At 37.8% G+C, this 135000-nt stretch overlaps 3 protein-coding genes across 3 annotated transcripts; 1 reads left to right on the top strand and 2 right to left on the bottom strand.

Moving 5' to 3' along the window:
* Positions 1-27208: 27208 nt before the first annotated feature.
* Positions 27209-28621, bottom strand: LOC121369727 (gamma-aminobutyric acid type B receptor subunit 1-like). Its single transcript, XM_041494781.1, has 2 exons — positions 28407-28621; positions 27209-27403 (listed from the first exon to the last, which is right to left on the bottom strand). Exons 1-2 carry the CDS (start codon positions 28602-28604, stop codon positions 27209-27211), a joined length of 393 nt encoding a protein of 130 aa, XP_041350715.1. The 5' UTR covers positions 28605-28621.
* A 15852-nt stretch (positions 28622-44473) lies between these two features.
* On the top strand, positions 44474-45577 carry LOC121369726. The gene has a single exon (XM_041494780.1). The coding sequence runs from the start codon at positions 44474-44476 to the stop codon at positions 45575-45577; it is 1104 nt and encodes a 367-aa protein (XP_041350714.1).
* A 12271-nt stretch (positions 45578-57848) lies between these two features.
* On the bottom strand, positions 57849-109424 carry LOC121369725 (gamma-aminobutyric acid type B receptor subunit 1-like). Its single transcript, XM_041494778.1, has 14 exons — positions 109350-109424; positions 105793-105963; positions 101083-101184; positions 99366-99431; positions 97706-98036; positions 96522-96680; positions 76183-76260; positions 74891-75041; positions 73224-73341; positions 72230-72337; positions 70551-70673; positions 69920-70063; positions 69174-69362; positions 57849-58383 (listed from the first exon to the last, which is right to left on the bottom strand). The coding sequence occupies exons 1-14, from the start codon at positions 109422-109424 to the stop codon at positions 58225-58227; spliced, it is 1974 nt and encodes a 657-aa protein (XP_041350712.1). The 3' UTR covers positions 57849-58224.
* Between the last annotated feature and the right edge of the window lie 25576 nt (positions 109425-135000).

Below are 135000 nucleotides of genomic sequence, written 5' to 3'. Positions count from 1 at the left end.
CAAATGATTGGTGTCTCTTCATAGACAGTTCCTCCCGAAGTCTCAAATGTGTTCTTCTGCACAATGGAAATCAGTATCCATCAATACCAATTGGGCACTCTGTGCATACACAGGAAAACTACGAAAATGTAACATTTCTTCTAGAAACTATAGACTACAACAGGTACAAATGGCAGGTCTGTGGCGATTTCAAAATGATTAGCTTCTTAAAAGGACTCCATAGAGGCTATACAAAACATTCTTGCTTTCTTTGCCTGTGGGACAGTCGTGCTACATCTCAACACTACCACAAAAGACACTGGCTTCAAAGAGAACACTCTATTCCAGGCACAAAGAATGTGAAGTACCAGCCCTTGGTGGAATCAGAGAAAGTCCATATCAAACTTGGGTTGTTAAACAGTTTGTGAAAGCACTGAACAAACAAGGCGAAGCTTTCAAATACATTTCCAACATGTTTTCACATCTGTCAAAAGCAAAAATCGAAGGTAGTGTTTTCATCGGACCAGCTGTTCGCAAGATGCTTCAGTCACACGATTTTGAAGAATAAAATTACATCGAAGGAGCGAAACGCTTGAAGGTCGTTTAGAGAAGTGGTTGAAAATTTCCTTGGGAATAACAAAAGTGGAATTACGAACAGTTAATAGAAAAGTTGATACAGACTTATGAAAAGCTTGGATGCTGGATGTCTTTGAAATTGCATTTCCTCCATTCTCACCTAAATTTCTTCAGTAAAAATATGGGTGACATCAGTGAAGAACACGGCGAAAGATTTCACCAAGATATATCAATATGGAAAGAAGATATCAAGGGAAATGCGACTGTAACATGATGTGTGACTATCTGTGGGTGTTAGTACACGATGACTCATCATGTCATCGACGAAAAGTACGAAAAACTATTAATTTGTGATTTGTAATCTTTTTTGTTGATTTATACCTGTATAGTAGAACATGCAGAATATCTATGTAATATTTGTGTTAATAAAAGCCATTAAAAATCCATCTATATGCTGTTCTGTATATGTCTTTGAAGCGACAAATCTCATAAATTCGTAAAACATTTCCTAAAAATAGTGAAAGTGAGATTATGTGACTAAAACTAAGACTCTAAAAGAAGTAGTGCCATTTTTATAATCAGTACACTTCAACCAAACAATCAACACAAAAATTTACATAACTTAGAACTCTGAAAATTTATGTTAGATATTGTTGCTATGCGTCGTTTTGTGTGCGTTTTTGGTATAATGTTTTGAAGAAAAAATAAAATAAGAAGACAAAGATAAAAACGTATAGTATAGACACATCTACTGAATTTATACGATAATAAAATAAAAATGTATTATTATGTTTTCTTTACCACGGAGAATATCTCTAAGGTCTGGTGAATCATGGCGATGTTCGACCATTCAAATTCTCTGAAGAGTGCAACTTTTGCAGGATTAAGCTCGGTCTCTGGGGCATTTGTTCTCAGGTACGTCTTAAACCGAACCTTGTCGGACAGCACTGCAGAGGACGTGGCAGGTGAAAGCTAATAGTAAAAAAATACAGTAGTAATAATAGTAGAAATAATAGTAAAAGTAGTGGTAGTAGTAGTAGTAGTAGTAGTAGTAGAAGTAGTAGAAATAGTAGTAGAAGTAGTAAAAGTAGTAGTAGTTGTAGTAGAAGTAGTAGAAGTAGTCGTAGTAGTAGTACTAGTAGAAGTAGTAGTATAAGTAGGAGTAATAGTAGTAGAAGTAGTAGTAGTAGAAGTAGTAGTCATAGTAGTAGTAGAAGTAGTAGTAGTAGTAGTAGAAGCAATTGTAGTAGTAGTAGTAATATAAGTAGTAGTAGAATTAGTAGTAGTAGAAGTAGTAGTAGGAGAAGTAGTAGTAGCAGTAGTAGTAGTAGTAAAAATAATGAAGAAGAAGTTGTATGATGATGACAATAATAATAATAATTATCATCATCATCGTCATCAACAGCAACAGCAATGTAACGACCTTCACAGCGGCTGAATCCATGAATCAAGGTCGGTTGGAGAGAAAAGTTATCCAAGCCATTCTCATGATTCTCGAAATAAAACATGCCTTTACGAATTCGTCATCCATCAATATCTATAAACGGACCTACATTTTTTATTGTTCATGTGGACATAACCATCTTTCCAAAGGAAGGATTAATCCGACAGTTTCAAAAGATCATCTCCACTTGTCTGTTACCCAATCCTTTGCAGATAATTTGCGACTGCATCCCAACCCCCCCCCACCCAACCCCCCCCCACAACCCCCCCCAAAAAAAAAAAAACAACAAAAAAAAAAAAAAAAAAAAACAACAAAAACACCCAAACACAGCAACATTAAATAATAATATTTAAAAAAAAAAAAAAAAACACTTTTGTCTGCGTCGGTCGGAGAGGTTACATATTTTATGGAAACCAGGCTAAAGACTGGTTCATGATTCGTTTTATGTTTGTTGACGCAACTTGTGACAGCAAATAACAGGTCGGATTCGTTGGATGCGAGAAGGCAAACAAACATTGATGTACATGGCTGAGCACTAGTTGACGTAAAACAACAAACACATCCACCACGAGAATCGATGCTATAAAAATGCTAACTATCGCAGTCAACACGAGTATTATTTTGTCCGCTGCTAGTCTTTTTTATGGCGGTATTCCATCTGTTCTACCTGTATTTTTATGTACGTGTGTATAGATCATGTGAAGATGACTTTGTTTAAAAAAATTATGTTTCAGATGTTCTTTTGGCTGTGTGATTCTAAAGCGTGTATAAACATCAAAATCAATAACGACATGATCAGTTGCGATATGGGGTTACCTAAACCCAGTGCTGCTATGTAACGCCGCGTATAACGCGCGCGCCGCTTATAGCACAACTGTGAGCGTTATGCGATGATATTCAAAACATAAAGCATACGGTGATCATATTTCATTTAATGTTAGTGATGATATTGAAAGAAAGCAACCCGATGACTGAATATCCGAAACAGGATATATGACTAAAAGAAATAGAATGGTTGGACATTCGAGGCGTTCTTTTTATTATTGACTGCGGTTGTTTTTGTTGCTACTGCTGCTCCCTCTCCTCCTCCTGCTACTACAAATTCTGCTGTTACTGGTGTCGCTGCCACTACTACGGCTACTACAGGGTTGAAAATTAGCATTCGCCCGGCGGCCCGTGGCGACTTTTCCTGGCTAAGGGCGACTAAGAATTTGACAAAGGTAGTTCGTTGGACGAACATCGATTTTAGGGTCTGGCGAGTATGGTACTGGTTAAAAAAGAAACACACTTACACTGAATCGAATGTGACAAAAAACACTATAGGCCTGGCAACAGAAGACAGAACATGTTCAATATTTTGACAGCGCCAAAATAATAAATAAAGATAAAATTCATATAAAAACATTAATTTGTCAAGTCTTAAACCCATACCATCTCAAATATTTTATTGGGGGGGGGGGGGGGGGGGGGGGCGAGTTCTATGTAAATTAAAAAAAAAAACTTTACAAATTACCATCAAACTGCATGGTTAACTCTTTTTTTCTGATACAGGTTTTAAGGCAACTGATGGAACATCCAAGGTAATATGAATGACAAAACCGTAATATATGAGCAAGGCCGTATCTCTGTGCAAACAGAGTCGAATAGTGGCAAACTAGTGGATGATTCCTTGGATTTCTATCTAGTGCCTGGCCTGTAGGAGAACAGCCACCCACAAGGAAATCATTTACTAGGAATTACACCCCTCTACAAAGTTTATTCCATCCCTCTTTGATCGCCACAAAGAGGGCTGACACTTTAGTCTCTTTGTACTGCATTGCATTTTACTTCAGAGACAACGCAAGTCAAGCAGCATACCTTGGGTGTTCTAGCATTTTGTTTTTACCGCCGGTATTAAAAATGAGATTTTTTTTTTATTATATATACTGGATTTCTTTTTCAATTGTTTTTGTTATTTGATTTGGTATAGGTTTAAAATTTAACGACATGGTTTTATATGAATTTTAACTTTATTCATTATGAAGTTAAACGCCAATTCATCGGTTTTCTTTTGACGCAAACGGACTAAACGTGAGCACATGGTTATTATTTTTAAAGAAAGTCTAGTTTTGATTTTGCCTCTTCAGTTAAATTTCAATGTGGTAATTGGACAATCTGATTAAAATTAGCTCTTCTGGTCTACCAGTAGATCTAACAGCATTGCGTAGACTCCCATGTCCAGGTGACATTTCATCTATAAATAACAATTTAAATATCGACCAATTACACTTCGCCTTTTATAGCGTTATTCGGGAACATTCAAATTCTAAAAATATCGGGCGAGACTATTTATGCAATAGGCGAACTTATTGGTATATTTCAACATTAAAAATGGGGGGGGGGGGGGGGGGGGGGGGGGAAGTGCAGTAATAAACTCTGGATTGTATACTAGTATAAATAGATTTTATGGCTCTACCATGACGGGTTTTGTTTTTCGTCTTTAAACGAATTTTATATAACATTTTATATTGAAATTAGTTTCCGGCATACTTCGTAATTCACCCGAATCATTTCGTATACCATCGGCACAATCCCGAATGTTTTCAAATTCCTTTCAAATCACTAGCACGATTCTGCAAGTAAGGTTTTGATTGGTCGAATGAAAGGTCAACTGGATATGAGCTCCAACGGGCTGCTGTTAGATCCACATGTAATAGTGGAGCTAATTTGAATTAGATTGATAACTGGAGAGCTAATTTAAGAAGGACCGATAAGATTTTTCTTCAACTGGCCCTGCTGGCGACCATGGTTTTCATGTTAGTTTTCAACCCTGCTACTACTGCTGCTGCTGCAGAGAGACAGAGAGACAGAGAGACAGACAGAGACACGCACACATACACAGAGACAGACAGACATACATACTAAAACGGTACAATGAACATTACAGACGAAGCTTAAAAAGTCCATAGAATAACCTGTGATGTCACATTTTTGGACTCTGCAATCGTGAAATATTTATACATAAGAAAGCATAATTTATCAACGACCTTAATGGTATCCTCCCATTTGTTACACGTCCCATTTCGCACACACCTTATAACAACATAGGTCATGGTTGAGTGAACTGCTAATCCTATACCTTCTACCTAGTATGCAATAATGGATATAATGATTATAGGTTTTTAATTTAATGTGTCATTATGACGTTAACATACACGATCGTTGTAATACTGACTATCAGTTTGGACATCATATGCTATTCCCAATGAACCTGTCACGGGGATCCTATAATACCCGTAACTGAATGAAACACGATTGTCCAAATATCTCTCCTAACTGTATATATATTAGATCTCTCTGTAACAGGCAGTTATACCCGCTGGCTCGTCTGGGTATGATCAGAGATAAGATCTTATACAAGGTATATATTATTATAGCACGTTTAGTTCACTAGAAAACACAACAAAAACACAATACACTTTGGAATCTGTATTAACCTACGCTGACAAATGTACTGCCGCAGTAGTTAATTAACAACAACAAATAATAACAACCCAGAACTGATCACTTAATTAGTTAATCTCTAGGTGTCTAGTTTACACAATATGCTACTCACTTCACCGTGACACAACACCCACACGTGTGATAATTGAGAAACGCTTCCAGGAGAACTTAATTAATAAAGGAATTACAACTCTATTCCTAACTGGTTAATTTTTAATTAACCCTTACTACTCGTTCAGTAACGTGTAATAATTGAGAAACGCTTCCAGGGGAACTTAATTAATAAAGGAATTATAACTCTATTCCTAACTGGTTAATTTTTAATTAACCCTTACTACTCATTCAATAACCTTGTAATACAGACTTAATACTTTAATACTGGCACCTATCACAATACAGACAATAACCTACAGTTTACCTAGGTCCTCTAGGATTACTGGCTAAGCTTTATATATATATAGAACAGTGAGCCTGCAGTATTCCTGCGTCAGATGACCGGCAGCACCGTCTAAATAATATTAGTATAATACAGTATTAAAATATTTAAAGTCACATCAATCACATCAAGGTTATACACAGAGCAGAAAATGATATTTACCAAGTCCAAACGGACGAACGTTCCCCCTGGAAGCCTTCCAATATGTTTCTCCCCGATATGTCTAAAACCCTAGCTATTTATCATAAAACCGAATATCGCCTGGGGGTACATCGCGGCACCTCACGTATCATGTGAATTTTCCACAGCGACCACGCCGGCATATTTTTCCTAGATCGCCCAGACTGACTGTCGCCATTCCGCGAGCAATCCCCTGGTCATAAACAGCACTACCGGAGTTATTACGTAACTACTGGCCACATGGCATCCACATCTGGGCTGGGTGTGTATTGGAACAGCTCGACCACCGTCGCGCAGCGGAGGTATTACGTAACAAAGTGTCCACCTGGGCGTAAGTGCAAATTGGAACTGCACACGGCCCTCTAACACAATTAATATCGCCACAGGCGAAAACAAAATTAATAGCATGTACCGTTACAGAACCCTTCAAGTGTTAAGTGTTAAAGTACATGTATATGTAGTTGCACGAATGTAAGACAAAAACGGTCCCTATTATGCCATCTGCAGTAGTCAAGTATACGGAATCTTCGCGAGAAACACCAAGTTAACCAAGGTATTACATATCCTTCATTAAAACGAATTAATTCGTTGTATTCATTTGCTAATCTGGGTTTTGTTCGTGGATCCACAACTCATCAAAATTCCTAATTCAAAGCCACCGTCGTGCGTATTGGAATTAATTTTAGATATGGGTAAAAACGCCGACATTGTTAACACTCGAAAAATACTAATCGGCAGGATTTTTCTCGAATGCACTGACCTAACGATTTATTTTTTGCAGTGCTTTTGCGGAAAAGGAACAGACGATTCAGAAGATCTATCGGTATCATAGGTACAATAAATATTTTTAGAAGTTCTGACCCGACAATGGTCACAAAAACGTAATTGTTTCGATGTCGCCAACATTTTAACACCCACATAATTAGTTATTTAAAAAACACATGCAAACTAATAAAACAAATCACGAATAAATTTATGAGGCTGTAAGTCCCTAAAAACAGTACTAATATTACAATATATAGTCTGAGCACCCTGTTAAAATGACAAGCAGTACTACATCCAACTTGCTGGTATATTTCAAACACAAACATATGCATGCAGTGCAACTCTAATGTTTAAAATCGTGCATAGCCAAATATCATCAACAAAAAATTGCAGGAAAAAGTACATTGTTTTGAAAAGTATATGTTTCTCACTTCCATTGCCGTGTATAATTAAGATCACGAAATGGTTTCATGGATGTTACGTTTCGTACACACCAACCCCAAACTCTATATACAGCAAACATATAGCATATTTTGATACTACATCATAAGCTATATTTAAATACCATTGATAAAATATCATATTTACTAATTTTCTGTATTACTACCAATATTATAATTATACTATTTTTGATCCTGTAAACCATACCCAATTTTGAACATTTGTCCTCATATGCCGTAGAATATGGCCTGAGTGTAATAAATTCTTGTTTTGTCTTGACAACGTGTTACTCCTACGTGTGACGCAGTATGTCAATTTTCACTGCACTGAATTGAAGGTTGGTATACCTGCTTTGCTTTGGCTATTCACATTTGTCTCCAACAATAAGTGATTTTTAGAAAAAAAAATGTTTTCTGCATATCGCCAGAAACGTAGAAAACCCGTTACTAGTTTTGTGTGGCATGTACAACATTGAGGACTTAATTTATTAATCGCTTTTAAAATATTTATCAAACCTACACAATGCGTATTAGTCTGATTCAACTTACTGTGCTAGCACAACAAATATGCTATTCAACCTGAGTCATACATACACACTGCAGAATTCTCTGCCTTGCCGAATATGCGCAATGCTATCCTTGCACGGGCTAACTGTAAATTCATTCTCAATTCTGCAGTCCACCTGTTAACACCTGTTTAAGCTTTGGCAAAAAGTTTTATTTACTTGTAATTTTGTGTTTGTTTTTCGGTTGAACTTGACATACGGTTGGTAGTTGGGAATTCTGTGTTGAATTTACCATGTCCGACGCGAGTTCGTTGACAGCTAGCGCACGGAAAGTTTGTGCGCGAGATGGTTGTCAATTTCCTTTACGACGTAAAGACACACACGTGTTGTGTCCCGACTGTCGGTCTTGTTCTCAAGACCGTCAGTGTGAGATCTGCGCCACGTGGTCTCCTGACCAGTGGGTTCGGTTCGGTTCGCAGACTCGGGTTTCGGGTACCAGCAAAATCTTGTCGGCTGCTTCGGCAAGTCGGACTTAGTGGGTAGGTCCCATAAGTCTGTAGACACTTCGAAAAGTGTCCGGAAAGGGGGGAAACACAAGGGTGTTTCTTCGTCGGTCCGTGTTACGAGTACAGTTACCGATACTTCGGGAGCGCCCCCCCCCCCCCACCCCCGGGCTCCTATTGTGACCGTGGCAAGTGAGCCGTCTTCGTTAGTGACGGCGCCTTCTTCTGTTTGTGTGGCTTCGTCTTGGGCGTCGCCATCGTCGTTACGGTTACCTTTACAAACAGAAGGGGGGGGGGGGCAGGGTGGAGTCGTCACGGCACCGGTTTTGACGACTTCATCGGTTACCGAGCACATGCACTCCGTTGTGCATAGGTCTACTGCTTCGTCCGCAGAGCAGGTGGCTCCGACTTTGCCTTCGATTGCTGACAGTCGCTTCGGCACCTTAGCATTCTCAAGGCCCGAGGAGAGTTCTGCCAGTTTGCTTCGAACTGAGCCGACCGATGTTTACCGTTGGGTGAAGGACTCATCCCGTTTGGGTCCTCCGTTTGCATATGTTTACCCCAAGGGTCCGGTGATTTCGTTAGCAACGGACATCTCCTCACAGTTTGCACCGTCTTTGGTCCCTACCTCTTCGACTTTACTCGATAGAGGACTAGGTTCGCGCAGATACCCCTCGGCTGGGGGGTACTCTGTGGCCGCAAACTCCGACTGTTCCGCACTTGGCGCAGGAACGACCGTTAGGCTTTCAGGAAACGTTGTTTCGGAGTTTTGTGGAATTTTTTAACGCTTCGTCTCAGTTGGGATCATTGCTTTCGCAGACGGGACCGTCGGGTGCGACTCCCCCCACCCCCCCCCCCTCTGGTTTTCTGCCAAAACCAGCAGAAACTGCGTCTCGACAGCAGTTTGACGATGCAGTTAGGGATTGTCGTTCGGTTCCTATTGTTTCCGTCTCGGGAGACGCTGCCCCAGGGGCGTCTCGATTAGGGGGAGGAGTCCATGTAGATCTTCGGGATCCAATGGACAGTGACCTGGCTTCAGAGGAAGCGTCGGTTGGACCGGATTCTGTCGCTGACCCAGCTCTCTCTCACTTCGGTTCGGAGGTAGAGGAGGAGTGCGATTATCTGGCGGTTCTGGCTTTTGTCAGGGACCAGGTCCGACAGGTATGCGGGGACGCTATACCTCAGGTTGAGGCCCAGCCTACATTCAAGGGTGTCTCCTTCGAGAACCGTTCTTTGAATTTGGTCACTCCTCGTGAGGAGTCGGGTTTACCACTTGCACAGGAGGCGCACAGTTCACTTTGTGACATTGATGCGTTGATCACTGGCAGTGATCATATCTTGGGAGTGGGTGTTGATGAGTACCCAACGGCACTGCCTACGGGGAAAATCTTAATTGGAGCGCGCATTTTTCGTGCCGACTCCTATGAGACGTTGGGGGCGGATTTTCTCGAACATCCGGCGGTCGTTCCCGCTAGTGTCCGAGCCGCTTGTTCCCCATCGCCGCATGTGTCATTGCCAATCGCGGATCTGGAATCGTTCGAACGGCTGGCTAAATCGATGTTCCAGGTTAATAACCATTTAGGTACGTTCCTATTTGGCTTGGATAAGGCTGTCGAGAGCCTTCCCGCGATGGCGAAAGGCTGTTTGGAGGAGCGTCAAAAGCCGCTAAGCATATTGCTCAGTTATCTGGCCGATTGTTTGCGAACAGTCTTTTGTTACGGCGTGACCATTACCTGGCGGGTTCGAGTGCGTCAAACGTTGCGAAGACGTTTTTTCGTACACGTTCTGTACAGGAAAATTTACTTTTCGGTCCCGATTTTAATATTGTCCTAGACAAGGATTTGTCGCGACCAGTCCCGAACACTCAACCCTCAACCTCTGGTAAACGTCGGTCCACGTTTTCGGGGTTCAAGCCTCCTCCTGTGACAAAGGCTGCTTTTTTACAGTCGGCTTAGATCCCTAGGGTTCCTGACAATAGGAGGCAACCAGGTAACAACCCGTCTTCCGCTAAGCGAGGACGCAAACGTCGTACTGCGTTCCGTTCTCAGTCCACCAAAGGCGATGCGTCTACGAGTGGTAAGCGGTTGGGGTGAGGGTACGTGAACGATCGGCAGTTGCTTTCGGAGGTACCATTAGCAACCATACCCGTGGGGCGGGGCGGGGGGGGGGGGGGGCAGGCTCCGCCATTTCCTACGAAATTGGTGCAGGCTGCCGGGTCTCGACCTCTGGGTTCTGTCGGTCGGTCGACACGGTTACAAAATACCCTTTTCTTCGAGCCCCCACCTCTTACTTCCACTCCGAGAATGCCGCCGTTACCATTTTAGTGGAGAGTATGATTGCCGAGTTTCTCGGCAAAGGGGCCATCCAGAGAGTCAGTCTGGACACTCCGGGATTTTATTCTCATCTTTTCTTCGCCCAGAAGAAAAATGGGGAATGGAGACCAATCCTAAATTTGAAGCCACTGAACGTCTACGTCGACGTTCCTTCCATGAACCTGCCGGAACCCGCTTCAAATTGGGGAGTGGGCTGCGTCGATCGATCTGAAAGACGCATACCTCCAGGTCCCGGTGCACAAGGCGTTTTGGAAGTTTCTACGCTTCCTTTTCGACGGGAAAGCGTACGAGTTTCGTGTGCTCCCGTTCGGGTTGGCGACGAGTCCCCATGCTTTTTTTTACACGTGTGGTAAAAGCGGTGGTAGGTCATGTTCATTCGTTAGGGGTTCGAATGCATACCTATCTGGACGATTGGTTGATCCCAGCTTCGTCGCAACAGGAGTGTCGGACCAATGTCGGGTTGGTTTTGAACACGATCCTCCAATTGGGTTTTATTCCCAATTGGGTGAAGTCGGAGTTAATTCCGGTGTAAATGGAATGCAAGTCCGTAGGAACCGAGGTCCTGCGGACCTCGGTTCCTAGGAAGCGTAGTCCTATCGGACCTCCATTCTTACAAATGTAAGTCCTACCCAGACTTGCATTCCGGATATATTTTTCTGGGTTTTTTTTTATAGTAAGCCTAGGACTTCTATTCCTACCGGACTTAAATTCCCTTTACAGCAGTGACAAGTCCGACATAAATACAAGTCCGACATATTAATAGATGTATTTATATTACCTTCGGCAATATGCACGAGTTATCTTCAAGGCACGATTGAAATTTGAGAGTCTGGCAGCCTTCTCTCGTAGTGTAGTGGATAAGATAGTTCAACTTCAGTAATATCATTGCTGGTTCAAATCTCTATGCCGCATTATTTTTTTATGACAAATGTTGTCGTTGTTTTTGTTTTTTTTAATAATCTTGGATATAACACGTGATAGAATGTTTGTAACCATGTTATATTTGCATTGGAAGATGAACACAGAACGTGCATCTTGCTTCTTCCGAACGCATATAAAGCAGCTACTCAAAAGCATGTTCGTGCATTCAATATGTCAGACGAGACATGCAAAAAACGCTTCAAGCCGCAAGTGGCAGACATATTTTTTTATTTGCAAAATGGACATTATCAACCTGGAACAAGCGAGTCAAATAAGCGTGTCATTCGAAGAACAGCGAGGGCCAGCTACAAAGTAAGCTCATTAGTTATTATCTTGTACAATTTTATCTGTTTAACTTGTGTTGTTTATAATTTTTATTCAGTTGGACTTTTATTCCTAGGAATCCTAATCCGTGGGACTTTCATTCATAGTACTCTTAGTCCGTGGGACTTTCATTCCTAGTACTCTAAGTCCGTGGGACTTTCATTCCTAGTACTCTTAGTCCGTGGGACTTTTATTCCTAGTACTCTAAGTCCGTGGGACTTCCATTCCTAGTACTCGAAGTCCATGGGACTTTCATTCCTGTACTATTAGTCCGCTTGTATTTTATTAATGAAACTGTTTGGTCCGTTAAACTTTCATTACAACGTCTATGTGCCATTTGATCAATAGTTTAACAATAACATGTCTAAATGTGGAAGTACACATGATATTATCTAAATATCAAATATACCACATAAACTATATTTTAAGATACACATGTATTGTAATTACTTCCAGGTTGATAAAAGCACCCTTTACTATAAAGTCAATAGGAAGACAACAACAGATATTATTCCCGACTCCAGCTCAACGTCAGATACACTGGAAAACTGGCGAAAAGTCCTCATCACACCTGAGGAAATTGAAGAAGCCATGAATGCCATGCACTCTAGCCCATTGGGTATGTACTTATTTTAAGTTTACATTAATAATTGTAACATTTAAATTGAATAAATTATTAATTATTAATTATAGCGAATGCGTAAGGGAAAATTTCCATTTGTTTGTAATGCGTATATATATGTATACGTTTAAGTAAATTATAATTCATAGAGACGGACGCACAAATTAAATTTACTAATATATTTGAATGAAAAGTTATGTTTATGGAAGACTGATTACGTACACGTATACTATTCAATTTAATTAAAATTTGGCCCTTACTTTTGTTTAATGTATTGAAATATTTTTATAAATTATTTTTCTTATGCTTACCATCTTTTTAACATCCACTTTTTATAGGATGTCGTTAAACATCCATTCATGCATTACATTATAATACATTACATCATTAAAAAATACATACGGTATTATGAAGATTAATATTTTAATTTTTGTTTTTAATTTATGGGGTCACTTTGGCCGTGACAAAACGCTTGATAAAATTGAAAAAAGATATTGGTGGCCTAATTTGGTAGAAGATGTAAAAAGATACCTTCAAACCTGCGAGAGGTGCCAGAAAGTGAACAGAAAACAAAATAAAATTGCTCCACCTTTACACCCTATTCCAGTTACAAAGCCTCAAGTTTGGCGATTAGTAAGTTTTATTTTATTAAAATACTTTAGTTGTACTGTCTTATATTATTAATGGGAAAGTGCATATAAAAGATCCCTTTCTGCTTATCGGAAAGAGTAGCCTATGTAGCCGCAACGGGTTTCCACTCAAAAATGTGTCAGAATTACCATATGTATAACGTCCAATAGCCGCTGATAAGATAAACAAAATATCACTGTGCTCTAGTGTCGTCTTTAAATTAAATTTTTTTATTTTACTGTCTTATAGTAAGATCGTTTTGTACACATACATTTGTAGTTTTGAAAATGTATTAAGTTTTACGTAAAACATATAATTTAAAAGGCCCTCCACCTAATTACAAGAAATCTTTTTTATAAATATAATTTAAGTTTTAAAAATATATGATTTCACAGTGAAAAAAATAATTGTAGAAAAATATATATAATTATAAAGTAATAATTATAATAAAATTCAATGTGTTTGCAGTTTTTAATTTTAACTTTTCATTGTTTCTTTAGATTGGCATAGATCTGGTTGGCCCTTTGAGGGAAACTACCAATGGAAACAAATACATTTGCACCGTTACCTGCTATTACTCAAAGTGGGCACAAGCAAAAGCTTTGCCTACTAAACAAGCATCTGGAGTCGCACACTTGTTATTGGACCTCTTCTTATGGTAAAATTAATTTTAAATTATTATATTATAATTGTAATAATATCTAACGCTAACTTATTTTTAAAAAGAACTCTTTTTTATTATTAATTTTAAACCATATGTTTTTCTCTTACATGTTGTATTTACATATACAGTGAAACCTGTTTTATGCAGCCTCCCAAGGGAGTAACAAAAAAGTGGCCTCTTAAGACAGGTGGCTGCTTAATATAGGTTATATTGTACTAAAATAGCTGATTTGGGAGAAAAGTAAGGTGACCTTTAAAGACAGCTGGCTAGTTAAAACAGGTGGCTGCTTGAGCAGGTTTGACTGTAGTCATAATTAATGTATTTTTTAATTTATTTATTTAATTGGTATAATTTATTTTTTATTTTTGGTTTCCCACAAAAAATAATAAGTGACCAGGGAAGAGAATTCAACAACAGTGTGGTTGATGGGATTGCAGATGCACTGAAGATTGTACATCGTCGTACCACTGCATATCACCAGCAATGTAACGGATTAACAGGTAAATCTAATACCCTATATTGTTACATTATACTATCAATAATACAGTGTTGCAATTAAAATAATTAAAGCAGAACCTATGAACAACATATGGCTATAAATACTTTTAGCACTCAATTTTGAAAAAGTTTGTACATTGTGGAAAAAAGTTAAGTATATAAAAAAAAACATGATGTAAATTTATGCAACTAAAGCCATCAGTATTAAAAACAAAATTCTACGACATTTTGCCATGTTTCAGTAACGTAATTGATTGCAATTTTTTGTTAATAAACTGATGTGCAATAAAGGAAAAATTAAAAAGTTGTGCTTTGACATTTTTTTTTCAGAGAGATTTAATCAAACTCTGGAAAACATGTTGTTAAAGCTTGATGATGATGATGCTGAGTGGGATACATTGCTGCAGCAAGTTGTGTTTGGCTATAACACGTCGAAACACGCCAGCACCAAGTTTTCCCCTTTTTTCCTGATGTACGGAAGGTGAGAAGTTTATAATGCATATCCAGTGATTGGGCTAATGAAATAAAATAGTTCCCGTGATTTACGAGTAAATGTTGTTATAATTAGATATTGTACAGCTATCCTGTGATTGACGATTGAAGTGTTGATGATAAAAGTGGAAACCATTTATAGTTGAAAACAAAAATCACTTTATTTGCGTATCATACAATTTATAATTGATAATAATTATATACTAAAAATGTGTTTTATTATATTGATTATCGTTATAACAGAGAACCAGCTTTACCATCTGATGTGGTCTGTGATTCGGACGATAATACAGAGCAACTAGTGTCCGAAGAAACATGCCAGAATGAAATAAATGAAAGGGTTAAAGAAATGGCAAACGTCATTGGAAAAATGGCTGTTGGCAATATCAAAGAGGCACAAAATCGCCAAAAACGAAATTACGATCAAAGACATGCGTCACAACAGGTTTGTAGTTTTTAAAACGAACTAATTAAAATATGACTGCTATTTTTATTATGTAAATCATATTATAGCTATAACATGTACGCCATTTGTAAATTTTACACAGAAAAATATACATTAAAAATATAGTAATATTTTTGGTATAACACATCACACACACACACACACACACACACACACACACAGACACACAGACATACATACATACATACATACATATATATATATATATATATATATATATATATATATATATTAATATATAATTATGATTAAATGTTGTTGTCTTTATTTCAGGATTTTGTTATCGGAACAAAAGTTCTAAAGAAGAACCTGCGACGGCAAGATCGCAAAGGGGGAAAAGAGCAGAAGCCTTGGCTAGGCCCTTATAGAGTGGGTCCTATCTATTGTCAACAATGGATGGAATAGCACTAAAAAGTTCTATTAATGGGGCTAATCTGAAACAGTGGGAGGATGCACCAATGCCTAAAATTGTTGAATAAAAAAAGAGAAACTAATGTGTTTGCATTTTGTATTTGCATTGCATTATAGTATGCCTGTATGCCACCGGACTTGCATTTTGGTTGTGTGGGAATGTAAGTCCTACCTGGACATGCATTCCTGGCAGTCGGACCAGCAATCCTAAGGAACCTATGTCCTAGGACTTGCATTCCTAGATACGTTAGTCCTAGGAGTCCGGGGAGACTACCATTCCTACGGACTTGCATTCCGTTTACACCGGCTCAGATTTTCACATATCTCGGAGTGGTCTTCGATCTTGTGGTAGCGTCGGTTTGTCCCACCGAAGCGCGTATCCACAATTTTCAAACGTCGGTGTGACGCTTGATGGGGGGAGCAAAGCACTACGGTACGATCTCTCCACGTGGTGTTGGGCCACCTCGAATCTCTGGCCTCATCTGATCCTTTTCACGGATGCGTCGCTGCACGGGTACGGGGCGCATCTGTTGGATCAACACATTTCAGGGGTATGGAACCTCTCCGAGAGGAAGCTTCATATCAACTGTTTGGAGATGGAGGCAGTGCATCGTGCCTGTCTTCATTTCCTGTGTGTTCTTCAACACCATCGAATTCTGTTGAGATGCGACAATACGTCGGTAGTAGCATATCTCAATCGTTGGGGTGGAACCAAATCGAAGACTTTGGGTCGCAAAGCTCTTGCGATTTTGAAATTCTGCGACCAACTAGGGACGACTCTGTGGGCGAAACACATTCCTTCGTAGGTGAATGTGTTGGCCGATGCCCTCAGTCGACATACCCCTGTTCAGACGGAGTGGATGTTGAACAAAGGGGTGGTCGCAGCGGTTCTCCATGTTTGGGGCAGTCCACAGGTGGACATGTTTGCCATACGGTTGAACAACCAATTGCTGGTGTTCGTGTCCCCGGTACCGGACACATTGGCGTTGGAGTACGACGCGTTGAGTATGGACTGGACTGGACTGGATTTTTATACCTTCCCTCCACCTGTCTTACTCGGCAAGGTGTTGACCAAAGTGGTCCAGGAACCTTGTCACGTGACGTCGATAGCTCCTCTGTGGGTGGCGCAGCCCTGGTTTACACAGCTCCTGTCACTGTTTCCGGTTACCAGTGTTGTCCGATCTACTCAGCCAGTGACTGAGTCAGACGGTGTGGCATCCGAAGCCGTAGGTCGTCCGGCTTCACGCGTGGAGGTTATCAGAGCTTCCTTGCGACGCAGAATTGCGCATCTCGTCTCTTCAGCAAAGCGCAAATCTACCGAGTCGGTTTATCAGTGTCACATGGCCCCCTGCGCGTGCTGTAACCTCACCGTGGTGCAGGGGTGTAACATTCTCTTTGAGAATGGCCAATACAGCACAAATTGAAGTTTAGAGTAAAAATTCGGTGTCCGTAAAATTCTGTGATATTTGTATTGGTATTTTTGCACAGTTCTTTACACTGTTTTGTTTAAACCTTGAATTTTTATATTGATGTTGATCATCACTTATTTATTTGCATTACCATAGTTTGACACCCAATAGCCAATGTATTTTTCGTGCTGGGGGTGTCGTTTAAACATTCATTCATTCATTCATTCATTCAGTGTCACTGGCGTGTGTGGGTTCGTTGGGCGAACGCACGGGATTTCGATCCCTTATCGCCTACTGTCAACGATTTAGCGGAGTACTTTCTGGCGTTGGTCCAAGAAAGGAAAACTTAAAGTCACGACAGTGAAAAGTCGCAGAGCTGCGATTTTCACTACTCTTAAACAGTGTAGATGTCGTGACTTTTCTACGAACTTGGTGTTGCATGATTTACTTAAATCATTGCAATCCACGGTTGAACGACCTTCCATTATTCCGAAATGGAATGTCTTTCTTGTGTTGCATGCTCTTAAGGGTGCGCCTTATGAGCCGTTGAGGTTTGCTAGTCTTCGTGCCTTGACGTGGAAGACTCTGTTTCTGGTTTCACTGGCGGCTTGTCGTCGGATCAGTTAGATACATGCTTTTTTGCATGACTTAGTTGATTACAATTCGGACGGGTCTGCACTTTACGTACCGACCCTATCTTTGTTGCTAAAAAACAGTCTCCGGAGGAAGAGTTTCCACCTACTGTCATTAACAGTTTATTTCGTACACTGTCATCTGACAACTCGGATAGACTTCTTTGCCCAGTGAGAGCATTGAAGTATTATTTGGAGCGTACGAAAAACCGGCGGCAGGGTAAAAAGAGATTGTTTATTTCTTATACCATTAGGCCTAGTGATGTCACAAAAAATGCTTTGTCTCGATGGATAGCAGCTACCATCAAGCTAGCATATGAGATTGCTGGTGATCATGTGTTACGAAATTTATCTGTTAAACCACATGAAATCCGAGCCATTTCTGCTTCCCTGACTCTTTAGATATTATAAAGGTCACGAATGCAGGGGTTTGGAAAGGACGGCACACTTTTGACCGTTTCAATTACCGGGATATGGCGGTTGGTCCTGACGGTACGCGTAGGATCCAGACAGTTCATTGCGGCTCAACACGTCATGTTTGTGCGCAGGGCATCGGAAAGGGGTCGACCTCTTTTCCGTCCGACTGCCAGCGATTCACGCTTCGGACATGTTTAACACTCCACCCTTTTCTGAGGGATGGGGTTTTTGTAGTGTTGTCTACCGTTTCCTCTCCCTGGGGAGATGTTTTTTCCTCCCTTTCATGGGGATGTTTTTTTTTTGGGAAGCCCCTTTTTTATTCCCAAAAGTTTTTTGACTCCTTGTTACCGTATGTCGTGGTTCGTCCTATCTCCATGTCATTACTTCAAAGGAGCTTTTTGGGTACGGGTAAGTCCTCTATTTTCCTTACCTCCTCCCATTAATGTTGAATTCACGTGCTCAACGGTGTCATTGCACGTCCGTTATAGCATATTTGTTGTGCTAGCACAGTAAGTTGAATAAGACTATTAGAACATTTGTTGTTAATTTTCATTATTATTCATATTTACCTAGTGCTAGCAGAACAAACTATACCTCCCATCCACCCCTATGAGGCTTTCCCTCGGTGGGTTTGGGTGGACTTTGAACCAAGAATGAAGTTACAGGTAGTCCGTGCAAGGATAGCATTGCGCATATCCGGCAAGGGAGAGAATTCTGCAGTGTGTAGGTATGACTCAGGTTGAATAGCATATTTGTTGTGCTAGCACTAGGTACGTATGAATAATAACGAAAATTAGAAACAAATTTTCTAATTAAATGAAATATTAAATTTTATCAAGTATATTAAAAAGCTTTCCAGACGGTTCGTCCACTGGACAATTCGTCCACGGACGATTCGTCCACCAGACGGTTCGTCCACGGACGATTCGTCCACTCACCTCGGACAATTCGTCCACTCGATGAGTGCATTTTTTCCAAACATATTCATAGTTATTTCTTTGATATTGTAATCGTTTCTTAACATTATTTTGTGGTATACTATAACCAAAAAAAGTAAAATAGAGTTAGAATTCAACATTAATATCCAGTTTTTATTAACTGTTTGTACAATTTAATTAAAATTAGCTCCACTATTGCATGTGGATCTAACAGCAGCCAGTTGTAGCTCATGTCCACCAATCAAAACCTTACTTGCAGAATCATGCCAGTGATTAAAAAAAAATTGAAAAATTGAAAACTGATGGGTTCCATGTCATGTTCTCCTACGAATGGCGTAAATTCTATCCACTATTACCTGTTCTGTTCCCTCAATCAGCGTACATCCACTGTTCGTCACATCCCCATATGCCTAATAACCTCGAAAAAACACCAAAAAACCACGTTGTCTTCAATTCCAATTTAATTAAATGTTGTTTTATACGCTACTGGATCCAACTTGGTGAAACAAGCTGAAACTAATTACTTCACAATATCACAATAGAGGACACCTGTACACTTAATTGGTAAAGCAAACAGAAACCAAACAAGTTGAAAGGGAAGGGCTAAAGATTACCTTTACTGGGCATATTGTACTAAAAAACAGCCTACGACATGTAGCGTGAAAGGCGTACATTATAGAAACAAACAATAACCGAATAAATAGAAACGCCAAAGAATTATGTCTGCAGAGCATTGTTACAAAAACATCTACTAAGCGTAATCTAATGCAATATAATTTATCTTCACCTTTGTAAATTTATGACACAGACAAAAAAAAAATACGGGGTAAAATATATCTAATAATTTATTTAGCCCCCACGTACATGTAGTACACATTATTTAGTCCGTGGACGAAATGTACTGGGGAAATAAAAACCCAGTGGACGAATCGTCCGGAACTGATTTTTTTGTAGTGGACGAATCGTCTCGAGTTCCTCAGTGGACGAATTTTCAGTGGACGAATCGTCCATGGACGAATTGTGCAGTGGACGAATCGACTGCATCCCATTAAAAAACGGTCCAATATAATCTGAGCAAATTTTCAAATCCAGGAATTGAGTTTAAGACGTTACGCTATTTTGACCTATTTATAGAACAGAAAGACAATGACGTTGTTATAAATATAACTGCCAACCAAAGCAAAATAGACCCGCGATCTGTTAAAAAATTCGCTGAGTTATATGAGAATAAAGTTTGTGTGCACAGAATCTATTGCACCGAAATCCCGTTACGCCAAAAAAAAAAACGTTACTATATTGTAAACATACTTAAATCAATGAGAATAAGGCCATTGAAAGGTACATTGCAATGGTACCAATCTATGTCAGTATACAGACATTCTAAAAGTGGATGAGTGCAATTTTTGTTTTATTTTGGCTCACAAAATTCAATTATATTCCAAAAAAAACACCAACCCAGACACACACATACATCATACATACATACATATATATATATATATATATATATATATATATATATATTAATATATAATTAATGATTAAATGTTGTTGTCTTTATTTCAGGATTTTGTTATCGGAACAAAAGTTCTAAAGAAGAACCTGCGACGGCAAGATCGCAAAGGGGGGAAAAGAGCAGAAGCCTTGGGCTAGGCCCTTATAGAGTGGGTCCTATCTATTGTCAACAATGGATGGAATAGCACTAAAAAGTTCTATTAATGGGGCTAATCTGAAACAGTGGGAGGATGCACCAATGCCTAAAATTGTTGAATAAAAAAAGAGAAACTAATGTGTTTGCATTTTGTATTTGCATTGCATTATAGTATGCCTGTATGCCACCGGACTTGCATTTTGGTTGTGTGGGAATGTAAGTCCTACCTGGACATGCATTCCTGGCAGTCGGACCAGCAATCCTAAGGAACCTATGTCCTAGGACTTGCATTCCTAGATACGTTAGTCCTAGGAGTCCGGGGAGACTACCATTCCTACGGACTTGCATTCCGTTTACACCGGCTCAGATTTTCACATATCTCGGAGTGGTCTTCGATCTTGTGGTAGCGTCGGTTTGTCCCACCGAAGCGCGTATCCACAATTTTCAAACGTCGGTGTGACGCTTGATGGGGGGAGCAAAGCACTACGGTATGATCTCTCCACGTGGTGTTGGGCCACCTCGAATCTCTGGCCTCATCTGATCCTTTTCACGGATGCGTCGCTGCACGGGTACGGGGCGCATCTGTTGGATCAACACATTTCAGGGGTATGGAACCTCTCCGAGAGGAAGCTTCATATCAACTGTTTGGAGATGGAGGCAGTGCATCGTGCCTGTCTTCATTTCCTGTGTGTTCTTCAACACCATCGAATTCTGTTGAGATGCGACAATACGTCGGTAGTAGCATATCTCAATCGTTGGGGTGGAACCAAATCGAAGACTTTGGGTCGCAAAGCTCTTGCGATTTTGAAATTCTGCGACCAACTAGGGACGACTCTGTGGGCGAAACACATTCCTTCGTAGGTGAATGTGTTGGCCGATGCCCTCAGTCGACATACCCCTGTTCAGACGGAGTGGATGTTGAACAAAGGGGTGGTCGCAGCGGTTCTCCATGTTTGGGGCAGTCCACAGGTGGACATGTTTGCCATACGGTTGAACAACCAATTGCCGGTGTTCGTGTCCCCGGTACCGGACACATTGGCGTTGGAGTACGACGCGTTGAGTATGGACTGGACTGGACTGGATTTTTATATCTTCCCTCCACCTGTCTTACTCGGCAAGGTGTTGACCAAAGTGGTCCAGGAACCTTGTCACGTGACGTCGATAGCTCCTCTGTGGGTGGCGCAGCCCTGGTTTACACAGCTCCTGTCACTGTTTCCGGTTACCAGTGTTGTCCGATCTACTCAGCCAGCGACTGAGTCAGACGGTGTGGCATCCGAAGCCGTAGGTCGTCCGGCTTCACGCGTGGAGGTTATCAGAGCTTCCTTGCGACGCAGAATTGCGCATCTCGTCTCTTCAGCAAAGCGCAAATCTACCGAGTCGGTTTATCAGTGTCACTGGCCCCTGCGCGTGCTGTAACCTCACCGTGGTGCAGGGGTGTAACATTCTCTTTGAGAATGGCCAATACAGCACAAATTGAAGTTTAGAGTAAAATTCGGTGTCCGTAAAATTCTGTGATATTTGTATTGGTATTTTTGCACAGTTCTTTACACTGTTTTTGTTTAAACCTTGAATTTTTATATTGATGTTGATCATCACTTTATTTATTTGCATTACCATAGTTTGACACCCAATAGCCAATGCATTTTTCGTGCTGGGGTGTCGTTAAACATTCATTCATTCATTCATTCATTCAGTGTCACTGGCGTGTGTGGGTTCGTTGGGCGAACGCACGGGATTTCGATCCCTTATCGCCTACTGTCAACGATTTAGCGGAGTACTTTCTGGCGTTGGTCCAAGAAAGGAAACTTAAAGTCACGACAGTGAAAAGTCGCAGAGCTGCGATTTTCACTACTCTTAAACAGTGTGGATGTCGTGACTTTTCTACGAACTTGGTGTTGCATGATTTACTTAAATCATTGCAATCCACGGTTGAACGACCTTCCATTATTCCGAAATGGAATGTCTTTCTTGTGTTGCATGCTCTTAAGGGTGCGCCTTATGAGCCGTTGAGGTTTGCTAGTCTTCGTGCCTTGACGTGGAAGACTCTGTTTCTGGTTTCACTGGCGGCTTGTCGTCGGATCAGTTAGATACATGCTTTTTTTGCATGACTTAGTTGATTACAATTCGGACGGGTCTGCACTTTACGTACCGACCCTATCTTTGTTGCTAAAAAACAGTCTCCGGAGGAAGAGTTTCCACCTACTGTCATTAATTGTTTATTTCGTACACTGTCATCTGACAACTCGGATAGACTTCTTTGCCCAGTGAGAGCATTGAAGTATTATTTGGAGCGTACGAAAAACCGGCGGCAGGGTAAAAAGAGATTGTTTATTTCTTATACCATTAGGCCTGGTGATGTCACAAAAAATGCTTTGTCTCGATGGATAGCAGCTACCATCAAGCTAGCATATGAGATTGCTGGTGATCATGTGTTACGAAATTTATCTGTTAAACCACATGAAAATCCGAGCCATTTCTGCTTCCCTGACTCTTTAGATATTATAAAGGTCACGAATGCAGGGGTTTGGAAAGGACGGCACACTTTTGACCGTTTCAATTACCGGGATATGGCGGTTGGTCCTGACGGTACGCGTAGGATCCAGACAGTCATTGCGGCTCAACACGTCATGTTTGTGCGCAGGGCATCGGAAAGGGGTCGACCTCTTTTCCGTCCGACTGCCAGCGATTCACGCTTCGGACATGTTTAACACTCCACCCTTTTCTGAGGGATGGGGTTTTTGTAGTGTTGTCTACCGTTTCCTCTCCCTGGGGAGATGTTTTTCCTCCCTTTCATGGGGATGAGTTTTTTTTTTGGGAAGCCCCTTTTTATTCCCAAAAGTTTTTTGACTCCTTGTTACCGTATGTCGTGGTTCGTCCTATCTCCATGTCATTACTTCAAAGGAGCTTTTTGGGTACGGGTAAGTCCTCTATTTTCTTACCTCCTCCCATTAATGTTGAATTCACGTGCTCTAATGGTGTCATTGCACGTCCGTTATAGCATATTTGTTGTGCTAGCACAGTAAGTTGAATAAGACTATTAGAACATTTGTTGTTAATTTTCATTATTATTCATATTTACCTAGTGCTAGCAGAACAAACTATACCTCCCATCCACCTCTATGAGGCTTTCCCTCGGTGGGTTTGGGTGGACTTTGAATCAAGAATGAAGTTACAGGTAGTCCGTGCAAGGATAGCATTGCGCATATCCGGCAAGGGAGAGAATTCTGCAGTGTGTAGGTATGACTCAGGTTGAATAGCATATTTGTTGTGCTAGCACTAGGTACGTATGAATAATAACGAAAATTAGAAACAAATTTTCTAATTAAATGAAATATTAAATTTGATCAAGTATATTAAAAAGCTTTCCAGACGGTTCGTCCACTGGACAATTCGTCCACGGACGATTCGTCCACCAGACGGTTCGTCCACGGACGATTCGTCCACTCACCTCGAACAATTCGTCCACTCGATGAGTGCATTTTTTCCAAACATATTCATAGTTATTTCTTTGATATTGTAATCGTTTCTTAACATTATTTTGTGGTATACTATAACCAAAAAAGTAAAATAGAGTTAGAATTCAACATTAATATCCAGTTTTTATTAACTGTTTGTACAATTTAATTAAAATTAGCTCCACTATTGCATGTGGATCTAACAGCAGCCAGTTGTAGCTCATGTCCACCAATCAAAACCTTACTTGCAGAATCATGCCAGTGATTTAAAAAATAAATTGAAAACATTCCGAATTATCCTGAGGGTATACGACATGTTTCGTGTGAATTACGAATGCCTTAAAACAAGTTTTATTTTATAAAATCGGAAGACTATTACCATGTCATGTTCTCCTTCAATGGCGTAAATTCTATCCACTGTACCCTCCCTCGTCACATGTTATCCCCATATGCCTAATAACCTCGAAAAAACACCAAAAAAACACGTTGTCTTCAATTCCAATTTAATTAAATGTTGTTTTATACGCTACTGGATCCAACTTGGTGAAACAAGCTTAAACTAATTACTTCACAATATCACAATAGAGGACACCTGTACACTTAATTGGTAAAGCAAACAGAAACCAAACAAGTTGAAAGGGAAGGGCTAAAGATTACCTTTACTGGGCATATTGTACTAAAAACATCCTACGACATGTAGCGTGAAAGGCGTACATTATAGAAACAAACAATAACCGAATAAATAGAAACGCCAAAGAATTATGTCTGCAGAGCATTGTTACAAAAACATCTACTAAGCGTAATCTAATGCAATATAATTTATCTTCACCTTTGTAAATTTATGACAAAAAAAAAATACGGGGTAAAATATATCTAATAATTTATTTAGCCCCCACGTACATGTAGTACACATTATTTAGTCCGTGTACGAAATGTACTGGGGAAATAAAAACCCAGTGGACGAATCGTCCGGAACTGATTTTTTTGTAGTGGACGAATCGTCTCGAGTTCCTCAGTGGACGAATTTTCAGTGGACGAATCGTCCATGGACGAATTGTGCAGTGGACGAATCGACTGCATCCCATTAAAAAACGGTCAATATAATCTGAGCAAATTTCAAATCCAGGAATTGAGTTTAAGACGTTACGCTATTTTGACCTATTTATAGAACAGAAAGACAAATGACGTTTGTTATAAATATAACTGCCAACCAAAGCAAAATAGACCGCGATCTGTTAAAAAATTCGCTGAGTTATATGAGAATAAAGTTGTGTGCACAGAATCTATTGCACCGAAATCCGTTACGCCAAAAAAACCGTTACTATTTGTAAACATACTTAAATAATGAGAAGAAGGCCATTGAAAGGTACATTGCAATGGTACCAATCTATGCCAGTATACAGACATTCTAAAAGTGGATGAGTGCAATTTTGTTTGATTTTGGCTCACAAAATTCAATATATTCCTAAATGCCAATAACCAAATTTAAATTTACTAGAGCAAGGCATATTGAATGAGAATGAACATTAAAAAATTACCTTTCGTTAGTAGTTATAGTTATTTAAATATTGTTATTGCAATTATGACATAAGTTTAGTGAAATTATGTTGAGAATTAATTTACAATTGGAAACAAATTACGTTATTTTTTTCATCTGTGTTTTATAACTATATATATATTGTTTTATAACACTATATATATATTGTTTTATAACAAGCACACATGAATGAGGCTGCAGGAGAAACAATTGATCACTTGATTAGTATCAGTACGTGAATAAACGTGCCTAAAAAGACACCCCAAGTCATCCAGAACCTGATTTCGCCAAGATAATGTCGGTGTTTGTGAAATAAAATGTAATGTTTATTGCTATAAATGTTACAACCAAACATGTATACCTTATTAAATATGTGTAAAACTAGCTTTTGATACTACATTTATTTTGCTGTGAGTTATAACTCTAAAGAGAGAAGTTCTAGTAGACACATGTGCGTAATTGTTTTTACGTTATGGTCTGAAAATTATATTTGCATTGTGCTAATATCAATCGGTGTCCTTTGGTTTGCTATTCATATGCAATAATTGAATGTAAAAACATGAAATGTCAAAAAAAAAAAAAATCTAAACGCAAACAACTTTGAATAATTATGTTATATATTCAACTTGTTTCAAATATCCCATTGAAAGCACGCCAAATGTGATTAAAATATATTCTTGCTAAATATATTGGGAAAAACGAACCTGTTATCATACATTACCAAACAATGGCCATTTTATTAAAAGTAACGTATTTTGCTCTAAAAATGCCACATTCACTAAAATAACCATAATTTGTGTTGGTATTTACTTGGTATCTCACAATGTTTGATAAAGGATGCATGCACAACTAAATGAACATAATTTGGAATCATTTCTGCGAAGAACGTTTTCTTTAAAACAAATGTATCCTCAACGGGACCGCTGATAAGCGTAAACCATCTTGTAAATATTCTACCTAAGCCGTCATGTGAAGGTGAATACGAATACGTGTTGAACCTTAGTTCATGCAAATATGTTTTAGTCATTTTACCATAAGGAAAAAGAAAAGAGTTATAATTAAGTATATTTTGTGTGTGCGAAATCGTTATATACACCACTAATTGGCTTTCAAAACTGTCTAAACTTCTAAAAGTTACAGTGTGTTTTGTTTAATGACACCGGACTGATAAAGAGATTGTTCCGAGTTTGTTGCCAGTGTTACCTGTTTTTGATTAATACTAGAACCAGCGGCTTTAGCTAAATCGTTAAAAAAATCATCTTCTGTTTCGTAACAGCTAACATGTATTCTGATAAAACATAGATTGGAAATAATGACCCCCACAAATAAACAAACAAAACCCTCTCCCAAACAAAAACAAAAAAAGCAACCCCAACAAAACAACATCAACACCCACCCACCCCCCGTCCCCAACAATAACATAAAAAATGAACAAACAAACAAACAACACCACACCAAAACAACCATCACATAATATAGGTGATCTATTAAAATGCTTAAATATTAAAATTGCAACAGAAACTGGCGCTATAACTGATAGAAGACATTCGTACCTGTACAACATTCCACAAGTAGGACACCTGGGCTGTTGCTTGAGACACAGTGGAACACATCGCACCGATGATCATTATTTTGGTAGGAGGGGTGTACAGGTGCTCGAACATAATGTTCAGTCCAAGACCCGGGTCGCACTGGTGAAAACAAAAACAGAAATATATAAATGTCAACCATTTAACTCGTGATTACGACTGTCTTGGCACATCCTCCGATATTCCCCGATTGATGTGTTCAAGACAGGGTCTTAACTCTTTTCAGAGTAGGATTAAGGAGCAAATTCCATTTGTCCGTAATCCTCATTCTTATATGTAATCTATAGTGCATGGAGTGATCGGGAACGCACACGCGTACGTTGGACGCATAAAAGGAATATACTAACCAGCCTCGGTGGCGTCGTGGTTAAGCCATCGGACATAAGGCTGGTAGGGTTCGCAGGCCGGTACCGGTTCACACCCTGAACGAGTTTTAACAAACTCAATGTGTAGGTGTAAGACCCATACACCCTCTTCTCTCTCACTAACCACTAACAACTAACCCTCTGCCCAGATAGCCGATGTGTGTGCCCGGGACAGCGTGTTTGAACTTAGTTGGGTATTAGCACGAACATATCTTAAAATGAAATGAAAAGAATGTACTATTACTTAATCCATATGCTTAGAAAGTGATTGATTACGTATATGCCTATTGATACTGATTACGGACAAATGCCTGGAAAGAGACTTTGGATTCTTAGAGACGCAATTCAACGAATAGACAGCTTAGCTACCTGATGAGCCCCACCCTACCCCCGTTTAAATACCATTGAGAAATAAGGAGAAGAGTAAAAGAAGATTAAAAAGGGCTAGTGTTATTAGCAAGAAGTTTGAAGTAGTTTCTTTTGGTGTGGGAAAAATGAGATAAAAAGAATACGGATGGGTAAAAAAAATCCCATAAAACCTATGTCATTGTTACTTATTAGAGACAAAGTCGAATTGTACATGTTCTATTACATTTTCCTTTGATTGTAATAATGCTATTTTACATCTTTCATTCGTTTTTCAGCACGTTATTTGTATTTATAACTGATGAGCAGTTGTAGCTCAAAGCTTCAATAAAGAATTGAATGTATAAGGTGTATGTTTGTTTACATTTACTCACTCCAGTGTCATTCCACAGAAGATTAAGTCTGTAATCAGGCAACACGTCGCTTCTTTCGTTAATCTGCTGTAGGGCAATCTTACTGCCGGCCAACATGGCGGCGCCACCATTCCATGGTCCGTGGAAAGGGTAGAGGCCAATCATGTAGAGATCTGTCACCGTGGACACGTGATGGATCAGTGAAGCAGCTACAGTCATCAGGAGACAGGTTATTGAAGTGTACTGTTGAAAAGAAAATGTCTATCATAATTATCTATGATATATTAAAGAATGCATTCCGTGGATGGAATGAATACGTAGAGATACGTATGAATACGTAGAGATATTTGACTAGAGACAGCTTTCTGAACTGTACTGTTAAAAAGAAAATATCTAAAATGATCTAAATGATTATTTATCAGTAATCAAAGGATGTAGTCTGTCGATGGAATGGACTCCGTTGAAGGGGTAGAGACCTATCATGAAACGATGTTTGACCATGTACATGTGGTGGTTCAGTGAAGCTCCCAGAGTCATCACGAAAACAGGTTATTCAACTGTACTGTTGAAAAGAAAGTCTAGTGCTATATAAATGATTATGACGTAATCAGTCGGTCGAATGGAATCTGGTGAAGGGGTAGAAGCCAATCATATAGATATGTATGAATATGGACACGTGATGGATGATTGAAGCTCCAAGAGTTATCAAGAGACAGCTTTCTTAACTGTACTGTTGAAATCTAAAATCAATTAAATGATTATTTATCAGTTATTAAAGCATGTAGTCTTTTAAGTCATCGGGGCTATTTCTCGTTCTAGTCAGTGCACCACAGCTGGTATATTAAAGGCCGTGGTATGTGCTATCCTGTCTGTGGGATGGTGCATATAAAAGATCCCTTGCTATTAATGGTAAAATGTAGCAGGTTTCCTCAGACTATATGTCAAAGTTATGAAATATTTGACATCCAATAGCCGATGATTAATATACATCAATGTGCTCTAGTGGTGTCATTAATTAAACAAACTTTAACTTTTTGTAATGGAACGGATTCCTTGGAAGATGTAAAGCCGATCAATTAGAGATCTTAGACTGTGGACACGTGATGGATAACTAAAATTCCCAGTATCACTATGAAGGATATTATTATTTGATTGTATATCTGAAAACAATTGAGTATTATTCTGCAAAAACCTGAAATTGAAAAAGAAATTATTTCAGAGTTTTTTGTTTACCAATAATTTCGGTTTAATGAACTACCAATACTTTTGTAATTTCATGCAGATTTAAACGGACATTCCAGAGTTTGCTGCAATTTTTAAAATGATATCGACTAACAGAGACTTTTTAACGATTGTAATTACATGTCAAATATATTTTTCTAAATATAAGTGACTGTATATTAAACGTGTTTCTGATGTACTAATGTAATTTTCATTTTATTTCCTAAAAAAATCCAGTTTGGGCTTCTTACAAATATTAAGACGACCCAGAAACACATTGAATATACAGACACTGATATTCTAACAAGAAAATATATTAAATATGTAAGGTTAATCGTAGAAATATTTTATTAGTCGAAACATCTTACAATGCAGTAAACTCGGGAATGTCCCCTTAAATGCGATTTAAAGAAACAATAACCTTGAAGTAATTGTTTTCCTAAATGAATTATTATGCAGTCAGGTCAGGTCAAAGTCAGGTCAAAGGGTTTACCGTGCACATTCAGAGCAACCTGATATAACGCACGTCCGTCATGGGCGCAGGTGTCGACCCATGCCGGCTCCTCCGTCCAGGACAGGAAATGCAATTACTGCAGTGTTTCTCAGTTATGTTAGGAACACGCAATCTCCACCCTCACCCCACTCGAAGGAGTACAATTGCTGTATCTTAATGACGTTAACCCATTGGTATCTCCTTCTCAGTGTAAATGAATGATCAAATGGTTGTTGACACGTTTTCGAATATTTCTAATTCTCTTAATTAGTTAGTAATTATTTTTAATGTTACAACAAGATTTTGTCATTCAAACATGATCTTATTATACATCCTTTGACCCAGGACCTTTACAGAATATACATAACATTATATTCAGACAATGTACTTGAATATGCATACCATCTTATCCAAATAATGTGTTCTCTGCTTAAGCAAATTTTGTTTTTGCTTAATATATTTTCCGGTGGAGTATAACTCGATCCACCCCCCCCCCCCCCCCCCACACCCCCATAAACTTCGGTTTCCACAATCAAGACCCCAACCCTTCTCTCCTGCATACGCGCCTGAACATCATATTCCATTAAAGGCAATGGTGTGCAAATAAAGACGCTGAGTTGAGAGGAGGCTTATGAGTATTCAGCCAGCACTAAACATTCAAAATGGATTAATCAGAATCAACAAACTTAGCCGAGGACGTATTTTCATGGCGGTGTTCACTCGGTTGGCATCGGAAACTGGTCACAAGAGAATACACTGATCATTTAATGGGATTGGCATTATTGTGGGAGACTGTCCAATAGATATTAGATAAATCCAACTTTCAATCCATGAGAGAGACACAGGTAGCCCTACCACACTAATTATGACATGGGTTAGGAGCTGGGATGCTGGTGTTTCAATGCGAGGTCATTCTTGCCATGTTTTCGAGATCATTCCAGCTTCCTAAATTAAGTCTCTCACCCAGGATGGGAAAAAGTGAAACCAGTGACAGTACAGAGAGAGAGATAGATAAAGAGAGAGAGAGAGAGAGAGAGAGAGAGAGAGAGAGAGAGAGAGAGAGAGAGAGAGAGAGAGAGAGAGAGAATTCATGTTCCCTTCGTTTCTTTTTTTAATTTCTTCTCTCTCTCTCTTTTTATTTCTTCTCTCTCTCTCTCTCTCTCTCTCTCTCTCTCTCTCTCTCTCTCTCTCTGGGGGGGGGGGGGGGGGGAGAGGTTGTGCTTTTAATATAAATAACTCTATTTGACACAGGAAGTCCGATGTATTTTCTTTTCATACAGGAGTTTTATTAAATATTCATTCCATTGACAGACTATGTGCTTTAATACTCATAAATTAGCATTTAGATAATACTGCTCTACAGAAGAAAAAAATAAGAAAAAAAGAAAAGAAAAGAGAATTTGTTTTACACATCAATCAATTATTATTAAAAGCAATTGCATATAACTTTTAAAAGAAATTGTATTCAGCAGTAAGAAAGAAATATCACAAATAATATATCTTACAATGGAATATAAGTTGATAATTTAGTGATGAAGTGTATTAAAAGCCCATTCTGGTGTAAACGTTTTGTGCCACCGATGCACTCACAAAGACTTAAATGTCAGGAAGTTACAAACGTAACTAATTGGATGTGATTCATAAGAACTAAGTTACTCCACTTTAGAATAGATCGTCAAGGATTATTTTCGTATTTCCTAAAGCAGCCTTCACATATCGGTCGCGGCGCCCGCGCGACTCCTAAAACAGGCCAAACAGTGCATTTTTGCCAGTCGCCCGGCCGGGCTCCGCCTGGACGCTTACCGATCTGTTCTTTGATCAGCCGGCGCCCGCCAGATTATCTAGGTGCGTCTGGCCGACGCCCTGGCGGCCGCACTGTCTCCACTGCGATCCAGTGTTCAAAGGGAACCACCCGGGCCCCGTCTAATATGTGAGGGCACACGTCGCAAACATGAAATTCGCCCGATTTATCCACGGGCTCTAAATCCCCCAGCGACTCCTGCGATTAGAAAAATCGCGCGGACGCCGGCTGATCCGGAAGTTTGACCGCGCAAGTAGTCTGCTGTTTGACTGTGATTATTTCATGGCAGACAGCTATGAAGTGGCAACTGTTTGACTGAAGTGACAGGGGATAGCATGTAGTTTGTAAACATGTGTAACTTGTTGACATTGAAGACTTGTTTGTGTAATTCCGGCCCATGCAAAAGTAGTGCTTTTTGTGTAAAATGGGTGTACTCAGGCCTGGTTTAGAGGGTGTGTCTGTTTAAACCAATATGCTGGGAGAAAGAGCTGGACAACAGGGGTTGTCCTTTTCAGGGTATGTGTCCCCCATGCAGGCAAAGGTACATACAAAACTTCACGGGCCTTCTGATATTAATAAAAATGTTATAGCCACTAAGGCTATATAGAAACATATAGCGAAATTAATTGTGGTCTGAGGCCATATGTGAGGGCCGCTTAAGTTCAAGGGCCATAAATCTGTGAAAAATGGGTAAATCGTCATAAAAGTTAAACTTGGTCTGTAACAGTACATGATAAAGCTATACACAAAATATCCAAAATATCTTGAAGCATTGCAAAAACAAGTCAGGAAAACTAATTGTATCTTCTAAGTTCAACGCCATATCTCTGCCAAAAATGGACAAATTACCATGAACGTCACACTTATCTGTAACAGTACATAATAAAGCTGAATATCTCAAGGCAGGCCCGTAGCAGGGGTGTGTGGGGGTGTGGGCAGGGGACCCGGGCCCCCCAATAGTTTTGCCCTTTTTTTGATAATCTTTACATCTCGACTGAATGTAAAAGTTGTAGCGAGACCAACGGATCAAGATTAACGGCGAGAGTTACAGTAACAGGCAAATAACCTTTGAATCATTCCCCCGCCCCCCCCACCCCAAATACCTCGTGCCTTCCGCGTTCGTTCAATCCCCCCCCCCCCCAATACTGTCCACCATGCTACGGGCCTGCAAGGAACAGACAGACAAACAGATAGACTGACAGACATGGGACTAATAATCTACGTTGCGTGTTTTCACGATGTTCACTACTGAAAGCGGCATGGCACCACACTTTCTAAATGGTGGCAAAATGTGCAAGTTACATCAAGGCAGTTGATATCAACTAATAATTAAAATATGCTTTCGGTAACGCTGTAGTTTTAATTGCATTTATATAGTAAAATAGAACTCTAAATAAAATTGAATATGCATAATAACAATCCACTAAACTGATAAATATAAAATGAATCAAGCTGATATATTAATATTACAAAATACAAACCGTCATTCTTGTGCGTTAAAGAAAGTACTATAAATGATCCTTTCATTCACCAAAGCAGGCAGAAAAAGAAATGCACACAGTTACTAGACTCGACAAAATATGTATTTTCTACGTTGTATTGCTTAAGTTGCATTCAACCAGTCAGGGATTCTCTGGTTATTGATCAAGGCGTAGCGCCAAATCCATCACATCGAAAACAACTACAGCTCTGAAACGTGTACATTTTGACAGTTGAGTTGAATACGGAAAAGTGTATTTCATTTTTGTATTCAGGACTGTATTTATATAGTAAGATTTAATGCGTATATAATAAATTCTTAGACCGTTGTTGATGTTCTGCAGGAAAAACAAACTTCGTTTGCATGCGACGAACAATAGCGTGACGTAATACCATTGTACTAAAGGGGCTTCAGTTTCTTTGAAAAACATTCAAATCATTTATTAGATACCTATTCAGTCTTACTATAGTGATAAAGATATTTTGAAACCGTATGATATATGTATTTTGTATCGCACATATGTGCGATCTGGACCGGAACTTTTAAATGGGGAATTCCCGTTTTATATTTTACTGCAGTTAGCGCCTTTTGTTTACTAATATCATATATGATTTACAAATTACGTCACATCGTATTTGAAACATTACACAAGACCAATTCAATTCAATCAATCAATTCAATTTATTATGCATACCAAACAAACTGGTGTCAGCAAACAGATTACCCCCCCCCCCCCCAAAAAAAAAAAACCCCCCCACAAAAAACCCACACAAAACAACCCCCCCCACCAAAAAAAACAAACAAAAAACAACAAAAAAAACAACCCAAACAAACAAAATCCCATATGCAACATCAATAACAACAATGAATAATAATAACAATATTAATGTACAGGTCAGACGGAGACAAAATGTGTATTATAGGAATAAAATTACTATATAATAATAAAGTATATTATAAAAATAAAATGGTCAAAGTACTTGGAAATAAATAAATTAAATTACTGCCCCACTGATAGCCGGAATAAGAACTTTACGTCAGAAATGCAGCCGTCAATAAAGGTTAATACATCAGGGGCGGATCCAGGACATATTTAAGGGGGGTGGGGGATGGGAAAGAAAAATGGAGCACATTGACTCGTTAAAAGAGTATCTTAATAAAATCTTTAATATTTGCAGTTAATATGAATGCATTTGTGTATATATCACAGTGTAAGAACGGAAGTGTACGCTAAATGACTAGCTACGGTTTATTTTAGACCGCTAGCTGCATTAAAGGGATATTCCTGAGTTTGCTGCAATTTTAAAGATGTTATCGTCTAACAGACATTTTGATGACAGTAATTATATATCCAATATATTTTCAACAACAAAATATTAGTGGCTGTATATTAAACGTGTTTCTGATCGTTCTAATATTTGTATTAGGTTAAATTTAATTTTATTTCCTAAAAAAGATTGTTTTCGTACGTACGAAATTATTTGAAGACAAAATCCAGTTTGGGCTTCATACAAATATTAAGACGATCAGAAACACATTGAATATACAGACACTGATATTCTAAACAAGAAAATGTATTTAATATGTAAGTTTAATCGTAGAACTATTTTATTAGTCGGAAACATCTTACAATGTAGCAAACTCGGGAATGTCCCTTTAATAGAGATTATTATATGAGCTTGCAGGCCCGTCGGAGCATTTTTGTTTTTAAAAAGGGAGAGTAAACTCAAACATGAGTCTTATGTGTTGGAAAGATGCATACCCGGACCACCAACAAATGAAACACGTGTAATTTTAGAGGGTTTTTTATTTTAAATTATTGCCCCAGATCAATGTGACAATGTCAAGGATGGGGTGCCTTGAATCATTGACTTACAAAGTATTTGTAACATACATATCCATATCCATACATTATACATAATGTATACATACATAAACATTTTCACAGATATACACATATATTTTTAGTGATTTAAATGTACCAAATTATTTTGTTACTCGTGCCTGAGTAAGTTTTGATCTGAGGAAAAAAGAAAGAAAGAAAGAAAGAACGAAGGAAAGAAATAAGAATAAATAAATGAAAAAGTGGAATTTGTTTTCTTTGGTTTTATGTTGTTGTTGTTGTTGTTTTTGTTTTTTTGATGGAAAGAAAAAAGAAAGAAGTGTTTTATTTAACGACGCACTCGACACATTTTTTTACGGTTATATGGCGTCAGACATATGGTTAAGGACCACATAGATTTCGAGAGGAAACCCGCTGTCGCCACTACATGGGCTACTCTTCCGATTGGCAGCAAGGGATCTTTTATTTGCACTTCCCACAGGTAGGATAGCACAAACCATGGCCTTTGTTGAACCAGTTATGGATCACTGGTCGGTGCAAGTGGTTTACACCTACCCATTGAGCCTCGCGGAGCACTCACTCAGGGTTTGGAGTCGGTATCTGGATTAAAAATCCCATGCCTCGACTGGGATCCGAACCCAGTACCTACCAGCCTGTAGACCGATGGCCTGCCACGACGCCACCGAGGCCGGGTTTTTTTTTGATGGAGTAGAAATACTGATAAGAAAAATGAGTACAGTTAGCAGACAGACATTTTACTGAATTTGTGTATCTTGTTTTCCTTTTTTTTTAAATATAAAGGTCAAGCCACTTGCCCCAGCAGTCATTAAATTGTTCATACTCGCAATTTTTAAAATAAATGTATTTCATTATTTCATTTGTAATGCGAAAAACCAAAGGGCTATTGTTCGGACCACTTTTTCATCCCGCAGACACAGCCCTGAATGTCCGAAATACGATAGCATTGCTTGGTCAATAACATCATTATTTCGATCTGTGACTACACGCGCTATTGTAGCAATGTGTCAACCACGTAAAATACAAGTTAGGTAGGGTATATAAATTCATTGAAAATGTAATAGTCGACATTCTTGTTATTGTTATTTGAAGAAAAATATGGGTAAATCGAAAAACACTTCAGTTGATGTAAAATCGTGTATTAAGAACGTTTTCGATTATTTTGAAGATGAATATCAGCGCGGTAGACCTAGGTATGCTTCTTATCGAATTGTCGATCGAGTTGCCGCTGCACTTAAAGTTTCGGTTTCAACAGTAAAAAGAACTGTGAAAAATCTAAGCTCTACGAATTCGAGCACAGAAATCAATGTTAAAAAACGCGACCGAAAACTCATCGATTTATTTGATAAAGATGTTATTAGACGACGAGTATACAGATTTTATAGAGAGGGCGAATTACCTACATTACATAAGATTAACGTGGCTTTAAGGGAGGAATGTGGAATCAACATATCCATATCAACTTTACGAAGAACACTCCATGACCTGATTTTAAATACCAACATATGTCTACAACCGGAAAAGTGATTTTTGAGGACACCAATATATCAGACAGGAGACTGTCCTATCTCCATGAAATATCCAGTTTACGAGAGCAGGGGTATTTAATAGTGTATCAAGATGAGACCTGGGTGAATGTCAACCACACAACATCCCACCACTGGACAGATATCCACCCGGGCACAAGTACCGCCAATCATCTGCCGAAATCAGACGCTGCTGATCGAGTTCCTAAACTCTGTTCGATGACTGGGAAGGGAAAAAGACTTATTATTTGTCATGCTGGCTGTGATAAATATGGATTGATAGATGGCTGTGAATTGATCTTTGAGGCTAAAAAAAACAGACGGAGACTATCATGGTGAGATGAATCATGACAATTTCATCAAATGATTTGAAGAACAACTTATGCCTTCTCTACCAGAACCTTCTGTTATCGTCATGGATAACGCAAGCTACCACAACATATTAACTGAGATGACACGATGTCCTGCACTAAACGCTAAAAAGGAAGAAATTCAGTCGTGGCTACGAAACAAAAATATACCTTTTGAGAGTAACATGACAAAGCCAGTTCTTTATGAACTTGTTAAAAGTAACAAATGTGCACAGCAATTTGTTATTGATGATATTGCTGAAAGTCATGGGCACTTGTGTCTAAGACTGCCGCCAAGACATTCTGAACTCAATCCGATAGAACTGATCTGGAGTCAAGTCAAAGGGCACATAGCTCGTCATAATGATGGTAAAATGAGCACGGTGCGGAGAGAACTTGCACATGCATTGACCTCAGTCACACCTACACACTTCTCTGACGCAGTTAAACATGTAATAAAGATCGAAGTAGATTTTAGAAAACAAAATAGTTTTATAAGAAATAAAATACCCCCTGTGATAGTCCCCCTTAACGAAGATAGTGATGAAGAAATGAGTTCGTCGACTGATTAATTTATTTCTCCATACCCATCAGGAGTATTACTTTAATGTATGCATGAACTATTTAACACCAAAAACAATTTATTTCCATATCATTCACTATCAAACAACCTAACAACCTATAAACTAATCGACTAGAAATGCATATAGACTACACATACATACGAGAGAAATGTTTATTTAACGACACACTCAACGCATTTTATATACGTTTATGTGGCGTCAGACAAAACGGTTAAGGACCATTATGACAGTGAGAAAGAAACTCGCTACCGCCACATGGCCCACTGTTTCCGATAAGCAATTTTGATAAGCAATAAGGGACGTTTTATATGCACCATCCCATAGACAGGATAACACATACCACAGCTTTTATACATCAGTTGTGGTGCACAGGCTGGAACTAGACACAACCCAATGGGTCCACCATGTGGGATCGATCAGTCGACCTACCATGAGCGAACGCTTTACCTCTGAGCTACGTCCCGCTCGATATACAAAAGATGCCTTAAGTGGGGTTGGGGTTGTGCAGAGGGTCACACCTCCACCAATCGCATGCATACCATATTCTTCTCTCGCTCTCCCTATAACCATATAACCATAGATTAAAATATGTTGAGTGCGTCGTTACATAAATCACGTCTCTCTCTCTCTCTCTCTCTCTCTCTCTCTCTCTCTCTCTCTCTCTCTCTCTCTCTCTCTCTCTCTTTCTCTGTGTGTCTGTCTGTCTCCCTTCAGCGCGCGCGCTTGTGTATTCCCCAATATAATTATAATATTTGATACATTTTGTTTTTCAAACTGAGGTTTTGTCACTTGAACTCCCCACCTGAATCCGCGCCTGCTTCATGTTTACAGATGTTTTCTTAAATATAGGTCATACTACGATTTGTGCAGATAGGACGTTAGAACCGAACATTAGTTTGAAACGCACTATAGAATGATGCTTTTGATATGCAAATGACCTTAGTTATTTATAGGAGAAATAACGTGCATTCCGAACACACAGAGATTTTTAAAAAGTGGAATTAAGTCAACTTCGTGCATTTTATATGATGATTTGTATATAAAACCTGTCGGGGTTTGGGTTTGTTTTCATGTAAATGCAAAGAAAACAAATATCGAATAGGAAATAAACGTAACATTTGCAAAAACACTTTGGGTCTAAATAATTGAACAGGATAATAGTATCAACAGATTTTATGGCTATACCATCACGGTTTTTTTCGTCTTGAAACGAATTTTATATATAAAACTTTATATTGAAATTAGTTTCCGGTATTCACCCGAATCATTTCGTATACCCTCGGCATAATCCCGAATGTTTTCAAATTCTTTTCAAATCACTGGCATGATTTTGCAAGTAAGGTTTTGATTGGTCGAATGAAAGGTCAATTGGACATGAGCTCCAACGGGCTGCTGTTAGATGCACATGTAATAGTGGGGCTAATTTTATTCAGATTGTATCCAAAGAATTTACGTAGTTTATCATATGTAAAAGTTATTTGTACCAATAATTCTGTGTAACAGTCTATACTTAAACCATATCAAAGTGGATTCTTTTAAACATTTAAAAGGTAAAAAATAATATTTTTCCCATGTAAAGCGATCAAATGTTAGACCCTTATTTGCATATTTTGTTGGTGCTTTTGGAAGTGAAGTGTAATTTTATTGTTCAAAATGTTGTGTATAACCTTACTTACCGTGTTTGTATTTACCAAGAGTTTTAATTTAAACGGCAGAACTGGTCTTTTAACAGCAGTAAATTAATTATTTATAATATTTAATGTTTTTTTTTTTTTTTTACAGGATTCATTAGCGATGCATAATAAAAAAACAAAAACAACTTTATGTTATATTTTTGGGTGAAAGTTTCAAATTCTAAAAGGTTTCCTTGTTCATCAAGTAAGTTGTTAAAGAAAATAATTCCTTTATTTATAAAACTTCTATATAAATATGGTTTATTATTTTTTAATATCTTTTTATTATACCAAATATTAAGTCCCCGGATATATTCTGTGTTTTTGTAACGTTTGGTTTTGTTGAACTAGTACCCAGCTGTATAATGCATCTCTCCAAAACACATTTGTTATATATTTTTTTTTTATTGCAATAAAATAATCTCCATATATAGTGAGATCTTTAGTGTTTAAACCAGTAGTGGATTCAAATAGTGTAATCCATTTTGTGGTTTGCCGAAATAGTCTTTGTATCCATGTAGATTTTAGAGATGAAACAAGGTGTTGTATATCTAGAACGTTTAGGCCACGATATTTATAATCTTGTGTTAATGTTTCTTGCTTGACTTTTTCGGGTTTATTTTACCAAATAAATGTGAAAAACATTTTAAAAGGGTTTCTAGCATATGCTTTGGTGTATTTGATAGTGTTAATAGTAAATGGATTATTACAGACAGTTTTGTAATTGACCAAGTTTTAATTAAGTGCTGCATTTCTATAATCTTTGAGTTATAATTATATTCTATTATACAATCTAAATTAACTGTAAACTTTATACCAAGTAGATTAAAATTCTCCGCACCCCATTCTAGTTTCCATCGTGTGCCGTGATAGACTTCTTTGGAATGCATTTTGCTACCTATCCAAATGGCGTTAATTCTTAAAACAGAAATAGCTGAGTAATAGTCAAGTAAAACCATAGTATTATTCACATATCGGGATGATCCGTCTAAAATAAACATAGTATCATCAGCGTATTGCGATATCAGGTATTCTTCCCATCAATAGTAATGCCCTTTATATCGTTGTTTCTAACCAAAATAGCGAGGATTTCAGCGCAAATTATAAAAATATACGGAGAAAATGGATCTTCTTGCCTGCATCCTCTTTCGAGCTTAAATGATACTGATATATGACCATTTTGAATTATACTAGACATAGATTTATTATAAAACGTTATTGATGATCCAAAGTTAAATATTTCTAATGATTATTCTATAAAGGACCAAGATACAGAATGAAATCTACTAGTATCAAAAGACCAGGTATGTAATGAGTTTCGGTATACTGCATAATGTCGTATATTAGGCGTATGTTTTCTCCACTATATCGACCATCAATGAAACCTGTTTGATCACCATTTATTATTCTATCAAGGACCGTTTTAATTCTGTTAGCTATGCAACCTGCAGCTATTTTATATGAGCAATTTAAAAGAATGAATGAATGAATGAATGAATGTTTAACGACACCCCAGCACGAAAAATACCTCGGCTATTGGGTGTCACACTATGGTAATGTAAACAAATAAGGTGATGATCAACATCAATATATAAATTCAAGATTTAAATAAAAACAGTGTAAAGAACTGTGCAAAAATACAAATATCACAGATAGATACGGACTTTTACTCAAAATTTCAATTTGTGCTGTATTGGCCATTCTCAAAGAGAATGTTACACCCCTGCACCACGGTGAGGTTACAATATGCGCAGGGGCAATTTAAAAGAGTTATAGGTCTCCAAATAAAAAAAAAATTGCTTTAGCTTATTTGGCTTTGAAATGCATGTTATTATTCCTAACGTTTGAACCATTGACATTTCCCCCAACAGCATAGCTGTAATTAATTGATCTAATTATAAAATATCCTAAATCAGACGAAAACAATTTGAAAAATTCAGCAGTGAATTCATCTGAGCCAGGACCTTTATCGTTTTTCATATTTTAAAGAAAATTCAGAGCTTCAGAATAAGTAATATCTCCTTATAATGATTGCGCTTCGTCATTGGTTAATTTATTAAAAGTATAATAAGACATTTTGTCTGCTATATCATTAACTTATTGTTCATTTGGGGCGGAGTATAACTTTTGATGAAAACATTTTATTTCTTTTAAAATTTGTTTTTGATCACTGACTATTGTTCCATTATTTAATTCAATTCGTGATATTAATTTGCTGTAATAGTTTCTAGATTCCATATTGCAAAAATACTTTGTTGGTTTTTCACCTTCTTCAGTCCGGCCGGGACATAATGACCTTTTAGTTTTTCTCTCCTCAAATCTACCAATTCCTATTTTCTTTGTTATAACAATTCATTATTATCACTTTCAGTTTCGTCCAAATCTTTAATATTCTGACAAAGTATATTTTCAAATTCATTACTTTCTTCTTTTTAAATGCTGAATATGATATTGTTTTACCTCTTATTTCCATTAATAATGTTTCTAGAAAAAGTTGGTCATTTATCATAAACTGTATTTTTCATCTTTTGGAAGGGTGTTTAAAATTAGTGGGTTGTAAATTAAGACAGCATGTTGAATTATTACATTATTTATAACTACCTCTTAAGTTTTTACATATTCTTTGTCAGTTAACAGTGAATTATTAAATTTCCATAAACCTTGACCGTTTTATATTTCGTTTAATTCCATATATAACACTACAGGTGAATGGTCTGATCTATAGCTATTCTCTGTTATAACCTTTTTAGCATGTGACATTAAATTATTGGATAAAAGAAAACGAAAATCTAATCTAGCTAATTTCAGTGGGTTTCCTCCAAATATATTTTGTCAAAGAAGAATGCAATTCCCTAAAAGGATCTTTCAAGTCAAAAACTTCAATGTTCTGTAAAAGAGTTTGTCTCGCATTAGGGTTATTAATATGTAAATAATGTTTTTGTATCCAACTTTTGGTCCTGAACTAAATTGAAATCACCACAAATAAATACTGTTCATTAGCAAATTCTTCAATATATTCTAAAATACTTTCAAAGAAACTGGGCTTATCGGTATTAGGTCCATAGATGTTTACAAGTGTTATTCGTTCTCCCTCTATGGTAATATCCAAAATAATAAAGTTACCAGAGTTATCTGATTTGATTTTATGAAGTTCATATTCAAGGTTGTTATTTAGCATAACTGCCGCCCCTCTTGCCTTGCTTGTGAAAGAATTAAAAAGTCATTTGTATCCCCATTGAGTCTTAATATATGGTTCTAGTTCATGAGTAAAATGTGTGTCTTGCAAGCAATATATATTGAACTGTTTATATTTTAGATAGTTCAAAACATCTTTCCGCTTCTCCGGATCACCAAGTCCCTGGCAGTTTAACGTCAAACTTTAATGTTTTTGCTGGCTTTGTTTGTAAAAGATATGTAATTAACACATTTAATAGTACTTTATGAGTCAGTAGAAATATGGAAGCCGAAACAGTTTTACTCCATCTGATTGTTAAGCTAAGTAGATTGTGAGAAAAAAGAAGAAAAGTAAAACATAAAAAAGGTAGGAAGTAGAATGTTGAGTGTGATCAATAGTAGCATCAGAACTAGATTTAACATTAAAAACAACATATAGGTCATGGGTTATTTCCCTTTGCCCAAGCCTCTTAAGTCAGTACTAACACACACACACACGCGCGCGCGCGCGCGCACACACGCACACACACACATACACACACACACACAGCAGGTGTACTCCTCAAGAAATAAATAAATCAAATCATATCAAATCAAATCAAATTAAATTAAAAACAATAAAATAATAAATAAACAAATAAAAATAATAAATATACAATATGAAAAATATATATATTAATGAGAATTTATTTTTTAATAAAAAACAAAAACAAAAACAAACAAACAAAAATAATAATAGTAATAATAATAATAATAATAAATAAAATAAAATAATGCATGACATATCTAAGTTATTAAACACATGACTGTTATAGGCGTGTTGTATCAGTGGTATTGTCAATACAATGTTAAACATGTTATGTCTCTGTCCATCGTTTAATAGTACTCATCCTAATTTTCTGCGTCTGTAACGTTATCACCCAGAAATTCAAATGAATCGATCTTTTTGACAAATCCTTGTTGTTTCAACTTTACAAAGAAGTTAGTGTCTTTTGTCCAGGCAGCTTCAACATCTTTATGTTCCTATAGTTTAGTCAAATACTGTCGTTTTTTTAAAGTTAGGTCCTCGCTAATGCCCATACCAGTGCCTTTTAATTTCCGTCTTTGTCTCAACGTTTAAATTTTGTGAATTCGTGCTTTAAATTTGACTATTATTGGTCGCACTATGTTTTTCCAAGACGGTGGGCGATACTGATGTCATTCTTTTGTACCTGGACATTTATTTTTGACGAAAGCCCTACTACTGCGTCAATCGTTTCTTCGACCGATTCGGTTTTTTGTTGGGACCCTTCACGCTAAACATACGCACGCTGTCTTTTCTAGTGTATTGTTCCAAGTCATTAAGTCGCTTCAGAGTCAGATCACTTTTATACAAAGTCAGTTTTGCGTGAGCTTCTATATGTATTGCCCCTGCGTGTGCATTAATCTCACCGTGGTGCAGGGGTGAACATTCTTTTATAGAATGGCCAATAAATGCACAACTCCTCGTATGAGGCGCCTTGTTTGCCGTGAGGTGCGACCTGTGAAGTGGATGATGGGATCCTGGTGGCTGAGTTATTGTTAATGTCTGCAACCGAGTATATTGCCATTGACAATACACCACTTTGGCCCGGATTTCATGTAGATGGGAGGTCAGGAATGGCCCGACCTGATCAATCGGCTGGTCACGCCATGCTCTAGAGTAAACAACATCTGTTTTGTTTATACAGTCAAGAACAAATAGTGTTTGCTTTACCGTTTGTATGCGTTGCTATTGAAGCGGTGGCTAGGGTCAATTGGATGATTTATTGTTTGTTTATTGCCCAAGTATATCAACCATGTATCCCTGGCATGGCTGTCTGCTGGTTATCCGCAGCACCATGTCCCCTTTGTTGGACTCGGTGGTGGGTGGGGGGGCATGGTTTATGAACATTTGAATTATTAATATGGATAACATCCAAAATTTAATTCCAAATTCTGATGGGACCCTGAAAAGGGTCCACACCGAAGTTTCGGACTTCTTGTCTTCGGACGAGGAGTCCATGGCATCAAGAACAAATGTGAAGAAATCCAAAGTGATTTCTTCACAAAATTGGCCAAGGTTTCTTGTCATCAGTTCTACTGATGATGGGGCCGTGAACAAATTATCCCCGTTTGCCATTCAAAAGGCAATTGTTGGCTTGGCTGGTGAGCCTAAATCAGTGAAAAAAATAAAGACTGGACTATTGGTTGAATGTTCAACCGAAAAGCACTCAACTTGTCTTCTCAAGTCTACAGTTTTTTGTACCTTATCAATTAAGGTAACTCCCCATACCTCCCTTAACTCGTCTAAGGGAGTGGTCAGATGCAGGGATCTGGAAGGATTTAGTGAGGATGAGATATGCCAAAATCTATGTTCGCAGGGTGTTATTGCTATGAGGAGGATAAAGGTTCGTCGGAACAATGATTTGTTACCGACGAATACTTGTATCCTCACATTTAACATCCCTACCCTTCCCCAATATGTCAAGGCTGGTTACCTTAGTATTCCCGTTGAACCCTTTATTCCAAACCCCTTGCGTTGCTTCAAATGCCAGAGGTTTGACCATGGTCAGAACAGATGTCGTGGGAAACTTACATGTGGTCGATGTGGTCTTTTTGACCATGATAGCAAGACGTGTACAAACGATATACTTTGTCTTAACTGCAAGGGCAACCATTGTGCATACTCGCGAGAGTGTCCACGGTGGAAACTGGAAAAACGGGTTCAGCAGGTAAAGGTACAAAATAAGTTATCCTTCATGGATGCCAGGAGGTTGGTGGAGACAGCAACACCAACAGTGGTTGACAAGTCATATGCAGCTGCAGTTGGTGCCAAAGTCGCCACTAAAAGTGTTGCAGTTAACACAGAATTAACCTGGCATTGTGATGATGCCAAATACAAAAAACTGTCTGACATTGAGAAGGCTCAAAAACAGGTGCACAAAGCATCACAAAAAAAACTAAGTTACTCCCCAGCACAAAGAAATGGAAACCCAAGTGTCATTGGATGTTACAAATCCACCAAATAGGTCGAGCACTAGTCTGCCTAAGACAGGTAATGACACAAAAAAAACAAAAGAAGTACTTTCAGGTCGGCTGAAAAAGATCGAACTGCGTTCGGTCCCGATCAGCAATATGTACGACACTTTGGCTGATATTGGTGATGATGATATGGAGGTTTCATCTCCAGATCATTGCCGATCACAAAGACCACCAGCAAAGCCAAAAATAAAGCGCATACTTCCTCCCAATGGAAAATAAAGTCATCCAATGGAACTGCCGTGGGCTTAGACCCAATTTTGATGAATTAAGTCTTTTAATTCAAAAATATAATCCTCTTGCAGTGTGCCTTCAGGAAACGTTTCTGAAGGACACTGATAATATTACGATGAGAGGATTTAACCTTTATCATAAATTTCAAGAAACTGAAAATAGAGCATCGGGGGGTGTTTCCATTCTTGTTAATGAAAACATTCCTCACAGTTCAGTAATACTGACTACCAATTTAGCAGCTGTGGCTGTAAAGGTCACAGCTCATAAAACTATAACTCTGTGTTCAGTTTACTTGCCACCTCGTAATCATTTTAATTTTAATCCTTGGGACTTTCAATGTCTTATTGATCAGCTCCCTACCCCCTTCATTGTTATGGGAGATTTTAATGGTCACCATACTTTGTGGGGATGTGAGGATATCAATATTAGAGGTAAACAATTAGAAGACTTAATTTTCAAAAATGTAATGATAAAAGTTATACATACTTTCATTCTGCAAGTGATTCTTTCACTTCTATAGATTTAACCCTTTGTAGTCCTTCACTTTTTCTTGATTTCTCCTGGAAAGTTGGTTCAGACCTTTGTGGTAGTGACCACTTTCCCATTATTTTGGAGAATGATGGACTACCATCACTTGAAAGGGTTCAAAGGTGGAAGTTGGTGAAGGCAAATTGGGTTCACTTTCAGCATCTGTGCAGCACTCGTCTGCAACAATTTGCCACTATGGATGCTGATGATCCCATGTCTTTGTTCACTTCCATCTTGAAGGACATTGCAGATGAAACTATTCCTAAGACTTCGGCAGTGCCAAAGCATTTCAATAAACCATGGTTTAATGATACGTGCAAAGATGCATTCAAAGAGCGAAACAGGTTGCTTGAGCGATTCAAACGTGAACCTACAGCAGACAACCTGGATGCATTTCGTATTGCTAGGGCTAAGGCTCGCAGAGAGATTAGACAGAGTAAGAAATCATCTTGGAGAACTTTTGTCTCCAAGTTGAATTCACAAACATCAGAGAAATCTGTCTGGAATAGGATCCGTAAAATCAAAGGTAAAGAATCCAGTAATACAGTTCATCATTTGACTGTCAATGATACGGATGTTACGTCTCATCGTGACATTGCCAATGCATTGGCAGATAACTTTTCTCATAATTCATCTTCTGCTTTCAGTACAGATGCCTTTACATCTGTCAGAACTAAAGCTGAAAATGCTGAAGTGTACAACAGGCGTTTCTGTATGGAGGAATTGCAGGATGCTCTTCGTAGAGCCCATGATACTTCAGTAGGACCAGATGAAATTCATTATCAGTTATTAAAGCATTTACCTGAATCATCTTTGATGGTTCTTTTGAATATTTTTAATAACATCTGGATTTCTGGAGCTTTCCTTCTGATTGGAGGAAAGCAATTATCATTCCTATTCCCAAGCCTGGTAAGGATCCAACTAATCCTACTAGATATCACCCTATCACTTTGACAAGTTGCATTTGTAAAACCATGGAACGCATGATCAATCGTAGACTTGTCTGGTATCTTGAATCTCACAAATTGCACACTAACGTGCAATGTGGGTCCAGATCTATATGGTTGATCATCTTGTTAGATTTGAAACGTTTTGTAGGGAAGCTTTCATCCATAATCAGCACTTGGTTTCAGTGTTTTTGGATTTGGAGAAAGCTTACGATACCACGTGGAAGTATGGGATTTTAAACGACCTCCATGGCATGGGCCTAAGAGGTCGTCTTCCTGTTTTTATATCTCAATTTTTAAGAAATAGATATTTTAAAGTCCGGGTGGGGTTGACTTTGTCTGACATTCATCCACAGGAGATGGGTGTACCTCAAGGTACCTGTCTGTAACTTTATTTTCTGTGAAAATTAACTGCATCACCCAGTGTTCAACACCTGGAGTGGATTGCTCGTTATATGTCGATGATTTTCAGATTTGCTATAGATCGTCCAATATGAGTATCATTGAACGTAAGTTGCAGCTTTGTTTGAATAAACTTCATCAATGGGCAACTGACAATGGCTTTAGATTCTCAAAGGCAAAAACGGTTTGTATGCATATCTGCCAGAAAAGAGGTCTCCACTTAGATCCACAGTTGTTTCTGGACAAAAATCCAATTCCAGTTCTGGGGGTTATATTTGACAGGAAGCTATCTTTTGTGCCCCATCTTAAATATGTTAAAAAGAAGGGCTTGAAAGCTCTCAATATTTAAAAAGTTATTGGTAATACGGAATGGGGAGCAAACCGCAAGGTTATGCTCCGACTGTATAGATCTCTTGTGAGATCTAAACTTGATTATGGATGCATTGTGTATGGGTCGGCACACAAGTCTTACTTGCAGATGCTAGATCCTATACACAATCAGGGACTTAGGCTTTGTCTTGGTGCATTTAGAATATCTCCTGTAGAGAGCTTGTACGTTGATGCACACGAACCTTGTTTGGGTGCTAGACGTGCCAAGCTTTCTCTGCAGTATGCTGCCAAGATTAAATCTTTACCAACACATCCAGCTCTTGATGCGGTGTTTGACAACAAATATATGAAGTTGTTTGACGCAAGACAAAATGCTATTCGTACATTTGGTCTTCACATTAAGCGTTTTTTGTCGTTTTCCAACATTGATTTAACTAACACTTTGGAAACTCCTTCATATTTTGTTTTACCACCATGGTGTATTACACGACCTAAAATTGTGTTTCATCTGGCGCATCTGAAGAAAGATCGTACAGATGCTGTAGTTTATAAACAATTGTTCATGGAAATTCAGGACAAGTACCGTGATTACATTCCTGTGTATACAGATGGATCACGGGATGGGAATTCTGTGGCTTGTGATACAGCTTTTCCATCAGACACAATACTTTCAATGCGACTGCCTGACTCAGCATCGATTTTTAGTGCTGAAGTTTGGGCAGTCATTAAAGCCTTAGAAGAAATAAAGGATTCTAATGCATCCAAATTTATTATTTTTACTGACTCACTTTCGTGTCTCCAAGCTTTACGTAATATGAAGCTGGACCATCCCTTAATTGGGATAGTTTATCTATTGCAATAAAGACATTGTATATTTTGTTGAGTACCCAGCCATGTTGGCATCAGGGGTAATGAAAAGGCAGATTCAGCTGCCAAGTCTGCTTTGGATTTGCCTCATGCCAGGGTTGGTGTACCTTATACTGATTTTAAATATTGTATCAACCAATTTATCTTTTCGACTTGGCAACGTGATTGGGATGGTGAAGTTGCGAACAAGCTTCATGCTATCAAGCCAATCTTGGGAGAGTGGCGGTCCTCCTATAGACAGTGCAGGAAGGATGAAATAGTCTTGTGTCGTGCCCGCATCGGTCACACTTACTTAACCCATTCCTTTATTTTGAAGAAAGATCCTCCACCTCAGTGTGAGCACTGCCAGTGTCTTCTGACTGTGCGACACATTTTGGTGGAGTGTAAGCAGTTGTTAGCAACTCGAAAAGATATATTTGGACAACGAAATGTGATGGAATCATTTCGATTCCATCCAGAACTTTTATTGCAGTTTTTACGCGATACTGAATTTTATGCTAAATTTTAATTATATTTATCTGTGATATTAGTATTTTTACACAGTCCTTTACACTGTGTTTTTATTGACCTGTTGAATTTTTATATTGATGTTGATCATCACTTTAGTTTTGCATTAACCATAGTTTGACACCCAATAGCCGATGTATTTTTCGTGCTGGGGTGTCGTTAAACATTCATTCATTCATTCAGTCATTCTATATGTATTGCATTTAGCTTGTAGCACATCAATAACCTTTCCCATCTTGTCTTTCTCAATTTTTAAAGTAAGGACACTTGATTCTAATTTTTCGATATTCTCATTCAGACAATGAATTATTTCATTTTTGTTTGTTTCAAGCGCTAAACGTAAATCCTCTTTTGAAATCAGTTTGTCATTAATGACTTGAAGCTGTTCTATAACCAATTGTAAGTCAGATTTAGGTGGGGGGGGGGGGGGGGGGGGGGGGGGGGGGGGGTTGCACTTGCCTGCTGTGTGTACTCGGTGATCTGAGGTTGATTTTCTGGCTCTGTTAGTTGTGAAGGTCGCATCTTCTTAGGGTCAGGCTTCACCTTACTTCTTGCCGTTTATTTTTCTTTTTCCATTATTTCAAAACTCGAATCATTGAATAAATTTCATTTAGAGTTTAAACAAGTTTTGGACGTAGTTTTGTCTCACAGTAGGCTACTCAAGGTGTTTTCTAGCTCTCACTGATAGTTTACATTTTCAGCTGATCACCACTGTGTGTCGTTATGTAACAGTAGCACAGTATATTACAATCTGCGGTAGTAGTCAAAGCTCATGAGTACAGTTCACAATTAACATGAAGCTTGGGCTGGGAAGGGGGGGGGGGGATACTGTCTACAGTGCCATTTCAAAGACGTTTATGGTTAAAATCTTCAAAGTACAACGTTTTAAAATGTTAGAGTTAATAAAAAACGTGAAAACGTGATTATTCCTGGTAACTGAGAGCAGCCATTTTGTTTTGCTTTCGATGCGTACGGTACTCTAGCTTGTGGCGATGTGATGTCAGCTCCTGCCAACTCCTGTATGCATAGTGTAAACAAAAGCAGTAATTTACGACAAGGCGCTTCTCTTTGATCAACCAAGTTTTCAAGTTCAAGTTCTTTTTTGCATTAAGTTTTTACAACTTACCAGCATAAGACAATGTACAACAAAATAATAAATATATACAGGATATATATGTACAGGATTATGGTGGAGAGTGATTTAGTAAATAATCATAATAATAATAATAATAATAATAATAATAATAATTAACAAATTAAGTTTCTATTGACTTATATTATTTAATACATATAAGTCATTATTAAGTATACTGAGAGATACATGCATTAATGATTTAATATACATGTAATTGAATAGTATTATAATGAATAAATAAAAGTAATGTTAATATTAATCAATTTGCTCCAATAGCTGAACTCTAACGGCATTTGCTCTAACTAAATATTTTCCGAGATTTTGAAATTTGAAAAAGCTTGGACGTCTATGGTAATATGTTTTAATAAACTTCATTCTTAAATCATTATATCGTGTGCATTAGAGAAAAGTGTACATTTTCTCTGTGATCTTTCAATATTTCTATACCTGTCAAATTGTCTCTTTAATTTATGTGCACATATTCTGATTTTAGTTATTTCTTTTACATGACGAACGTCCAATAGTTTTCTAATATAATCTTGCAATATTAAATTATTTAACAAGTGTTTGTATAGACTTCCCTTTGGAGTTATCATTATTCTACTGTAACATTGTTGCTTGGATATGTCAGTTATCCTTTATCTAAACCTGACTTGTAAAACAACATAAATGCCGTGATAATATAATAAACTATTTAACTAAATATATTTCAAGTTGCATTAACGGAACGAAATTGGGTTATAGTATTGTTCTCGGTTATATAATCCAAAGGAAAAAGGTACACTATTAAGCTTATTGGTATGCTACGTTGGAGCAAAAACGACCACCCACGATACCCAAGTGATAATGTTCTTTTCTTTGGGACTATGTAATTGGTCAGTTTCGTGATTTTAGAGGGGAAAATCTACTTAATCGACAGTTTTACAGACCTATTTACAGTAATAAACCATGTCCATTACCATTTTAGGAGCGACAGGTTATTACACAATACAGTTATGTAATTTTGTGTCTAGACAGCGGAATTAATTGGCTCGTCTGGCTATCTATCAATCAGGAATCACAGGTAGAGGCAATTAACAGAATATACCAGTTAACTAAGAAAACACTCCGTGTATCATTTTAGTACGTAGATTAATGCATGGACAAAACATGGTACAATTATTTCGACTTGTGTAGCCACTTTGACAGTAGTGGTTTATTTTGTATATACCTATTGCTGGCTTACAGGGATGGATATTATTACAGAACATTGCATTGCATACCTATTTTATCAAAAGTAAAGTTTGTTTTATTTAACGATGCCACTAGAGCACATTGATTTTTTTTATCTTATCATCGGCTATTGGACGTCAAACATATGGTCATTCGGACACTGTTTTTTTTAGAGGAAACCCGCTGTCGCCACATAGGCTACTCTTTTACGACAGGCAGCAAGGGATCTTTTATTTGCGCGTCCCACAGGCATGATAGCACAAACCATGGCCTTTGTTGAACCAGTTATGGATCACTGGTCGGTACAATTGGTTTACACCTACCCATTGAGCCTTGCCGAGCACTCACTCAGGGTTTGGAGTCGGTATCTGGATTAAAAATTCTATGCTTCGACTGGGATCCGAACCCAGTACCTACCAGCCTGTAAACCGATGGCTTAACCACGACGCCACCGAGGCCGGTCACCCCTATTTTATCATTCCGCAAAGTCCAGGTACAGTTGTTTCTCTAGTGCTAAGACTCATCCCTGACGTTACGCGTTAAGTATTGCGTAACCACCGGCTCGCCAGAAGGCGTATTGACTGGAATGGAACAAAATGGCTGCGTCCGTTATATTTAATGGCCGTCACATTTAACCGTTTTATTAATTAAATATAATAATATACTTGTTGCTATTAAAGGGACATTCCTGAGTTTGTTGCATTGTAAGATGTTTCCGACTAATAAAATATTTCTACGATTAAACTTACATATTAAATATATTTTCTTGTTTAGAATATCAGTGTCTGTATATTCAATGTGTTTCTGGTCGTCTTAATATTTGTAAGAAGCCCAAACAGGATTCTTTCTTCAAATAATTTCATACGTACGAAAAAATAATATTTTAGGAAATAAAATGAAATTTAACCTAGTAAAAATATTAGAACGATCAGAAACACGTTTAATATGTAGCCACTAATATTTTATGCAGAAAAATATATTTGATATGTAATTACAATCGTTAAGAAGGCTCTGTTAGTCGATAACATATTAAAAGTTGCAGCAAACTCAGGAATGTCCCTTTAAGCAATAATGTGCATTATATATCGTTGAATATACATACCAGTTCAAAGGCCTTGCGCGAACATTCCTTTAAGTGGGGTGGGCTCATGATCAGGGTCGATGTTAAGCATTATTTTGCATAGTATATAACCCAAGAATGTTTTTTTTCCCTTGGCATCTTGATAGCAAAATTACCCATTTTCAGACAGTAATCAGTTCCTCTTTTGGAGTTCTATAACCCAAAAATATTATTTAGAAGAGTTCAATCCCGTTACTCTTAGATCTTAATCACTAAGTCGTCAATTTAGCGTTGACCGCCGTGGAAATGACCAGGGACGGGAGAACGGGTGAGGCCATAGAATCAACTTTACTTCGTGTGTAAGTAGGACTATCATATATTTCATTGTAATTTGACTTTTATCACCTTTTTTAAAGGGCACTATTCTAGGGACGGCTCTGTCTAGGTAGGGCAGATATTCATGAAAACGATACAAAGAGGCACTTGTAAATTATAGTTTTAAAGGGCACTATTCTATGGACGGCTCGCTATATACAGACGCTATTGTTCATTACAAATTATTAGGCTATCATTATTCAACTTTGATTACGCAAAATTAAGCGCTCATTACTCGCGTTAAACGATGTGGTGAACACTGAACTCCATTCAGACTCAGTAACACAGACACATATCTGCAAGTTTGCGCATACACGCACAACTTAACTTCATGCAGCTAAACATGTTTACATGCGAAACAGTTTTTTTTATACAAACAAAAAGGGCACTTGAAAATTTTGAGGGCACTTGAATGTTGTTTTCGTAGTTTTTTTTGGGGGGGGGGGTGGGGGTGGGGGGGGAGGACGCCTCTGTAGATGGTTAAGAATGTCAATATCACATAATAAATATAAATTGTAAATTACGATGTAGAGTAGAGAAGTCGGAAAAGGAGTTTAAAGGGACATACCCTAGTTTTTAAACACTAAAGCATAGTTTTGATTATCATAACCGTTTTTGACAACTGAAATCATACTTTACTTAGATTTTATGGTTTAGATTATCACTTTCCGTACATTCGAAGTGTTTTTGGTCATCCTGGTGTTTTTAATTTCATAAAATGCATTTCTAATATTTTTAAAAACGCACGTGCGTCTGCGAAGTAACAGTTACGGAGTCGAGTTTTAGTCTATTTTTAGAGGGTATTTCACCATTACAAAGTCACAGACTCATGTTTCACTCAATTGTAACTTTTTTGAAATTTGTTACAGGTTTGCAGATTAACTAAACTCAGTGTTAATTTTCACGGGTTGAAACTCGAGTCTGTCCCTTTAACTCATAATGCCTTACCGGGTTCAGCTAGCCCTTTCGGTCGTAGACTTCAAAATTTAAGTTTCAGTATAAAAAAACAACAACTAACAATCAACCTTCCTCACTAACTAATCACATAAGACATTATTTTTCACAGTGTTTATTTAAGGGTTTCGGTAAATCATCAACATTAATTACAGTTAAACATCAATGTAACCAGGATTTCAATAGGTTTCATGATTGATATTGAGAGGTCCATATTACATGCTAGTTATTCAAACTTCCTACAACTTAACCACCATTCAATTCCCCGCCCATGAAACAATAAGAATCAATTCAATTCAATTCTTTATTCACTCAGACCATATACATGGTACATGAGGTAATATAATAATATAATAATTACAAAGTGAGCAAGTTACAAACATATACAGATAACATTTGGAGAACAAAGTATAATAAATAAATAATATAGTAAATACATGTACTCATGTTAATTTCTAGATCACATTCTTGTTAAACCTTGTTTAACGTAATCACATAGTTTTATTAAAATGCTTATTAAAAAGTATATTAATTGTTTTTAACATTTGGCTGTATATAATAATAATTAGATAAATATAATACTCTAACATCATTTAGTGCTTTATATTCAAATAAAAAGTGAAATTCATCATCAATACAACCACTATTACATATATTACATAATCTTTCTTCCTTTGGTAAATCTTCCCTATTTCAACGGGTAGTCTGTGGTTTGCAAGTCTAAATCTGGTAAATACAATTCTTCGTTTCAAATGGAGTATGTCTAGATATGGTTCATATGAATGTTCATTTTAAAATAATTTATAAATGATACCTTTTGGTGAGTTTTCTAGAGAACTGTTCCATTCCTGTATATACATATCGCGATAAATTCTTAATTTTTTTTGTGCTAAACATTTTCTATTGACATTAATATAAAATTGGTTTAACCAAATATAGCTTAGACCAGCTAGATCTAAAATATTGTTCACTTTACACAACCATCTAGATTTAAAAATATCATTTTCATACAGACTGAACAGAAATTTGTATATAATGGCAGACATTTTCTGCTCTTTGCAATCGAATCCCAATATGGATTACCATTTGCTTATGCTAAGAGAACGAAGATCAATCGCAAACACCGAAAACGTACCCAAACATTCATCCCCACTCGTAAAACCAAAGATCCCCAAACATAGAATACTTGGAAATTTACGAGATAGAAATAATACTTCCTTCACTCAATTCCCCTCTCTGAAATTCAAATAATCTTCTTTAGATAATATTTCAGAATCTTCTCAAATGTCAATACAAAATATGCCTATCAATAACTCTAAGGTTTACGGTAATGCAATGCGAGACGCAATCTAATTAAAATTAGCTCCACTATTACATGTGGATCTAACACCAGCCAGTTGGAGCTCATGTCCACCAATCAAAACCTTACTTGCAGAATCCTGCCAGTGATTTAAAACTAACAACACTGCGTAGTCCCCAATGTCCAGGTAACATTTCGTCTGTAAATAATAATTTAAATATTGACCAATCACACTTCGCCTTTTATAACGTTATTTGGGAGCATACAAATTCTAAAAATATCGGGCGAGTCTATTTTAGTGGCCGCAGTACAGCGAACCATACCAATACGTACGGGGTGGGTTATCAGTCTTCAATTTTACATTACAAATTATTTATTTTATAAAATAAAACATGTTTTAAGGCATTCGTAATTCACATGAAACATGTCGTATACCCTCAGGATAATTCGGAATGTTTTCAAATTATTTTTAAATCACTGGCAGGATTCTGCAAGTAAGGTTTTGATTGGTGGACATGAGCTCCAACTGGCTGGTGTTAGATCCACATGTAATAGTGGAGCTAATTTTAATCAGATTGTGCGAGACGGTGACATTTCTTCAACTAACGGAAATACACTACCATTTAGTTAATGAATTACACAATGAATAAATATCTTACTATTGCTGGTACTCACAAAATAAGTCTATAAACTATTTGGAATAATGACAGAGTGAGAGAGAGCCATTCAAAAGCTATACATAAAAAACACAATAATCATGCACACATGTTGTACCTTTAGTTGAACAACCAGAAGTGAATCAACTGGTTCACAATCCTTGCATTAATGCATGGAATGGCTCTCACTGGTCCTAATTAATGACATATCATTAATCGTACATGATGACTGATTAACCTAGCCTAACAATTCTTCGTGAAAAATGACGAAGATAATCGACAAACTTAATTATAGCCGAAGATTGCCGAAAATTATACATCGCTACTATGTAAATTACATAAATAAAATAAACAATTCTAAATTAATTATCTTTTCAAACTGTATCCCAAAATACAGTATAACATATTATTATTTTTAACAACTCCCAAAAATTACAAAACTTGATATTAATTGTAAAATCCAAGCCTAAACATTACAATATTATATGGTCTCATGCCATACTTTTGAAAATCAAAGGAACTAAATGATCTTTCCTGGGACTTTACAAATCAATAATCTGATTCATAGAATAGCTGATTAAATTGCTAACAGTGTGCTAAAAGATGTTTGTATAAGAAATGCGGAGACCGAAAATAAAATTAAGAAGCCAACCATAAGTAGAAAAAGGACAGACAACGAATCAGATTATTCAGGAAAATATATCGGAAATATACAGATTTGTTACAATAGATTTAACAAAGTGTTGTTATGACGGTCAATTAAAAATCGTTTTCAAAAAACATAAAAAGGTATGTAATATATATAGAACTTCACATACGTTGTTTTCGATTTTTATTTATTGCACTCGTTTATTTTGCTCAAGAACATACAATTCGATCGCTATGCGGTCTCATGGTATATATTCTTGCACAAAATAAACTCGTGCAATAAATAGGAAGCGAAAACAACGTATGTGAAGTTCTGTATATGTATCACACTATACAACCCTAGTAGTTTAATACGATCCTCTTTGATCTGATGACATCTGAAAGCACCAGCACTCGTCGGATCACTAAATACCGGGGTTTCCCGTATTTAAGCCCACTCAAAATAAAGCCCATGGAACATTTTACCGTATTTAAGCCCATGGTCTTAAATTCGGATAATCGTTTTCAACAGAAATCTACCCTAGGTTATAAAATATGATATCGTATTTACTATTTCAAATATTTTTTAAAAACTTTGTATCCCTAATGACAAATTGTAAATGTACTAGAATTAAAGATTCATTATCATAGATGCATATGTCATATTTCCTCAGCTTTACATTTACATGATAAATTTAAAAAATAACAAAACAGCATGAATTAAATTAATCAATATAATGTTTACCTAATTAAATAACTCAATAAAATTAAACTTGGAATTCGCTGGTTTCGCTTTGTCAAGAATCCTTAGCCAAGTTAAACGTCACGAATCCAAAAAGGTTATGAATTTGCTGACATTGCAGAATGTTTCTGATTATAACAGTTTGTACAGACTAATCATAATAATAATTAAAAAGTGTCTGTTAGTTGTCAACATCTTAACAATGGCAACACACCCAGGACAGTCTGTTTAAAATAATCCTTCACGAACATTTATATTAACAGGCATCGGAAGCATTCCCCTGTTCTCATCGAGGTGACTAGAATGCATGTATGCATTGCCCCTCCTCAATTGAAAGTCGACCCCCCCCCCAAACAACAACAAAAATCAGAAACAAGTAAAACCCCAAACAAAAGCACACCAACAAATGTTTTTTTTAAATTAAAAATAAATAAAAATAATCCACCTGTGTGAACACTTCCAGTGTACATTTTTGTGGAATGCTACCATCCTAAAGAATAAGCTGTCTTCATAAACAACCTTTTGATACTGATGTGAATCACTGATTAACTCATAACTGATTTTTATAGTATACATTTTAAAATTTGATTGTCTTGTACATAAAATGATGTTATGTAATAAGAAGGCGTCTAAATATCTGTGTGAACGAGATAAATTGACAGACGATTGTTCATTATGTAGTTCAGACATTTGCCATGATGACCATACTGTGTTCCACCACCTCATAAGTCTATGATTGACCAGCCATGCCCTAGTGTCATTCATGCCCGGGACACGGTCGACGCCAAGGTAACGGTGTGGATATCGTGATCTTCATTATGTAGTCGGTTCGTGGAAACGTCAGTGTTTATTTCATTGCTGTGTTCAACTCTACTGGCACCAAGATCTTCAACTCGCGATGTACTGAAGTGTCCAATTATCTGAAATATAGAACTATTTTGTGACTATCACTCACAAAGAAAATATACAATGCTGCTGAAACATGGACGGGGGGGGGGGGGGGGGGCCGAAAGTCAAGATTGGTAATTTTATATTTATTTAAATTTTTGTGGTTTAGTGTCTGTTTAGACAAGAGGCAAGTCTATCTCTATTTTACTCTGTGTAATATGTACATTTCGCTAAAGCAAGGAAGTTCTGATCACCAGGAAGGGTATGTTGCACGTGCTTTCGTTTGAGACATTCTAACTGCATTGCAGATATTAGCTAGCCAATGAAAAACCGAGTTGGTTTAGTACAAGGTATAAGAAATGCATGCAGAATAGACGAAAATGTTCCTAAACAATTTTTTGAGAAACTTAAGAAAGATAACTCTCTGCCAACTAATGATACTAAAACAGCAAATCACCCAACTACTGATAACTTAGAATTTAATAAACCGATAACAATGTTAGAATTAAAAACAGCTCTTAAATCTGCCACAGACCTGATCAAATAAGTTACACATTACTCAAGCACATGCTGGACGTAGCCCTAAAGGTAGTGTTATCGCTCTTTAACCGAATCTGGAGGGAGGGTCAAATGCCCACTGCGTGGAAACATGCAGAATGCTTTAGTCTCCCTAATGCGGGAAAAGACCATTCCCTCCCAGGGAGTTATAGACCGATAACACTCACGTCCCACATGTGCAAAACCTTAGAAACTATTATCAATAAACGACTCAATAATTACCTACTCGAAAATAACCTAATAACTAATGTACAGAGCGGATTTAGAACTAAACATTCAACAATATATCAAATAGTTAGATTACAAAATAGCATTAATGATGCATTTCGAAAATCTCATAAGGTTTTAGCAATATTCATAGATATTAAAAAGCTTTTGATATGGTATGGCGTCAAGGTCTACTAAATAAATTACAGAGTAACGGTATTAAAGGTACTATGTTTAATTTTATCAACAATTTCATCCATAATAGATCAATCTCAGTTAGAGTGAACGGTCACTATTCAGATAGAACTGGAATAATTAATGGCATACCACAAGGTTCGGTCCTCTCACCAACCTTATTCAACGTTTTTATTAATGACATAACTAAAGCACTTTATGCTAAAGGAAAAACAAAACGACCACGCCATTAAACACAGCACTATTTGCCGATGATTGCGCCACTAATTTATTTCACCTAATGCAAGCTGATATGAATAGACTTAATAAATGGGCCCTGGACTGGGACATTAAACTATCGGAAACTAAAAGTGTCTATATGCTTTTTAATAAAGTCAATAAACTAGATAATCACCAACTTAAATCAGGTGACAAAATAATTCCAAGAGTCAAAAAATTTAAATTTCTAGGTGTAACTTTTGACTCAAAACTAACCTTTAGTGACCAGATCAATGACTTAGTCAAGAACTAAAAAAATACTCTAAACTTGTTAAAAACCATCTCAGGTACCAGTTGGGGAGCGCAAACAGAGGCAATGCTTATGGTTTACAAAGCATGCATACTCTCCAGAATAGATTATGGAGCCCAAGCCTACAGTTGCGCCGCCCCAAAACTGTTACATAAATTAGATGTTATTCAAAACCAAGCTCTTAGAATCATAGCTAGAGTTCCATCAAATACCAGCAGACAGAGTTTAGAAGTTGAGTTTAACATTATGCCACTGAAATATCGTCGCAATCTTCAACATCTTAATTATCATCTAAAAATCCACTCTCTTAAACTAGATCACCCAGTTCAGGAACTCACTCCTATCATAGCTAAACCAGGACTGGTATTCAAAACCAATCAAAATCTTAATGATTCTTTCGCCACTAAAGCTAGTAAAATAGAAATAGAAGTAGGTATAGATAACACGCCAGTGGCACTATACCATATCAATCAGCTAGTCGAGTGCCACACACCATATCTAATTAAACAAGCTACGGATTCAACTCCATTTCCACCATTTAAGAAAATCCTTTTCGAAGCCGCAGCCAACGAAAATTACCCTGAGCACATCCATATCTACACGGATGACTCTAAAACCCCAGATAACGGAAAGGTTGGCTTCGCAGTAGTTGAAGAAAAAATATCTAAACATTCTAAACTAGTTAAATACTCTAGGCTGTCAGATAATCTATCAGTATATACAGCGGAACTGACAGCCATAAAAGAAGCTCTCATTTGGATTAAAACTCAAAAATACTCAAAAAGCATTATCTTTTTCAGATAGCCTCAGCGCTATCCAATCACTTCAAACTAATAAATCTACTAGACCCGATATCATGGCAGCTATCCACAGTATACTCCACGAACTAAACCAGCTTAACCTAACAGTAGTCTTTGAATGGGTCCCAGCTCATGTAGGGATAATTGGCAATGAAGTAGCTGACTACGGAGCCAAAACCGTACTTTCAAGCACTAGCAAAATTACAACACTACCATTAGGAATCACAGAACTCATGTCACAAGCAAGAAAACACTACACCAATAAATGGAGGGAAAACTGGGATCAGACACCTAATACATGGTACTATAATATCAAGCCTAAAGTAAACTCTATAAGACCTAAACATACAAACTCTCAAGTGGATAAAACTATCACTAAACTTCGTATAGGCAAATCAATGCAACTAAGCAGCTCTTCTTTCTTAACCAAAAATAAAAATACAGATTGTGTGTGTGGTACCCCAGAAGATATGAAACACTATCTCCTGGACTGCACACTACACCACAGTCACAGACAAGTAATGTTAGAATCACTAATCGAAGCCACCCATAAACCCATAATCACCTCTAACTTACTACTTAACCCAGATAAACACCATAAACAGAAAATCTTTAAAGCAGTCTATCAATTCGTCCAGTCCACCAAACCTAAACTCTAAATGTCACGTACAACGCGCCCCATCAACGTTCAACCGACGCAGCCCCCAACTCGGCTGATCGCAGGTGAGATGGGGGACACGTAACATACTACTGGGCTCCTGACCCCCTGGTGCAAATATTTAGCAATACCCAACGCCCACACACCGCCCGCCTGTACGTCCTTTGGAAGGAAAAACGCCCATAAGCACTCGACCGACCATGCACTCCAACCCGAAAGACCAACAGCGGGATGGCAAAAGGCAACAGCATGGATAAGCGTTACCGACAAATAAACTACAGTCATTGTTAACCTCGTTGCGCCTGTGACTCCCCGGAAGGAGAAGCGATCATATGCACTCGAACTTACCACGCACTCCATACCCGGGGAGAGAACGGTGCAATGATTAACAATACCGAACTAGCCAACACCCCTTGCCTGTACGCCGCCCGGATGGATAAGCGACCATAAGCTCTCGACCAGGACCATGCAATCCACCCCCGGGAGTCAAACGGCAGGGGGTAAAGGCACGTTAGTATAAATTAGTTAAGTTAAAATTAGATAACTTTTTTTCCTTTTCGTGACTGGCAATTGGTATATCACTAATCAACAACGCCAGGTAATTAACCAAGATAGGGAACCGTTAACCTTTTCATTCCAGTACTCCTATTGGTCCAAACCAGCCAATCACGGATCGAGACCATCACCTGCACATGACTGTAAATAAACTGCACGAATTTACTTTTGCACTCGCACCATGTATTACCAATGATAAATACAATACCAGCTACATAAGATGAGTCAACTAGGGTTTCAGATGCAGAGAAAGATAAGAAAACCGATAAACCAACTACCCAGACAACCAGACAACCCCCCAAGTAAGCTTACTTAATAAGATATTAATAAGATATTATTGTCTGATACCAATAACAAATCACACAGTAATAATAATTCTTCAGGGGGCGGGAATCAAAAACTTTTTTCTAGTTCAGGTACTACTCCCTCCTACTAACAACTGTAAAATTGGTGTGCAAGTGTACGATTGGTGATGAATGCTATTTGTAACTACTAACAGTTGACTCCTGAGAGTAATCATTGTTTTATTCATTGGTAATAAAATTAAGTATGCCAAGCAATAGCCTTTTCAACCAATACCTACACTATAAGGGTAAAACCCTTCAAATTAGATAGCTAGGCTAGTATAACTCCACTTCTGTCATTGTATTCAATGCTATACAAAAAACAGAGGGGGAGGGGTGGTCCTGATTGACCATTAAGATTCACTAGAATAGGGACTTAGGACAATAGGTACAACCTTAACATGAAACTAGGATTCACAAACAGACAGCACGCAGGGTGCATTGACTAATGATAACAATGCACCCGCCTCCATTTAATGGCCCAGCACGTACTCTAATAAGGAACCGGACAAAAGAATACCGGTTCCGAGTACACAACTGCACTGCACCCAGGGGAAGCTAAACAAAATAATACCAGCCTCCCCTACCTAAACCCCAAATACTTGCTGCTGGTAGTCTAACTTGGTACTTGGTGACATTGACGAGGAGGACGCCGTGGATATCACCCCAAAACAACACCTTTACAAATCCCCCGGAACAACAAGCCTTGCCTACCGATGTCAACACAATTACACGAGTCTCCCCTGGGTTGTCATGCCACGACCAGAAGAGGTCAGACCCTTTCTAAAGGGCCCTATGGGCAACCTAGGGAGACACCACATCTTAGAGGAACGAGCTACTCTTGATTCACTAATGTCAAAACCTATACTAGCTCTGCCAAATACTTTTTGACCGACCGTTCAAAATTGCGCCAAATTTCCTCAATCAAAAATACGCACCTATTCTCTTTGGTATATAATTGCTCCATTCAAAATTCCATAGCACCCCCCCCCCCCCCCCCCCCCCCGCCTGCTACCGACTTGGTCGGGCTGCTGGTGCTCTCTTGCACCTGCCAGTGCAGGCGGTCCCTCCTCTCCCCCTTTCCTGTCATGGACGGCCGGCTCTTGTACCCATGACAGGCGTGCGCTACAACAGCTTGTTCTGAATGTGCACGTAAAACCCTATGACATGGCATGACAAGAGGAGAGATTTCTGTCATGGACGGAGAAGCCGGCCAAGGCCGGAACCTGTGCCCAGGACAGACGTGCGCTAAAACAGCTTGCTCTGAATGTTCACGTTAAACCCTATTGGATTGGATTAGAGAACATTACATAAGTCCGAAGTGAGAGAGACTTACCTGAAAAGGGGTTATCTGGGTTATACATAACCATGAGTAGATATTATATTTTCTTGTCTACGCGGTGTTGACAGTAAGTTGTTAGTCAATGTAAGTAATTTAGGTGGTAAAATTATCTGTACAGTTAGTGTATTTGTATAACGGAATGATAGAATATATCTTTATAGAGTTTGTATAAAATTATGATAAGGGATATATTACTGCAGTGACCATCAAGGGGGCGGGGCGTCGGATGGCTGTTTAGAGGTGTATGGAGGACATCGGTCCACATTGTGTAGATGGTTGGTAGGGTTGGTCGTGACGGATGAGAATTTAACGTCGTCTGAGTGGATGACAGCTTCAACGTCGTCGTGGCGGATGACAATTTAACGTCGTCGTAGTGGATAACAGCTTAACGTCGTCATGGCAGATGACAACTTAATGTCGTCGTAGTGGATGACAAGCTTTAACGTCGTCGTGGCGGACGACAACTTAACGTCATCGTAGTGGATGGTAGTTTCAACGTCGTCATAACTTGACGTTGTTAGATGACAACACAACCTCGTCGTGAATGATTTGGACAACACTGTGTTTAATATAAGATTGTGAACTGTGAAACAATATATGTGAGTTAGGAAGATATATTGTGTATATGTGCACTTTTTTGTATTATTTTGTATAGTATTAGTGTATATATGTATTTTGAGATATGAATGAACGCGAATGAATGAATGCGGTTGAATGGACTAACTGTATGCTTGTGTGGATGTGGTATGTATATGTGGGGTTATGTGCTATGTTTAGTTTAATAAAAATGTATGTTTAAAATGGTTTGCTTCTTGGTTGTCTTTTTAGCTACCAAGTTGTGACACTGATAGACAAATACCCAGTAACCTATAAATCTATACGCACACATCTACACATATATACACACATGTGCACATCTATACACACGTGCACATCTACACACATGTACACATCTATACATACATGTACACATCTATACACACACACACACATGTACAGAACTATATACACACATACATACACATACGTACACATGTACACACACACACATCTACACATCTATACGCACATGTATACATCTATACGCACATGTACACATCTATACACACATCTATACACACATGTGCACATGTACACACACATGTACACATCTATACATACATGTACACATCTATACATACACAGACACACATGTACAGAACTATATACACACATGCACATACATACACACACATGTACACATCTATATGCACATGTACACATCTATACACACATGCATACATCTATACACACATGTACACATCTACACACACACACACACACACACACACACACACACACACATCTATACGCACATGTACACATCTATACAATTGGCAATTTGAACACAGATATCGTAAATAAAGCATTCACAAACATAAAAACTGTTGATTGAGTTTCTTTCAGACAGAAACGTATTATAATCATACTCATGTAGTGGTATTGCTGGTCCATTAATTACGTGGAGAAATAAACAAACGCCCAATCATCTACTACTGACTATATATTCTTCCAATAAGTTCTGCAAACCTCTGTGCTGAAAACGTCTATAAATATATCGGTCCCATATGAGGTCTCTGATCATTATCCCGTGACATTGACCTTTATGAGTGATAGATTCTTAATTGGTGATAAACAGTGGCATAGAACAACACTGAAATGACAAAAGGCTACATCATTTGAAGTACAAATGTATGCATCAGAGGTAGATAAAATCCTTGAAACCACATTGCCAAGCTGCTATGTACATTCCTAAAGGACAGTATAAGACGTACCTAAAACCATACTGGAAAGTTAGTAATTTGAATTTTTATCCTTACCAAATTAATCGAAGCGACAATGCAAATATGCAGGTCGACCACGCGATCCCTCAGACGAATCATATGTAAAATATAAAAAGGCTAAATGTGATTTTAGAAGAGAAAATAAAAGCTGAAAGACGTTGGAACAAAGAAAAATATGTTGAAATAAGTAAAGGATGTGAAATGGGCATAGCAGAGTTTTATGAAACCGTAACGAAACAGAGAAGAACAGATAATAGAATGGGTACACACTGCATAAAGTATAAAGAAAGCCATATGAAGAATGTGAAGATTGGGCAAATTACTATCAAGACTTGTTATCTCCCCTGCAAAGATCTTACTTTAACCAGACCTTTGAACGCGAGGTTGACGCTAAGGTTCGTGACATTAGCGATGAGGTGCTTCCTAATAATGACCCGATCCTAAAACATGACATCACCTAACACGAAGTAACCAAGATAGTAAACCAACTTTACGTTAACAAAGCGCCTGGTCCAGATCTTATAAGAAATGAACATACAAAATATGCAAATGTGATACTACGCAAACACTTAACCCACTTGTTCAATATGATAATATGGACATGTTATTCTCCTGAGATGTTGAGAACAGGAACTATAATTCCTATATATAAAGGACATAGTGAGACAGAACAGACCCATCGAACTATCGGGGTATAACTTTAACTTCTGCAATTGGGAAAATATTCGAACGTATTCTCCAAGATAGAATTACTAGTCGTGAGAACATGTGTGAACACGATTTTCCACATGTCCTACAGTGTGGGTTCAGGAAGGACCATGGAGCTATTAGTGCATCCCATATAATACAAGAAGTAATATCGTATTACACAGACAGACACGACTATGGCAGAATGGGCTTCTACTCAAGTTATTTGAACTAGGTGTAAAAGGTCGATGCTGGCATATCATCTGTCAGTCATACCGTAAGTCGCATGCATCCGTGCGTTACAAAGGAGAAACCAGTAACCTGTTCCAAGTAAGACAAGGTGTGGGGCAGGGTCGTGTACTATCAGCATGGATGTTTGTTCTTTATATAAATGATCCCATCTAACGTCTTGGCGATGTAAGATGTGGTCTTAGAATTGGAAGTCAACATATCCCTACAGTTCTTCTGGCAACTCTCCTCAGTTCTTCATATAGACTGAAACGATCTCTTAGTGTTGTACACCAGTATGCGTGTGAGTGGAGGTTGACATATAATTCCAAATTATGGAGATAACCAGCTGGATATCAAATATAATATATGCAGGTGGGGTGCTATGTACTATAACAAATAGTGATATAATTAATCATGCCTGTGCAAGTGCCAGATGCAGTATTAATTCTTTAAAGGATATTGGATTGAAAGCATTTTATGGGTGTGAACTCTGGAGTAATTTAAGTGCAAATGACATAAATGAACTGGAAAATACTCCAACATTATTTCGCACGACTTGTGCACAATCTCCATAAAAGATCACTATCATTAATGACTATTCAAACTCTTGGTCTCTTGTCAATGGGAGGAACTATTAATAAGATAAAAGAGGAAATAAAAGATCATTCAATCATTCATTTATTCATCTATACACACACTCATGTACATATCTACACACACACACACACACACACACACACACACACACACACACACACACAAAACTGTACACACCCACACCAATAATATATATATATATATATATATATATATATATATATATATATACTCTTCAAAAAAAGAAACGCAAAAGGGTACAAATGGGTTATAACTCCGATTTTATGTTTCCTACCGGTTCATGCTTTGTGAATATAATGTCATTGCATGTCCCAAACACATTCCCACGGTTACATTCGATAAAACGCAGCTACTGTACAATAAAGTTCCAAAATGTGAATATTCGCAAAAACGCAGCCACGTGCAAACCATGTCACCACTGCACGTGCGTTGTCTGCACGTGCAACATGAACACCGACAGTATAAAGTGCAGGGTGTTCGCTTGCCTGGCCTCTGTATCTGGCCGACAGTTGACAATCCAGGACATGCCACGTCTCAGTGAACCGCAGAGAAACAATGCCATCGGCCGACTAGACGCAGGCGAATCCAGAACGGCCGTTGCCAGGGCATTCCATGTGTCCCCAAGCACCATCTCCAGACTGTGGGACCGTTACCAGCAACATGGATCAACACGTGACCTCCCTAGATCCGGTCGACCACGGGTCACTACCCCCGGGCAGGACCGCTACATCCGGGTACGCCACCTTCGGGAACGATTGACTTCTGCCACCTCCACAGCCGCAGCAATACCAGGTTTGCGCAGGATATCCGACCAGACCGTACGGAACCGCCTACGTGAGGTAGGAATTCGTGCCAGACGTCCAGTTCGAGGTGTCATCTTAACACCACAACACCGTCGACTCCGACTGCAGTGGTGCCAGATTCATCGACAATGGCCTCAACTGCGATGGAGACAGGTGTGGTTCAGTGACGAGTCCCGATTTCTGCTCCGACGTCATGATGGAAGATGTCGCGTGTATAGGGGTCGTGATGAACGTTGTGCGGCAAACTGCGTGCAGGAAGTGGACAGATTCGGCGAGGGTAGTGTCATGGTGTGGGCAGCCATCTCACACACTGGCAGAACTGACCTGGTCCACGTGCAGGGCAACCTGAATGCACAGGGCTACATTGACCAGATCCACCGGCCACACATCGTTCCAGTTATGGCCAACGCCAACGCAGTGTTCCAACATGACAACGCCAGGCCTCACACAGCACGTCTCACAACGGCTTTCCTACAGAACAACAACATTAATGTCCTTCCTTGGCCATCGACATCACCGGATTTGAACCCAATTGAGCATCTATGGGACGAGTTGGACCGACGCCTCCGACAGCGACAACCACAGCCCCAGACCCTGCCCGAGCTGGCAGCAGCCTTGCAGGCCGAGTGGGCCACCATCCCCCGGGACGTCATCCGTACTCTGGTTGCTTCAATGGGCAGGCGGTGCCAGGCAGTTGTCAACACACGCGGAGGCCACACCCGGTATTGACTCCAGATGACCTTGACCTTGGTGGTGTGTCCTATCACTTACTCACAATGGACTAGAGTGAATTGTGAACAATCCTGCAACATTTGGTAATTATCGGACTCACCATTCAATAATTAAATCAATTCTCCAAATGTTACGACAATGTGGTTTTGCGTTTCTTCTTTTGAAGAGTATATGTATATACACATATACACACATATATACATATACACACATATATGCATATACGCACACATATACATATGTAAATATATAATACCTACTATAGTCAGATGCAGATCAAGAGAATATTATTTGGGGGGGGGGGGGGGGGGGGGGACTAATTGTAAAATGGTACATGAACCAACTCGTCAAAAGGACATCCCATTGAAAACAAAAAGAAGGAAAAGAAGACATACTTGAATATTTTGTTGATCGTGTAGATCGAAATTAAATAAATTAAGTTAAGTAAAGTAAATTCCATTCAAATAACTGCATGTTAAATTGGCATACATAAATAGCACCAAATATGAACACGTCAAATGTGGCAGCTATTTTTGTGATAAAAATATTTGGTATTTTTTATGTTGTTGCATTATTATATACTAGCAATATTTATAGACAAATATTTCTTACAACTAAGTACTGTTTTTGTCTCTACATTATAGAATAATTTATACATTAAAGAGAATTAACTCTGTTGTGAAACCTTAAAAGACGTGATATTCTTAACCTAATACTGATGGTATTTGCCTGAGTTGGGTGGGTACGTGAATCATACATACTTTTGGCATGATAATAAGACATTGCGTGACGGTGGTTGCCAAAATTATGATGCAAGACGTGATGCCGTAGTAAAGGTCGTAGTCAGCTTTGAGAGTCAAAGACACCATGACTCCGAGGAAACTGAGAACTACGATGTTGTAGATGCAAACACCAATCATCTTCGAGTCGTTCAGACCATCAACTTTTACCTGGATGTGTAACAAAACTACAGTCAAAATGTTTGTAAATCACCTCCATGTATCACCGTATGGTGAGCTGACTGTAAATAAAGTTCTTTTTACTTTCTATTAATCAAGGCTGCTTATGATGGGACCATGTTTTCTCTCGTATTCAACACAGTACAAGTTTAAGGACAACTTATGCAGATCATTGTTAAACTATTAATATATGACATTTTCAAGTATGGCTCTTTAATGTAAGCTACGAAGGCAGAAACTCTTCCGTTCCCAACCCTCTTCATGCTACTATTCACATTTCAAAGCTATGTTTCGTCCTTCGATACCACACTATTTTATTATTTCCTCTTTTTGTAACAGATTTGTTTTTACGAGACTGATAAAATACTTAAAGCGACTATATGAAATATTTATTTTGAATACAAATGTCCGAACCTAAATAATGAATACGAAATATCAGTTAAAAGTTAATAATCTAACTGATTACTAATTGCTAATTTGTATTTTTTTCATGAATAAAAACAACAACGTAGCTTTAATAACAAATGAGTGAGTAAAATGCTGCATACCTTCCGTGTTTGGAGTGCCAGGAATACCCCAAACAACAGAATGATACCCTGGACTGTAAGTAGGCAGCCCAGGAAATAGATATGCATGTGAGAGTTGCAGTTTGTGGTGCTTCCATGAATTTCGATATCATCAATGACGTTGATCTACATAATAAGTAAAACACAATACTCTTTTGAAACGAGACTCTTAGAAACTTCAGTGAATGAAATAAAATTCATATTTGATAGAAAAGATCAACTATTCTCTATTTACCATTGACCGTAACCTATTAAACAGAAATCTGAAGGCTCGTTAGGTTCGCCTAACACGTCAAACATTAATACTCCTGAGATGGCATTGGTATTGTTAAATGAAACATCAACTAAAACTAAACTGTAATGAGTGAACAGAAGAAGAAAAAACCCATCTTTGGCAGAAGACATGAATTAAACATCTCTATTTACCATTAACATTGTCTTACCCAGTTACTGGAGTCTAAACCTGATGCATCACCCAAGACGACAAATACTCTTGAGGCGGCGATGACAATATATCAACTAAAATCAAAATGTAAACCGCAAGACAAATGAATGTATGTTAATGTGCCCTGTGATTATCATTTTATTTGTGTCAAAAAGTGTGCTATTTTACCTTTACAGGCAACTGTTGTACGACAATCTGGAATGGGTCGATCACAAACCAGACAATGATGATGGAAAGGTTGATGGTTACAAGACCACAGACCATTAGCAGCAGCTGTTTATCTTTGACAACCTGAAACAAAATGTTTGGTGCTTTGTTTGTTTCGTTTAAAAATATCACTGGCGCACATTGATTTATTAATCATGAGCTATTGGATTTCAAATATTTGGTAATTTTGACATATAGTCATAGAGGAAACCCGCTTCATTTTTAATTTTTCCATCGGTAGCAAGGGATCGTTTAAATGGGGGAGGGGGAGAAGAAGGGGCGAGACGTAGCCCCTGATGCACTGTCGGTCTAGGATCGATCCCCATTGGCGAGCCAATTTGGGATATTTATATATATGTCCCCTGCGCGTGCTGTAACCTCACCGTGGTGCAGGGGTGTAACATTCTCTTTGAGAATGGCCAATACAGCACAAATTGAAGTTTAGAGTAAAATTCAGTGTCCGTAAAATTCTGTGATATTTGTATTTGTATTTTTACACAGTCCTTTACACTGTGTTTTTATTTAAGTGTTGAATTTTTATATTGATGTTGATCATCACTTTGTTTTTCCCATTACCATAGTTTGACACCCAATAGCCGATGTATTTTTCGTGCTGGGGTGTCGTTAAACATTCATTCATTCATTCATTCATTCATGCTGGGTTTAGTGTCGAATTGCATATTACTTACAACCTATTGCTAAATTTGAAAATCCATTTGTGCTGTCATGTCTGTGGGCAAAGTGCATGCAAAAGATCCCTTGCTGTTTCCTCTAAAACGTCGTGTGAAAAATTACCAAATGTCGCTAAACAAAAGAAAAGTTTATCTTTAACTTTGATACAAAATATAAAAAGGTAAATACCCCCAAAGACTACATTCAGTAATTTAGTTTTTACTGGATATCCAGATAAGTCGTGGAGTTAACATCAGGATCTGTCCAATGCCAAGCAAATCGGTGCAGTACCTTCAAACTATTGTGACTTCACAATTAGTGTTTTTATAAAGAGTGCTAACATAGTGCTCATGAATCACGTCCAATTAGTTACGTTTGTAACTTGCTGACACTGAAGTGTTTCTCAGTACTTTGTTGACCCAAAAAAGCATTCATATGACGTTCACGTCCATAGCATTAGTTAAAGTTAAAGTTTGTTTTCTTTAACGACACCACTAGAGCACATGGATTTATTAATCATCGGCTAGTGGATGTCACACGTTTGATAATTTTGACATATAGTCCTAAAGAGAAAACCTGTTACATTTTCCCATCAGTAGCAAGGGATATTTTATATAATTGGGAACATTGGTCGCTACATATTTTAAATTTATATATTAGATATTTACGTGATTTTCGTCTTATCTTTGCTTACCACAATCAAACTACATAAAGTTAACAGCTGAATAACTATAATAACATTTTAGAGTGTAGTCTTGATAATGTTTGAAAATGTATAAACAGACCGACAGACAGAAGACAGAACATGGAGGACACCATACACAGAACGACTGAAAATATAAGTTGCTTCTTTCAGAGGGGGTGCGATGCAACATATCTGCTCTAAATATACGTATTTTATTTTATTGTATTTTGCTTTGCTTTGTTTATTACTTTTTTTTTCTCTTCTAGCTATGTACATATTTTACCTTTTTCTGCTTAGTGCCATGAGTGAATATCACATACACTCGCCATGTTTTAGCGAACAGTCCGCCAAATGCCAATGAGAACCCAACAGTCAGTGACACCAGTTTTGCCTGAGGAAATAAATAAATAAATAACAATAAAGAAGGAAAGCATCTTGGGAATGGCATAGCCAGCCTAAAAGCTACGCGTGTCTACAAGTTTTAAATAAAATACTTTGATTATATTTCAAAGTCTTTTGTGTCACAGCATTACAATTTTTGTACCTTTTTGTGTGAAAATAAACTCAAGTTTATGTGTAACCTGAAGAAAATCTACATCGCTGGCTGCTAGTGACTGACGCCAGACGCTGCTCCAATATAAACATTCTTTGCAGGAAGCTACTTGCTGTTTTGTTTCAAAATGTTTAATTCAAAGCGCTGGCTAGTTCCGAATGGGAGCGAATAATGGATAATTGAAAACTAAGAGGTAATTGGACGTTACAGGAAGTGTAAATACTATATTTATTTATGCAGTTAAACAATTACTGCTGTAAACAGATGTTTAAAAAAATGAGAAAACAACGACCTACCTGCAAACATCCGTCATGTGCACAACTCATTTCCTAGTGACTTGATAGCACTTCGAATTATCAGGTAGGGGTTATCAGATCACAGGAAGCATGGATGCATGGTAACACAAATTTAGGTTTAACTCACAGAAGATCTACGTCACTGACTGTTAATTACTAAATGACGTCAGCTGCTGTTGCAAAATAAACATTATTTGCAGGAAGCTACTTGTTTCTTTTTCTTTTTAAATCTCATGCGCAGAATTGATTTCCTATTGATCTGATATCACGTAGCAACACCAAGGTTATCAAACTAGCAACGGATGTGGTAGAAGGCAGTCACATAATAGCACTTTGAGTTATCAGGCAGGAGTTATTGGGTCACAGTAGGCATGCTTGCATGATAAACACATACACACAGAACATAAACAATGACATAAACCGATCACCTGGCAGAACGCCGTAAACGTTGACGTAGCATTGCTTTCCCAAAGGACAGTGCCGTAGAGTACCAGACATCCAACCAAGGTGACGTTGTTGAGGTTAGGTGAGGACATCTTCACGATCCTGGGCACAATTAATAAATAAGATAACAAAACCTTAAAACATGATGAACAGAAGTTTAACCCAGCGTCAGTTAAATCCAACGCCGGTGGAAACAGTGGCACGCTATACCTTTTCTATATCGCTGTATTTTTGGCGAGGTGCAGACGCGACTTCTAGAAATCGCTCCGCTCATAATATTGGAAATATTGCTACTGATAACCATAGAATCGATTTATTTTTTTCACCCGCCCATTTTTCACGTTTTTCGCATGCACATACAGAAAAAGGTCAACATTGCCAATTGCCAAAATAAAAGAGAAGAAAAGTTCAATTTCTATTGTTTAACGACACCACTAGAGCACACTGATTTTGATATAATTTCAAATGAACCACATGCCCGAAGATCACTGAGAGATATATCTACTGTGTAAATAAATGCTTCTATTTCACCTCTACATAAATGTAGTTTGTACAGGAAGGTCCAGTTATGCAGGCCTCTTACGCAGTGTTTACACGGAGTTTACGTTTGACTACAAGTATAACATTATCACTATAGGAGTAAGACGAAATACAAAATAAAATGAAAAGACACACAATTAAAATCAGTATGGCGCGCTCGACTTGATCCACCTAGTACTAACTAAACACTCAGAAACTCCAACCAGATCTACTGCTGGAGGTGTATGCGTCGCAGGATCGAACCGCATCGGCGGATTGATTCAACTGATTGTTTTTTCTCGTTCCAACCAGTTAACCACAACTGCGCAAAGACCGTAGTATGTACTTTCCTATCAGTGGAAAAGTGAATATAAAAAATCCCTTTCGGCATTAGGAAATATGTAGCGGGTTTCCTCTGATAACTAGGTGTCAGAATTATCAAACGCTTGACATCCAATAGCTGATGATTAATAAATGAATGTGCTCTAGTGGTGTCGATAAAATGTTTCCAAGCAGATATAAGTTCAGCCTGCTGTTTTTCGCTAAATGTTTTAAACTATTTTGACTTGATTCTCACAGCGGTCATTCGGGTTAACGTGTAGCGTATGAACCAGTCTAGCAAGCGTTAGCGACAAACGGCTGGTTGAACTTAAACCACAGGCGCGTGTGCAGGAAGTTTTGCAGGTTGGAGTCAAGACTGTAGCGACCGACGTTTATAGTGGTGGTGGTAGTGGTGGTGTGCGCGCGTGTGTTGGGGGATCGAGCCATGGTTCCACCAGAAAATATTTGAAGAAAAAACAAATGTCCTTAAGTAAAGGTCAGTTCATACCTCATGCACAACTGAATTTTATTTTGTGGGAAACTAAGAAGCGTTGAACGAACGCGCACTAAAATTTAATATGAACTGTGTTAAAATCATATTGAATTGACTGAAAAATCAGGATTAGGTTTGAACAGGAGGAGGACTTGGAGAGTCAACTACTCGCTGACTAGAGTCGGCGGTGAAGTATAAATCCGGCTTAAGGAGGGGTTTCGACCTCCGCAACCCTTCCACTGCACACGTGTCTAACCAGGACCTGCACGTCCTTGGGAATCTGCATCACACTAGAGTGAGGCATACGAAAACACGTACCTGCTTTTCCTGTATCCAATGTTGAATGCCAAGAACACACAGGTGAGTACAAATCCCATAGCAGACACACAGCAGATAGCGATGTACAAGGATAGGGAGAGCGCCTGTGTGATCCTTATCACTGTGACCGAATCCTTAGGAATATGTCCACCTGTGTCAACATAAAACATAGGACAACAGAGTCAGTCAGGCGTTCGCTGGAAGTGGAACTTCCTCTTTCTACAACAGCTCATAACAATGTAATTTCACTCACTGATTCTAGGCGTGGAAATATGTTTTTAGATATAGCGGTGGAAATATGTTTTTTACCTTTAAGGTGCACATTACTAACGGTATAAGCACATTTTCTAACTTTAAATTACACATTACTAACGGTATAACCACATTTTCGAACGTTAAATTACACATTACTAACGGTATAACCACATTTTCGAACTTTAAATTACACATTACTAACGGTATAACCACATTTTCGAACGTTAAATTACACATTACTAACGGTATAACCACATTTTCGAACTTTAAATTACACATTGCTAACGGTATAACCACATTTTCGAACTTTAAATTACACTGTCACATTACTAACTGTATAACAACATATTCTGCTTTAAATTACACTGTCATATTACTAATGTGTAATTTAAATGTTAAAAATGTGGTTAACCGTTATAATAAAAAATATATATTTCACCCTGCCTAGTAACTAGGGTCAATAACCTTTTCATTTTAACATAAAACTGTTTTACGCTCGTTATACGTGTAAGAGTCAAATACAGTGATATTCCATTATAATATTGACTGTTTATTTATTTATTTTATTTATTACAACAAACATTTTTCAGGGAGAAATGTCTGAACAATAATTAGAATTATACGAAAATGTTCAGGTTTTCCCTGCCAACACATTTTATTTCCCATTTGATTAAATAACCCTTTCATAGTTATATATTTTTAGCTAACATGATGAACATTAGAGATGCTATCATTTTCTCTGTTGGCAATTATTATTCTTTTCAGGAGTGGCTGCGGAATTGTGCCAGGGGTGCAACGCCAAAATAGGACATCTATGGTATTCGGAACTATATTAACGTATGATGCATATGGTTTCCATGTACTTTGAAGTTCAAGAAAAGGGTTGCGAACCCTCTCCTAGTATCCGTCCCTCCTTTTCGCTTTTAAAATTTGGTCATTACGATCAACGTTGTACTTAGTGTCCTCTAGCGATCCTCTGTTTATGTATTCTCCCTGACGGGGAGGGCTAGATGACACTCGAACTAGTGATGACTAACCTTTCCAAACAATTGGTGTCTCTGGCAACCACTCGATCTTATTTGAATAGTACAATCCCACCATTTCTTTTCGTCCACCTAAAAACAACGAATGAATGAATGAATGAATGAATGTTTAACGACACCCCAGCACAAAAAATACATCAGCTATTCGGTGTCAAACTATAGTAAATGCAAAACAATTGATGATCAATTAATTAATTAATGTTTAACGGCACTGCAGCACGAAAAATACATCAGCTATGGTAAATGCAACAAAGAAATGAGATGATCAACATCAATATAAAAATTCAACAGTTCAATTAAAACACAATGTAAAGAACTGTGCAGCAAATAAAATTATCACAGATATATAAAATTAAAATTTAGAATAAAAGTTCGTATCACGTAAAAATTGTAAAACTAATTCTGGATGGAATCGAAAGGATTCCATCACATTTCTCTCATCAAAAATATCTTTTCTAGTTTCTTTGAGGTGAGGACACTCCACCAAAATGTGGCGTACCGTCAGAGTACACTGACAGCACTCACACTGAGGTGGAGGATCCTTCTTCAAAATAAATGAATGGGTCAAATATGTATGACCGATGCGAGCACGACACAAGACTATTTCATCCTTCCTGCACTGTCTATAGGAGGACTGCCACTCTCCCAAGACTGGCTTGATAGAATGAAGCTTGTTCGCAACCACACTGTCCCAATCATGTTGCCAAGTCGAAAAGATAAATTCATTGATATTATGTTTAAAATCAGTATAAGGCACACCAACCCTGGCATGAGGCACAATCAAAGCAGACTTGGCAGCAGAATCTGCCTTTTTATTACCCCTGATACCAACATGGCTGGGCACCCAACAAAATACAACATCTTTATTGGCAATAGATAAAAAGACACACTTTCGTATCACGATTCCAATTAAGGGATGGTCCAGCTTCATATTGTGCAAAGCTTGGAGACACGAAAGTGAGTCGGTAAAATAATAAATCTGGATGCAATCGAATCCTTGATTTCTTCTAAGGCTTTAATGACTGCCCAAACTTCAGCACTAAAAGTCGATGCCGAGTCACATGGAAAAACATGGTGTCCGATGGAAAGACTGTAGCACAAGCCACAGAATTCCCATCCCGTGATCCATCTGTATACACAGGAATGTAATCACGGTACCTGTCTTGAATTTCCATGAACAATTGTTTATAAACCACAGCATCTGTACGATCTTTCTTCAGATGAGCAAGATGAAACACACTTTTAGGTGGTGTAATATATCAAGGTGGTAAAACAAAATATGAAGGACTTTCCAAAGTGTCTGATAAATCAATGTTGGAAAGCGACAAAAAGTGCTTATTGCGAAGACCAAATGTACGAATAGCATTAGGTCTTGCATAAAAAACTTCATATATTTGTTGTCAAACACCGCATCATGTGTAGGATGTTTTGGTAATGATTTGATCTTGGTATCATACTGCAGAGAAAGCTTTCCACGTCTAGCACCCAAACAAGGTTCATGTGCATCAACGTACAAGCTCTCTACATGAGATTTTCTAAATGCACCAAGACATAGCCTAAGTCCCTGGTTGTGTATAGGATCTAGCATCTGCAAGTAAGACTTGTGTGCCTACCCATACACAATGCATCCATAATCTAGTTTAGACCTCACAAGAGATCTATACAGACGGAGCATAACCTTTCGGTCTGCTCCCCATTCTGTATTACCAATAACTTTAAAAATATTGAGAGCTTTCAAGCCCTTCTTTTTAACATATTTGAGATGGGGCACAAAAGATAGCTTCCTGTCAAATATAACCCCCAGAAATTTAGTCTCCCCCACAACTGGAATTGTATTTTTGTCCAAAAACAACTGTGGATCTAAGTGGAGACCTCTTTTCTGGCAGATATGCATACAAACCGTTTTTGCCTTTGAGAATCGAAAACCATTGTCAGTTGCCCATTGATGAAGTTTATTCAAACAAAGCTGCAACTTACGTTCAATGATACTTATATTGGACGATCTATAGCAAATCTGAAAATCATCGACATATAACGAGAAATCCACACCAGGTGTTAAACACTGGGTGATTCAGTTAATTTTCACAGAAAATAAAGTTACAGACAGGATACTACCTTGAGGCACACCCATCTCCTGTGGGTGAATGTCAGACAAAGTTGACCCCACCCAGACTTTAAAAGATCTATCTTTTAAAAACTGAGAAATAAAAACAGGAAGTCGACCTCTAAGGCCCATGCCATGGAGGTCGTTTAAAATCCCATACTTCCACGTGGTATCGTAATCCTTCTCCAAATCGAAAAACACTGAAACCAAGTGCTGATTGTGGATGAAAGCTTCCCTACAAAACCTTTCAAATCAAACAAAATGATCAACTGTGCTACGTCTAGATCTGAACCCACATTGCACGTTAGTAAGCAATTGGTGGGATTCAAGATACCTAACAAGTCTACGATTTTAAAAACAACGAAGTCAAAACACCAGTGCATAACATATTCCTATTTGTGAATGCATGTGTCACGCATTTGTTTGTTTGTTTGTTGTGTGCACAATGTTACAAATCAATGTCTATTACTATTTACGTATTATATGAATGTTGTTTCTTTCATTATGTCACTGACATGTTCCATATATCTGCAAATGATCATTTCTTTTTGACAACGAATGATGATTTACCTCAAGTAACACACTGGAAACAACAATAACAACAAAACAACCTCTGCCCCACTCCCCCGAAAACCCCCATAAAAAAGAACGCATGTATACTTTAGAGAAATGAGGGTTTACCTGAAAATATACATTGCAAAAATGTTTATTCGTGAGAAGAATGTGTGTTTACGTTAAGTCACACATTGCAACAACTTTTTATTTGTGAGAGGAATGAGGGTATGCTCAACTAACATATTGGACATTTGTTTAGGATCATTTTAATTTACAGATTTAGGCTCATCAGTGAAGCCAACATGTCATTCCTGGATGACAGAACGTTGCACTTTATTGAAAACGTCATCACCAGTGGAACTGGTAACGTGAAAACAGTTTTCTTAATTGTTTTCTGATAAAATATTTTATCAAAATCTCCTCGTCAGATGACAAGATATATGAAACGTCGTTGTGAAACCTTTTTTTGGTCCCATCTGAAGATTTGTTTGTCCCCAATCTTACCACCGAGTTCAATACGCGGACATAATGCTGCGGTGAACGAATAGACAATCACGTCAAAATAAGTCACACATTTGGTTCTGACTACAGTCCCAAGAAAAACAAATGCAAATTGTATTAAATTAATATTTAGTTTTGACTTTTGTAAACAAAAGAAAAGCTGTTTGTTCTTGAGCTTGGCGCAACCAGCTGTTTGATAAGGTCACGTCTCCCTGACCTTCCGTTTGTTTCCGGGCCAAAGGAGTATGTTATTAGAAGCCATTGCTGTAATTATGCCCAAACTCAACCGGCAGGATTCTATCATCCAGGATTACAGGACGGAATTCACACCTAACACAGTGGCCAGAAAGGGATTTGTGATGCTAAAGGTTTACCCATTTCACTGGAATTCCCACGAGCATGTTTCACTCCTAGCCTTATTACATTTCCTTTGTTAAGTTAAATGTTGTTACCCCTGCGCGTGCTGTAACCTCACCGTGGTGCAGGGGTGTAACATTCTCTTTGAGAATGGCCAATACAGCACAAATCCTCGTGTTTTCTTCGCGATACAATTGAAAGTTTGAGTAAAAGTCAGTATCTATCTGTGATATTTGTATTTTTGCACAGTTCTTTACACTGTTTTTATTTAAATCTTGAATTTTTATATTGATGTTGATCATCACTTTATTTGTTTGCATTACCATAGTTTGACACCCAATAGCCGATGTATGTTTCGTGCTGGGGTGTCGTTAAACATTCATTCATTCATTAAACTTTGTTACAGTTTGGATGGCTATTTGTTTTAAATTATCTCCAAGGACATATGTGACATATACCACATGACCAATAATGGATTTGTCATTCTAACTCTATTTTCCAGTTTGTTAATTGTCACAAGTCAAGGTTGGTAATTATATATTTAGTTTAATTTGTTGTTGAGTATCTGTTTTGACAAGAGGCAAGTCTGTCTTTATTTTTACTCTGTGTGTAATATGTACATTTCACTGAAGCAAGGGAGTACTGATTAGGCATGGGCGTATGGGGACTCTTTGATTTAGGAGGGCTGGAGGGGTTGATTTGCCCGAAATTTTACCCAGATAAAAACTGCCCGAATTTCCCCCACTGTTTTGCCCGAATTTGGGGGGGGGGGGGGGGGCAATTGCTCCCCCTGCCCCCCGGGTCGTACACCCATGAAGACGGGTATGTTGCACGTGCGTATTGTTCGAGACATTCTTGCTGCATTGTTTCAAATATTAGCTAGCCAGTGGAAAACGAATTGGTTTAGTACAAGGCATGCACAATAGAGGAGAGGACAGTACACAAGTTGAGACAGAGACAGAGACAGAGACAGAGAGAGAGAGAGAGAGAGAGAGAGAGAGAGAGAGAGAGAGAGAGAGAGAGAGAGAGAGAGAGAGAGAGAGAGATGAAAAGGAAAGAAAGAAATGTTTTATTTAACGACGCACTCAACACATTTTATTTACGGTTATATGGAGTCAGACATATGGTTAAGGACCACACAGATCTTGAGAGAAAACCCGCTGTCGCCACTACATAGGCTACTCTTTCCGATTAGCAACAAGGGATCTTTTATTTGCGCTTCCCACAGGCAGGATAGCACAAACCATGGCCTTTGTTGAACCAGTTATGGATCACTGGTCGGTGCAAGTGGTTTACACCTACCCATTGAGCCTTGCGGAGCACTCACTTAGGGTTTGGAGTCGGTATCTGGATTAAAAATCCCATACCTCGACTGGGATCCGAACCCAGTACCTACCAGCCTGTAGAACGATGGTCTACCACGACGCCACTGAGGCCGGTCTATATGAAAAGGGGTTATCTGGGTTGTACGTAATTGTGAGTAGATATATATTTTTTTGTGTACACGGTTTTAACATAAGTGTTTTTGTAAGTTATTTAGGTGGTGGAATTGTTTGTACAGTTGATGAATTTTTATATAACGAAATGTTAGCATATAATAGTATCTTTATACAGGTGGTATGAAATTATAATACGTGATATATTACTGCAGTGACTTAACGTTGTCGTAGTGGATGGCAACTTAACGTCGTCGTAGTGGATGACAACTTAACGTCGTCATAGGGGATGACAGCTTCAATGTCGTCATGGCAGATGACAAAATAACGTCGTGGTAGTGGATGATAACTTAACGTCGTCATAGTGGACGACAGCTTCAACGTCGTCGTGGCGGATGACAGCTTCAACGTCGTCATAGTGGATGACAACTTAACGTCGTCGTAGTGGATGACAGCTTCAACGTTGTCATGGTGGATGACAATTTGACGTAGTGTTAGATGACAACACAACCTCGTTGTGAATGTTTTAGACAACACTGTTTAATATAAGACTGAACTGCGAAACAATATATGTGGGTTGGGAGGATATAGTGTGTATATGTGTACATTTTGTATTATTGTATATATTATATACTAGCCGTCATTAATAACGCAATTTCCTTTTGTCAAAATAATATACGTTCCGGTTGGACTTCGTTGACGCTATTCGTCAATGTACATGGTACAGTGGTACACATTATTTCAGCAGCATGTAAAGGTCGACTTCCGGCCTGTTCCCAACATAAGGGGAACAACGCTAAAAACGCATTATCCGGTAAATCGCGCACACGCAACTACTTGGCGAAATAACACTTTGCACGTGCATTTCCTGATACCCGGGCACACTCAGAACACGCGGGTGGCAATGAGTATCTCACTCCTACACGATGCCTCGGTTGAACAACGCCGATCGGAATCAAGCCATTGGCTTGTTGAATGCCGGAAACTCGCAATTGCGGGTAGCACAACGGTTCCACGTGCACCCGTCAACCATTAATCGGCTCCTCAACCGATATCAGACGACAGGGACCGTCAATGACCGCCGTCGTTCGGGCACACCACGCGTAACGACCAATAGACAGGACCGGAACATACGGTTGCGGCACCTGCGCAATCGGTTTTTGACAGCCGCAAGCACTGCCAGGACTGAAGTGGGAACCAGGGGACGACTCATCAGCGCCCGAACTGTCCGGAGACGTCTTGCCGCAGCACGACTGTATTGCCACCGACCCTACCGTGGCCTTATCCTCGTGCACAGACATCGTCAAGCAAGACTCTTATGGGCCAGGAATGGTGGGCATTTGCGACCCAGGAGATGGCGAGATGTCATCTTCTCGGATGAATCGAGATTTAACGTGAGTGTCACGGACAGACGTCGTTGCATTTACCGCCGTCGTGGAGAACGTGTCGCGCAGGCCTGTGTTCTGGAGAGGGACCGCTACGGGGGCGGCGGAGTCATGGTTTGGGGCGCCATCAATGCTGACTTCCGGTCCGAACTCGTGGTGGTACAGGGAAACCTTAATGCGCAACACTACGTCGACAACATCCTGCGGCCGGTCCTCCTCCCATTGATGAGACGGCATGGCGGAAACAAGCTCGTCATCCAGCAAGACAACGCTCGGTCGCACACTGCCAGGCGTACACAGGCGTTTCTTCGTGCCCACCATGTCACTGTGTTGGACTGGCCAGCAGTTTCCCCGGACATGAACCCAATAGAGCACATGTGGGACGAGCTGGGACGTCGTGTTCAAAACCAACCGAATCCACCACAGAACTTCGCTGAGCTGCAGCAGGCATTGCAGCATCACTGGGCAGCCATCCCACGACGTGTGGTGAGGCGCCTGTGCATGTCCATGCCTAGGAGGCTGCAGGCGTGCATCGCAGCACATGGAGGTCACACGAAATACTGACCCCCATGACGTTGACATCGCCAGAGACGTTATGTGCGATTCACTGTTGGCGGCTGACAGTGCCAGTCAGATGGGCCAGTGGTTGGTCTCACTGGTGGTATCAGTTTCATTTTTGTGGGATCTCGTATAATAAAATAAACCATGATCATTTCCGAGATTGCGTTTTTATTGCCACCTAGTATAGTATTAGTGTATATATGTATTTTGAGAGGTATGAATGAACGCGAATGAATGGACTAACTGTATGCTTGTGTGTTTGTGGTATGTATACGTAAAGTTATGTGCTATGTTTAATTTAATAAAATGTGTTGCGTGTTGGTGGTCTTTTCAGCTATCAGGTCGTGACATTTATGGATGGTGAAAATTAAACATGCTGGGAAGAATTTTATGAAGCCAGTTTTTCTTAAACACAAGTGTTTAAGGCTCGTAATTGTATGTAGTTATACGCGTTTAGTTTGTTTTGTTTAATAACACCACTGGAGCACATTGATTAATTAATCATCGGCTATTGGATGTCAAACATTTGGTAATTCTGACTCGTTAGTCAACAGAGGAAACCCGCTACATTTTTTATAATGTAGCAAGGAATCTTTTATATGCACTTCCCACAGACAGGATAGCACATACTACGACCTTTAATATACCAGTCGTAGTGCACTGGCTGTAACAAGAAATAGCCCAATGGTCCCGTCGACAGGAGTCGATCCGAAACCGACCGCGCATTAAGCGAGCGCTTTACCACTGGGCTACGTCACGCCCCTTATACGCGTTTAAGACCGAAACAGCCTTTACAAATTTGTCCGCGTCGGCCATACATATTTGACACATGCATTCATTTTAAAGAAGGACCCTGCTCCTCAGTGTGTACACTGACTGTGCACCACATTTTTGTGGAGTGTGATCATCTGAAGCCGACGAGAAATGATATATTTGGCAAGAGAAATGTTTTGGAATCCTTTAAATTCCATCCCGAATTAATTGTAGTTTTTAGAACACTGACTTCTATACAAAGTTTTAAAATTGACTTACCTCGATTTTATGTATTGTATTATACTCCCCCCCCCCAACACACAGCTCCTTAAGCTCCAGTCTCACATACAATAATTATACCCCGAATGTCCAGGAATATACACGATTGCTCCCGATTTTTCGGCAAAATTTGCATGATTCGGCTTCTTTCCCGAACTGCGTACGAATGCTCATGACTGTTGCAAGAACTAATACGATACAACTACGATCTTGAATCCGATTCATTATGAATCGGGACGACCTACATGTACGTGTCCCCTAGGATGCCTTCCCGAATACACTACGAATCATGACGATTAATGCGGAATGCGTCAAGAATTACTACGACACGCCTACGAATCCGCACAACTGCTACACGAATCAGTACGACTGCCTCGAGAACCAGTACGACTGCCGCAAGATGCCTATATGAAGGCTGCTTAACAGGCCAGATTGTATTCGACGTTCTGCCTGCAAGCAGTGAACATCACCATGCCGCTCTTCAAGAAGTCAGCAACCGGCCGCATGGGACGAGGGAAGTGCCAACGTACCCGTGGAGAACCAGAGGCAGATAAAGAGCCTGAGGCAGAGAAAGATATGTCGGGCAAGAGGAAGAATAAGGCGGCAGTTATGCTGTCAGAAGCCCAGGAGCTTGAAGTGGCAGATCTATAACAAAGCTAGGCGGGATTACAAAGATAAAGGAATGAAGGACAAGATATGGCTGGATAAGGCAGAAAATGGTAGTTGTCTCTGGCTACTAGGTACCTGAGGGTTATGGCCAGCTTCAGCCCTGGGGGGATTGCCTTCCTGTACCACGTGTCCTTCTTCTCTATCACCGAGTCTGTTCAGAAGCTCATGGAACATATTAGGCTCCATTCTGAGAAAGTTCTTGTAAGGAGGTATATCTTTATCTATCAGCTCCATCATCAGGTGATCATACTGTCCCAGCATAGATCTCCTGCGCAGCCATGGACCTGGTCCAATATCGTCTCGCCCTCCTTCCCCTTCCAATTCTTCTCCGGTCCTGGTCCACGTGCTGGGCTATAGCACGCTCCTTCTGTGCAATGTCTGTCTCCAGTTACACCACATCATGAAGAAGCACCAGTCTTCTAGGATCATCACCCATGGTTGTTGTTGGTAGATGTAGACTTCTTGCAGGTCACAATTTAGACTGAATTAGACTTGATGCCCTGTATTTATACCAGTTGGGCTGGGTATCGTACTGCAAATGTGAGATGTCCTAGTAGATCTTACTGTATTCTTACCGATTTCTTTCTTGCAACTTCGTAGTAGGAACTTAACAAATCTTAGCTACTTAACAAAAAGGTACTGTATTCGTACGTAAGTCGTAGTGGCGTCGTATCAGTTCTTGCTGGTTCGTAGTGAATCTCCACGTTTAACTACGAATATCCCGAATGCGTCTACGAACATACTACGGTTACGCACGATGCCCTCAAGACCTCGTAAGATTGAGTCACGATTTCAACTTTATTCACGATTACTCCCGACAGTTTTGAACATGTTGAAAACAGTCAGGAGTCGATCCAGAACATTCAAGAATACTGACGAAAGGCCATGAACACCCTACGGTCTCAGTACGTATAGTCAAGAATCACCAAGAATTCTTAAGTCCGGCCTATTTGGGAAATAATTAGTGTATGTGAGACTGGGGTTTTACACTGTGGTTTTACATAAATATACATAAATAATATTTTCATATACTTACCATTTGTGACACCCAATAGCCGATGTGTATTTTTGTGCTGGGGTGTCGTTAAACACTCATTCATTCGTCCATTCATTCATTCACTTAAGAACAACTTTTCTGTTGTTTTTTAACAAGAGTATAATATATATGTATTTATGGACAATTATAACGACAGAATAAATGACTTGATGACTATTCTTTAAAATAAACAAACAAAACCTAACAACAACCGCCATCTTACTCATTAGCAATGTTATTCATGCTGTGTAAGTGCCATCCATTCATACTACATGTACTAAGTACAGGAATTATTGATTGCTCATTGTGTGCTCAAATACTAATTCGAACACGCGTACAGGTCTATGTTTCATTAGATAACGAGAAAGTTAGACTACAAGGAAAAGAGAAAGCAGCTGCACACTATCAATTACCCGACTGTACTGCAATTAATTTGGGTACATGTTTCAAATTAAGACTATCCTTAAGACACGCCTCAGCGTCAAGGACATTAGGCTAATGAATAAGTGTTAGTGATTAATTAGATAGAACTCTGTGTAGTGTTCCTACACAGGTCAGGTCACGTCACAGACTTTTAACGTGCACATTCAGAACAAGCTGTTGTAGCACACGCCTGTCATGGGCGCATGTGTCGACTTACGCCGGCTCCTCCGTCCAGGAGGTTCCCTCCCAAAAGTCAGACGTCCCATAACACAGACATGCCATTTGATAGACACAGCTCTTTATTGGGTTATATAATGTATCCTGTACCCCCATGCATGTTTTAGAGGTACTGGTCCAGTCTGTCCAGCAAGCTACCTCCAGCAGTGGGTCAGCAGTGTTAATCAATTAGCTGACTGACATTACCACATTTCATTTCATTTCAACTTATTTTCGTGCTTATATCCTATTAAGTTTCAAGCACTCTGTGCTCGGCACACACCTCAGCTATCTAGGCTGTCTGTGTAGGACAGTGGGTTAGTTGTTAGTTGGTTAGTGGTTAGTGAAAGAGAAGAGGGTGTACCTACCCATTGAGCCCCTAACAACTCGCTCTGAGTTGGAGCCGGTACCCTACAGCATAATCAGAAGGCCAAAATTTGATGGATATTCCATAATTGATCATTTAAGCAAGAAGTTGCAAGCTATGTCTAGTTTAATGGTTAAAAGACTAAACAGCCTTTAAACTTATAAATAAGTAATAAAAATCAAATTAGTCAATTAAAATGACAAAAAAGAAGCTAATTTGAAAATGTACCTGAACATTATTTCAATGCATAATTTCGAAACGTATATGTCAGTTTACCCCCAATCCTTCCAAGTAGTTTTCTACCTTGCTATTTCAATATTATTAAACTTTATTTCCAGTTATGCCTCTTTCAGTAACACAAAGATATAAACAAAGAACCAATGACACGTATCAAAATAACATATTTAAATATTAAAAACAAAACATTTACAGTCAAATGCTTATGTTCTGTTATTACGTCAATATTTTATTTAACGATGCACTCAACACATTTTTATTTACGGTTATATAAAGTTTGTTTTATTTAACGACACGATTAGGGCACATTCATTGGTTAATCATCGGCTATTGGATGTAAAACATTTGGTAATTCTGACTCTTAGTCATCACAGGGAACCCACTTTATTTTCCCTAATGCAGCAAGGGATTTTTTATATGCACTTTCCCACAGACAGAAAAACACATACCACTGTCGTTGACCAGTTGTGGTGTATTTACGGCTATATGATGTTGGACATATTGTTGAGGGCAACGCATATAATAAAAGAGTAAACCGTTTAACGCTACTCCATGGGCTACTCTCCCCTGCGTGTGCTGTAACCTCACCGTGGTGCAGGGGTGTAACATTCTCTTTGAGAATGGCCAATACAGCACACAATTGAAGTTTTGAGTAAAATTCAGTATCCGTAAAATTCTGTGATATTTGTGTTTTGCACAGTTTTTACACTGTTTTTGTTTAAGTCTTGAATTTTTATATTGATGTTGATCATCACTTTATTTATTTGCATTACCATAGTTTGACACCCAATAGCCGATGTATTTTTCATGCTGGGGTGTCGTTAAAGATTCATTCATTCATTCCATGAGCTACTCTTTACGATTAGCAGCAAAGGAGCTTTTAAGAGAGAGTATTTTTTTTACATGCTCCTATACCACTAAGGTTTCGGGCATGTCCATCCCAGGACCGGTCTCTGGATAGCCAGTGGTCTGACCCGGGACAGAATAGTGTTGGGCAATTTGGAATTTTATTTCTAATAGGGGAGTGGAATTTTAATATTAATAAATTATATTTGAAAAGCGCAGCCAAAGATAATAGTAATTTTTTTTTTTTTTAATTAGTTTAATATAATTTAGACGCTATTTTTTATCGGGCGTTCCCACAAGGAAAAGAAACAATTTAGCCCTAAGGTGGTCAAGGTGGAAGGTTGGGCATAGGCCTCACAGGGTTATTTAGTTTGTACGGATCTTTTGAATGCACCATCCAACACAGGGAAGTGCATAACATGGCCTTTGTTACATCAGTTGTGAAATAGCCCAATGTACCCACCAACGGTTATCATGTCCCGTTAATGGTTACATGCACTAACGCTATTTATCAACAGAAACGTAATTGGCAATGTTCAGCATGCCACGCTCGTGAACTTTAAAACTCGCGTGTGTTATTTAAAGGCTAATGTTTGCGTGAGTATATTTAATATATTTAGTCGCTGAATATGACCGGTGTAAACGGAATGTAAGTCTGAAGGAACAGTTGTCTGCCCGCACTTAATATACCTAGGAATGCAAGTCCTAGGACCTACTTTCCTTAGGAATACTGGTCTGACTGCCAGGATATCAAGTCCCGGCCGGACTTGCATTCCTGGACAATCAAAAAAAAAATCCGGTCGTACACATAAAAATTAAGTTATAAATGTAAACAAAACGAAAAACAGTTTCCTTTTTGGTTTATTTAATTACCTTAGGATACTAGCGCCTCTCTTTATTTAAATATTTTCTATTTATTCCAATATTTTCCATTTATATCATTTGCAAGAGTTAGGTAGACATTTTGTTGACCTTATTGCATAAGCAGAACCAAGGTCTTTATTCATTGCGTATTGTTCCAACTAATAAATATTTAAACATTTAAAAGTAAAACAAAATCTTTTTCCATAATTCGAAGCATATTAGTACTCGCAAATAAATATAACCTGCCCATATGATATATCAACACAATTATCTGTTAGACATTATATATTGGTATTTGATGATAATAATAATAATAATAATAATAATCATAATAATAATAATAATAATAATTTAACTATAAAAATGTGATATTTGCGTTATAAACATTATCTTGTTATTATATAATTTTAAGTTTGTGCCTTTTTGTCAATAATGTTGCAGGCGCGTGTACATAGGGTATGGGGTGGGGTGGCGTGTTCTAAAGGCCCCTCTTCAAAGCAAATGTTTTGACCTCGCCCCTGCATAGCTTACTGAACATGTGCCTGCTTTGTCAATTTTGCTCATTTTCAAAAATTAATTTGGTCTAACATACGACATATCAGACTCTAGGCTCTATGATATCTTAGTCCCAACCAATCATACCATCGATAAAAAATATGTTAAATGGTTTTCATTAATGTTTATCAATTAATATAAATATCAATGAATAAGATTGGGTTTTAGCAGCTCAATGGGCTACTACACCGACTAAAACAAAACAGTATCCCCTGAACAATGATCATACTGTCAATAATATGTACACACAATTTACAAAGATCCTTTTAAACAGACTAACTACTCATGACACTTTTACACCTGACAGTTTTGGTCGCAATAGGCATTCAGGCTCCCTTTTTGGGAGAAGGGGTGGGGGAGGCATGCTGATTTTTATTGCCCCAATGAAAAGAAAACGTGTCCATTGCCCCCCACTGGGGCAGTGACCCCCCCCCCCCCCTCCCCCCACCTCCACCTAGTCTCGAACGCTTATGGTGTTCCTAACGGCTAGGTATAATAATACAGAGACCCTTTCCCCAACTCTTATGCTTTGTATGGTCAAAACTGCCATTAGGCAGTCAGTGATAATTAATTTCAAGTGTTTTGATGCTATTTTTAATTGTTCATCAATAAAAGTCAAATTTTCATGCTTATGATTCCTGTTATTTTATATTGTAGTAACTGGTCATTATAGTACTAGTTATAAGTACTGACTACTAGAACTAAGTACATTTTTAAAAGTTTTATTTCAGGGATTTTCAGGAATCATATATATTTAATAAGCAAACTATCGGAAATAAATTCCAGAGGACTAGGAATACTAGGATTGAAAGTCCTGTGGACTTGGAGTACCAGAAATAAAAGTACCACGGACTTAAATTCCTAGGGATACAGGTCCCACAGACTAGGATTCCGAGGAATGGAAGTCCGATCGGACAAAGATTAAGAAAATCACAATTAATCAGATTGTGTCTTACCGTCAAAATATAAACTTACAAAACATATTAAAAATTATGTTGGTGTTGGTGAAATTGTCTTTTGTTGTTCACCAAATGTTAAGTTTTTTTGGAGTTACCAGGTTTCATATATATATTTTTAAAACAATTCTGAGCTACATATGGAGGGGTGGGGGGTGGGGGTGGGGGGTTACATTTCTTCGTGTTGAACACATGGACATTTAGCCTACTTTATATCTGTAGTTGCATTATATACTTTTGAAGAAAAAAAGCAAGATATTCATCCTATGTTAACAAAAATGTAAGACGATTACAAAAATTCACTTAAGAGTCTGATCCACAAGTCTATGACGTAAAAAAAAATTAAGTTGATACTCAAACTTAAAACCATTTTTTTCACATGGAGATTTGAACCCACAATAATCTTAAGACACTCATACACTTTTTTTTCTCGTGTCTTTCTGGCAGCTCGTGCAAACTGCAGAGTATAATAAACGAACATCTAGTTTGCCGGACTAGTATTTCTGTCACTGCTGTAGAAGGAATTTAAGTCCGGTAGGACTACAATTCCTACGATAAAAACCAGGAATGAAAGTCCGGGTAGAGCTATGGTTCCTAAGCTATGGAGGTCCGATAGGACTACTGTTCCTACGGACCTCGGTTCCTACGGACCTGCGTCCCTTTTACACCGGGTTATTTCTGAGATGGTTATGTTATAAAATGTTTAATGACTGGTGATTAAACGGTGTATTAATTTCAGTTTGGAAAGTAATATAATGGAAATCAAAAGAAACTAGAAAAATATTTTCACCAGTAACATTAAAGTTTGTTGTTTTTAAAAGAAAAGATTAACAAATATGGAGATTCTGGAGAATAACTGGTTGATATAACATTTATCACTTCACAGAACTGGGCGTTTGTAACCAAGTGTATGTACAGCTATTCTAATTACAAACTAATCATAACATTGTTTGGCGGGTTTTTGGTTTTTGGTCATCAGTATATGTCTGCAAGGTAACATATAATAATGAGTTATTAACATCAAAAGTACAGAAAATCGAAATCAATTTATTTACTGTTCAAAGTGTCTAACAGTACACTTTGAAATCGAAACCCCATCACGAAAAAAGGATATCAGTTCTTAGATGTAGGTAAATCAGTTCTGGTCACGTCTAAATGGAATATTTCAAACATTGTATACTAGTATACACATGTACATGTATGTGTGTGTGTGTGTGTGTGTGTGTGTGTGTGTGTGTGTGTATATATATATATATATATATATATATATATATATAGTCAAACCTCTCCTAGCGGCCCACCTGTACTCAGCGGTCACCTGTCTTAAGCGGCCACTTTTTCCTTCCTAAATGATTTATAATGTAAATACCCCTGTAATAAGCGGTCACCTGTCTAACGCGGCCAGCGGCCACCTAAATCGGATCCCAAATCGCTAAAATACCTGTATTAAGCGGCCACAGTAAACTTTTACTATTATATAAAAGGGATGGGGGGGGGGGGGTGAAAATGGGCAGAATTTTGAAAATAGCAATTAGTAAAAAAAGTTAATAGAATAAATAAAATAAATAAAAAGGTTACAAGCCAAAAACTAAAAAAAGAATTGACTGCTCGGCCGAATATTTATATATTTTGGAGCATTTTAGGACAGTCCAAAATTAAATAAGAGAAAGAAGAGAGGATCAGACTATTTAATAATATTAAAAAAAAGAAGTAATTTCGACATAAACTTTTGAACGCAGAACTAAAAGTTTAAAGTCCACGCGAGTGGCCTCGTTAAGGCCGTTTGGGTGCACAGCTTATAGGGACGAGATGGGTTGCATCCCGTCAAGAAAACCCCTAGATTGACAGTGGATAGACGTTGAAGGTGTAGTGCTGTGCTGAAATACAGATCTTGAGATGCCGGATCCGTCTGAACGAGAGAGAATATCAGACTAGGGTATAGTCCAGTCGTCATGGGTTGGTATAGTGGTGCGGACGGGCCCGACTCCAGAGGATACGAGATGGTATCACTATAAAGCAAGGTAAAGTCTAGAAAAAGAGTAGTAGGGGCCGACCCCGCTAACTATTTCTTCTTAGAGTGGGGCGGTCAATCTTCCAGTGCTGCTAGGACAGGCTCTGACATGTAGAGATTAAACGCGAACAACCGTGGCGTTCTGCAGAATGGCCGTCATAAGAGTCACGAAAAACCCCACAAGTCGACAGTCAGACGGAGAAATGGCGTGGAGGCAAGGAATCTCGCTAAAAAAGAATCCAACCTGGTGGTGCAGGCTATCGAAACGAGAAGCATTCCAGCGTCCAATCAGTTCCAATGGCAGCATACATCCCAGTAGAAAACGTCATTTCGCTGACAAAAACAACGAAATGAAGGACCCCCAAGTCGAGCACACGAAAGCACGTGCAGTGTACACAAGCGAAACAAACACGTCTTACCGCGTGGATCTCCAGACTGGGAATGCCAAATTTATAATAACTTACTTTGTGACTGACGTGAAAGGGTCGATGAAAAAATCGTACATAAATAATGTTTTTGTATTTCTTCGGATAGACTTAGTCGTTCGAGCTAAATATGTTTAATTTTACAGTTCGGACCAATAAACGGGTTCGAGAGAAAGCTTCTGTCCGACCCCAGGGGTATTCGACCAATCAGCACCAAAATAAAAGGGTTTCAATAGAGAAAAAAATCGGGACATTGTTCTTGGTTCGAGAATACCGGTAGGTTCGACCGTTGGGCGTTCGAGCCAATGATATATATATATATATATATATATATATATATATATCCATACATATACATGTATATACATGTATATGTATATATATTCCCTGCGTGTGCTGTAACCTCACCGTGGTGCAGGGGTGTAACATTCTCTTTGAGAATGGCCAATACAGCACAAAATTGAAGTTTTGAGTATAATTCAGTATCCGTAAAATTCTGTGATATTTGTGTTTTTGCACAGTTCTTTACACTGTTTTTGTTTAAGTTTAAGAATATGTATGTGTATATATATATATATATATGTGTATATATACTGACACACAATGAAAACGCAAAACAGATATGTTTCAATATTTTGTTGTAATTAATGAACAATATATTTATTGGACTTAAAATAACAATTTATGAGAGGGAGCCATTGATTGGTACTTTTGTCTGGATTTTAATCCTGGTTTTGTTGTCGTTACACATACAATAGCAGAAACACACAAAATGGTGTGAAATTAGTTCACTACATGCTCAATCATGCTGCATGCAATGCACGTGAAATGCCAGTATGTGGACACATAAAAGTTACGTAACGGTGTCATATTCCTCGTCACATTAAGAATGCCACGACTCGGAGAAGAATAAAGAGAGCGAGCGTTGGCATGGTTCAAGGGGGGGGGGGGGGTTGGGGGACTTCGCAAAGCCAAGTTGCTAGGACCTTCAGTCCATCTATCAACTATTGGACGACTTGTTGAACGTCATCAACAGACCGGGAGTGTCCGTGATCGACCTCGATCTGGTCAACGTCCCGTTACGACCCCACGCCAAGATCGGCAGATTCGACGACACCACCCCCGTGACCGGATCAGAACTGCGACGATGACAGCAAGCAACACGATAGGACGTCATATGGAAGGCCTATCCATCCGATGACGGTCATGCGTCGACTCAGAACGGCTGGACTCTGATGCAGACTCCCGTAAAACGGTAACATCACGATACCGCGACATCGTGTTGCGAGACTGCAATTTGCTCTTTAGAATGGTAATCATCCACCAGCCTTTTTACCGGAGCATTGTTTTCTCAGATGAGACCCGTTTCTCTGTCTCCTTTGCCGATGGAAAAGCACGTGTGTACAGGAGACTCCATGAACGGTACGTTGACGGATGTGTGAGGGAACGTGATCGGTTTGGCGGCGGTTGTCTCATGGTATGGGGAGCAATCAACTGTGATTTCAGGAGTGATCTCATCATTGTCCACGATGCCCTTACAGCCCAGCGTTATGTTGACGTTATTCTAAGACCAGTTCTCCATCCAGTTTTGAGCCGTCACCGAAGACCAGGCGGTCCCTTCTGTTTCAACAAGACAATGCCCGTCCACATACTATAAGAATTACCCAGGCATTCCTGCAACAAGCCGGTATCATCGTTATGAACTGGCCCGCCGTTCATCGGATTTGAACCAAATTGAACACATGTGGGGCGAGTTAGGACGTCGTGTACGTCACCGCCAGCCACCACCGCGTAACGTCGCTGAGCTTGCACAGGCGTTGCAGGAGTGGAGGAACATTCCTGTGGCTTATTTGAGATGTTTGTGCCAATCCTTTCCCTGTCGTCTTCACGCATGCTCACGGGCCAATGGTGGACACACCAGATACTGCCGTTGATATGGTGTGTGTGTGTGTGTGTGTGTGTGTGTGTGTGTGTGTGTGTGTGTGTGTGTGTGTGTGTGTGTGTGTGTGTGTGAACTTTTCGATTACGAATGCAACTCGATTACTGATGATAACTGGCCATGTTTCCATGTGAATGGATCTCATGAATACCAGTCATTAATGTCATATTACATTATCCATCAATTCATTAATAGTTTGTCGTTATTTGCAATGAAAAGTTGTTTTTGCGTTTCAGTAAATTTGTCTATATATATATATATATATATATATATATATATATATATATATATATATATATATATATATATATATATCTGTCATAGGCGAAATATTCATGGAATTATCTCGTTAATATGGTTCAAAGATGATCCACGCGTTGCCCAAGTTGACAAATTCGGTGGAAGGAATGTCATGATGTAGGGATCCATCTAATACACCGGCAGAATGAACTTGTGTTCGCACAAGGCAACCTGACAGCTGTACACTACCGGGGTGAAATTCTTCGCCATCACATGCTTCCCATTTGGATCGACAGAGATAACTCTTTCAGCAGGACAATGCCAGGCCGCATACGGCACGTGCAACAATGGATTTCCTACAGAATGAGAACATTAATGTGCTGCCATTGCCATCAAGATCGCCAGATCTCAACCCCATTGAACATCTATGGGATGCACTGGACTGACGTGTACGCCAGCGTGACCCGGAGCCTCAGACGCTTCCGTAACTGTCACATGCACTGCAGGAAGAATGGGCTAGGATTCCACGTGCCCGCATTCAGAGACTCATTCAGTCTATGCCAAGGAGATTTTGCGCAGTGATTGCTGCTGTTTGGTGACGAAAACGTCAGTCCATAGCCAGAACATTGTCACATACTCATGTCAAATTTGACTGTGATACGATCATAAATAACGAAATTATGCCACTTTGCATTAAAGAGATAATTCCATGAATATTTCGGCTATGCGGTTTTTTTTTTTTGACAGAGTATATATATATATATATATATATATATATATATATATATATATATATATATATATATATATTCAGTGCAATCAAAGTATGTGATATTTTCCAGATCACATACTTTAAGAATTTTATATCCTTGGAAATTAGATGTAAATTAATCGAGATCACGGCACTAGGTGTATTGACATTGAAGCAAACGTACTAGGGTGACACTCCATAATTGACGTATGCATTCATAGTGGTCAAATAAACACATTTCTATAGCAAGTTTACACTGAAATCTGTCCAGCGTTCAGAGAAATATGTTTTATTTTAATGTAAGGACATCCAAAATGACGTCATTTCCATTCAAAAAGACACACATTCTTATGTCCTTTGAATATCTAGTAATGGCGGACCGGAATTAAAGTTGCGTATACAGTTTACATAAACTTTATGATAAAGAGACTATGACCCTCGTGTGTTTCGGTATCGTCAATATCATATTATGCTCGCCAGAGGATCGCATAATACACAATACATTTTTTTATTCCAAATATATATTGACGATACCGAGAAACCTACCTACCTACCGCCCCCCCCCCCATCTCTCTCTCTCTCTCTCTCTCTCTCTCTCTCTCTCTCTCTCTCTCTCTCTCTCTCTCTCTCTCTCTCTCTCTCTGTATGCTGTATGTATGCATATATATTATGATAAAATTATTTTGGTAAATATTCAGTATATTACATTCTAAAATGGTCACAAGACATTGGTAATTTTAATAGATCAAAAAAAAAAAAAACCACTCCCAAAAAACAGGATTCAAATTGAATCATTTAAAATAAAATAAAGAAAATTAATGTTCGCGTTTCTTTCGCTGCTCGGTATATCAACAGATCACGCCATACCTTGAAATCTGGAGATCTTGTACATAGCCTTCAGGTCGCCGTTTTTATCGAAGGAAATCTTCCCACGTGTTCCCATAAACGAAATATTCATGGCATTGTTAAACAACAACTGTGCCATGTCTGCATTCTTGTAGGTGAAGTCTTCGAGTCTCTCTGTACCTTCAAACAGATTGTTATAATTTGGTTACTACAAGGGTTAAGTCTTCGAGTCGTAGTGAACCTTCAAACAGATTGTTATAATTTGGTTACTACAAGGGTGAAGTCTTCGAGTCGTAGTGAACCTTCAAACTGATTGTTACAATTTGGTTACTACAAGGTTGAAGTCTTCGAGTCTCTCTGTACCTTTAAACCAATTGTTACAATTTGGTTACTACAAGGGTGAAGTCTTCGAGTCGTAGTGAACCTTCAAACAGATTGGTACAATTTGGTTACTACAAGGTTTTAGAGATGTTATATTATATTTAAATATTTTTTTCTGCATTGTTCTGTGAATAAACACTAACGGGTAGAGATAATTACTGTTATCCTAATAGTTTCAAGGCACGGGCGCACGGTTACTGGATAAAATTGTTAAACATAATATTGCCGAAAATACATACATACTCCCCCTCCCTAAAAATACATAATGGTAATTATAGGATATTAAACGAGGTTCCATTTCATGTCCCAAGTGAAATAATGTTCAGTTGTTATGAACTCATAATCGATCTTGATTTTATATCACTCAACTCATTTGGTAATGCGCCAGTAGATGACGTCGAAGTGTTACAAGCCACTTGGCGTTCTGGTGAGATGTATCACTTTGATATGTACCAAGGTATTTTTAACCATATGGGTAATAATACCCCATACGTTATTAATAGTTTGTTATATCAATGAATTATGGTTGTGTAGTTATTAATCACTTTACAAAAATCTTAATTTATTTTAGGTCATGTCAACTATTCAAACATGCCTTGGGGCCATTTTCCATGTGAGCAGTTTATTTGCCATTCCGAAAGACTTTATAACGTAATGATTACTGTCTCATTTCCGACATTTTGTCATACTGCACATTCGTTTTACAATATAACGAATATAACATAATATAATCTCCCACACCCCACCACAAAAATAAACAACAACACCCTACCCACAACAACAACACACAAAAAAGTCAGAAACAAAATCATGCATGACCGTACCATTCACTTCAAGATCACTTGCAGTTTTATTCAAGGCAAGAGCTGCTGCCCAGATACCATCATAGCCCTTCAGTCCAAGTTCCAAACCAGGCAAATTCTCATGATTTGTCCAGTTCCTGTAAATCTCTAGAAGTTGCTGCGGTGTGTGACCCGAGATGGTCACCTGCGGTTTGGGGTTTATATGTATCTGATCGATCGAGAAGTACCCATCAATAGCCTGCTCCAGCTGGTCAAACGTGCAGTCTACCGGCACGGCCTTCCACCAGTTCTCAGAGTACCAGCCGAGAAGTAACCAGACAAACTTAGGACCATACAGTCCAGCCTTGTACACCTGGTAATGAAATCACATGAACAGAATACTGGTTTCACGACACGTGGAGCCTAATCCAGAAAGCTCTCTTAAAGTCGCAGACCTTACCTAGTTTCAACCCGTAAACAAATGGACACGTTAACTAATCTACAAACTTGTAAACACATTTGGATAAACTAACAGCAAAGTAAAACAAGTCTGTAACGTTGAAACGGTGAAATACGTGCGTTTTAAAAAAACATTTACAAAAACAAAACAATAAAATTCTGATATTAAAACCATCAGGATAACCAGAAACACAATGGATAACCTAAATAATAAAATCTAAGTAATGTCAAAAACATATTTAACAGTGAAAAATAAGCCGTAATGTTTAAAAACTAGGGTCTATCACTTTAACCTCTCTTAAAGGAACATACCCTAGTTTTTAAACACTACAGCATATTTTTCACTATTAGAGTCGTTTATGATCACGGAAATCAAACATTACTTATATTTTATTGTTTAGATTATCCATTTTCATACAACCGAAGTGTTTCTGGTCATCCTGGTGTTTCTAATACCACAAAATGCATTTTTTTTTTTTTTTTTTTTTTTTTTAACGCACATTCCTCTGAGAAGTAACTGTTATGGAGTCGCGTTTTAGTTTATTTTTAAGGGTATGCAACGTCATAGACTCTTGTTTTACTCTGTTCTATCCAAATTTGTTACAGATTTGTAAATTAACCAAACTTAGTGTCCAGTTTTACGGATTGAAAGTAGAGTCTAGGTGAAAATTATGCTTTAATGTTTACAAACTAGGGTCTGTCCCTTTAAAAAGAAGAGCAATCACAATATGTTTTTTGCATTGCGCTGCGAAATCACAAAGTTGTGAGAGTTTAGTCAATTAGGATACATTCAGAAGTATAAATATTTGGTGTCTAATATGTGGTTACTTGAAAACGTGATCGAGAGAGAAAGAGAGGAAACCCGTTTTGGTGATCGATTATAAAACCCGTCGTACCATTAAGCTACATCCTGTCACACATGGCAATAAAACACCAATGAGTGAGCTATTATTTGTTTTACCTTTAACACTTAATGACCGATGTTTAGCCTTGTGTTGGAATTTTACAAAACATCTATCTGTCTGTCTGTCTGTCTACCCACCCACCCACCCACCCATCCATCCATCCATCTATCCATCCATTCATTCATCCATCAATCCATACGTACATTTTTAGTATTACAAAACATATATATTAAATTTGTTTTGAAATTATTTTTACTATGTATATATAATAATTATTGTGGTAATGCATTCCTTTAACAAACGAAATTAATTATTTCGACATTAAATAGAAATCATACTTCGCAAAATACTCTGACTGCCATATCAGAATAGAAGCTTCCAACAATAATCCGGGCACCACGTTCCTGCAAATACACATTTAAAAGCCATTTGAAATAGTCTTACTGAAAACATCAGTATTTCTATTCCCCCATTGAGCACAGGTCAGTGAATCGGGCAAAAATATAATTTTTCTAAACATGGCAAAGCAGTCTAATTAATATGGAGGAAAAACCACAAGACAGTAGGTTATGTTATTATTTGATTGATTTTCTTCTAGAGAATGTGATCAAAATGAAGCAGTGTTTTATCTAGGAATCCTTGACATATACTGAACTACATTCAAAACGCACCACCCAATGTTCAGCTGTGATTGCTATCGCATCTGTGAGGTTGCTGTACAACACACAATAACTGTAACCCTTGATATGACTATTTTATGACCATTTATTACCTACCAGAATACAAAATCAGTTAAACGCATATTTTTCTTCAAAATCAGTTAAATGTATTTTTTCTTCTTCTCATATCTGATTTACAATTACAAATATGACTAGTGCGTTTTCAGTGGAGGTCAGTATATTATTGAAGAATAGTGTTCTAACCATAGTTTGTGAGCTTGATTCTGTTATTTTTCGACCACAACTCTACATGAACATCGTGTCTTAAGACTCTTACACACAGAAATATTTATTAATGTTTGCTTTGAAACATAAAGTTTATACCTTCAGCTAAATGCCTATACAATTTACAACCAACTAATTCCATTTACTAGTAGACAAAAATCAACACATTAGTTTACCCAGATGTTTTTGCGGTCACAAAAACATCCAAAGATGGTGGCCAATCTAATTAAAATTAGCTCCACTATTACATGCGGATCTAACAGCATCCCGTTGGAGGTCATGTCTAGTTGACCTTTCATTCGACCTATCAAAACCTTACTTGTAAAATCATACCAGGGATTATGCCGAGGGTATACGAAATGATTCTGGTGAATTACGAAGTATGCCGGAAACTAATTTCAATATAAAATTGTATATAAAATTCGTTTCGAAACGAAAAAACCCAGTGATGATATAGCCATAAAATCTGTTTATACTAGTATACAATCCAGAGTTTATTACTGCACTTTTACCCCTGTTTTTTCAATGTTGAAATAGACCAACAAGTTCGCCTTGGCGAAGTGTAATTGGTCGATATTTAAATTGTTATTTATATATAGATGAAATGTCACTGGTAGACCAGTAGATCTAATTTTAATCAGATTGCGATGGTGGCCATGCTATATTTAGCCCCAAATTATTCGGGAAATGTCTCTTGTCATTCAGTGCAATACTTTTAAAAATATTCTTGAGTTAATTACCGAAATTTTATGTATGGGATCAATTAATTTGTAGTTATTTATTACAATATTTATTACAAATAAATGCCAACATAACATTGATGACATAGGACCTTTAAGTTTATTTGCATGTATACTACGTCAGTTGAGTCTATATAGTAATTATATATCGAACTGAGATTTCATTAAGTTCATGGGGATTGGATTTGGCTCAGTCTGTTGAGTGTTCGCTTGAGGTGCTTGCCTCGAAGGATCGAACCACCTCGCAGGATCAATTTGCTCTAGTGGTGTCGTTAAACAAAACAAAGTTCGTTAGTTCATTATCGTCTTTCATTTAGTGGAAACGTGAGATTTCCTATTCTAAACTCCACATGGTGTTCGTGCAACTGTACCTTGAGTTTGAGGATCTGAATTGCTGGATCAACGGTGATCATTTCAACAGCAAGCAGCTGCATTCCAGCGGCCTTCATTAGAGGAATTAGTTGATCATTAGCCTGCCACAAATAAAATAAAATATAAATATATAAATACGGACAGAATCGTGTCCAGACATTAAAAATGAAACAATATACAGGTATCTTTTTATCGGTCATGCTATTCTTTTTCGAGATATAATTGAAATTTTGAGTTAAAGTCAGTATCTATCTGTGATATTTGTATTTTTACAGTTCGTTACACTGTTTTTATTTAAATTTTGAATTTGTATATTGAAGTTCATCATCACCTTATTTGTTTGCATTACCATAGTTTGACACCCAATAGCCGATATATGTTTCGTATTGGGGTGTCGTTAAAGATTCATTCATTCATGCATTCCTTTGCTATTCGCGGAATCCTTTTTTAGTTGTAGTGTGTCAATCCTATTGTAAAATGAACCTTACACACATACACACACACACACACACACACACACACACACACGCGCGCGCGCATGCATACAGACACAGAAATACACACATACGTACATAGATACATACATACATAGATACATACATACATACACACTCATGCATGCATACATACAAACATACATACATACATACATACATACATACATACATACATACATACATACATACATACATACATACATACATACATACATACATACATACATACCTAGCTAAGAATGCATTGTGACAAGTCTGCAATTTGCTGGCGATTCCGTGCTACAGGTTCGAGTCCCAGCAACGGCATGGGACAATTGTTGAGGCCAGAAAGGATTTAATTATCTCCTGCGCCAGTCCGTTAACATGTATGCAGGTAAAAGTCAACCTCGACATACATACATACATACAATATATAGATATTCATACATCAATACATACATACATCAATACATTCATACATACATACATACATTCATTACATACATGGCGTCATGCAATCTAATTAAAAGTTAGCTCAAAACTACCCTTGACATGTGGATAGGTGTAAACCACAGCAGCCAGTTGGAGCTCATTTAATTCACACGAAACCTGTCGTATATCCCTTGCCCTCGTAAAGAAGAGATAATTTGGCGAATAAAAAAACAGTGTCAGAATTTGACGTCAAATTATGTGCTCTAGTGGCGTCGTTAAATAAATCAAACTGGCATGATTCTGCAAGTACACGGTCGTTTGATTGGTGGACATGAGCTCCAACTGGCTGCTGTTAGATCCACATGTAATAGTGGAGCTAATTTTAATTAGATTGACATACATGCACATATTATTATATTGTTTTTACAAAAATGAATGTTTCAACCTGCTATAATGGCCACAGAATACACTGACGACTATTTTTGTGTCCATTGAACAGTTGAACTTGCCATAACGGTCACAAGATATATATCTGTATTGGCCTGTTCCAGTCACAGTGTAAAATCATTGTTGCCGTTTAACTCTGTCTGATTAAAATTAGATCTACTGGGTCTACCAGCATTGCGTGGACTCCCATGTCCAGGTGACATTTCATCTATAAATAACACTTTAAATATCGACCAATTACACTTCGCCTTTTATAGCGTTCTTCGGGAGGATGCAAATTCTAAAAATATCAATTCAACTCAACATTGCAAAAAAACGGGGAAAAGTACAGTAATAAAATCTGGATTGTATACTAGTATAAAGAGATTTTATGGCTATACCATCATGGGTTTTTTTCGTCTTGAAACGAATTTTATATAAAGTTTTATATTGCAATTAGTTTCCGGCATACTTCGTAATTCACCCGAATCATTTCGTATACCCTCGGCATAATCCCGAATGTTTTCAAATTACTGGCATGATTTTGCAAGTAAGGTTTTCACTGGTCGAATGAAAGGTCAACTGGACATGAGATCTAACGGGCTGCTGTTAGATCCACATGTAATAGTGGAGCTAATTTTAATTAGATTGGGTTTTACTTAAGTTGCAAGACAACTGGTCTGCCACGATGTTTGTTAGGCCATTACACATTGGCGAACTTACCCTTGTGTTAATGTATAATAATTTCTAACCTGCAACTTTTAGCATCTCGTGGACTAATTTAATAGGTAACAGAAATTGCGTGTCTTTTTAAATCTGAACGACAAAACCGTACTCCATTACCAAAATCGGATCTCTGCCCAAGGCAAAGTAGTGAATGCTTCCATGATCCACTATCATATGCCGGTGCTCGTCCTTAGGAGGACCGTCACTCCCCTAGGCGATCCGTAAAGGAGGACTGCCACTCCCAAGACTAGCTTAGAAAACCCAAACTTGCACAGAATAGATTTCAATGTAAAATAAACAGCTGTTATGGCATGTACACATTAATCACTGTAAAAATAGTGATGATAACAGGTGTTCGTGAAAGATGAGCATATCCTGACCGACCGGTGGTATACGCCATGAGCCTACAACCATTAAATTAATGAATGAATGAATGTTTAACGACACCCCAGCACGAAAAATACATCGGCTATTGGATGTCAAACTATGGTAAATGCTAAATATGAAGTGATGATCAACATCAATATAAAAATTCAAGATTTAAATAGAAACAGTGTAAAAAACTGTACAAAATATAAATAGCACAGATAGATACTGACTTTTACTCAAAATGTCAATTTTGTGCTGTGTTGGCCATTGTCAAAGAAAATGTTACACCCCTGCACCACGGTGAGGTTACAGCACGCGCAGGGGCCTACAACCATTAAGTCCATAGTTGAAATGTACAGGATTATTCATCAAAAGGATGAAAACGCACGTACAAGGTCAAAATAGGGTTTTGCATCAGATATTATTTTAGTCATATCGTGAGACGGTCTCTGGGTGTCTACAATAAACATTTCGATCAAACTTACTTGACCCATTCATTTATCTTAAAGAAAGACTCTCCACCTCAGTGTGAGCACTGGCAGTGTACTCTGACGGTGCGCCACATTTTGGTGGAGTAAGCATCTGAAAGAAACTCGAAAAGATATATTTGGACCACAAAATGTGATGGAATCCTTTCGATTCCATCCAGAATTAGTTTTACAATTTTTACGTGACACAGACTTTTACTCTAAATTGCACAGTTCTTTACACTGTGTTTTTATTTGACTCGAATTTTTATATTGATGTTGATAACGACATTGTTTTTGCAATTACCATAGTTTGACACCCAATAGCTTATGTATTTTTCGTGCTGGGATGTCGTTAAACATTTATTCATTCTATACATTTATGAAGGCTTTCAGGAATCTACTATTTATCAGTCACTTAAATACACCTGCACTATTAAAAACCATTGGAAATATGGCCATTAACTTTCAGCAATGGATTAAAAAAAAATCACGAGTATATTACCCATCCAGAACCACTAACGTTAAATCTATACTTATATGTTTGATACAGACAATTTTTTATTGGTGTATTTTAAGTAGGGGTATATCCTCGTAACTCTAGCGGGCCTCGTGGCGGTCATTTTTCAGGAATAGAGAGTTACTAGGACATCCCCCTATACGTGAAGCCAAAAAGTTTGAAGCATGTGGAATCTTTGTTATGCCAGTATTGAATAACAACGTCTGTAATTTTAACAGATTGGTGTTTTGCCTGTAATAAAGCTTTCGAAAAACACAACAAATAAATACAATAGCAGTACTTGTTCTTCTTCTTTAACTTATTTTCGTGCTTATATCCAATTAAGGTTCAAGCACGCTGTCCTGGGCACAGAGACCTTAGCTATCTGGGCTGTCCAGGACAGTGGGTTAGTTGATAGTGAGAGGAAATAGGGTTTACCTGTCTGACACCTACCCATTGAGTCGTTAACATTCGCTCTGGGTGGTAGCTGGTACCGGACTGCGAACCCAGTACCTACCAGCCTTACGTCCGATGGCTTAACTACGACACCACCTAGGCCGGTGCAGCACTGCCCCGCTAACCCATATGTCAAACATCTGCTGTAATATTTGTCTCCTACCCACCAAACTCAACTGTGTGCAACAAATGTGTATTGTGGAACTTGAAATCTCATTTATGCCAAGTTACATATTAATTTTTATTATATACCATTTAGTGAAATATCTTAAAATATCAGTGAAATAAAACTGTTATAAGTCACTTAGTGACGATAACACATTTTAGAGTGAACATTTCACTATAAAATGTGTTATCGTCACTGCAGAAAGTGATATATCTTCAATGTAAGAAAGCCGGAACTATTTTGCGGCTGGCATTTTAAAAATAAAGGTAAATTGCCACAGGTTATATAATAAATAGAAAATTTCATGAGTTTTTGTCAAATATAATTTATATCTCATCTCGTGAAGTTTGCAATTATATCACACAAGCGCGACTCGTGAGATATGATTGCAAACTTCACTGGATGAGATATAAATCATATTTGACAAAAACATGAAATATCCTCTATTTATTTTATTGTATTCTCCACAAAATACGTATGTTTCATTATCTCGAAAAGTCCAGAACTAGAACACGAACCGGAACATTGGAACAGTAAGATGTTGTTGTTATGCAGTTTTTTGTGAGCTTTTTTAATATATTGTTTTGAAGAAAAATTAAAATAAAAAGACAAAGATAGAAACGTATTGTATAAACACATCTACTGAATTTATACGATAATAAAATAAAAATGTATTATTATGTTTTCTTTACCACGGAGAATATCTCTAAGGTCTGGTGAATCATGGCGATGTTTGACCATTCAAACTCTCTGAAGAGTGCAACTTTTGCAGGATTAAGCTCGGTCTCTGGGGCATTTGTTCTCAGGTACGTCTTAAACCGAACCTTGTCGGACAGCACTGGAGAGGACGAGGCAGGTGAAAGCTAATAGTAAAAAAATAAAATAAAAACAAAAACAACAGTAGTAATAATAGTAGTAGAAATAATAGTTAAAGTAGTAGTAGTAGTAGTAGTAGAAGTAGTTGTAGTAGTAGTAGTAGTAGTAGTATTGGTTGTAGTATTGGTTGTAGTAGTAGTAGTAGAAGACGTAGTAGTAGTTGTTGTAGTAGTAGTAAAAATAATGAACTTGTATGATGATGATAGCAATAATAATGATAATTTTCATCTTCACCATCATCATCATCATCAGCAGCAGCAATGTAACGACCTTCACAGCGGCTGAATCCCTGAAAGAAGGCCGGTTAGAGCGAAAGGTTATCTAAGCCATTCTCACGATTCTGGAAATAAAAGATGCATTTACGAATTCGTCATCCACCAATGTCTATAACGGACCTGTGTATTAATTAAACACGTGCTGCATTTTTTATTGTTCCTGTGGACATAACCATCTTTCCAAAGGAAGGATTAATCCGACAGTTTCAAAAGGACGAATTTGTCTAATGACCTCCAAGAATGAAAACAAATATCGACTATTGGGTGTGAATCAAGTGATTTTTACGCATTTCGGATTACAGGAAAACGGAATCTGCGCCTTAGCCGGTCTTCCACAAAGTCCGATGGAAACAGACTGTCTGTGACAGATCTGCAAGGAAAGTTAAACTACCTAATCTTTTTCAGACCATTTGTGACTGTATTCCACCCCGCCCCCCCCCCCCCCAAAAAAAAAAGAAGAAAAAAAAAAAGAGAAAAAAAAAAGAACACAGTACTTTGGTCTGCGTCGGTTACATGTTTTATGGAAACCAGGCAAAAGACTCTAGTTGATGATTCGTTTCATGTTTGTTGACATGTGCGCAACTTGCAACAGCAAATAACAGATCGGATTCGATGGATGCGAGAAGGCAAACAAACGTTGATGTATATGGCTGAGCACTAGATGACGTAAAACAACAAACATCCACCACGAGAATCGATGCTATAGAAACACTAACTATCGCAGTCAACACGAGTATTGTTTTATCCGCTGCTGGTCTTTTTTATTGAATATATATGGCGGTATCCCATCTGTTCTGCCTGCATTTTTATATACCTGTATATATAGATCATGCGAAGAGGATCATGTTTCAGATGTTCTTTTGGCTTTGTGATTTCAATATTAGTGGCTGTATATTAAACGTGTTTCTGGTCGTTCTAATATTTGTACTAGGTTAAATTTCATCTTATTTCCTAAAATATTGTTTTTGTTGTACGTACGAAATTATTTGAAGACAAAACCCAGTTTGGGCTTTTTACAACTATTAAGACGACCAGAAACACATTGAACATACAGACACTGATATTCTAAACAAGAAAATATATTTAATATGCAAGTTTAATCATAGAAATATTTTATTTGTCGGAAACATCTTACAATGCAGCAAACTCAGGAATGTCCCTTTAAAAAATCTCTGTTAGTCGATAACATCTTAAAAATTGCAGCAAACTCAGGAATGTCCCTTTAAATATGTGTAAAACAGCTTTTGATACTACATTTATTTTGCAGTGAATTATAACTCTAAATAGAGAGGTTCTATGAGAAACACGTACGCAATTTAAGGCACGGTAATATACAAAATACGTTACACAACCAATTATATTATGTGATATAAATATACAATGGAATTGTTGTTAATAGTGTCACTTTGCATTGTGCTAATATAAATCGGTGTCCTTTGGTTTTGTTATACATATGCAATAGTTGAAAGTATAAACCTGAAATGTAAAAAAAATTAAATCTAAACGCAAACAACTCTGAATAATTATGTTATATATTGAACTGGTTTCAAGTATCCCAATGAAAACACGCCAGATGTGATTAAAATATCATATTCTTGCTAAATATATTGGGAACATCGAACCTGTTATCGTACATTACCAAACAATCGACAGTTTAACGTATTTTGCTCTAAACATGCTCAATTCACTAAAATAACAATTATCTCACAATATTTGATACAGAACCTTCAATACATACACAACTAAATTAACATAATTTGGAATCATTTCTGAGAAGTACGTTTTTCAAAATTTATCTCATCAAAAATTAACAATGTCGGCGTTTCTGCCCACATATCCTCGAGAGACCATGAATGAATGAATGAATGTTTAACGACACCCCAGCACGAAAAATACATCGGCTATTGGGTGTCAAACTGTGGTAAAGGCAAATCTAAAGAGATGATCAACATCAATATAAAAATTAAACAGTTAAATAAAAACACAATGTAAAGAACTGTGCAAAAATACAAATATCACAGGTAATATTAAAATTTAGATTAAAGGGACATTCCTGAGTTTGCTGCAACTTTTAAGGTGATATCGACTAACCGAGCCTTTTTAACGATTGCAATTACACATCAAATATATTTTTCTGCATAAAATATTGATGGCTGTATATTAAACGTGTTTCTGATCGTTCTAATATTTTTACTAGGTTAAATTTAATTTTATTTCCTAAAATATGATTTTTTCGTACGTACGAAATTATTTGAAAACAGAATCCCGTTTGGCTCCTTACAAATATTAAGACGACCGAAACACATTATATGTACAGACATTGATATTCTAAACAAGAAAATATATTTAAATTGTAAGTTTAATCGTAGAAATATTTTATCAGTTGAAAACATCTTGCAATGCAGCAAACTCAGGAATGTCCCTTTAAAAGTCAGTATCTCAAAGAAATTGTAATAAAAGTTCTTTAAAAATATAGCTTTTCGAGTTTCTTTGAGATGAGGACATTCCACCAAAATGTGACGTATCATCAGAGTACACTGACAGTGTTCACACTAAGTGGGAGAATCTTTCTTCAAAATAAATGAATGGGTCAAGTAAGTATAACCGATGCGTGCACGACACAACAAGACTATTTCATCTTTTCTGCACTGCCTATTGGAGGACTGCCACTCTCCCAAGACTAGTTTGATAGCATGACTGATAAAGAGATTGTTCCGAGTTTGTTGCCATTGTTACGTTTTCGGTTAATACTAAAACCAGCGGCTGTAGCTAAATCATTAAAAAACCTCCTCCTCATTTTCGTAACAGCTAACATGTATTTTGATAACACATAGATTGGAAGTCAGGATCCCCCCCCCCCCCCACACCCCACAACACAACCCATAACAACAAACAAATAAGAAACAAGACAAAAATAACAAACCCCAACAAAACAACATCAACAACTCCCCCCCCCCCCACCCGCCCCTAACAATAACATAAAAACAAACAACACCCCACCAAAACAACCATCACATAATATAGGGGATTTGTTAAAATGCTTAAATATTAAAATTGCAATAGAAACTGGCGCTATAACTGATAGGAGACATTCGTACCTGTACAACATTCCACAAGTAGGACACCTGGGCAGTGGCTTGAGACACAGTGGAACACATCGCACCGATGATCATTATTTTGGTAGGAGGGGTGTACAGGTGCTCGAACATAATGTTCAGTCCATGACCCGGGTCGCACTGGTGAAAACAAAAACAGAAATAGAAAGGAAAGGAAGGAATAAACGTGGGGAGGATCTGAGGAGGGAAAGGGTGACCTCTGTGACCTCTGTTATGTTACATTTTCAATCTATCAACCATTTCATCTACTGAAGGTTCAAGCACGACTGTCTTGGGCACATTCTCCGAGATTCCCCTGTGGATGTGTCCAATACAGGGTCTTAACTCTTATCCACAATCTACAGTGCATAGAGTGATCGGCACGCACACCCTTACTTAGGACGCATAAATGGAATATACTAACCAGCCTCGGTTGCGTCGTGGTTGAGCCATCGGACATAAAGCTGGTAGGGTTCGCAGGCCGGTATCGGTTCCCACCGAGGGCGAGTTTTAACGACTCAATGGGTAAGTGTAAGACCACTACACCCTCTTCTCTATCACTAACCACTAACATATAACAAGTAACCCTCTGTCCCAGATAGCCGAGGTTTCTGCCCAGGACAGCGTGTTTCAACTTAATTGGATATAAGCACGAACATAAGTTAAAATGAATTGAAAGGAATATACTATTACTTAATCCATTTGCTTAAAAAGTGAGCGATGAGGATGACGCATTACGTATATGCCTATGCATGCTGATTACGGACAAATGCTTATTACGAGACTGGATTCTTAGGGATGCGAGCAACATCGCGCCTCTGCATCCCCATCAATTCAACCAACAGACAGCTTAGCTACCTGAGGTGCCCCACCATACCCCCGTTTAAATGCCATTGAGAAATATGGAGACAAGTAAAGTACAAAAGTTTGAAAAGGGCTAGTGTGATTAGCAAGAAGTTTGAAGGGTTTTTTGGTGTGGAAAAAACGAGAGAAAAAGAATAAGGTAGGATAATAAAAAACAACATGAAACCTATGTCATTGTTACTTATTAGAGACAAAGTCGAATTGTACATGTTCTATTACATTCTCCTTTGATTGTAATAATGCTATTTTACATCTTTCATTCGTTGTTCAGCATATTATTTGCATTTATAACTCATGAGCAGTTATAGCTCAAAGTTTGTTTACATTTACTCACTCCAGTGTCATTCCACAGAAGATTAAGTCTGTAACCAGGCAGCACGTCGCTTCTTTCGTTAATCTGCTGCAGGGCAATCTCACTGGCGGCCAACATGGCGGCGCCACCATTCCATGATCCGTGGAAGGGGTAGAGGCCAATCATGTAGAGATCTGTCACCGTGGACACGTGGCGAATCAGTGAAGCGCTCAGAGTCACCAGGAGGCAGGTTTTGGAGTAGTACTGTTGAAAACAAAATGTTTGTCATAATTATCTATCAGATATTAAAGCATGCTGTCAGTCGATGGAATGCAATATGTAGACGTATTTGACCATGGACACGTGGTGAATCAGTGAAGCTCCTAGAGTCACCAGGAGATAGCTTTTGGAGTAGTACTGTTGAAAAGAAAGTCTACTGTTATCTAAACGATTATTTATCAGTTTATTAAAGCATGTAGCCTGTCGATTGAATTGACTCCATGGAAGGGGTAGAGCCCGATCATGTAGATATCTTTGACCATGGACACGTGGTGGATCTGTGAAGTTCCCAGAGTCATCAAGAGACAGGTTTTTGTGTACTGTTGAAAAAGAAAAATGTCTGTCATAATTATCTATGATATATTAAAGAATGCAGTCAGTGGATGGAATGGAATACGTAGAGATATTTTGACTGTGGACACGTGGTGGATCAGCAGAGCTCCTAAAGTAATCGAGACAGATTTTTGAATTGTACTGTTGAAAAGCAAATGTCTAAAATCACCTGAACGATTATTTATCAGTAATTAAAGGATGTAGTCTGTCGATGGAAATGACTTCGTTGAAAAGGTAGAGACTGATCATGAAGCGATCTTTGACCATGGACATGTGGTGGATCAGTGACGCTCTCAGAGTCATAAGCTGGTAGCTTTGTTTTAACTGTACTATTGAAAAGAATATTTAGTGTTATATAAATGATTATGTCGTGGTCAGTCGGCCGAATGGAATCTGGTGAAGGGGTAGAAGCGAAGTATGTAGATATCTTTGACTCTGGACACGTGGTGGATAATTGAAGCTGGAATAGTTATCAAGGGACAACTTTTTGAACTGTACTGTTGAACAAAAAATATCTAAAATCAGTTAAATGATTATTTATCAGTTATTAAAACATGTAGTCTTGTGGTGAAACGGGGCTACTTCTCGTTCTAGTCAGTCACCACAACTGGTATGTCAAAGGGCGTGGTATGTGCTATCCTGTCTGTTTGGATGGTCCTTGTAAAAGATCCCTTACTATTAATGGAAAAATGTAGCGGGTTTCCTCACTAAGACTATATGTCAAAATTACCAAATATTTAGCGTCCAATAGCCGAATATATCAGTGTGCTCTAGTGGTGTCATTAATTATACAAATTTTAACTTTTTGTAATGGAACGGATTCCTTGGAAGATATCGAGCCGATCAATTAGAGATCTTAGACTGTGCACACGTGATGGATAACTAAAATTCCCAGTGTCATCATGAAGGAGATTGTATATCTGAAAACAATTGAAAATATGTTTACCATACAATTGAAGATTGCAGATCTGCAAAAACCTGAAATTGAAAAAGAAATTATTCCAGAGAGTTTTGTTTACCAATAATTTCGGTTTAATGAACTACCAATACTTTTGACATACATAATGATGTAATTTCATGCAGGTTTAAATGCAATTTAAAAAACCCACAAAAACTTTGACCTAATTGGTTTTTCTAAAATGAATTAGTATGCAGTCAAGCCAAGTCAAAGGAAACAATAACTGTGACATATTTGTTTTCTTAATGAATTATTATGCAGTCAGGTCAAAGGGTTTAACGTGCACATTCAGAGCAACCTGATGTAGTGCAAGTCTGTCATGGGAGCAGGTGTCGACTCATGCCGGCTCCTCCGTCCAGGGCAGGAAATGCAATTAATGCAGTTAATGCAGTGTTTCTCAGTTATGCTAGGAACACGCAATCTCCACCCCCACTCCATCGAAGGAATAAATTTGTTGTATCTTAATGTCGTTAATCCATTGGTATCTCCCCTCAGTGTAAATGAATGGTAAAATTGTTGTTGACATGTTTTTGCCACATCTTATAATGGAATATAAATTGATAAGTTAGTGATGACGAATTTCATAATACCGTATAACCGGAAGTTTTCGAGGATTTTTATTTTCGTGGGTTTCGAGGGTAAGTAGTTAGCATCGAAAATATAAATCCTTGAAAATATTTGAAAAAATAAACAAATTCTAACTAAAATATTAATTGTGAAAACCATAACGCACTGACAATTTACCGGAACATTTTATTTCCTGTCATGCGCAGTCCACCGGATACGACAAGAGAATAGTATAGTCAAAACAACAAGTTAGAATTTAAAAAAAGTTATTGCGTGAATCTCACTGTTTGTAGAATATAATGAAATATATTTAAATTTTGTATATTGTTTTTGTTAATGTCCGTCCGCACTGCATCAGAGATTCTGGGGTGGATGAGATTTCAACATTTCCTGGCGTATTTTTAATTCTGCCATAACTTTCGTAATCCACTTTGCATGAATTGGTTTGATCGCCGAAGTACGCATTTCGATCTTGATGTCCGTTACAACTTCGCCGTGTTTCATAGCCAGGGAAACCCGCTTTGAATACCATGTGGTAAAATTATTTTTTTTTTTTTTTTTTTTTTTTTTTTTTTTTTTTTTTTTTTTTTTTTTTTTTTTTTTTTTTTTTTTTTTTTTTTTTTTTTTTTTTTTTTTTTTTTTTTTTTTTTTTTTTTTTTTTTGTTTTTTTTTTTTTTTTTTTTTTTTTTTTTTTTTTTTTTTTTTTTTTTTTTTTTTTTGACTTCATGGCATTCTTAAGTGCTTTGTTCACACATACGTCATAATTGACTTTACACAAAATCAAAGACTGTCATCAGTTGTCTGTCGAATAGCATACCGGGTATCACAGTGGCCAATTAGGCTACAGGTGACTGTTCTATTGTTTAACTTTACACGTCGGTAGTATCGAACAAATGGCAGCCGAAGTGAAACTTTAATCAACAATAGCAAGTATTCTCGCAACTAGACTTGCTAAAACTCGAAAATAAAATCATTTTTAATTTAGATTTGGCAAACAACGAAAATAAGAAATCTTGAAATGTTTTTATACCCCAAACCACGAAAGATTAAGACCACGAAAACTTCCGGTTATACGGTATGTATTAAAGGAACATTCCTGAGTTTGCTGCAATTTTAAAGATGTTATCCACTAACAGAGACTTTTTAATGATTGTAATTACATATCAAATATATTAGTCTGCATAAAATATTAGTGGCTGTATATTAAACATGTTTCTGATCGTTCTAATATTTGTACTAGGTTCAATTTCATTTTATTTCCTAAAAAATATTTTTTCGTACGTACAAAATTATTTGAAGACGAAATCCAGTTTGGGCTTCTTACAAATATTAAGACGACCAGAAACACATTGAATATACAGACACTGATATTCTAAACAAGAAAATATATTTAATATGTAAGTTTAATCGTACAACTATTTTATTAGTCAGAAGTATCTTACAATGCAGCAAACTCAGGAATGTCTCTTTAACAGCACATAAACGTTTTGTGTCACCGATGCACTCACAAAGACTTAAATGTCAGCAAGTAACAAACGTAACTAATTGGATGTGATTCATAAGCACTGTTACTCCACTTTAGAATAGATCATTAAGGATTATTTTCGTATTTCCTAAGTTCAAGGGCCATAAATCTGTGAAAAATGGGTAAATCGCCATGAAAGTTAAAGGGACATTCCTGAGTTTGCTGCAATTTTTAAGACGTTATCGTCTAGCAGAGACTTTTTAACGATTGTAATTACATATCAAATACATTGTTTTGCATAAAATATTAGTGGCTGTATATTAAAGGTGTTTCTGATCGTTGTAATATTAGTACTAGGTTAAATTTCATTTTATTTCCTAAAAATGTTTTTTTTCGTACGGAAATTATTTGAAGACAAAATCCAGTTTTGGCTTCTTACACATATTAAGACGACCAGAAACACATTGAATATACAGAAACTGATATTCTAAACAAGAAAATATATTTAACATGTAAGTTTAAAGGGACACACCCTAGTTACGTTTATTTGTTAACCATTACGGCGTTGTTTTTCGCTATTAAACCCAATTTTTGTTGCACACACACACACACACACACACACACACCGCGCAATTAATTGCTGGTGTAAAATAAATATGCAATGAGGTAAAACATGTCAGTAGTTTGTATTTATTTTTGGTTTAAATTTAAACACGAATACGCCACGACACAGACTTCGGACATTTTCGGTTTTCTTTACGATATGATCGGGAAAATAATTACAAACGATCACACTATAAACCACTTCCCTTGTATAATTTATTTTGAACAAAGCCTGGCATACAATATGCAATTACTGCATTCCTTTGTGAGATCGAAAATATGGCAATGCCGCAAATGTTAAAAATTAATAAGCAAACATAACATATCTTTCACTTGAGTAAATATCGGACAATTTTAGCTCACAATGTTCGGTTTTTCCCGTTAAATCGCCGGGAATAAGCGAAGAAAACACGACTGGTAAAACGTCTAGATACTCTACATTTGGCGTAACATACAAAGGTACTAGTGTCGTAGCGTAGCACAGGCAGATGTCGGTGTCCATAGTTTCTAGTTCGAAAAATAATTTTTAATTAATCAAATGCGCTATTTAAAGTTAAATAATGTTTCGGAAAAAAATCGGGAATTCCGTTTCAGATAGGTATTTCCGCGATTCCGTCCGCGATTCCGCGATTGTGGAAAATCAGTGCCTCTAGGGATACAACCAGGACAGAACAGTTGGAACATGTCCAGGAGACGTGAAACGAACGCACCCCAAAGTCTGTGAAATTTGTCGTGACGTAGGCATTGTTGTGCTTCGAGCGACATCTACCGGTGACATCAGAATACTAACTTTCAAAATTATTTCAAGCAATTAGGACATGGGGATTCCCATGGTATTTATCGATATAAAACCCGCTTTTTCACTCCATTTGATAAAAACGTGATCTAAGTGTGTTACAGGTTTGTAGATTAACCAAATTATAATTTATTTTCGCTGGATGGAACTAGGGTGTGCGGCTTTAATCGTAGAAATATTTTATCAGTCGGAAACATCTTACAATGCAGCAAACTCAGGAATGCCCCTTTAAACTTGATCTGTAACAGTACATGATAAAGCTATAAACAAAATATCTTGAAGCACTGCAAAAATAAAAATCAGGAAAACTAATTTTCGTATCTTCTAAGTTCAACACTATATCTCTGCCAAAAATTGATAAATTGCCATGAACGTCACACTTATCGGTAACAGTACATGATAAAGCTGAATATATCAAGGAACAGACAAATAGACAGACAGACAGACATGGGACTAATAATCTATGTTGTGTGTTTTCACGATGTTCTCTACTGAAAGAATAAATAAATGAATGTTTAACGACACCCAGCATCAGCATCGGCTATTGTGTGTCAAACTGTGGTAATGGAAAAACAATGTGATGATCAACATCTATATTAAAATGCAAGTGTCAAAGAAAACACAGTGTAAAGAACTGTGCAAAAATACAAATATCACAGCTAGATACGGACTTTTACTGATTTGTGCTGTATTGGCCATTCTCAAAGAGAATGTTACACCCCTGCACCACGGTGAGGTTACAACACGCACAGGGGCTCTACTGAAAGCTGCATGGCACCGAACTTTCTAAATGGTGGCAAAATGTGCAAGGTACATTAAGGTAGTTGATATCAACTAATAATTATAATATGCTTTCGGTAACGCTGTATATAGTTTTAGTTGCATTTATATAGTAAAACAGAACACTAAATTCAATATGTATAATAACAATTCACTAAACTGATAAAATAAAATGATTCAAGCATATATATTAATTATTGCAAAATACAAACCGTCATTCTTGTGCGTTAAAGAAAGTAATATAAATGATCCTTTCATTCACCAAAGCAGGCAGAAAAATAAATGCACACAGTTACTGGACTTTACAAAATATGATGTATTTTCTACGTTGTATTGCTCAAGTTGCATTCAACCAACCAATCAGGGATTCTCTGGTTATTGATCAAGGCGTAGCGTAAAATCATTCACATCAAAAACAACGACAGCTCTGAAAGTTGTACATTTTGACAGTGAGCAAACACTAATGACCATACCCAACAAATTCAAATACAATTTGGTGTACAGCTATTATGCAAAGACTTCATTATTGAATCTGTCTTTGGTTTTGATTCATTATCAAATCCCTGTACTGGAGGAAATTTACAGATTGACTTGCATGCAGATTTTTTATTTTTTATCAAATGACTTCTTGTCTACAGGGAGGGATTTTATTCAAGTCAATCATGCGAGTGGCAATCCTCACAAAAGCAGTTCAGGAAGAAAACAGTTTGTTTTGTTTAACGATAACACTAGAGCACATTGATTTGTTAATTATCGGCTATTGGATGTCAAACATTTTGTAATTTTGACGTATAGTCTTTAGAAAGGAAACCCGCTAAATTTTTCCATTTGTCGCAAGGGATCTTTTATATGCAGGATCCCACAGACAGGATAGTACATACCACAGCCTTTGATATATCAGTCGGGGTGCATTGGCTGGAACGAGAAATAGCCCAATGGGCCCACCGACGAGGATCGATCCCAGACCGACCGCGCATCAAGCGAGCGTTTTACCACTGGGCTACGTCCTGTCCCCAGTAGAGGAACAACTGTGCCGTCTTTTGCGATTCTCCAACACGTAACAAGTATTTATTAAATAGGATCCGTGTTAGTGTAATAAAACATACAAAAAACCCCAACAAAACAAAAACATCTATATTGTTGGCGAAAGACATGATTGTGTGAAAAACTGACAATAAATGAATGTTTAACGACACCCCAACACGAAAAATACAATGGCTATTGGGTGTCAGACTATGGTAAATAAATGAATTAATGAATGTTTAACGACACCCCAGCACGAAAAATACATCGGCTAATGGGTGTCAAACTATGGTAAAGGCAAAAACCATTAAATGATGATTCACATCAAGATAAGAATTCAACAATTAAATAAAAACAGTGTAAAGAACTGTGCAAAAATACAAAAATCACATATAGATAAAATAAAAATTTAGAATAAAAAGTCAGTAATAAAAAATTGTTATAAAAGTTCAGGATGGAATCAAAAGGATTCCATGACATTTCGTTGTCCAAATATATATATTTTAGTTTCTTTGAGATGATGGCACTCCACTAAAATGTGCCGTACCGTCAGAAGAAACTGTCAGTGCTCACACTGAGGTTGGGGATCTTTCTTCAAGATAAATGAACGATTCAAGTAGGTATGACCGATGGGAGCACGACATAATACTATTTCATACTTCCTGCACTGCCTATAGGAAGACTGCCACTCTCCCAAGACTGGCTTGATAGAATGAAGCTTGTTCGCAACCGCACCGTCCCAATAATTTTGCCAAGTCAAAAAGACAAATTGGTTTATAATATGTTTAAAATCAGTATAAGGCACACCAATCCTGATATGAGGCAAATCCAAAGCAGACTTGACAGCTGAATCTACCTTTTCATTACCCCTCATATCAATATGGCTGGGCACCCAACATAATACAATGTCTTTACTGGCAATGGATAAAAAACCACTTTCATATCACCATCCCATTTAAGGGATGGTCCAGCTTCGTATTGTGTAAAGCTTGGAGACACGAAAGTGAATCTGTGAAAATAATACATCTGGAATGAATGAATGAATGAATGTTTAACGACACCCCAGCACGAAAAATACATCGGCTATTGGGTGTCAAACTATGGTAATGCACATAAATAAAGTGATGATCAACATCAATATAAAAATTCAAGGTTTAAACAAAAACAGTGTAAAGAACTGTGCCAAAAATACAAATACAAATATCACAGAATTTTACGGACACCGAATTTTACTCTAAACTTCAATTTGTGCTGTATTGGCCATTCTCAAAGAGAATGTTACACCCCTGCACCACGGTGAGGTTACAGCACGCGCAGGGGTAATACATCTGGATGCAGTCGAATCCTTGATTTCTGCTAAGGCTATAATAACTGCCCAAACGAGAACTGACAACGTCAAACATGTTAAATCTATATTACTGACAGAAAAAGGATGACTTGTGGTTCTGGATTCTTTGTCTATCATTGATATAGATGGCGATTGTGTATCCGTCTGAAGTAAAACTATAAACAATCAATTGATTTTTCATTTAAAAAGCTGAGGTACATATACACTGTTCTGGTCTTTCTCTGTTCATGAGCTGCGCTGACATATGAATGCATGAATAAATGAATGAATTAATTAAAAAATGGACGTGATGCGCTTTTTATGTTACTTTTGTTGGAAAATGGTAAAGGAATGAACGAATGTTTAACGAATGAATGAATGAATGAATGAATGTTTAACGACACCCCAGCACGAAAAATACATCGGCTATTGGGTGTCAAACTATGGTAATGCAAATAAATAAAGTGATGATCAACATGAATATAAAAATTGAAGACAAACAAAAACAGTGTAAAGAACTGTGCAAAAACACAAATATCACAGAATTTTACGGATACTGAATTTTACTCAAAACTTCAATTTTGTGCTGTATTGGCCATTCTCAAAGAGAATGTTACACCCCTGCACCACTGTGAGGTTACAGCACACGCAGGGGAAATGTTTAACGAAACCGCAGACAAAAATATACATCAACTATTGGGTGTCAAAAAAGGTAAAGTATATGAATATATTAGAGAATAAATATTTAACGACGCTCAAGAACGAATTCATCATCATAATCATCATCATCGCCAAGGTCAAAGACAAAGAAATAATGTATCGTGCACGTTCAGATCAAGCTGCTATAGGGCGCAGGTTCATCATTATTATTTAATCAAATATAAAAATAAAATGAAATAAATGGATTAACCAAAGTAACCTGATTTCAAAACCAAAAGGTATAATTACAAAATGTATGACCAGTTGCTATGATCTCAAACCATAAACGATCGTGTTATTTTAGTTTAATCGATTGATTCAACTAGGAGAGGTCCAAATTCCATGTGCTAATTGACGCTGTTGGTATAATTATTTTGATCCATATAGGCTCATTAACTGACTTGTGTATGTCTGGGTGTAGGGCACAAAAATTAAAACGCTGACATAATAAGCATTTCAAGGTTACCGGTCGTTCAGTTAAAGGGACGATCTCAAGACTTCAATTCTTTATTAATCGTGAGCATTTGCAGTACATCAGTTGTCATACATATATGACAATTTCCCCTGCGTGTGCTGTAACCTCACCGTGGTGCAGGGGTGTAACATTCTCTTTGAGAATGGCCAATACAGCACAAATTGAAGTTTAGAGTAAAATTCGGTGTCCGTAAAATTCTGTGATATTTGTATTTGTATTTTTGCACAGTTCTTTACACTGTTTTTGTTTAAACCTTGAATTTTTATATTGATGTTGATCATCACTTTATTTATTTGCATTACCATAGTTTGACACCCAATAGCCGATGTATTTTTCGTGCTGGGGTGTCGTTAAACATTCATTCATTCATTCATTCATTCATTCATTATATGACAATTTACAGGCACAATGGAAGGTGCTATAAAGCAGATAAGATGCATAAGGAGAATATAAGGAATTATGTATACAACTCTTTGATAATTTAACAACACAATTATCCAGCTATACAACTAGAGATTATTTTCTTTTAAACATTTCGTATAAATATTTTCCTAACTTGCCTAATTCATTTACATTATTAGTGGATAATAACTGTATTAATTCAAACATAGATGGATGGGTTCTATAATATTTCGTTATATACAAAACTCTATAGTCATTGTAAAACGTTATTAGTGCTATATTTGGCTCTATCTTACACTTAAATCAGTCAACCCCACCACTAAAATGGACATAATTAATTTGAGAATATAAAAATCTTAATGAGCTAGCACTCTGCATGAACAGGAGCGTAAATATGGCGAAACTGAACTTTATATCTGACCCTGATAAATACATAACTGAAAATGGAAACGAATAATAGGGGGTTGCAGGAAGGAAACAAATGGATAATCTGTTCAAAATTATGAAATACGTTTAAGTATCTGGTATTGGGACTTTCAAAATTTACATACAAGTGTCAATCGTATGAAAAGCTCTTTGTTATTAAACTTTGATTTGCTTAACGACATTACTACAGCACACCGATTACTTAATCATCGGCTGTTGGATGTCAAACATATGGTAATTCTGGCTCGTAGTCATCAGAGGAAACCTGTTTTATTTTTTTGCTAATGCAGCAAGGGATCTTTTATATGCACTTTCTCATAGACAAGACAACGCATGTGGTGCACTGGTTGGAACGAGGAACAACCCAATCAGTTGAATGAATCCACCGAGGTGGTTCGTTCCTTCGACGCAATCATCTCAGAAGAGCGCTCAACCGACTAAATCCCGCTCTCTCGTCATTGTTATTACTTGTGCAACAAAATCAATACAACAATAATATGCCATGTAGTCCATTTGCCAGGATCCAATATTTGGGCAATCGGTACCACATGGGAGGACGAGTGCTCGTAGTGATTTTTGTCAAGTCCTACATCCCTAGAGACGGAACATCATGATAGCATTGCCGGATTTACATATTTCTGTGTGTAACTACCAGTTTTGTTACCCTACTCCCATTTTGACAGCAGCTTTAGTTCTATCGAAGTGCTAAAAAGTGACCACACAAAAAGCCTTGAAAACTATTCTTTAAAGGGACATTCCTGAGTTTGCTGCATTGTAAGATGTTTCCGATTAATAAAATAGTTCTACGATTAAACTTACATATTAAATATATTTTCTTGTTTAGAATATTAGTGTCTGTATATTCAATGTGTTTCTGGTCGTCTTACTATTTGTAAGAAGTCCAAATTGGATTTTGTCTACGAAAAAAAATATTTTAGGAAATAAAATGAAATTTAACCTAGTACAAATATTAAAACGATCAGAAACACGTTTAATATACAGCCACTAATATGTTATGCAGGAAAATATATTTGATATTTAATTACAATCGTTAAAAAGTCTCTTAGTTGATAACATCTTAAAAATTGCAGCAAACTCGGGAATGTCCCTTTAAGACAATTAGGGTAACAAAACATGGAGGATGTAGAGTTAATAGATTAGATAACTCAGATATGTTAATACTGATGGCCTTTGAGGGTTAGGGTTAACGAATGTAACACAGTCTGCTAAAGACTGGAGAATGCACAGATCAGTTTCCTATTTTAATAAGGATCTTCATCAAATAATCCAATCATTTAAAAGAACTTGAAGTTTGTGATCGCGAATGGGTTACCTGGGATAATGACTTGTCATATAATACCAATTAAACTGATGGCGTTCATGTTATCAACATATCAGAACTATGTACATTTAAAACAATCTTGATTATGTAGTCCATCATTTTACACGATTTGAAATTTGTGATCAAGATTATGTTACCCGTGATATAATTACTTGTCATACAATGTATATCACTGTAGCAAAACAAGCAAATCATATACCTCAACACGTCAACCAGATGGTGACACAAAACTTGTCTGCTTATCATATCATATCATATTGATTTTTGGAAGAACAGTGCAAACGCAAATTCATCTGCAAAGTTAGTTTAATTTGTCATGTCCATTTTCATTTGATATTAATGTACATAGTTTTGATACCCATCACTCTCCCCCCAAAAAAAGAAAAAAAAAGAAGAAGAAAGAAATCAAAATTTAATAAATCCCACCAGATCAAAAAAGCATGGAAAGTCAGTGAGGCGTCATATCCGTAAGCTCCCTCTAAAACGTTTGCTATATATATATATCAAATAAAATTCAGTATCACGAAGGAATTTCAACAAAAGTTCAGGATAGAACAGAAATGATTCCACCACATTTACTCTACCAAATAATATATCTTTTCTAATTTGTTTAAGTGGATCGCACGCCACCAAAATGTGACGTACCGTCAGAATACACTGACAGTGCTCACACTGAGGTGGATGATTGTTACATATACAGCCCATCGAAATTCTGATAACATCGCGACGACAATTCAGTACAGACAATAACAAAGTAAATACCCAACAATGATAAAAATGCCGTAGTACATCAATCATGCAACAGCGCTCATATTTTTCGATATCTTATCTTCATGATCTTAAAACCGTCATAGGCTATAGCGAGTGTCGTAGTTACATCATAGCTTATGACGGAGTTATGATATCGTAGCGCTGGTTTCGTAGATATCGTAGATGGTTTCACTGGCGTAGCCAGGATTTTATATTGGGGTGGGGGCAACCCACTCTATGTATGTACGCATTGATGTATGAATATCTATATATTGTATGTATGTCGAGGTTGACTGTTACATACATAGATATTAACGCACTGGCGCAGGGGATAATTAAATCCTTTCTGCCCTCACAAATTGTTCCAAGCCGTTGCTGGGACTCGAACCTGTGGCACCGAATCGCCCGTAAATTGCAAGACTAACCACGATGCGCTCTGAGCTATTGAGGCATCCATAAAAATGCATGTGTGTATGTATGTATGTATGTATGTATGATTTTATAAAATATAATACAGTAAAAAGAAGAAAACAAGGTCTGATTGGGGGAGGGGGCATTGTTACGCCACTGGATAGCTTCGAAAATCTGCAGCCAGCTTTTTACGGCGTTGCGAATTTCGAAGGCTGCATATAAACAGACTAAGTCTAGAGGAGTCTTCAACCAGGATACCAATTTATTTACGCACGACGGGACTCTTATCACGCAAATGACTAACGTACGGTTATTTGTAGTATTTAATCAAGAAGCTGAATTATCAGTAAATGCAACAAAATGAGAAATATACGAGACAAATTGACGAATCTACATGTACATTGACGATCATTTTCTTCGTTATATTATCAGTTTAGATGTGACAAATGTGTTAGCCTACATTCGATGGCGATACACACCTGTCGCATCACGAACTCATCTCTATTGATTTACTCCATTAGTCAGCACTGATTATCTACAAACAGGCACGGATCCTGGATATTTTGCAATGGGGGTTACATGCTGCTTGTAAATAGAACTTTTATATTAACGGCGAATCCACTTATATAAAAATATTGTTTTCGTCGTGAGTGCTTGTCTGTTTTTATACATACATACATACATATATATATATATATATATATATATATATATATATATATATATATATATATATATATATAATATATATATACACACACACACACACACATATATATATATATATATATATATATATATATATATATATATATATATATGTTTCAGACATATATGTTGTATTTACATATATTTGTTTTGTTAATATTACGGGGGGGGGGGGGGGAACGGTCACAAACAGCTAAATAACAGTGGTTGCAAAACAAGGCGTCGCGCGTCGCATGCGACGTTTACTACCCTCATTTCCGACGTCTATTTTCGTCTATGGTTCTTGTCTGAATGGATAGCTCGGCTTCTATCGGTTAATTTCTTCAGGAAAACTTTGAGTTTCCCACGAATACAGCGTCCATTACTGCTCATTGCTGTAGCGATTAGCGCACACTTACACTGTACATGGAACGCTTGGATATCGCTTATTCCTGCACTGACCAATCACATTCAAGGATAGAAATGTGGGATCACTCCACATGATTATCATTATCATGGATTGCGAGAAGAATCAGAAGAGAAAGCAGCCGAAGCAGCAGTTAATAGACTCTTTGTTCAAGTGACAGAAACAAGATAAGGAAATTCCGAATCGCTTTTTTCCAACAAGACCGACGGTCGTCAGTGCCTTTGTTTTTAAAAACTAGACTCAACTCCCGGAATTCCCATTGTGAAACGGAATTTACATTTAGAAACGGAATTACGATTTTCCGCGAAGTTAAAAAAAAAAAAATGCTATTTTACTATTGCCACACACTGTAAAACTGACGATTCACCCGTGTGCAGTACTATTGGCAAACGCTAGACTGAATTATGCGCTTCACGGTAAACCAAATGGTCACATTGGGAACCAATCAAATACTTCGCGAACATTAGCGAAACGTTTGCTGGCTGAACTTAGGGCTGGTTTACTGCTAAATCTGTTGCGCCTGCGCAGATGGGACAGGTTTTTTTTCCCAGGAGTAAGTTTAGCCAGCGGTTTGTCGCTAACGCTTGTCTTGGAAGACAGATTTTTACGCTACACATTAAACCGAATGACCATTTCGGGAACCAGTCAAAAAACGGCTGTTTGAACGTTGCAATGTTACTTTATTTCCGCTGCCCCTGCGCGTGCTGTAACCTCACCGTGGTGCAGGGGTGTAACATTCTCTTTGAGAATGGCCAATACAGCACAAATTGAAGTTTAGAGTAAAATTCGGTGTCCGTAAAATTCTGTGATATTTTTATTTGTATTTTTGCACAGTTCTTTACACTGTTTTTGTTTAAACCTTGAATTTTTATATTGATGTTGAATATCACTTTATTTATTTGCATTACCATAGTTTGACACCCAATAGCCGATGTATTTTTCGTGCTGGGGTGTCGTTAAACATTCATTCATTCATTCATTCATTCATTCATTATTTCCGCTGTGTCATGCACATACTTCAATTTGCAGACGACGTTAGACTGTCAAAGTGATGATAAAATAAATGTTTACGTTTTGTGAACCCTAAGCCCCGTTGAATAAAGCAGTGCACTTAATTGTTGGACAATCATGCTTTATGCAGTTATTATAATTGTAGCCTTTGCTCCTGATATGAAAAAAAAAAGTTTGTTTTATTTAACGACGCCACTAGAGCACATTGATTTTTAATCTTATCATCGGCTATTGGACGTCAAACATATGGTCATTCTGACACTGTTTTTAGAGGAAACCCGCTGTCGCCACATAGGCTACTCTTCTTTACGACAGGCAGCAAGGGATCTTTTATTTGCGCTTCCCACAGGCAGGATAGCACAAACCATGGCCTTTGTTGAACCAGTTATGGATCACTGGTCGGTGCAAGTGGTTTTACACCTACCCATTGAGCCTTGCGGAGCACTCACTCAGGGTTTGGAGTCGGTATCTGGATTAAAAATCCCATGCCTCGACTGGGATCCGAACCCAGTACCTACCAGCCTGTAGACCGATGGCCTGCCACGACGCCACCGAGGCCGGTCTCCTGATATGATTTTTCGCTACTGATATGATCACTTTAAGTAACCTAAAGTCCGAACCGAATTGTTAACAACTACGATAAATTACTCTTCTACCTTTAATTACCTTTATATTCCCCCCAAATTTTGTCCAAACACAAGTTGTAAAACATCCATTACAGTAACACAGATTCCACATACGAGACTGTAACGATGTCGCAAGTATCGACTTCGCCGAGATAGCATAGGGCAGTTTTCTGCCGTCTGCCATTTTTGTTTATTATTGAATACTCTTCAAGAGGCGTGAAAGCCTCCAAAGTATGTGACATAATTAATATAAAATCAATGATCTCTAGTGGTATCTTTAAACAAACAAAAAATACTAATAAAAACATGAATATGACGTCATCACGTTTGCTTTAATATCATAACATGTTAAGAAGTAACGTGCATTCAAAAGACACAGAGATTTTTAAAAAGTGGAATTAAGTCAACTTCGTGCATTTTATATGATGATTTGTATATAACACCTGTCGGGGTTTGGGTTTGTTTTCATGTAAATGCAAAGAAAACAAATATCGAATAGGAAATAAACGTAACATTTGCAAAAAACTTTGGGTCTAAATAATTGAACAGGATAATAGTACTTCGTTTTGCAACCGCTGTAAATAGCATGCAATTCGGTATGGTAGATTAGAATCCGGTGAGAACAAACTTTGTCCTTTTATACTGGAACTGTTCAAAATGTTTATCGCGTGTGAGTAAATTGTATTTGGGGCGTATGTTTATAACATCCGCCATCCACATGAGGCTTGCATAATACAAGTTTTATTCGTAAATATATATTGACGATACCGAAACACACCTCGTAATAACCTCGTCTGTCTGTCTGTCTCTCTGTCTCTCTCTCTCTCTCTCTCTCTCTCTCTCTCTCTCTCTCTCTCTCTCTCTCTCTCTCTCTCTCTCTCTCTCTCTCTCTATATATATATATATATTATTATATGGAATGTATGTATGTAAATCATATCAGTACCTACCTGCATTGTAACCTTCGGGTGTCCACTGCGTCAACAGTTTCAGCCCTTTTTGTGTTTTAATCCTCAAACATATATTCCTAACTTAGTCATAGCATTCAACATTGCACTTTGTTAAAGACGAGCAGACACCCAGCTGTGTATTGATATAAAAATATATACACAGTGGCTACATTCCAAAGTGGACTTCGATCATCCAAGTGTTCTACGGTATAGACCTATTGACATCTATTGACATCTCAACACCTGTTGCATCTGCGCGACTCGGTCCAAAGCAAACGGTGACTGCAGCATATGCTAACACCCAGAAAGAGCCTGCGGCCAATAGGAGAATAAGACATAGGTAATAAAAGTACCACAGCCCCTTTCGCCTGTGTCATTGCTTTGTGTACCAGCTTAATATTGTCCGGTTGAGGAAATAGGTATTCATTAAAAGAGAAATTAATTAACAATTGACAGTAACTTAATATAGCCCGGATTAGAAAATAGGTCTTCATTCAAAAGAAATCAATAAAACATTGACAACAGTTTAATACAGTTTGGTCTAGGATACTGGTCTTCACCGTGGTGCAGGGGTGTAACATTCTCTTTGAGAATGGCCAATACAGCACAAATCCCCTTGTTTTCTTCGAGACACAATTAAAAGTTTGAATAAAAGTCAGTATCTATCTGTGATATTTGTATTTTTGCACAGTTCTTTACACTGTGTTTTTATTTAAATCTTGAATTTTTATATTGATGTTGATCATCACTTTATTTGTTTGCATTACCATAGTTTGACACACAATAGCCGATGTATTTTTCGTTCTGGGGTGTCGTTAAACATTCACTAATTCATTCATTCATTCATTAAAAAGAAATTAATTAAAAACTGATAACCGATTAATGTAGTTCGGTTTAGGATATAGGTCTTCATTAAAAAGAAATTAATTAAAAACTGACAACAGCTTAATATTGTCTGGTTTAGGAAATAGGTCTTCATTAAAAGGAAAGTAATTAAAGGGACATTCCAGAGTTTGCTGCAGTTTTTATGATGTTATCGACTAACAGGGACTTTTTAACGATTTTAATTACATATCAAGTATATTTTTCTGCATAAAATATTGGTGGCTATATTAAACGTGTTTCTGATCGTTATAATACTTGTACTGGGTTAAATTTTATTCTGTTTCCTAAAAAAATTAATTTTCGTACGTACGAAATTATTTGAAGACAAAATCCAGTTTGGGCTTCTTACAAATATTATGACGACCAGAAACACATTGGATATACAGACACTGATATTCTAAACAAGAAAATATATTTAATATGTAAGTTTAATTGTAGACATATTTTATTAGTCGGAAACATCTTATAATGCAGCAAACTCAGGAATGTTTCTTTAAAAATTGGTAACAGATTAATGTAATCCGGTTTAGGAAATAGGTCTCCATTAAAAAGAAATAATAACAAATTTATAACTGACTTTTTCAAAGTTATGTGTGATAATTACAGCTAGGCTGACGGTTGTAATATTCAAATAACCCAGATATTATTTATTTCGATAGGTGTGGTGGATTTATGCTAGCTTTCCGTAAACATATGCCCGCCGTGTAGATAGCCAGTCCTTATTACACGGCTACCGTGTATATAGCCACTTCTGTTCTCTTTGTGGCGGTACAGGAAGGGTGTATTACCCAATAAAGGATCTCCTCGGGAGTGGCTGTCGTCCTACAGAGGAAACACTATTGACATACATGGAATCAACCACTATTTTGCCAAACGCCTATTCGACTCTGCATTGTGAAGATACGGTCTTGATCACGGGTTAACGGTTTTGTTGTTCAGATTAAGCAACACATATGGCGATCTCCATTATGGTTGTATTAATGTAATTCTTCTTTGTACGCAATATTTAGCACGATGTCTGTACGGTAGTCTACTGAACCCAAGCGCAATGAGATCCTTACTGAACCCAAGCGCAATGAGATCCTTACACAATGGGGCATCGGGTTAAATACGAAGGAAGGAAGGAAATGTTTTATTTAACGACGCACTCAACACATTTTATTGACGGTTATATGGCGTCGGACCACATAGATATTGAGAGAGGAAACACGCTGTCGCTACTTCGTGGGCTACTATTTTCGATTAACAGCAAGGGATCTTTTATATGCACCGTCCCACAGACAGGATAACACATATCACGGCCTTTGATATGCCAGTCGTGGTGTACTGGCTAAAGCGAGAAATAGCCCAATGGGCCCACCGACGGGGATCGATCCCAGACCGACCGCGCATCAAGCGAACGCTTTACCACTGGGCTACGTCCCGCCCCCTGGTTAAATACGAAGGCGGTTGGCAGTACAGATGAAAAGAGGAGGAGCGATCAGAACGATGGAAAACTGTTAGAAGGCCTTGAGTATAGATTGCTATTTGTCACATAACAGCATTTAGATCACCATCGAGGGGCAAGACAGTGCTCTGTTTGTTTGTCATGCATCATAATACATACTTTGGATTAAATAAGTCAACACATAAAGAAATTGAAAATTGTCATTTATTTTTGATATAAATGACGAGATAAGAAAAACATCATTATTACGTAATGAATTCAAATAGATATCAGCATGAAAGGTTGAACTGCTGTTATATAATACATGTCATATCCTACATAATGTAAACATGCAATATAACATAAACATTACGTGATCCTTATGTAAGGAATTGACATATAACAAAGGTGGGGTATAATATTACGCTGGGGTGGGAGGTGGGTATAATTTTTTATTTTACCAACGTTTCTTTTTTGCGGAAATTGGCAGAAAAGGATTCCTAATGCGCATGTGTCAATTTAACCAAACCTAAATTGTAACCGGGCCGCTGTCCCGTACTAAATTCTGTTAATGCGGATATATTATCGATATGACCTAAACGCATTTATGTTGCACCATAAATATCTTTTTAGATCACCATCGAGGGGTAAGACAGTGCTCTATTTGTGTGTAATGCATCATAATACATACTCTGGATTAAATAAGTCAACACATAAAGAAATTGAAAATTGTCATTTATTTTTGATATAAATGACGAGATAAGAAAAACATCATTATTACGTAATGAATTCAAATAGATATCAACATGAAAGGTTGAACTGCTGTTATATAATACATGTCATATCCTACATAATGTAAACATGCAATATAACATTATAAACATTACGTAATCCTTATGTAAGGAATTGACATATAACAAAGATGGGGTATAATATTACGCCAACATATAGATAAGCAGACTGGAATGGATGCAAAGAGACAGATCCAATCTGATCAGCTATATCCCCCATCCACTGAATCTTGCCCCAAATTATTTTTAGCAATACGTGACGGCGTGTCATAACCGATCGACCTTATAGTCATCGTGCATAGAATTTTATATCTACTTGAACCAAATTATATCCTACAACATATCCAGCTATACATATATGTAATCAATTATACTTATGATCATGTACAAAAACATCACCCTGAGCATGTACATATAACTCATGATGTATGTAAATTACACATGATATTCTAAACCAAAATCCAGAGGCCCATGTCCCCATGGATTTACCAACATCCAAAGCCAATAGACGTGCGTATATCACTAAATATCCACATAGGTACTACCTGTTCAGGTTCCAACTGAAACAAACCAATAAATGCAGGAGAGCCGTTATCAACATCCAGAGGCCCCTGTCCCCATGGATGTTTACAACCCCACTGTTCATAAGTGTCCATATTGTAATCAAAGAAATAAATGAAAATTCACACATTTGGTACACATCCAGAGGCCCATGTCCTCATGGATTACCAGATTACCAATTGTCACATATAATAATTCCATACTGAAAAACGTTTCACAATTCCATAATCCAGAGGCCCCTGTCCCCATGGATTTGTCATTGTCATTTTGGAATTTTAAACATTTAAATCGCTGGACCACATCATCCACTGGGTCGTATATGATCTGAAGAAATAACTAAATGTCACAAATATAGAGAGACTGTCCTCATACTTGTATCATTGGAATTCGTACATATTTCTTAAAGGCGTCGGACTTCCATCTCCCCATTACTTGTATACGTTCCTCACTGATACCCTGGCTTGCTGCAGTGGTAGCCGCACCTATCCTGAAACTATGCGCTTTGTATGCTCGAATTGCCGTTACCGGGCAATGTGATTTATCATTCTTTATCACTGACAAAATGTTTGATGGTCCATTGCTGTGTTTGAAATGAGGAAAAGTAATATCGATACTATTTTCAGTAACCACTACATGTTGTCTGTGCAAATAATGTTGGTTGGTTGAACCCGTCATTGTTATCTCCCCAACTCGAAGAAATCCGTGAAAAGCTAACACAATCATTGCTTTAAACATGCATCTGGTAAAGAAAGAATCAACGGTATGATCTAAAGACTCTATTAGAGCTTTCAAGATATTAGGAGTGATTGGCAATCGAGAATCGACTGATGATCTTTGTTTTTGGAACCCTGATAACATTTTTTAAATAATAAAATGTTAAGTTATATCTTCATAATGACCCAATTTAAAGATATATCCTAATGCTGAATTATATGTTGCCATTGTTGAAGCAGCCAGATTTTGTTCGTAACAATGAGCCATAAAAAGGGCTAAATGTTGAACATTGGGTGGCAGAGGATTGACAGCATCACCAATACTGTTGTGAATAAACTCACGGTATAGTTTAAAAGTGTGCTTGTAAGCAGCTGTTGTAGTATCAGAGATAGCACTCGCTAACAAGTGATTGGCTGTTGAAGTTAAATCCTCAGTAACTCTGGTGCACATAGGATGGGGTCTGGATCCATGTGTGGAAACTGACTGTGAAACTCTTCTATCTGCAACCGAGAAAGATAGTCTGCAGCTATGTTATGTAATCCTGAGATGTGGACAGCTTTAAACAAAATATTATGTTTCAAAACGTTCACCATAAATCTGCGCATCAATTGCATTAAAATCGGATCTGGTGACGTGTGCTTGTTGATAATAAATACTTCTGCAATGTTGTCTGTATGAAATTGGATGCATCTGTTTTTCAGTTGTGTGTACCACAATTCGATAGCTATCATGATGGGAAGAAACTCGCTGACAGTAATGTGATATTTGAGCCAATTGGTTGGAAAAACCTCAGCAAACCACTGGGATCCAAGGAAGCCCCCAAATCCGATATTACTCGCATCTGTATACATGTGTGAAGTATCTGATGACTCAAATTTATCAGACAAGAAAAAAGCACGACCATTAAAATGCTCTAAGAATAAACCCCAAGCCTTCAAATCCAATCTGGCTTCTACTGACAACCGCCGTTTATGGGTTGTTTTTTTTGAGCCCAAGAGTAAGGTCAATAACCCTTCGCAAAAAGGTGAGACCTGGAATTACCACACTACAAGCAAAATTCAATAAACCAATTAGAGATTGAAGCTCTAACAGTGTAACTTTCCTCCGCTTTGACAACTGATTAATCAGAGTCCGCATCTTCTCCAATTTTTCCAATGGGAGACGGACTTTTATGTTAACCGTGTCAATTTCTAGACCTACAAAATGTATGCATGTAGTGGGAAGAACGGTCTTCTCTTCTTTGATTGGAATACCCAGACATGAAGCTAACTTATAACATGCTGACAGTGAATTATGGCAATCGGTAGTTCCCGGACGGTCCAATAACAAAAAATCATCCAATAAATGAACACATCCGTGAATGAAAAACTTATTTTCAAGAATCCACTGAAGGGCGGTACTAAATCTTTCAAACAACTCACATGAATAACTCAAACCCATTGGAAGGGTGCGATCATAATAAAATTTGTTTTCAATAGAAAAACCCAACGGATTATAATCATCTGGGTGTATGGGAACAATACGATATGCGTTTTGAATATCAGCTTTTGCCATCAGAGTACCTTGACCTAGCTTTTTTACATAGTTAATTGCTGTGTCAACTGTCTGATAACTGACCCTGCAAAATTGAGGATCTATTCCATCATTGACTGATGAACCTGGAGGATAGGATAAATGATGAGTAACTCTGTATTCATTGGGTTCTTTCTTTGAGACCAAACCAAGTGGAGAAATTTGAAAATTTGCCAATGGAATTTGATCAAAAGGTCCTGCCACCCTAAAATTTTCCAGCTCAACTTCAATCTTCCTTTTTAAAATGTCTGTTTTGCCACTGACAGACTTAAGATTTGAACAAAAAGTGCATTGTCTTTTTCCGAAAAAAGGGATACGAAAACCAGACTTGAAACCTGTAACCAAAAATTCTTTTTCGGATTGATTATAGCCATTTGTTTAAAATTCCAGTCTTTGATAATTCACTGGAGTTGGAACACATGAATTTGAAGACAGGAAAGTGTTTGCAACTCACTATATGGATTTGCTGTTTGCAGTATTTGGCCCTTGTTTGGGTTTTGTCGGTTTAAATGGGTGACTTTGAGATTTTGATTCTCCTCTTGGATTAGTTGAGCATTTGTACCTATCATGGGAACCTGAACAAAATTGGCAGATGTGTGGGTATGGACAGGACTGTCCCCGCATGCGATTCCCCCCTGTGTTATTGTAGCTGTGACAATAGATTTTTTCCCTTTTGGACTTCTGGTATCTTTTGGAACTGGGACGAAAGGACTGCATGGTATTTTTGGAGTACAGTTTTGATTGTAATCCTGCAGCTAAAGCTTCATGATAAAGCTCAGTACTGACTTCTGCCCATGGACAATCTCCAGGTGCAATCTCCCGCCACTGCCTAAACGTTTTATCATAGGCAATTGCTGCCTGGCCATTAGTTTCTTCTGCAATAGCTTGCAGCCTCAATGCATATTTCATAAGATTTCCCCCCTCATTGGGGTATTTTTTGCAGTGCAAAGCCCCAAAGAGGTGGAAAGCCGACACCCACTGCATTAGCGAAGTGTTATGTTTTGCACTTGGTACCTTTACCATTGACAGAGTGTCATCTTTTATTTCAGTGGTAAATCTGTCCTCTTGAGAGGGATGCAGTAGGAGGCCAAAATCAACATATTCATTGGTCCAAATGTTATTTTTTATTTTTTGATCGACACCTAAGCCAACAGACCTGGTCACGCTCCTTTTCGTGGATCTCTCAATATTCTGGTCTACATTTCCCTGCAAATTAACTGAATCCTTACTTGTTAGGTGCTGGAAAATATCTGGTCCCACAGGCATAGACAATAGAGAATCTTCCTCCTTATCCGCATCTGCCCCACTAGTCTGATGTGTTGGTGTATCTGGATTGGCTTGCAGAGCCTGCATCACTGATTTTGTAAGTGCTGGGACGGCGTCTTATATGCACTGACTCACCACTGTCGGCAAATCTAGCCTACTAAGTCCTGGATCAGGTGCCCTTGATGTGTTCGCTCCCTTCTCTTTGGGTGGGTTGGCCACCCTCCGCCTTTTCAGCTGTGTGGGGGATTATTATAATCAGGAGTAAGTCTGTAAATTATATCAAGTCAGATTAGTGAAAAATATTTTTTTTGAATAACTTATCCTGTGCAAGTTATCCTATAATATCCATGTCCATTCAGACACAAATCCTCACAGAAAATCAGCCATTACTTTTACTAGTCTTGGAAAACAGACATATTCCCTAATCAAACGTTCTGTGCAGATACCATCATGGTAAAAACTGTAACTTTCTTTTATTACTTAAAACAGTACTAAAACCAACTGACTAGTTTCTAGAACATTACAGTGTAACTTATGGGAACAATTAACGTCTGATAATAAATAGGACTTCTATAAACCTAGTCAACAAATATGACTATGCATGTAACACACGTAACTTTTGGGGACAATTAATGTCTGATAATAAATACAAGTTCTATACACCTAGTCAACAACTATGACTATAAATGTAACTCACTTGTGATTAACTACAAGTTCTATACACCTAGTCAACAACTATGACTATAAATGTAACTCACTTGTGATTAACTACAATAACAAATACACCTAGTCAACAACTATGACTATAAATGTAACTCACTTGTAATTTCAGTGTAAATTTGGGGATAATTAATGTCTGATAATAGATACAAGTTGTATACACCCAGTCAACAACTATGACTAATAAATGTAACTCACTTGTGATTAAATACAAGTTATATACACC

The sequence above is a fragment of the Gigantopelta aegis genome, chromosome 4, assembly GCF_016097555.1.
Source record: "Gigantopelta aegis isolate Gae_Host chromosome 4, Gae_host_genome, whole genome shotgun sequence".
Taxonomy (NCBI): domain Eukaryota; kingdom Metazoa; phylum Mollusca; class Gastropoda; order Neomphalida; family Peltospiridae; genus Gigantopelta; species Gigantopelta aegis.
This window is presented reverse-complemented; position numbering and strand designations above follow the sequence as displayed.

Bases quoted from the DNA above. Each gene is read 5' to 3' on its own strand.
- LOC121369727 (XM_041494781.1), bottom strand. From the start codon at position 28,604: ATGACTGTAGCTGCTTCACTGATCCATCACGTGTCCACGGTGACAGAT. The intron at 27,404-28,406 runs GTGAGTAAATGT...TGTTTTCACCAG, and splicing joins TTCTGTGGAATGACACTGGA to TGCGACCCGGGTCTTGGACT.
- LOC121369726 (XM_041494780.1), top strand. From the start codon at position 44,474: ATGGATAACATCCAAAATTTAATTCCAAATTCTGATGGGACCCTGAAA.
- LOC121369725 (XM_041494778.1), bottom strand. From the start codon at position 109,424: ATGATCATCGGTGCGATGTGTTCCACTGTGTCTCAAGCCACTGCCCAG. The intron at 96,681-97,705 runs GTACGGTCATGC...ATCTGTTTGAAG, and splicing joins AAGTGATCTTGAAGTGAATG to GTACAGAGAGACTCGAAGAC. The intron at 58,384-69,173 runs GTATGTATGATT...TCTATATTTCAG, and splicing joins GTCTTATTATCATGCCAAAA to ATAATTGGACACTTCAGTAC.